Source organism: Mirounga leonina, unplaced genomic scaffold, assembly GCF_011800145.1.
Source record: "Mirounga leonina isolate KUSES-001 unplaced genomic scaffold, KU_Mleo_1.0 Mir_180, whole genome shotgun sequence".
In the NCBI taxonomy this organism is placed as follows: domain Eukaryota; kingdom Metazoa; phylum Chordata; class Mammalia; order Carnivora; family Phocidae; genus Mirounga; species Mirounga leonina.
Genome location: NW_023270469.1, coordinates 32,643,131 through 32,771,657, shown reverse-complemented (window position 1 = coordinate 32,771,657; position 128,527 = coordinate 32,643,131). Strand labels below are relative to the sequence as shown.

General features: G+C 51.2%; 2 protein-coding genes across 10 annotated transcripts; one reads left to right on the top strand and one right to left on the bottom strand.

Moving 5' to 3' along the window:
• The first annotated feature begins 7,108 nt into the window (after positions 1–7,108).
• Positions 7,109–52,840, top strand: ADCY7 (adenylate cyclase 7). Of its 6 annotated transcripts, XM_035025243.1 has the most exons (27): positions 7,111–8,015; positions 8,115–8,193; positions 28,257–28,691; positions 29,853–30,056; positions 31,121–31,282; positions 32,033–32,182; positions 32,513–32,661; positions 33,463–33,574; positions 35,637–35,764; positions 35,940–36,098; positions 36,333–36,465; positions 39,583–39,774; positions 39,911–39,945; positions 40,456–40,539; positions 40,824–40,896; positions 42,162–42,259; positions 43,025–43,109; positions 43,428–43,553; positions 44,395–44,481; positions 45,522–45,715; positions 46,481–46,571; positions 46,947–47,102; positions 47,583–47,729; positions 48,925–49,029; positions 49,219–49,333; positions 49,919–50,043; positions 50,249–52,840. In XM_035025243.1, exons 3-27 carry the CDS (start codon positions 28,521–28,523, stop codon positions 50,393–50,395), a joined length of 3,228 nt encoding a protein of 1,075 aa, XP_034881134.1. In that variant the 5' UTR covers positions 7,111–8,015; positions 8,115–8,193; positions 28,257–28,520; the 3' UTR covers positions 50,396–52,840. The 6 variants fall into 6 exon arrangements, with proteins under 6 accessions (XP_034881138.1, XP_034881134.1, XP_034881133.1 ...); XM_035025242.1 differs by having other exon boundaries at positions 7,111–8,193; XM_035025244.1 differs by lacking the exons at positions 7,111–8,015; positions 8,115–8,193 and adding an exon at positions 11,090–11,437.
• Positions 52,841–54,064: 1,224 nt separating this feature from the next.
• BRD7 (bromodomain containing 7) lies at positions 54,065–88,560 on the bottom strand. 4 transcript variants are annotated; one of them, XR_004682896.1, is made up of 17 exons: positions 88,299–88,560; positions 87,646–87,854; positions 76,490–76,619; positions 76,100–76,157; positions 73,136–73,280; positions 69,696–69,806; positions 65,227–65,411; positions 63,696–63,819; positions 62,995–63,070; positions 60,801–60,908; positions 60,292–60,427; positions 59,723–59,834; positions 57,913–57,969; positions 55,740–55,851; positions 55,277–55,436; positions 54,625–54,768; positions 54,065–54,301 (listed from the first exon to the last, which is right to left on the bottom strand). XR_004682896.1 is itself a non-coding variant. In XM_035025238.1 (17 exons), the coding sequence occupies exons 1-17, from the start codon at positions 88,345–88,347 to the stop codon at positions 54,246–54,248; spliced, it is 1,959 nt and encodes a 652-aa protein (XP_034881129.1). In that variant the 5' UTR covers positions 88,348–88,560; the 3' UTR covers positions 54,065–54,245. The 4 variants fall into 4 exon arrangements, 3 of the variants coding, with proteins under 3 accessions (XP_034881129.1, XP_034881130.1, XP_034881131.1); XM_035025238.1 differs by having other exon boundaries at positions 55,293–55,436; positions 55,740–55,854; XM_035025239.1 differs by having other exon boundaries at positions 55,293–55,436.
• Positions 88,561–128,527: the final 39,967 nt, after the last annotated feature.

The following is a 128,527-nucleotide window of genomic DNA, read 5'->3' as shown; positions in this document are numbered from 1 at the left end:
AGGTGAGCGCGGCGGCGGCGGCCCGGGCCCGGGCGCGGGGAGGCGCGGCGACCCCGAGTGGCAGCGCGCGCCGCCGTTCGCGTCCCCGGCGCCCCCTCCCCGCGTCGCGGGGGGTTGTCGCGCGGGGTGTCTGCGCGCTCCTCGCCGGGCGGAGCCCCGGTGGGTGTGGGGCCGGCTCCCCGGAAGGGCGCGGAGTTGGGATGCCGGGCCGAGCGGCCCCCGCTCCCCGCGCTCTGCTCCTCCTGCGAGGTTTGGGGGGGGGTCTTCTGGGATGCTCCCTCCCTGGGTCCTCCGCCCCCCTCCGCCCGGCCCTTGCCCGGGGCCGCGGGAGAGCCTCGCAGACAGCCCCCGCCGGCAGGAGCTGCGGCCCAGCCCCACTTTCCGGAGGGCAAGACTGAGACCTGCGGGAGGGACGCGGCTCTGTGCCCTCCCCCGCCTGCACCCCGGGCCGGTGGCCTGCGGACCAACGCTGTTAAGCTTGTTGGCCTGTGATGGTCCAGAGGGGCTGGCTGGTTCGGTTTCCCAGACTTGGACAAGGGGGCCAGCAGATGTATTGCAAGTAACAATAATACCTCAAGGGGAGAAGGCTCAGTGAGGGCCAGACCAGGGGTTGGGGTTGGAGGCTGTCCAACCACAGCCCGGGCTGAGCAGGACCCCTCGCCGGTTGCGGGAGAGGGGGATGGGAGAGAGAGCAAGGCGCTGGCCCCTGACTTAGATCCCCAGGGGGCGAAACCTGAAACCTAACCCTTACACCTGAAGGAAACGGGTAATGGTGGTGGTAGCCGACCCTGGTTGGCCGAGAGATGCTGGAGCCTTTCTCGGCGGGGTGTGAAGGTTTCTATCTTGGGTCCCCTCCCCCAGAGGCCAAGAACTCATGTTCTTCCTGAGTCCCAGAGTCAACGCTGGAAATGAGACTTTAGGCCCCGTTACTAGGATTGGAGCCTTTCAGGGGGGAGCACAGTTGCCCCGGGTGGTGGGGCTGTGCCCAGAACGGCCGGATCCGGACCAGCCCCCGGCGTGCTGAAGCGCCCTCAGACCTGGTCCAGAGTGATGCTCAACTGGGGTGTGGATGGATGGCCACAGGCCTGCGCTGGTCTCAGGGCACGAGGCTGGGGGCTCGGCAGGCAGGGCTTTGGGGCTCTGTGAGGCCCTGCTTTGACACGTGGGCAGCTGCCCTCATAGTAGCGGGGAGCTTGTCTGGTGTAGACCCCGGGTGTAGCAAGGAGGCCCCACAGGAGTGGCCTGCTGCATCAGGGGGAGCCGGGGTGGGCCGCTGCCTCCCCCAGGGCTCAATGTTCAGGATCCACATGCGGGGTCCTCTTCCCTCAGCTCTTGACGCTCTTAGGCGTCAGAGAGAGGTTGCTCTTGGGCCTTTTATGGCGGGTGGGGGGGGGCAGGGAGAGGTGGGAGCCCTCTGATTTCTGAGGCCAGATGGCTTACGAAGCCACGGCACATCCCTTAGATCTTTTGATCCTGTGATTTAGGGCTGGAATGGCCACCCCATCTTTAGGTGGGAAAGCTGAGGTCTTCAAAGGTCTCGTGACAAGGTAGACCTGGAGCTGGGACTAGGGCCTGGCCTCTTGGTCTTCCCGTCCTATTCTGGCATGGTTCTGGGGAAGTCTGTTTGAGTACACATTGGGAGCCGGACCCCACCCCAACAGGCCGAGTCAAGTGGACCCCCTAAACCCCCCACCAAGGGCACAACACATTGCCTGCTCACCTCTCCTTTCCTCCGGCTCCTCATTTTCCCCGAGGATGCGTTGGGGCTTTGCCGCTGACCTCCACCTCTTGGATCCTTTTCCTCTGTACCTGGGCTCACAGGCATGGCTGATGGGGCAGAGGGGCTTATGCTGACTCTGTGGCTGACTCCAGCAAGGGAGCCCTGAGTGGCCAGCCTCAGCAGGGGGCACAGAGACGAGTTAGGCATGCTCCCTGCCCTCCTGAGTCCACTAGCCCACTGGGGAGACTAAGGGCACCTTGACCCCAAACACCTCTGTAGGGAGAGCCTCACACAGCAGGGCAGGCCCGTCCTGCACCCGGGACACTGGAGAAGGACGGACAGGCAGAGGTCTGCATTGGGACATCTTCGGGGGAGTCTGGTGATCGATCTTTTTCTTCTTCATTCATGCTTGTTGTATTTTCAAAATTGTCTCAAAGGAAGAAAAGCAAAACTCTGGAAAACTTTCAAGAGAACTTCTGCCTCTGAAGCTCGGACCTGGGTTTGTGGGTCTGGTCTGGGGACAGATGTAAACTTCTGAATTTAATCGGGTGTCCAAGGGGAGGGTGCCAGGATTTTGAAATATTTCAGCACAGATTAGCCTTAAAGCCAACAGAACAGCCTGGAACTCAAGCAGAAGACAACATCCTAATTGGTCTGTTGCAGACCTTCCTGGTATCTGGTGTGAGTCTGAGGGGAGCTGTGACTCACGACCAGCCCAGCGGCTGGAGAGACTTGTCATGGGGGCTGGCTGGCAGGGGGATGGGGGCCGGGGGTGACGGTAGCCTCCAGGTCCTGAGCCACACCCATTTAGGAACCAAAGAGAGTGGTTTCCTAAGCTGATGCTTGGCCTGGGTTAGAACTGGGGAGAGGGGCCCCCAGCCCAGAGAGCAGTTGATGACTCCACATCCCGGAGGGTCCTCACTGAGGAAGCCAAGTACGTGGGATCAGCCCACAGGCTCCTTCTCCTCTCTGAGTAGCACAGGCTGCATGACCCCTCGAGTCCTGCGTCTTTTCTGCTCCCTGCACAGAGAACTCCATTCCTACCTCCCAGCCCTCGTGTTTGCTGTTCCTTCTTCCTGTAAACCCTTCCCTCCCATGCAACCCCATCAGGTGTCTTAGAAAGTGCTCTGCCCACCTCTTGGACAGCTGACCTCAGGGGTCGCATTCGGTGCTGGTGGACTGTGGGTCAGGGATCTGGCCTGGGGGCCCTTTTAACCTCAGGCTTTGGTTCTGGGGCTTTAGCCTTCGTCTGCGTTTTGGACATGGACACTTGAGCCTGAATTGTCACTTTAAGAGGGGGGTAAAAGGCAGGCAGGAGCCGTGGTTCCCTCCCACCCTCAGCCCTCCACCGCCCTCTCTGTCTCCCAGCTTATTATAGAGGGGGCTAAATGGAGCCCCGCGGGCTGGGGTGGTGGGCATTGGGCCAGGGCCATTGCCAGGTGCACGGAGCCGGCAGCAGGAGGCCACTCCTTCAGCTAATGACCACCTGCTGAGTGAGGTGGCTGGGAGTAGTCTGGCTGTTTGCAGAGGGTACCACAGTTTCCAGCTATTAACAGCAAAGGCTATTATTTGCAAGGTCTTACGCCTGGCAGACAAGAACACAGCCTCTGGAGGGGGCCTCTTGGGCTTGAGTCTCAGCTCAACATTTCCTAGCTGTGTGACTTATGGCAAGTGCTTCAACCTCTCTGAGCTTGTTTCTCATCTATGAAATGGAGGCAGTAAGAATACTTATCTCAAAGGCCGAGGAACGGTTCCAGATTAACGTTGACCAAGGGGACAGGACAAACCAAACTCAGTATGTGAACCCAGGCTGGAAAAAAAAACATCGTGTACAGGACATTATTGGGCCAGTTGACGACATTGAATATGCACTGTAGATAAAAGCATTGTATCAATGTTAAATTACCTGATAACTATTTGTAGGGGTCCTTGTCCTTAGGAAACATGCACTGAAGTATTTAGGGGTAGAGGGGCACAGTGTAAACAATCTCCTTTCAAATATTGCAGAGAGACCCATATATAGACAGATCTTAAAGTGAGGCCAAACAGCACAAATAGGCAAATCTGCATAAAAAGTGTAGGGGAATTCTTTGTGTTTTTCTTGTAACTTTTCTAGAAGTTTTAAATTATTTCAAAATACAAAGTTAAAAAATGCCTACTGGTCAGAATGAAAGGACGTTCATTCACGTTACTTAGAATGGTGCCTGGCATTCACTGTGTTCGCTGTTGCTTTTTATTATCATTAGTCGGGGCAAAGTGTAGCTTATTGTCACAGTAACGTGTGTTATTTTTTCCACTTTATAGATGACACACTTGAAGTCCAGAGAGGTTGCTCCGGGTCACACAGCAGTAAGTCCAGAGCATTGATAGGAGAACAGCTTACAGTTTCTTTTGGATTCGTTGCCAGAATCTGAAACTATGAGATTCTACACGAAAACCCAGATTTCCAGCTATATGCCTTGTCATACCCCAGTCCTCCCTCAGTCCTGCCCGTAGCCCTAAGCAGTGTGCCTGGGTCTTCCAAAGGGATGCAGAATGGCTGACCGCCTCCCCCCACCCCTGGCCCCGTGACTAGAGTGTTGGAGTAGCTCACTGAAGGGTCCCCAGGTTGCAGTCTTAATCTGGCTTTGGTGTGTGCAGGGAGGTAGTTATCCCCTCTGAGCCTCTGGGTCTTCCTCTGTAAAATGGGGTTATACCCCCTTCCTGGAGGGCGATCAGAAGGACTCAAGGGCTCAGCATGTCAGCCTTGAGCAGGGTGGACTTCTGCATGTGTGGCCATGAGGACTGTTCATCCCAGTGCCTGGCCTCGGATACCCCTGGGTCCCCACCAGCCTGGGTGCAGGGTCAGGAGGTGCCCGAGAGCAAAGGTCGGAAATGGGCCTGGTTGTCCACAGGGGGGTGGGGGAGGGCAAGGCTGGGCAGACACTGTTTCCATGGCTTTGTGGGTGTGCCTTACGGTCCCCATCTCACAGAGGAGGGAACAGGCTCCACGGGGATGGCGGGAGGAGTGCACTTGGTGGGTCTCCCCCACAGATGGGGAAACTGAGGCTCAGAGAAGCGATGTGAACTTTAGAGGCTGCTTCTGCTTCCTTGGCCAAGGCTCTCATTACGGTCCCAGGAGAAGGACAAAGGCAGCTCATAGCTTCATTTTAAGTGGCTTGAATTTTTTATGTTAATTACAGAAAAAAAATCACATTTATTATTAAAAAATCAGAAGACTCAAGCAATAAAGTGAGGACAAAAATCAGAATCTGTACTCTTTGAAGTAACCCATTAATATACGGGTGTATATCCCTCCAGAGGGCTTTTTTTTTTTTTTTTTTTTTAAAGGATAAGAAAACAAATTGCTCACGACAAATGTTTTTCTTGTCCTCTAAGGGAAGTTCCCCCAGCCCAGCGTGCCCCCCACGCTTTGGGAGTGCGTCGTCGGGGATCTCAGACGCACCAGGCTGGCCCGGCCTCCGGGGCGCGAGCAGCCCTGGCGGATTTCTTGGTGCCCTATTGCTGGACATGTAGGTTGTTGCTGGTATTTTTGCGGTTGGAGCATTCCTCTGAGGAGCGGGCAGCAAAGAGTTTGCACGCACTGGGGATTCTTTGTGTAGCGTAAATTAGGAGGGGGGGCACCCCCACCCCACCCCCACCCCACCCCCGGCCAATGCAGGTTTGCGGTAGGCATCTGGGGCCGCGGAGGGCGCTCGGCTCCCGGGGAAGGGGAAACTGCTTTGTGGTCAGTGGATGAGACAGGGAGGGGCTCCCACGAGGGCTTTGCAGGGAGAGGGGTTAATTGTCGCTCCCTGGCTGGTCCTGGAATCCTTGCAGCTCCTGTGCGGGCGGTGGGTGGAGGCCGAGGCCACAGAGGAAGAGTGCCTCTGCCCGGCGAGTGGGTGATGGGGGAGCCTGGGACCCTGCAGGTTCCCTGTGCTTCCTGCACAGGGGCCTGGGGTTCAGGTTGGGAGCTCATCCCGCGTGGTCTGGGGGCTGGGCCCGGAGCAGGATTGAGTCTGGTTTTGTGGTTTTGTCGTTAGGTTCTAGCTCTGGGACCCGGGGTGAGTGGCCTTCCCTCCCAGGGTGGCACATTTCCCATCGGTGGGAAGGGGCTTACCACGACCCCTTCGCTGCTGAGACTTGAACAAGACGAGGTGCCAGAGTTCTTCCAGGGACCGGGTCTCAGCTTCACTAGGGAAGGATTACAGGGATATGGGGGAGGGCAGACGAACTTGACTGCAGCTGTGTACCCATCCCTGAGCGGCCACCCTGGAGTCCTCCCTCCTCCCGCACGCTTTCCCCTCCTGACTGATCACTTCATCTGGACAAATTGTAGTATATATTACTGCAAGATAAGGACTAACCCCCCCCCCGGATTATTACCACACCTGAAACCTAACCATGTTCTCTCTGATTGTAGCTGTCCATGCAGAGTTCAAATTTCCAATCATTCCATACACACCAAATATGTATCTATTTTAGTTTTTTTTAAAAATGTGGGTCCAAATAATGAGATTGCATGACAGGATTGATAGTCATCCACTCTCTCCCTGGTGCCGTGTTTTTTTTTGTTTTTAGAGATTTTATTTATTTGAAAGAGTGAGAGAGCACAAGTTGGGGGGATGGCAGAGGGAGAGGGAGAATCAGGCTCCCCGCTGAGCAGGGAGCCTGATGTGGGACTTGATCCCAGGACCCTGGGATCATGACCTGAGCCCAAAGCAGACACTTGACCGGCTGAGCCCACCAGGTGCCCCATTTTGGGGGTTTTTGGAAGCCAGATCCCTTTTCCTACAGTAGAGCCTCCTATCATGTGTAACACATTCCTTACCCCCGTGAACCTCCTATGAATCGGGAGGGGTATCTGGAGGCTTGATCTCATGCAGTTTCGTTCGCACAGGAGCATGCTGGAGACGAGACATGCTTGCAGGCTTCTACTGGGAGGTTGGCATTGTCGGCTCGCACCTCTTGTGTGATGCCTGAGGCCGCCGATGCTCAGTGGCTTTAACGTCGTAGCATTTTTAATTATACACGCTTCCGTTTTCACCTGGTTACAAGTGGTGCTGAGTTTGGCACTGTGGGCGAACTTCGTCTCCGGACGTTGTTTTTTCTGATTCTTGTTTTTTTCTTCATGGTAGTTTTACCTGGTGTCTCTTAATAACACGGGTAGTTAATTTTTTTAGAGAAAACTGGAAAATAGTCATAAATAAGAAGATAGGTATGAAAATAAAACCATTAAATTCTGCCAACTTAGTGGTAACTCCTAAGATTTGGGTACATCCTTCTAGATTCCTTTTTTTTTTTTTTTTTTTAAGATTTTTTATTTATTTGAGAGAGAGCACGAGCAGGGGAAGGGGCAGAAGGAGAGGGAGAAGCAGACTCTCTGCTTAGTGTGGAGCCCATCCTGGGACTCCATCCCAGGACCCTGGGATCATGACCTGAGCCAGAGGCAGATGCTTAACCGACTGAGCCACTCAGGAGGCCCTAGATTTTCATACATCTGTGATAGTGTTAAATGAAAGAGAGCTGGCTCTTCTGCACACAGATCTGTGGCTGCCATTTTCATGGCGTGGCATCATGGGGGTGACCCCCTTCCTTGGCTCTGTGGGGCGGAGCGTGGCCTTCCTCCCTGCCCCTCAACCGTTCACACGGCAGCTGGGTGTGGGGAAGGACAGGCGGCTGCTGGTGCGGCCCAGCTGCCAAGTTTTTCAAAGGAAATGAGGACTTTTGGTTGGCAGGGCAGTAGCTTTCACATCTGTTCTTTTAGGATTCTCTGCTGTTACTCAACACCCTGTGACCCTGGCTGCCCCCTTCCTCCTCCAAAGTCCCGTCTCCTGGGCCTGGCAGAGGCCCGGGCCGTCTGGGTCATGGGAGCCAGCCCCCTGCCCTCCGGGGCGCCGGCGTACCACCCACATGATGCAGGGCTGGTCCTCTCCCCTTGTTCTGGCTTTGGACCTGCGACAGGCGGCGGATTTCTGCAAAGCTGGGGCCGCCGTGCAGAGGAGCCGAGTTTAATAGCTAAGATGCTGTTTACTTAGCACATGTGTTTATTTGGAGTGGCTTTGAGGCTCGCCCCAAGCCGCCCCTTAGGACTACCACTGATCAGGAGTTAGGAGGCCCTCATTCCATCCTGTCACTTGTAACCCATTGCCTGACCTCAGCCAGCCCCTTCTCCTCTGGAATCCCGTTTTCTGCCTGTGGAGTGAAGGAGGGAGCCAGAGCGTGTCCATATGTCCCCAGGCTGGGGAAGCAGGGGATCCCGGCACACCCCTGAGCCCACAGCCAGGAGGAGATGGAGGCAGAGGGGCCGGAGGTGAGTTGGTGCGTTGGAATACACCCACCCCCCGCCCAGTGTGAAAAATCAGCCCGGGGGGAAAGTGACAGGGCCCCCTCCACTGGGGTCTCTCTGCAGCCGTCCTGACCACGACGAGCCTGGAAGAGCTGGGGCCAGCGGACCAGACGCCAGCGCTGAGGCGAGAATCTGAGCGCAGGTCTGTGAGGCAGAAATGTCACCGAGGGCCCCTGGACGGCCTGGTGTGGGGGTGGGGGCGGTCTCCCGAAGAGAAGAGGCGATCCTGGCTCCCTCCGGAGCAGGCCAGGGCTGTGGTGGCGAGAGGGAGTCCAGCTGCCGGGGACCAGGGCTGCGGGCGCTGCTCCCGGGGACGCCGGGGACACAGGGGACACAGGGCCCGCGGCTCCCTGGCACGGGGCTGCCTGAGTGTCCCCACAGCGTGCGGGCCAGGTGGAAGCCACGTGTCTCTCAGGTCACGCCACACAGTGTGCCTTCTGCCTATTTTTGGGTCGCCCAGGTGGCGTGGGAGGGGCATGAACACCCAGGGTGGCCGGAGGTCATTTGCAGGCTGACTCCCGCAGTGGTAAAGGTGGCGCTGGTCGCTTCTAGCTCACGTCCCACCGGGCTGTTTCCGACGTAGTTCCAACCAAAGTCCCGGAATTGGATCCCCCGGGACCACTTGGAGTCCCACGCCCACTCCTCAGTGGACAGCGGTCACAGGCGCACCCCTGGAGGGCTGGTTCCCCATAGGAACAGCGAGCCATTACCAGAGTGGAGATGGGTGCTGCAGAAGGGGGCGAGAGCACTGTAAACGCCCTGTGGAGAGGCCTGTGGCGCTCTGCGGCCCAGAGGCGGTAGCGATGGGACACTGGGGAAGGCTTCCTGGAGGAGAGGGCCTTTATACTTGTCTCGGCAGGATGGGCAGCATTCTGACCATTCCTGGTGGCAGAAGGGTCTGAGTCAAGGTGTGGAAGAGTGAGGCATGGGATGTGGACTCAGGGATGGGCTGGGATCCCTTTCTTTCCCGGGCTGGGAATATATGGACACACTTGGGCCCAGTCCTTCATTTAACAGTCAGGAAACTGGGTTTCCAGAGGGAGAAGGGACTGGTTGAGGTCATGCAGCTGGTTCTGAGTTATAGGATGGAACGAGGGCCTCTGACTCCTAATCAGGGAGGATGGAAACATGAGTGGTGGGGGTCAGGACTTGACTCAGCCACGGAGGGCCTTTGACCCGGGCAGTCATGTAGTAGAACGAGGATCTGGGGTTTGGAACTGAGGGAACCCACCCGGTCTGGCCTCCCTTGTCTTCTGCTTTAACTGAGCACTTACTCCATGCCTTACACACGTTTCTCACCTAAGCCTCCCTGCCTTCCAAGGACCTGGGTGACTTTATAGATGGGCTCCCGGGCTGGCAGGATCACACGGCTTGGCCAAGGTTGCTCCGTGGGGTTCTGACTCTAGGGCTCATAAGCCTGTTCCTTCCTCATCCATGGGACGAGGGGCTGGGCTGGCAAATCACCAGCCTGATTGCTCAGACCCCTCTCAGGGCTCCTCGGGGGGGTGCGGTGAGCCCCTTGACTTTAGGGGAAGGAAAAGATGAGGTGACTGAGGTACAGATGGTGTTTCCCTGCTCACACCCCCTCCGGGAAGCCTGCCTGGGGTCCCAAAGGCACTGTGCTGTGGGGTTTCTTCCCGAGGGGAAAGGCTTGACATCTGTTGGCTCAGGGCTCGGCGTTACTTGTCCTTTGGTCGCCTGACAGCCCTGTCTGCCTTGTTTTCGCTGCGCTTCTATTCCTTCTTGCCCACTGTTTCAGGGCCTTGTCACTTTCTCAGCCTGTGGCTCCCAGGCGGGTGAGGTCTCTCTGCCTGGAGCTCTGGTCCACGTATCTCATCTCCGTGGGTGATTCTCCCAGCCCTTTGTGCAGACCTTGGTGGGCACATCTTAACCTGGGAGCTTGGCCAACGGGGGTTGTCGTCCAAGTCCCGTTTGTGTCCCTAGCACCAGAGAGGGGTCCTGGCCATGGGGAGGAGGGTATAGTGGGATTTGGAGTAGCCTGTCCTCAGGGAAGCCTTTCTTTGGTCCACGATGGTCATGGGGTGAGTGGTTGAGAGCACAGGCCGCAGAATCAGGCGGACCTGAGTTTGAATCCCGCCTGGCTCTGCCTTTTCTTAGCTGTGTGTGCTTGGGCAAGGGAGTGGCCTCTCTGAGCCTCAGCTTCCTGTTCTGCAGAAGCGACAGGATAGCAGGACCTTCCTCATGGGGCCGATGGGCAGTTGTATGAGGCTGTGCTCGACGCTAGCCCGGTGTCCGAATGCTGATCATAAGGCTCGTCAGCCTGTGGGCACAGACCCTGCCTGCCAGGACCTTGAAGTCTGTGTGGGGGCTGGGGGGCCAGGTGCCCAGTGGCCAGGGCTGGGGGAGCAGCAGGTCAGGAGGGAAGAGCCTGGCCACGGCCTCCCCTGAGGACGGAGCTGAGACAGAGGCCTGGGAAAGGCAGGAGTGGCAGCTGGGAAAACTGGGCTCTGTTCTCCACTTTGTTACCAAACCATAGGTTTTGCTGTTAGGGTAAGAGGTAGAAAGTGATCGCAGGACCCCAGGTCACATGTTGGAACAGGCTCCCTGAGGACCAGGAGTGCCTTGCCCCTCTATCTTGGGAGGCCTCCGCTCCCTGCTTCCAGGCCCTTCCTAGCCTGCTGCCTCACCACTGAGCACCACATGATCCCAATGGGGAAACTGAGGGCTGGCAAAGCAGAAGGGGCTTGCTTCCTGGCCTCCTGGGGCTCAGGGCTGCTGGGGTTCTCTAGGGGCACGAGCTACTTGGAATAGCAACTCCAGGCAGGGGCCTTGGCTTGGGGGCAGCTGCAAAATGGAGGGACAGCAGATGAGGCTGGAGGCCTTTGACCTCACAGAGCTGGCTGAAGCCCCCTGACCACGTGGGTGGGGAAACTGAGGCTCAGGGCCTGCCCGTCAGTGGGGGAGCCAGGATGGGGCCCGGTGCCGGGCTGCTCTCGCCTTCAGTGCTCATCAAAGATGCATTTACTCCTGGCCTCCAACCGTCTTCTTGGGGCTTCTAACGGAGGTTTGGGTGCTTGTTTTATTTTCACTTTTTGAAAGTCGTTCCAGCTTCAAGCTTCCAATTTCCATGAAGTCACTGGAGCTGGGAGCCTGGCCTGATGCCTCTCCCCACTTCTGTTGAGGGCCCCGCTGCAGCTGGGAGAGCCCCCCCACCCTCCCCCTCAAGCCCGGAGGCGCCTAGCTCAGGGCTCGGCCTTAGCTTTTGTGCAGCGGCCGCTGTGGAACAGGAAGCTGTGGGTCCCAGATGTGACTCGCTCTCGGTAGGTAGCCAGCGAGGGAGGCTTCCCATGCGTGCGCCCGGACACCGGCCGAGGAGGGGCAGGCGTGGGCCGGGCTGCCCCCGAGGGGGCCTGGACGAGAGCCAGGTAAAGGGCCGGGGTGGGGAGGGGGGGCCGGGGCACCCTGTATCCCGGCGGCCTGGGCCGAGGGGGGTGCGGGCCAGGCCTCCCCCGCCGGCCGGGAGTGGACAGGGTCTGGGCTGCGGGAGGTGGGGGGCCTCCCGGACAGAGGACCTGGACAGCTGGTCCCAGGCTTTGCCCAACCTGACGAGGGGTGCGGTCATTTCTGTGGCGGGGTGCTCACTGGGCGCGTTCCACCTGGAATTCCGTCAGCCCTGGACTCTTCAGATGTCCACTTTTCGTGGTTGTAATTTTACATTTACGAGTACGTTCTTCTCGACGGTAACAATTAGCGAGGGAAGGGCAATCGAACTTTGTTACGTTAAAAAGAAAAATAAACCAAAAAACAAACTCTGAAAGTGACACATGCCCAAGAGACAGAACCGAGATGCCTCAGGAAAATGGAATCGTCTTCCTTTCCCTCCAGCCCTCCCAACCCGAGGCCCCCAGGGACCAACGTGGACCAGTGGGAGTAGGTCCTTCTGGAACATTCTATGGACTCATCCAGACCCAGGCACACAGAGCAAAGCAGGTGCCTCATTTCTGTGTCACCACCCGGGGTTCAGGACAGCTGGCCCCAGGCGCTTCCTCTCTGACCAGCCCTTGGGGGAGGGGAGCTGCAGGGGTGAGGAAAGCAGAGGCCCGGCCCGGCCAGGCGGCCAGAGTCTGGGTGGCTGGAGTCCAGGCTGGCTCTGCTTGGATGGCTGCGTGGCCGTGGGCTGTCAGCCGCATATGTGCGGGTGGACAACCCGAGGGTGGCCCACGTGAGAGGGACTAGGCCAGCCTTTCTCAGACGGGGCTCTGGGGGGTGTGTGTGTGTGTGTTTTAGCCCATATGTAGATGAGCATGTTTAAAATTTGCTAGGTGTTTATTTTAATGTATTTAAGAAAAACGAACCTGTAACTAGGACCTTGGGTCTGTGAGTTCATGATGTCTCCTTGCCTGGGACGGGGCAAATGAAGATAACTGAAACGAGAAGTGAGCAGACCTAAGAGGAAGTGTAGAGGGACCAGCTCGCCGGAAGTGCAGGCGTCCGTGGGGACCGAGTCGGGGACCGTCTGTTCTGGGAGGGTCTGTTTCTAACCAAGCTGCGGGTCTCCCCACCTCCAGAGGGGGCCTTCTGGGGTTTTCCTGTGGCTTCTGATGTGCAGAGGTGCAGAGGAAGGGAGGCTCTCAGATTGTTCCAGATTCGGGGCCCTTAGAAGGGAAGGTGTGAACTTTGTGGGGGCAGAGTCTCTTGTAGAGTTTGAGTGCAAAGCAGTGGCTGTTTACTGGCAGCTGGTTCTGGGGGTTGGGGCAGGGGTGGTCTCGAAGGGCCCCTTTGCCAGGAGTGGGTCTCGAGAGAAGGAGACTTCCTGCGAGTCCTCTAGGAATGGGCGTCGGTGCAGGGAGGGGTGAGGCCGTGAGTGGTGGGATGGGGCAGGAGGAGGGCCTCTAACCAGGCCAAAGGTGCTTTTTCAAGAGGAGATAAAGGTCAGACTTGTTGTTGTGGGGACAGGTACCCCCCCCCTTTACAGTTTATAACTCATGGTTTAACCCATTTCCTGCTCCTCTCACCCCCACCCTGTGCGGTAGGTACCCTCCCTGTCCCCCACCAGTTTGCAGAGAAGACAGAGGCCCAGCAGGACACTTTCTCATCCTGGGTCACACAGCGAGTCAGCCCCCGGGGTGGTCCAGGTGCACACACTACCTGTCACGGAGAGCCGCCATGTCTGAGGCCCCAAGTGGGGGTCAGGACGTGGTGCCTCCTCTTTGGAGAGGCTGGGTGGGGCAAAGCTGAGCCGGGGCTCTGGGTGGCTCTGAAGGGTGAGTAGGGGGTGATCCTTACCACGTGGAGGGAGGAATCGGGTTCCCCTGAGTGGGTCCCCCACCCCGTGGGCCTGGCCTGACCCTTGTCTGCACGCGCTGCAGGGGGCGCTGGGGCTGGGGCAGGGCTGTCCCGTGGCTGTCCCGCGGCTGGGACATGTGCTGGAGTCCTGCTTCAGCTGGGCCGTGGGTGATCTGACCCTCTGGATTTTCCCTGACTTGCCCTCCTATCCTCCTGGTGATCGTTGAGAGGTGGCCGGTGGCCCATCCCTCAGCGTCCCTCGCCTGTCTCCTGTCCTGGAGAAAGAGCGTGGGGGGCACATTCGCACTGAGCTGATGACCACTTTCCATCCTCCAGCGCCCAGACAGAGGCCAGAGCTTTCTCCAGCTGGGACCCTTCTGGGGCCGCCGAGGGAGCAGGCAGAGTGGGTCCCACGGGACGCCTGAATCCGAGTGGCTGGTTCTAGCCTTCCATGGGGTCCGGTCTCAGCGATGGGAGGGAAGGCGGGTGGTGGGCCCATCGGGCAGTTAGTGTGTTTGAACAGACCTGTGTAGCTACGAACGGGGAGTTAGTTCGGCTCAGTGAATGAGACTGCCAGAGAGGCAGGGGTCTTCTGGAGGTCGTTGGGTCCTGCCCCCCAGCCCCACTCTGCCTGCTTCCAGCAGCATGAGAGGTGAGCTAGGTTATTTGAGCCAGTGTCTGGCATCTGTACAATGGGTCGCTCATGGTTAAGGCCTAAACAGGGTGACACGTTGCGTCTGGTGCCGCAGAGCCACGACTCGAGGGGAGGGGTGATTGCTGCCTGTCCTGCTTCAGGTGGGAGGGTGAACATGGTGGGGGAGGGAACCAGGGAGGTCAGGATGGGCAGGGCCGGGGGATGGCTGACTGCTAGCTCACATCTGTGAAGTGGCCGTGCCCAGGCAGGTGGCCGGGAAAGCCACGTATGCCTGGAAAACTCCTCCCAGTTGTCTGAGACGAGCGCACCCAGGTCTTAAGTCTCCTCGGGGGTGGCTGGAGCCCCGCTCCCCTGCCAGGTGGCCCTCCAGCTCTGCCCCCGCCCCAGCTTGCAGAGTCCCCACCCACCCACTAGGGCTCCTCCCACCCCCAGCCCCCAGGGAGGGTGGCGGGGTGCCCACCTGACGGCCATGGGCATCTGGCTCGACCTGCCGCTGCCCCCCGATCTCACAGATAGCCACATCAGGCCTGGGGTGTTGCCCGATCCTGGGTGCTGACCTGGGCCGGAGCACCTTCCTTTCCCGATTTCCCCTGTAAGCCCTCTAGGTGTTGGGGTGGGGACGAGTCTTGGGTCAGAGGTGGGCTCAGATCCTCTTTTGTGACATTTCTCCCATGGCACTGGATCGTCCCTTCTCCTGACACCTGCTGATCCCATCAGTGGGTCTATTTCTCAGGCGCCATCTGAGCACCAGCCAAGTGCTGGGCGGGGAGGAGGAACCCCGAGCCGACCCTGCTGTCCACATGGGGCGGGATGGCTGACTGGGGCCCTAGAGAAGGGGCTGGCGGGCTTCCTGGGCTCCTCTGGCACACAAGCTGGACCAGTTCTCCTGTCTGGTGTCACGTTTGAACCCCTTCTTCTGGCTTCTGGGGGCCTCTGGCCGTGCCCCCAATGCAGTGCACTCGGCCAGCCCCCCCGACTCTGTCAGCACCCTGCCTGCCTTGCTCCTGCCCTTTGCTCAATCAGCCCCTCTGCTTACTGCTTCCCTAGCTCACACCCCATCCCAAATGGGGGTCACCCATTTGAGGGCTCCTCCTCCAGGGGTCCTCAAGCTCGGGAGAAAAGGGGGCTCGAGTGGTCTACTCCGGAGTCCGTCACTTGGCAGCCTCCCCCGCTCCCCAGGCTCTGTGGTGATCCCCTTCTTGGTGCTGATGCTAGGGGACACCGGGGGCACCCTCCTTTCTCCTCCCCGCTATGCCCCCGTCTGTACCCCTCCCCACATCGACCACTGGAGGGAATGACCTGTGAGTGTCCCAAGGGAAAGGAAACAAATTGAGCTCTTTGCTGCGGGTACTCTGATTGGCAGACATGTACGTGGCCCCCAAGGCTTACCTCCTCCCACCTCCTCCTGTGCCGGGATGGAGGTGATGGGGGATGGAGGTGATGGGGGCGGGAGAGCTCATGACCCAGGGAGGAGCTCGTGCCCGCTGGGGGCCGCAGCCCAGCAGGCTTGGCTTTCAGGGCACGCGAGGCTGTGCGCGTAGTAGGCGGTGCCACCCCCTCCCCCCCCAGGACCCAGAATACCCTGGTGGGGACCTCTTTGTCTTCCAGGATCCAGGCCCTTGTCGCCCCCTCCAGGGGCCTTTGGTGCCCCTGCGAAGTAGGTCAGTGTCACTGTCTCTGGTGTGGCTGACTTGGGTCGATGGTTCCTGCTGTCATTGGCCGGCTGAGCGGGGCGAGGCCTGGGAGCCCCGGGCACAGCCCCTCTCTGCACAGATGGGGAAACTGAGCCCCACAGGGCTCCACAGCTTTGGGACAGTGCACGTTTTCCTGCTTAGAGCTGTGTGGGAGGCACAGTCTCCCCTGGTCTCACTAAGTGGTGGGGACGTGGATGAGCGGCCACGTGCCGCCGCTTCCTAGCCTCAGTCTCCCCACCTCTGCAATAGCCAGGCTGACTCCACTCCTGCACAGCTTCCCGGCCTCCCACACCTGTCTCCCTCGGCCCCCCAGCTGGCTGGGGGAAGAGGAGCCCTTGGAAGTCGGCTGGAGGTGCTGCTTTAATGGGGGCCCCAGGCTAAGGGGGAAGCGTCCCCTTCTGAGACAGCCAGACTCCCTGGAGCCACTGCCCAGGCCCCCGGGGACGGAGAGCCTTAGTGGCAGGCGGTGCCTGGGCCAGCGACCAGCACTTCTGTACCCCCAGCTTTCTGGGCCGGGAGCGAGGGAGGGGCTGCCTTTGGGGGGCTGTCGGGAAGTCTGGCTGAGACCCCTGGGACTTAAAGGGTGTCCCCCAGTGCCCGTTGATATCCAGGTTTCTCCGGCTGCCCACCCCTTGTGTCTGGAGCCAGCTGGGGTGACTCCGTGTGAAGCCGCTGGTACCATCAGCAGCCCATTGTTTGAGGGAGGAAACAGGCCCAGAGAGGCTAATTAATGTGCCCATGGTCACACAGCTCCTCCGACGTTCGGTCCCTGAGGCTTTCCTGCCTTCCGGACTCTCAGCCTGAGTGCTCCCTTGCCCACCTTCGCGTTTCTCTTCCTCATGGGGCTCGCTTCTTGCATGTGTCTCCTCTCCCCCGCCAACATGAGCTCCCCAGGGGACCTCTCTGGGGACCTTGCTAACCGTGGCCTCAACATGTCACCCGGCGCGGGGTGTGGGCAGGAGCCCGGTGAGCACAGGTAGGATGGAGAGCAGGGGCCCCAAGGGGGAAGCTTCTGGATTTACAAGGAGGTTTTATAAGCCATGAGGTCACTTCACTGCTGGACTAGGCCAGAGGGCCGGGGACATTTTCATCCCCATTGCTCAGGTGACCTGCCAGAGCTCATGCAGGCGGGAGCAGGGACACCAGGGTTGTGCCCAGCCGCTGAATGCCCGTTCGGTGCCCGCTGTATTTGTCTCAGTCCGTGGAGCTCCTTGGGTTTTAAGTGTCCCCTCTGCGGCAGCCAACGGTTGGATTTTGGAAGCTGGGCAGCGTGTAGCCAGACGTCAGCCTTGGGGGTGGGGTGGTGGTGGTGCGTAGACTGGCAGTGACAGGCCGGGTGCCCTGCGTCTCGATGGGCCGGGTAGGCACTGGGGAGGCAGAGGCAGGCACTGAATCCCGATTAGGAGGGGACTGGGCAGGCCTCCTGGGGGAGGTGGCAGCTGAGCCTGGCTCTGAAGGGTTGGGCAGGAGTTTGCTAGGCAGAGGGGGTTTCGGGGCTGGGGAGGTAGGCAGTGCTTTTCAGCGGCCAGAGCCTGGAGTCGAAAGGGTGGGGCTCGTTTGGGGAACCGAAATAAGTCCAATCACGCACTCACAAAGAAGCCTCTGGAAGCCCCGGAGGGGTTCTTTTGGCCAGGGGTTGAGCAGGACTGGGCTTGGTGTTCTTGGGGTCCCAGCCAGGTGCGAGAAGCCCTGGCAGGCTACCCCACGGGGAGGCTTGTGTTTGGGGGTGCATGGGGCTCTATCACTGAGGCTTCCTGTGCCCCGCTGGAGCCTGGCTCTGGAAGGCAGGAGTTTGTGGAAGGAAGGAGGAAGTGACCAGGAGTAGGGGCCTTAGCTGTAGGGAGGGCCTCCTGAGCCCCTGTGTGGGTGCAGCTCCAGAGGCCGGGCTGTGGTTTGGGGGGGGAGGCGGGGGGAGGTCGGCTAGAACTGCTTCCCCGGCAGAAGGGCTCTTCCGGGCTCTGGGCTGGGCTTCACCAGGCAGTCCCCCTGCCCATCCCGTGCCCTCTTGGCCTCACTCAGGTTCTCAGGAAGCCTTGAGGAAGTGGGCTCTCAGCACCTTGGATTAGGGCTGGGCACTCTGGTGGCTTGCCTGTGGGGGTGGTCTGTGGACTAGGCGGTGACTTCAGGGGGCCAAAACCAGACAGTGATGTTGTGCTGGGCTTCATGGATGGTCGGGGGCAACCATGGCCCCCAGCATGGCCTGCTGAGATCTGGGCGGGGGTGTCTTCCCATCACGTTTTCCCACTGACCTCTCCGTGGCTGGCTCCTTTGCTCTTCTGAGCGTGAAGGGACCAGAGCGGGCGAGAGGCTGAGCTCGGACTATAGCTTGGGTCTCCTGACATTCAGCCCAGGCCTCTGTCCCCTGCATTGCTTTGTCTCTGGCAGGGGGGGACGTTAAGGCAGGTGGGCTACTTTCGTGCATTGCCCGAGAGAGGCTGGAAGTGCAACAGGAGGGTCTTTCCCTGGTTGGTATTTAGAGCCCTTTCTGCTTTCTCATCTCCAGGGCAGATCGCTTCCCCAGCTGAAAACTGCCTGAGGGCAGCGGCTGTATTGTAACCCAGGCCTTCCCTCCTATCCTCACCTCATCCCTTCCCTGGAGGCTGAGCTTAGGGCTGCTCCCCTGGCCTGCAAACAGGTGCACTGGCTTGTCCTCCACTGTGCGTCCATCCAGCCCAACTCAGGGTCAGGTGGAGGTGGGAGAGTGGGCCCACCCGCCCCCACCCCTTTCCTCCGGTTGGGTGCAGAGTTTGCAGAACCTGTCCTGAGGGCAGGCGTTATGCTTTCTCCTCTCGGAACAGGCCTGCAGGGCTTGCAGTGAGGTCCTGATACTCTCTGGGATGCCAGATGGCAGTTCTCTCTGCGCCCAGCATCTCCCCACCTCCCCCTGAGCCCAGGATGGGCAGACAGCCTCTCCTTCGAGGCCCAGCTGGGTACCCCATGGGGGTGTCAGCCCCTGGTGCTGCTCAGAGCCCCCGATAGCAGTTGTTAGGTGTGACTACTTTTAGGCCGGGCCACTCCCAGGGCAGAGTGGGGGGTCAGGGCTCATGATAGGGTCAGGGTGGCGGGGAAGGGGCGGATTCCCTGCCTACTCCCTCCCAGACCTCTCGGCCCTTTCTGTCAGCTTGCTACTTGTCATCTCGACTTGGGTGCGCTGTGCCAGGTGCAGCCCCGGCACCCCACCTGCGTTACCCCCTAGAATCCTCTCAAAGCCCCGTGTGGTCAGGACGTTATTCTCCCTTTTTTCAAATGAGGGAACTGAGGCACAGAGAGGGTAAGTAACTTTCTCAGGGTTGTGCAGCTGAGATGGGATGGGCCTGAGATGTATGGTGTGTGTGTGTGTGTGTGTTTTTTTTTAAAAACAGGTTCTATTTTTTATGTATTTACATACACATATATATGTTCACACACACATACCCACATCACTAAACATGCCAGGAACACGTCTTTCCATGTTATATGTCACCTTGACTATCAATTACCTTCTATTGCCCTTGAATTTTTCCAGTAGAGTCTATTTTTTAGTTCATTTTTTTTTAAAGTTTATGTCTTTTAGTAATCTCTACTCCCCAACATGGGGCTCAAACTCATGACCCCAAGATCAAGAGTCACAACTAAATAAACTAAAAACCCCGTTTTTAGATTATTTTTAAAAAGATTTATTTATTCATTTTATTTAAAAAAATTTTTTTTTAAAGATTTTATTTATTTATTTGACAGAGAGAGAGGGAACACAAGCAGGGGGAGTGGGAGAGAGAAGCAGGCTTCCTGCCAAGCTGGGAGCCCGATGCGGGGCTCGATCCCAGGACCCTGGGATCATGACCTGAGCTGAAGGCAGACGCTTAACGACTGAGCCAACCAGGTGCCCCTATTTATTCATTTTAAAGAGAGAGAGAGCATGCATGTGCAGCAGGGAGGGGCAGAGGCAGAGGGAGAGGGAGAGAGAAGCTCTAAGCTCAGCTCAGAGCCCAACACAGGGTTTGATCCCACGACCCTGAGTGTAGAGCCCGATGTGGAGCTCGATCCCACAATGCTGAGATCGTGACCTGAGCCGAAATCAAGAGTCGGACGCTCAACCCCAATTAAGAACTTTTTAATTGTACCAGCTACATTATGGCCATAGAAACAAACTGAAGATTCATTCACTCCGTCAAAGCAGTTTTGGTTAGCCCGTGTCCTGGTTCAGGTGTTACCTATTCCAGGCATTACTGTTGCCATGTGGATTTTTCACACAATACCCTGGAAGAGCAGAGTTCAACCTGCCGCACCCTTTTTGACACCTGCATAGTATTCCATAGTAAGGCTCTATTGTGATTTATTTCACCAGCTCTTAATGGGTAGATACATTCTCTTCTTTTGCTATTGTAAATAATGCTGCAATGAATAATCTTGTACATGGGTCATTTTACATATGTGAAAGTGTTTGTAAGAGAAATTACTTGAAGGAGATTTGCTACATCAAAGGTTTGTGCATGAGTGATTTTGTTACATCTGATTAAATGGCCCTCCCCAGAGGTTATGCTGAATCATACTCCTGCCAAGGCTAAGTGTGAATGCCTGTTTTGCCGCCGCCTGTAAATGCTCTGTAAATACTTCGATCTTTGCCAATCGTAGAGGTAAAAATGATTTTCCATAGTAGTTTTAATTTGCACTTCTCTTATTATAGGTGAGGTCAGCTTCCTTCTAAATGTTTAACAGCCATTTGTGTTGCCTTTATGTGCACTTTCTGTCCATACCTTCTCCCATTTTTCTATTGGGTTATTGGTCTTTTCCTTTTTGATCTGTGGAAGCTTTTTACATATGGGGGAGATTAGCTCCATATGATAAGAGTTGTAAATATTTCCCTCATTTCTTATTTTTTATCTTTTGATTTTGCTCTTTTTTTTTTTAAAGATTTTTATTTATTTATTTATTTGAGAGAGAGAATGAGATAGAGAGAGCACATGAGAGGAGGGAGGGTCAGAGGGAGAAGCAGACTCCCTGCCGAGCAGGGAGCCCGACGCGGGACTCGATCCTGGGACTCCAGGATCATGACCCGAGCCGAAGGCAGTCGCCCAACCAACTGAGCCACCCAGGCGCCCTTTTGATTTTGCTCTTAATAGCTTTTACGATGCAGTAGATTCTTTAAGATGTAATTGAGTTGATCAGTCTTTTCCCTGTGGCTTTTAGGTTTTGTGTTAGGTTAGCGAGGACTTAGCTGCTGCAGCATGATAGAAGAATGCTTTCATGGTTTCTTGCTCACTCATCTTGGTGTAGATGATGAATCCAGCTTGCTCTCTCTCCTCTGGGTTTTGCTGCTTCTTTGAACAGATTGCTAGCAGAGTAGTTACATCCTTCTTGCTCCTGCAGGTCAGTGGTTACTCTGGGTTATATCTGCCTGTAGGTGTGTGAAATAGATCTCTTCGCCCACCACCCAACCCCATGCGTGCCTCCTCACCATTGGATCTACTGTCTGGCTGGGGCCCTGGGCAAAGCATGAAGTCAGTGGGAAGACCAGTGTCCTGCCATCCTGGCCGGGACTAGCACCAGGTGAGGTCCCTGAAGGCTAGCTAGACTACCCCTTTCTGTCCTTCCTTACCAAGGGGAGAGAGATCAGATATGTGTTGAATGTGGGCATGAAAGTGTTTTCATTTTAAAGGGAGAATGTAGTGAGGGGAATGCTTAAAGGAATGAATCACTAATGGTGGAATTTCAGGCAAGAGCCAGTTACTTAGCTAGTTAATAAGCACCATTGCCTGGACACCTACTGTGTGCAGACACCCAGCGGGGGGGGGTGGGGGCACGGAGACCTCTGCCCTTTGGGAACTTGTGCCTGGAGCGTAGTTTCTTCTTGGCATCTGGCCTGGTGCCTGGTACATAGAAGGTTCTGGTGCACAGCCGTTAAAGGAATGAAGGCATGGATCTCTCTCAAGATGAATGCGTGCATGCATGAATGAATGAATGGACAAATTTTCCCCAGGCAGCCACTAACCATCATTGGAATTGGCACAGGAGATAGAGAAGTGGGCTTATTATCCCTGGCAGCTGAGCCCTGGAGGTAAGGGGTAAACGAGGTATTTGCATTTTAAAGGAGGGTCGAAGGCTGAATCCTGAGAAGTGGAAGGGAGGGTGTCAGGTACAAAGAATAATCCGTACCCCACCCTTAGAATTAGCCCTCTGGGGCCAGGTGACAACACCCAGGCTGCCCCCTTCAGCTTGTTGTCCTTTTCATTTTATGATTCACACTCCACGCCCAGCCCAGCGGCCGAGGTCTGACAGAACCATTCCTTTGCAAGAAGGAAAACCCGAGGCCCAGATGGGGCAAAGGACTTGCCCAGGGTTATTGAGCAGGTTGGTGGCAGAGCCGGGATTGGAACATAGGTGCTGGACCCCAAGACTGATGGGGAGCCTCTGGTCTGGTGTAGAGTCAGCCTGGGGTCCTGGGAGAGCATGGCGGGAAGTGGGGCTGGCTGGGGAGCTCACGTCATTAGGGGACTTTGACCTTTGGTCCTGCCTAGTGGCCTTGAGGGCTATCACCAGGAGGTGGCGAGATGAAGTAGAGGGTTCTTGCGCGGGAGGGGGGTGGGGGGGTGTCCTGCCTGCTTCATGCTTCTGTCTCTCCCGTTTGGGCCCCATGGTTGGGCTTCCTGAGCTCTGGAAACCGCGCCTCCTTTCTGGGCTCATCTGCTATTTTGTCCCGCAAACAGCCTGTTGGCCACCATGACCTGCGCCTCACTCGTCCTGGGACTTGGGTAGCAGCACCCCCTGTTTGCTGATGAGGAGGACTGAGGCCCAGAGTGTGAGTGCTGGGAGCAGAGCTGGGTTTTTTACCTGCACCTCCTCCGGCCCGGCAGGCTCCCCGGGGGAGGCGGTGCGCTGCCCCAGGGGCATCCTGTTCTTCGGAGGGAGACCCTTTCCCCACGTTGGCACCTCCTTCTGCCCTAGTGGTCTCTCCCTCCTTCCGGAGCCGCCCTGCTTGCTTTCCCCTGCCTCTTCGGCCTGGTTCGGGATTCCAGCTGGTTGGCTCATCTGTGTGTCCATCCGTCCCTCCCTCCATCTGTTCCACAAGCAATTGCCAGGGCTCAGCTGCAGGACACAGACACAGATCCTTCCACAGCCGTTCGGTGTGGCAGGTGCTGGGATGTGTGACACACGGGACCAGGGACCAGGGTGTGGGCAGGCCTCCCCAGCTGGGGACGGACCGGCGTGGGGACGGAGGTCGGGCCCGAGGCTGCGAGGCTCTGGCGACTGGAGAGGCGGGTGTGAAGGGCAGTAAGACTGAAAGCCCTCGGTCCCGCAAGGTTTCTTGGGTGCTCGTCTGGGCCAGGACTGGGCTGAGCAGGGCAGCCTCGGGCTCTCCTTGGCAAAACTGCGGGTCTCCTCAGGGAGCGGGGAGGAGACCCCCTCAGCCAACAAAGGTCTGCTTGCGACCCAGCCCGTGGAGGGAGCCGGCTGCGGGGCCAGCCCAGGCGGCCGAGACGAGTGGGTGCTGGGCTGCAGGAGCATGGTCCCCAGGCGGGCTGGGGGTGGGGCCTCTCCTCAGGCCTGCCTGCCCCTCCTGCCCACCCCAAAGCCCCACTTCCTCTTTTTGAGGCCACTGGGGCCCCAGGCCCCGTGCAGCTCCGGAGCCTGCCGGGCTGGGCCAGAGGAAGCCAGGCTGGGATTCCTGCCAGTGCCGCTTGGGTGAGGAAGTGGCTGCTTTCTCTGTGTCTGGGAAAGTTGGGGGTGGTCTAGAGCTCCCCACAGGGGGTGGAGGCGCTGGGGTGCTGCTGGATCAGCCACTTCTGCTGGGGAAGGGTTTCTTGAGCACCCCCAAGGGCCTGGTCCTGCCCTCATAATTTGAGGTCCCAGCTCCCTATTTCCAGCAGCTCTCTGGCTGAGGAACCCAGACCCCGCCAGTCAGTGTTTGGCAAGGAGACCACAGTCCTGAGTTGCAGGGAAGGGAGGGGGGGGTTGTGTGTGTGTGTGTGTGTGCGTAGCTCAGAGGGCTGCCTGGAGGAGGTGGTGCTTCTGGATCTTGCTGGCTCAGAGCAGGCTTCCTGACGTGGCTGTCTGACCTTGCTTCTGGGAGGCAGAGGGAGGTACCTTGATGGAGTCCTCTTTGCTTCTCACCCTCTATCCTAGGCTTTGAGAGGGGAGGGCAGAGAGGGGTTGGCGTTTGGAGATGTTATGGGCTCTGTGGATGTCAGCACCGTGAGGGCGTTGAGCAGGATGCGAGGGGGTGACCTGTGTTCACATCTGGCTCTCTTTTGCTGGCTGTGTGACCTCAGGAAAATGACTGAACCTCTCAGTGTCCCCACATCCATAAAAGGGAAGCAGTGGTCTTACTCCCCTGCAGGGCCGGTGTGCAGAGTTAGAGCCCCATGGGCACGTGGTAAGCACCCACTAGATTCTGTTCACGGCATCGTCTGCCCCGGGCTGGCGCGGGACATGGGCTGCAGGAGTGCAGAGCCCACCAGGAGTGATTCCCTTGGCCTCCATTTCTACCTGAGCATGCCGCTGGGCTCCCTAATTCCTCCCGCAGGGGGGAATCTCTGGAGGCCACTAGAGAAGATGTGGGGAGTCCCCTTGCCCCCGCCTCCTGCTGCCCCAGGTCCTGTGCAGGATGGCTGGCCCTGGGCTGTGGAGTTTGGGACGAGGTGACAGAAGTATGAGCGAGGGGGGTTCCCCTCCTTGGCCCAGCCCCCTTCCAGGAGGCCTTAGCCAGGACCAGCCTTGTCTGCAGGGACCTACTCTCACCTCTGAGCTAAGTGGGACTCTGCCCCCTGCCCCTCAATGAGGGCTTCCTGGATATGGTAAACTGGGGCCACATGGACCTTGGCACTGTTGATTGCAAGTGACAGAAATTCACACTGGCTTCAGCCGAAAGGGGCATGATTGCTCGGTGCGATTGAATTATCTGGAGGTTGCATGAACTTCAGGCAGAGCTGGATCCAGGCGTTCAGGGGGTATTTTCGAGCCTGTGTCTCTCCAGTTTCCCGTGTTGGCTCATTCTCCGTGGGCTGTCCCTTACGGTGGATTCAAGCAGCTGCCTGCCGCCGTAGGCCCGCAGGAGAAGACAGTGCCTCTTCGCTGTGGGTCAGCAGAAGTCCCAAAGAGGGTTCTCACTGAGAGGGTTTTGGTCACACGACCGTCCCTAAACCAATCACTGGGGCTTGAGAGGGACAGTGGTGATGAGCCAGCCTGGGTCATGCGGTCCCTGACCCAGGGGACCGACAGTGGGAGAGAAAGTCCCAGCAGAAGTAGACGTAACGTCCCTCTCCCAGCTGGGCCCTTGGGGGTTCCCCTCCTCTGTAAAACGGGGCTGCTTGCCCTGCTCCCCCACCAGCGTGATCGTGAGGTGTGAATGACAGTGAGTGACCCCTGGGCTCCACTTCCTCCAGGTGAAGGGGCCTCGACTGTCCCAAGTGCAGATCTCTGCCGTCGGTGTCTTGGGACTTCAGACTTCCGGTGGGGTGGGGGTGAGGGAGTGATAGGGAGGTAGGGCTTCGCTTGACCTGAGGTGGGACTTACAGCCAGGAGGAGTGCCCACTCACAGAGAAGACTGCCCTGAGAGGTGATGAGCTCCCCGTCACTGAGGTGGGCAAGCCGAGGCTGCAGGATCATTTGTTGGACACGTGGTGAAGGAGGTCCTTCATCTGGGGCCTTCATCTATGGCCTCCCTGCCCTTGGCCACCTGCCCTGAGTCCCAGCCCTCCCAGTCGCCAGTGGTGTCCGTGGCCAGTCGAGGAACCGGTGATGGGACAGAGGGGCCTCGAAGCCTTCCCTGGCAGGGGGGCTCCGTGTCTGGTTTTGGGGGGGTTGCTGCTAGGGAGGCGCGGGTCTGTGGAGATGCCACGGGGGACTCGCAGACCATCTCTCCAGGAGCGACAAATGCATCTTCCCTCCCAGCCCCCAGGCCTGCCCTGCTGTCCCAGGAGCGGGACCACGTCCCCGCACGGGCCGAGGTCCCCGTGCCCAGGGCTGTCTATTGTCCACGTTCTCTCCCGCCTGCCGTTGCCCAGGAAGTGGCCTAATTAGATCCCCGAGAGCAGTGTTTACCAGGCCTGGGTTCCCACGGGCTCCCGGGAACCTTCCAACTGCTCCTCTCTGCACGCCTGCCTCAGCCTGGCTGCGTGTGCCTGGAGGGGCAGGTCAGTTCTGGGGTGTCCTGGCCGCCCCCGGCTCTGGTCTGGGCGCTTTGCCTGGGGTGGGGGAGAGAGCCCCTGGGGGGGGGGGTAGTTGTTGTCGTCCTGGGCCCTTGGTGTTCGAGGTTTCTGGGCCTGGCAGTCGGGTCCCGGCGCACTGGAGTTTGGCAGCAGGCCGGAGGGCCAGGCCGTGCTGTGTATATTTGTGGCAAGTGGTTCCGTCCCCGGGAGCTGCCCCCGCTAGCGGGAGCTCCCTGGGGAAGCCTCTCTCAGTTCAGCGAGAGCGCGAGGCCGGCCAGGAGCCCGGGTTTGGGAGCTGGCGGACCCGGGTGTGGAGCCCAGCGCTGCCCCCAAGCAGCTCCAGCTGTGTGCTCTTCGGCGAGCCGCGCGACCTCTCTGGGCTCAGCTCTGCGTCTGTAAAACGGCTGTTCTGCAGATGAGAGCGGATATGTGTGTGTGGGCGCCTGGCGTGACGGCGTTGACGGTAAAGAGCTGGTTTGGGGAGCGCCCCCGCGCTGGGGGCTTCTCAGGGCAGGGAGCCGCTCTCGTTTTGTAAACCCTACAACCCAGGGCTAGGCGTATGTGGTTAGTAGTCGAAACATGCCTCGTGTGGAATCGAGACTGGTTAGTTCAGAGTCAGAGGTCGCAAATGAGTGGCCGCACAACTCACGTTTTTGAATCGGCTGCCGGCATTGGTTAAGTTGGTGCTTCCCGTCGAAACCAGCTCTGCAGGTTGTCCAGGCTTCGGGCACTTGGGTAGCCCTGGGCCCAGCCCCTGCAGAGCTGCCGGCCTTCCACAGGTGGCAAGGCTTGTGGACACCTGCCGGGCCCAGAGCCACGGAGGCATCCAGGACCTCCGGCAAATGGCCTCTCCCCCCGAGCCCCCAGTATGGGGTTTTTCCAATTCGTTCCTGGAATTTGTGGCATAGCAACTCCCGGAGGGATCCGTGCCCGAGGTGGCTCGTGGATCTAAGGTGGGCGCTCACTGGGGGGCCTCACTCGGACTCTGGGACTCTTGGGCTGGGACGCTGGGACTCCTGCTCTTCTGCCTCTGGGCGCTCCGGACTGCCTTTCCTTCACAGCTTTTGCCGGTGGCCGTTCGTGCCCGTCGTGACCTCCCTGGGCCTTCCCATCTCTTACGGCCTCCCTGCCCTCTGCCACCTGCCCTGTCCCTGTTCCAGGCTCTGAGGCAGGCCTGGAGGATGTTGGGGGCCTGGACTCTTGCCCCCAGACCTCAGTCACTGCACGTAGGGATTGTACATTTTCTGGTAACTTTCTCTTTGTGGGGACGGGAGCTCCATGTGGAGAGAGAGCTGGCCTGGTGCATGGGCACAATGACAGGCCTTTTGGAATAAATGAATGAGCAGATGGACGAATGGTGCTGGGGAAAGGGGGAGCGCGTGTGGGCTGAGCACTGTAAGCCTGGCCCCCGTGCCCAGCTTGTCACACGCGGTCCGCTCTGCTTCCCTCTCTGAGGTTCGGGGTCCATTTCTACGAGGTGGAGCTCGCAAACTTCTTACGTTGGGTCAGTGGAAATTTAAAAAAACGCATTTCCAAAATGCAGTCTTACGAGGAAGCTTAACATAACACAAATGCAAGGGCGATGCTCTGGGTGTCCTGGGCATGAGGGTCTGAGGTACAAACCTCACCAGAGAGCCCCAGTCACTGAGAGAGTGTGACCTTTGCGCAAGGACCATCAGAACAGGAGAAAGCCTGCAAACAGACCCCATGCGCACGGTCACCTGACTTAACACAGAGGTGGCTTCACTGAACTTCTTGAGGAAGGAATGGTGGCTTTGCCGGAAGCCGCTGGGGTGGTTAGAGACCCACGTGGAAGGAAGGCGCGAAGGCTGATCCCTGCCTCATGCCGTGCACAGAGACTCCCTGCGATGGATCAGAGATCTCTTTGTGAAAGCAACACCATCTAACCTGCAGAGCAGTGCTGTCCGGTGGAAGGTTCTGGATGATAGAAATGCTCTTTTTTTTTTTTTTTAATTTTTATTTATTTTTTGACAGAGAGAGAGAGACAGCGAGAGAGGGAACACAAGCAGGGGGAGTGGGAGAGGGAGAAGCAGGCTCCCAGGACTCTGGGATCGTGACCTGAGCTGAAGGCAGACGCTAAACGGCTGAGCCACCCAGGCGCCCCGATAGAAATGCTCTTATCTCTGCTGCCCGATACAAGAGCCTGGAGCCGTGTGTGGCTTCTGAGCCCTTGACATGAATGGGACCAGTGTGACTGCTGGTCTGAATTTTAATTTTCACTTCTAATCCAGTTAAGTGTAACTTCCCACAGTCACGTGTGGCTACTGTCGGGGGCAGCGCAGGTCTAGGAAACCCAGGGGACGAGCTTGGAGGGCAAGGCTTCAAATAGGATCTAAAAGTTCGGTTTGGGTTCGGGGTGGTAGATGAGACGCAGATAAGGCCTGGCCCCGCTCTCCCCTGCCGCCCGTCCTTCCCTCACTCGGCCCGTCCAGGTCACACCCGGACCTGCTTTGTGTCTCCGCAGAGCTGAGGACCCCGCGCGTCTGGTCGGCCTGGCCCGGGTGCAGAGGAAGAGAGTGGCGGTGCCGTGAGCAGGCCTGGCCGTGGAGGAGCGGCGTGGGCCCCGCGCTGCCCATGGGGCTGCAGGCCCCCGGGGCCCCTCCCCAGCCCCGCCTGCCAGGCTCCCCGCGGCCAGAGGCCTAGGCCAGCCGGCTGTCGGCAGACGGATGCCCCCCGGGCCGCGGGCTCTCCCGAGTGGGCTGCCGGGCCGGGGTGCCGCGGGGGGACAATGCCGGCCAAGGGGCGCTATTTCCTCAACGAGGGCGCAGAGGGCCCGGACCAGACGGCGCTCTACGAGAAGTACCGCCTCACCAGCCAGCACGGGCCACTGCTGCTCACGCTCCTGCTGGTGGCCGTCACCGCCTGCGTCGCCCTCATCATCATCACCTTCTCCTGCGGGGTGAGTGGGGCGGCCCGCGGGCGGCTGGGTGCTCGGCTCTGCTGCTGGGTGCTCGCGGGGCCGCTCTCTGCCCGCCGTCCGTGCCTGTCGGGGCCTCTGGGGCGTGCTTAGGCCCCGGGAGGCAGGTTTCTCGAATTCATTTTCAAGTCTGGGGTGGTTTTAGAGATTACATTAATTTGGCCCAGGTAACGACCCTCCCTTTTCTCCAAAACAAACTCGGATTCTGCTGAAGACCGAGGGCAGGGGTGGCTCCCATTCCCGGTGCTCCTCCTCCCAGAGCCGGGCTGTGGCCCCGGGGGCCTTCTCAACCCCGCTCTCCAGGAGGGTGCCACCAATGTCATCCGTGACCTCGGCCCGCCACGGCCACTGCCTCGGTGTGGCTGCTGAGTGCCGGACACGTGGCGAGTATGACAGAGGAGCTGGATTTTTAAGTCACGTAAGATTGATCTTGAATAGACACACGTGGCTAGTAGCTACTCTGTGGGAGAGCAGAATTCTAGAAGACCTCCGAGACGCCCGGGAATTAGCAGGGTGAGGTGTGTAGAGTGGCCGGCACCCAGTAGGGCCTCTGTCCGTGCTGCCTGGATCTGCGTGCCTGTAAAGCGCAGGACATTCGTTCCAGCAAATGGTTCCAGAGTGCCTACTGTGTGCTGGCCCCCAGATCAGCCTCTGTGCCCACGGAGCTTCGGGGTCCAGGGGGAGACCCTGCTGACCCAGCTGTGACTCGCCTGTCCTGGTCGCCACCTCCCAGTGTCACATCTCTGTACCTTTGCTCCAGCTTGTCCCCTTGTGTGGGATGCCTTGGGTCAGCGTCTCCTCCTTTCCCCAGCCGAGCTCCTGTGCTGTCCCCCTCTGGGCATGCACAGAGCACCCTGCGAGCAGAGGAGGCCCAATGGGGAGGGCTCGGAGTGGTGGCATCTCAGGGCTGCGCGGTGACTGGGGGAAGGTGGCGGTGAAGGCCTTAGCCATGACAGCATACAGCCTGAAGGGAAGGCAGAGCACGGTGCTTAGAGGGAGCACAAACACCAGCCTCGCAGAGGAGAGCACAGGTGACGTTGCTCAGGGCAGGCTGGACAGGCGAGCCTGGCAGGCTTCCTGGAGGGGACGGCGCATCTCACTGGGGAAAGCTATGGCATTTCTGTGTATGTGTGCCCTGCCCAGGACCCCTCCAGACACCAGGCTGTCCTGGGGATGGCCTTCTTCACGCTTGCCGTGTTTGTGGCTCTCTACGCGCTGGTGTACGTTGAATGCCTCGTCCGGCGGTGGCTCAGGGCCCTGGCGCTGCTCATCTGGGTCTGCCTCATGATGCTGGGCTACACGCTGGTGTTCGACTCGTGGATGAAGGCGGCTCCTATCTGGGCACAGGTAAACCCTGGCGTCCCCGGGGGGCGGCCGGATGCCACCAGCCAGCTGTGCACCCAACAACTCCTGCCCTCGCTGGGCATCAGGTCCCTTCTGGAGACAGGGCCTGCATCTGGTGTGCTGGCCTGGGGCCTTCCTCCTCCCACGGGCTGTGGTTCTGCAACAGAAGGCGGGCCCTGGGCTGATTTTGTCCCCTCCGCTCCCTGAGCTGAGGAGCTGGATGAACTGGGAGGAGCGTCCCTGTGGATGTCTGGCTGGCGTATCGTAGGGGGAGCTCATTCGGTTGGAAATGACACAACTCCAACTCAGAGACAAAAAGGCACAAATTGGCCCATGTGCCAGGAGAGGCTGGGGGGCCAGTCCTGGGCCTCTGGCAGAATGGCCAGGTCCCGATTGCCCTCTGTTCTGTTTTCCTCTGTGTCATTTCATTCCCAGAAGGCCGTCCCCAGGTCGGGCACGGCTGCTGCCCAGGCTCCAGGCAGCCCCCCCACCAGCTTGTCCCCCCTCCCCTGCAGCTGAAAGAGAAACCTTTTTCTTAACCGGCTTGAGTCACACTGGCCTGGCTGGTCACTGTCGCCTCTGGTGGGCTGGGGTGGGCTGAGGCACAGGGAAGCCAGGCAGACTGGGGGCGGTGGGTGGGGCTGCGCTGCTGGAGGTGGCAGGTGAGTGGGCGGCCCCAGCCGTCCAGTAGAGGGAGAGCCTCAGCAGTGGGCGCCAGGCGGGCACGCCCTGGGTCCCGGGGGCCTGGAGTCTCACTCCTGGGGAGGCTTGGCCTTGGCCCCAGATCATAAATCAGCTCGTAGGAAATGATGGATAATGTTGGCTGGGTCTGACCCAGACACGGAGTTTGGCTTTTTCTTGTTCCATTGTGTGTTTGTCACTGTCCCGCCCCACAGGAGAAAGGAGGGGGCCGCCCTGGGGGCAGGGGGCTCAGGAGTCAGGTTTCTGGGGCCATCCCCAGAAGACAAGCGGCTGTGGGGGCCCCCATGTCAGTTCTGTCTGGGGCTGTGTCCTGGGGTGGGGGCAGCGTGGCCAGTCCCCGAGCCTCCCCGACGCCCTGCCCCCAGGTGCCCTTCCTCCTGTTCATCGTCTTCGTGGTATACACGCTGCTGCCCTTCAGCATGCAGGGGGCCATCGTGGCAGGGGTGATCTCCAGCATCTCCCACCTCCTGGTGCTTGGAGTCCTGAAGGAGGCCTTCACGAAGCCCAGCATCCAGGTGGGACTGCAGGTGAGGTGCGCACAGGGGTCTGGGGGCGGGGCAGGCGAAGGCCCCTGGGCAGAGGCTGTGGTTTGGGCCTGAGGATGGCGGAGATGGGTGTAGGTGAGCTGGTCCTGAGGCCTCAGCGCCTCCCAGTGGGTAGGGAAGCCGGCCCCCAGGGCGGGGACATGCCCTGCAGCCTTTCTCGGTTAGCCTGCAGTGCCTCAGATGCTCCGGCCCTCTTCCCTGGGTCCAGCGCACTGCTGTGAGGGTGAGTCCGCCCTGCAGAACCCCGTCCCGACAGGGCTGGGAGTATCCCTGGGCACCCCGTCTTGTCTCTGCATTGAGTGACTGAGACATGCACAGTTTGTGGTGGTCCGCAGAGGGGGTTTCCTCCGACCTGGCCTTGCAGCGGTTCTGGAAAATAGAACCCAGAGCTCTGGGCACTCATTGGGGCGCCATGCCTTCTGTGACTGTCCTCGAGGCCCCCCCTTGGGCTCTGGGCTCTGTGATGTGATGCACTTCTGCTTCCCTGGTCTCTGGGGCTCTAGTTTTCTGGCTGCAGAGAAGGGCCTGAGACCTGGTCTTAGAGTCACAGTGACTCTAGGGGACCAGTGCCCATCTGGGCTCCCGTTTCCCTGCCTGCCTACGAAGGGTGCCGGCCCGAGCGGGCGGGAGGTCAGAGAATGGGGGTGGGGTGCCACCACCAGCCCGCCGAGGGCTGGTACCCTGGGGCGCAGGCCAGGCTGAATGCTGAGCCCACGCTCGCCTCGCCCCCAGCTGCTGGCCAATGCGGTCATCTTCCTGTGCGGGAACCTCACGGGCGCCTTCCACAAGCACCAGATGCAGGACGCCTCCCGAGAGCTCTTCACCTACACCGTGAAGTGCATCCAGATCCGGCGTAAGCTGCGCATCGAAAAGCGCCAGCAGGTGTGGACGCCGCTTCCCCCTGGAGCCCGAGCCTGGCCCTGCCCGGCCATCCTGGGCCCCATGCCCTGTGTCCTTTCTCTTTGCACATCAGACGCTCACTGAACAGCATGTGCCTGGGGCGCAGGGTGGACGCCCATGCCGGCCTCACCGCAGGGGCTGCCGGGGACACAGGAGGCTGGGGGCCGGGCTGGCTTGGGGGCAGGATGCAGGCTGGCGGGGATGGAGGGGGCCGTGGGCAGAGCAGGCAGGGCCATAGGGAAAACCGAGGCCAGGTCACCGAGCCTGGGGCCTGACGTCCCCCTGCCTGTCCCCCGCCTCCCCGGGGCCCAGGAGAACCTGCTGCTGTCCGTGCTGCCGGCCCACATCTCCATGGGCATGAAGCTCGCCATCATCGAGCGGCTCAAGGAGCGCGGGGACCGCCGCTACATGCCCGACAACAACTTTCACAGCCTGTACGTCAAGCGGCACCAGAATGTCAGGTGGGTGGCCGGCCGGGCCTGTGCGCGGGGTCCCCTGGGGGACTGGCCTCAGTCTCCCCATTTGTTTCCCCGGGGGGTGGGATCAGATCACATTGGTGTCGGGGGAGATCCGGTAGCCCCCTACAGTTGTAAAACTCTGTGCCTAAGTAGCACTTTGGGGAAGAAAGGGGTCCTTTCAGGTGATTCTCAAGGGGGCACAGGCCCCCCAAAAGAGGTGACGTCTCCCAGGCCTTGGCGGATTCGAAGGGGCTACGGCATCTTACGCGAAGGCACCAGCCTCAGTGAGCCGGAGGGGTGGGTGCCGTGAGCTGGTTGGTCCGGAGCTCACGGACTCTGGAGCTGGGAGATCTGGCACATGCTGCCACTCTGGTTTCCAGCAGGCTTCAGCCCGAGCCTCGGTTTGCTCATCTGTGGGATGGGAGTCCTCCTAGGGTAGTGTGCGTGTAAAGTGTCAGGCATGGAGCTCAGCCCTGGGGAGCGTGGGGCCACATCTCGCCACGGGGTTTCGTTCTGAAGGCGTGAGGAGGGAGAAGGACGTTCTGAGGCACCCCCATGCTGCGGTCTGCGGTGATGGGGGGCCTGGGGGTGGCAATTCTCAAGGGCCCTGCCTGCAACTCCGGGCTGCCGCCTTTTGCCTTTAATGCCAAGCCTCTGGAACATTCATTCATCCTTACGGCCCTGGGCTTCTGTCCCATCCCTCTGGAGGCCGAGGAGTGGCCGGGGAGACTGGGGTCAGGGCCGGCAGGCGCTCAGGGGCTACCAGGGGCCTGGTGCTGACCCCCCACCCCCCCGCCCCCCCAGCATCCTCTATGCTGACATCGTGGGCTTCACGCGGCTGGCCAGCGACTGCTCCCCCAAAGAGCTGGTGGTGGTGCTGAACGAACTCTTCGGCAAGTTTGACCAGATCGCCAAGGTGAGCTCGCAGGCCTTTGTGCCGGCCCCTTGCCCCCCGGGGGTGGCCTGTACCCAGTGCTGTGCCGAGATGGGCATGCAGAGGCCCCGGCTGAACTTCGGCACTCAGTCGGCAACCGCTTGTGAGCGTTCCACGGTGGCGGTGGGGTTGCGGGGTGGCCACGGCGGCCAGGACCCTGTCCCCAGAGAGTGAGGCTGGTGGGAGACTGCCAGTACGTGCGGGGGCATGCACAGGGGCTCAGGCGCTCAGGGGGCACTCAGGAAGGCTGCCTGGGGGAGGAGATGCCTCCATCTCAGTGCTGGGCCTCGCCCCCAGTCTGCCTCCCGACGAGATAGCTGGTGAACCATGCGTGCACATTAAAGTTTGAGAAACCTAGAAAGAGACGCTGAAGAGGAAAAGGAGCAGTTCTGGGCAGAGGGAAGAGCGTGTGCAAAAGGCTGGAGGAGAAAGAAGACTCTGGGGGCCCTTGGAATGGACGTGGCCCAGTGTGACTGGGTGGGGTATGAGGGGATCGAGGTGCCAGGGGCAGACGTGCAAGGATTTAGGGCTGAGGTGAGGAGGACTTGACCTGAGGACACTGGGGAACGTGGCAGGTGCTGAGCAGGGGAGGGTATGGGGTGAGGAGGGGCTCCCAGGTACAGCTGAGCAGGGAGAGGTCTGGAGACGGGCAGGGCAGGGCTGAGCTCACTGTTGGTCTTCCTGGGTGGCATGGAGCCTGGGGGTGGGGATGGGGGTGGGGGTTGTGGGCGTGTGTGTGTACATGTGTGCATGCGTGCACTCATTCATTAACTCATCAAATGGTCCTGAGACCTGCCACGTGGCAGCCTTGAGCTCCTGTGGCCTTGGGCCTGCCCTCCAATTGCCCCCGGCCTGTATGCTCTGAGCTTTGAAGAGGGGGTGTAGGGGGCTGGGGGGCCTGGGGAGCACCTGGCCCAGCTTCCGGTGAAGACAGACTTAGTGGTGGCCGCTAAGCAGAGACCCGGGTGTTAAGATTTAAGGCCGTGGCCATCTGCGCTGGCTGCACGTTCGAATCCTGTCGAGAGCGTCAGTAAAGGCCAGCCTGTGCCCACGCCTGGGCGAGTTCCGAAGCGTCCCCTGGGCGCCTCCACGGGCGGAGAATCAATGGTCTGGGCCTTGGTGGGAAGCAAGTTCGGGCCCCACACCAGGAAGACCTTCTCGTGGTCAGAGCTGCTCTGTTCTAGGAGGGACTGCCTCACCAGGAGTGGCCTCCCTCTTAGGGGAAGACCACCGCAGGGCGGTGACCAAACTTCAGGCCAGGGGTGCCCCGAAGCACGTCCCTCAGGGTATTGCGGACCAAGTGATTCGGAGGGCCTGTCTAGTCTGGAGCCTTCTTTCAGGAGCCTCCTTCCTTCATGACATCTCTTAAACAAGCAGGTGGGGTTCCCAGTAGCTGGGCCACATGTGGGCTAGGGGCCTGGGCTTCCGGTCGCACATGGCCCTTTCCCTGCCACAGCCCAGGGACCTGCCCTTGTCCTCTTGGATGCAGCTCTCCCTCTGTGGCAGGTGCAGGAGGCAGGCCCTTTGTACAGATGGGGAGAGGGAGGCCTTCTAGCTGCCTGCTAAGGCCCCCATGAGGGCTGCAGCTGGGCCCGGGGAGCCTGGGGAGTGGGCCTGGAGCCGGCATGTAGCCCCTTCTTCAGAGTCTCTAAATCCCCACCCCACCTTGGCCAAGAGCTGACAGAAGGCCTAGTGGTCGCAGTAGTACCTCAGATGGAACCTCAGACAGCCTGCTGGGCCCCCCATCTCCTCAGGGGCATTTTCCTATGTGGCCCCAGCCTCAGCATTCACTTCCATCTTTCTGTCCTCTCCCCACTCCCCGGACCCTGCTGGTTTGCATCCCTGGCCGCCTAGCCATGTCTCGGGTTACCTTGACACCTGCTGGCCCCTTGGCTTGTGGCACCTGCCACCTGTCTTCATGTCCTCTACTTCCTCCACCTCAGCCGCACGGGCTGCTTTGCCGGGTACTCAAACAGCTTTCCGCCTGCCGGGCCTTTGCACATGCTGCGTCTTTCATCTGCCTGGAATGCTCTCCTCCCTGCAGGCCAATGAGTGTATGCGGATCAAGATCCTGGGGGACTGCTACTACTGCGTGTCGGGTCTGCCCGTATCCCTGCCCACCCATGCCCGGAACTGCGTGAAGATGGGGCTGGACATGTGTGAGGCCATTAAGTAGGTACCCTGGGCAGGCCCGGGCACTGGGTCCTGTCCCCATCACGGACCCCTCCTGCTTCCCAGGGCATGGTAGGGAATGCACTGTACCCACTTTGCAGATGAGGAACCCGAGGCTCGCCTGGGTCCCTCCGCAGCCCTGGCTGGGATGGGGTGACGGGACTGCTCTGCCCAGGCAGGTGCGAGAGGCCACAGGTGTGGACATCAGCATGCGTGTGGGCATACACTCAGGGAACGTGCTGTGCGGGGTCATTGGGCTGCGCAAATGGCAGTACGACGTGTGGTCCCACGATGTGTCCCTGGCCAACAGGATGGAGGCGGCTGGAGTCCCTGGGTGAGGTTCAGCAGGACCGTGGCCTGGTCAGAGGCCATGGGCCAGCTCTGGGCTGGGCGGGCAGAGGGGGTAGGGGGTTGGTCAGAGTGGGGTCAGAGATGGAAGCAATGACCTCGCGTTGGGGGGAGCCAGGCTGGGCTCTGGCCTGCTTGGCCCTGCGTGCCGTGCACCCTCTGGGTGGGTGCCGGCCTTCTCTGGGCCCTGCAGCTCTGACTCGGGGCCGGTCTCCCCCAGCCGGGTGCACATCACAGAGGCGACGCTGAACCACCTGGACAAGGCGTATGAGGTGGAGGACGGGCACGGGCAGCAGCGGGACCCCTACCTGAAAGAGATGAACATCCGCACCTACCTGGTCATCGACCCCCGGGTACGAGGGCTCAGAAGCAGCGGGCAGGGTGGGCGGGGCTGGCTGAGGAGACCCTCTGGGCCGGGACTGTGCTGGCGAGTGGGGTCCACACCCTGGGGGAAGACCCCCGTGGAGGGAGAGTGTTTTTCCCTTCCAGGCTGTGGAGAGGTAGGGAAGAGGCCCGCCCGGGGTGGGAGTGAGCTCCCCGTCACTGAGTGTGTTCTAGGCTCCACACAGCTTCTCTGGGCCTCAGTGAACTTGCAACAACTACAATGCCTACCTCAGGAGGAGAAAGAGCTCGTGTGAGTGAGCCGCTCACCACAAACTGGGCACCTCATAAACATTCTAGAAATGATAGTCACTGCTAGTTTATTTTCCAGGGGTTTGTCACTCATTTCCCGGATTTTGAGAGGACACATTTGTAAGACATGCTTTGGATAAGACTCAGGACAGCGAGGAATGGCCAGGGGGCCACCGGGCAGGAGCCTCGGTGTGTCGTGGGTTCTGCCCCCGTGGGTGGCCGCCCCGCGGGCTGATGCCTCTACCTGCTTGGAGGCCCCGCTTTCGTCAGGACCCCGAGGCGGAGGCAGCTGCTGGGCCGCTCTGAGGCAGTGGGCCCTGGCCCTGCCCCGCGCCCACACAGGCCCTGCTTTCCTGCCGCGGGAGGCCAGCTCGTCTGGCGGCCTCGGTGAATCATCCTTGGGGCTTGCTCAAGAATGTCGGCCACAGGATGGGCTCTTTCCAGCTCCCTCTGTCTCTGGCCCTGGCTGTCCTCAGAGCTGGCCCGACTGCCAGTCTTGCGGGGTGGCGGGGGGAAGCGGAGGGCCAGCCTGCGAGCCTCCTGGGCCCCGTGATGTTCCCTAGGGACGGGAACCGCTCAGCAACCTCCCCTCCCCGGCCGTGGGCCCTGGGTGCTGAGTTAGCATCTGGGGAAACCCTTCCTGGGTACCTCGGGGCTGCTTCCACCCCACAGTCATGGAATACAACCCAGCCCCTCACCCCATACCCTGCAGCTCTGGGCCCTGCCCTCTTCTCTGACCGCCCCCCCTTTCCCCCTGAGTGCCCTTCACCCCAGCCCCTGCCCTCCACTGCCAGGCTCTTCGTGCCGCAGGACGCTTGTCACTGCTGCTGTCTCTGCCCGCGGCGCTCTCGGCTTGCTTGCAAGTGCTCCTGTTGGTTTGCCCTCTTTGCTTGTCTGCTGTCACTGTGAGCTCCACATGGGCAGGCTCAGGGCAGGGGGAGCGGCCTGTCCAGGCTGCCATCCCCGCGCCCAGAGCAGCGCCTGGCGATGGAGCCGGAGCTCAGAGACCGCGTGCCCAGAAGCAGAGCCCCGTCCTGCAAGGCGGTGGCAGGGACAGCTCTAAGCCCTCCCCTCAGCAAGGCCGCTGTGGGACTCGCAGGCGAGCTTCAGTTTCAGACAAACGACGAAGTTTTTAGCATGTGTGTGTTTTGTGCAGGATCTAACTGGGCATCCTACGGTTTTTCCGGCAACCCTACCTTCCCCATCTTTGTTGAATTTCATTTATTCACGTAGTCGAACATTCAAAAAGCACGAAGGGGGTGTTGCGGGCCGTTGTCCTCACACCCTTGCCTGCGGCCGGCGTCCCCGCTGAGGGGGACAGCGTGGCGAGTCTCCCTTCCACAGAGATGCCGATGCACACTGAGGAGTCGAGGGACTGTCCCGCGCCCTCGCCAAGCCGAGGGTGGCATGCCCCGCACCCGCTTGGTACCTTGCTTTCTTCACCTGATGACGGAGCTGGGAGACGCGCCCTTATGTGTGCGCAGAGGCCGCCGCACGCTCAGGGGTGCCTCCTGCTGTCGATGTGGCCGGCCTTCCCCAACTTTGGCCTCTGAAGGTTGTCCAGAGGTGGCAGGTGGCCGGCGGGGGTCACCTGCGGGCTGGTGACGGTCGCAGGTGCCCTCCCAGGGCCCACTTCGGAGCAGGTGCCTTTATACTCAGAGCTGATGGATCTTCAGTGCACATTTATTTCTCAGGAAGCTCCAGTGAGTGAGAAGTGCTAGCGACCCCAAACTTGAGCGGCTGGGGGCTGCGGGGGCAGAGTTGCCGACCCGTAAAGGGGAGACGGAGAGTGGGACCTCCCCCGACTCCAGGGCAGGTGGCTCTCGGCGTGGCACAGCGGATTCCAGCTGGTCCCACTGGCGAGGCAGACAGGCGCATCTCAAGGCTTAAAAATGTTTCTATCCCGAAAGGAGGCTAGAAGTTTCTAGGAAAGTTGCTGCCTGTGGCTTAGCGAGTGTCTGTGGCTGTAGATGCTGGTCCCTGTGGGTGTTTGCAGAGACCCAAGGGGACAGGGGGTAGGGGGACTTGGAGATGGTTCAAGCTTGTCTCTGGCGGCCGTGGCACTGTTTCTCTTCTCTCCCCCTTTTACAGTCCTGCCCGTCCTCCCCAGCAGGGGACGGTCCCCTGCTCTTAGGGGGGTGGGGGGCAGGGGGCCACAGAGGAGGCTGGCCGGGCTGACACCCTTTCCCTGACCCGGCCACAGCAGGCACATGGCATGTAACGCTCCCTGCCGTGGAGTGGGGGCCGCACGAGTGGAAGGGCCTGGAATGCTGCCCAGGGGGTGGGGCTGGCCCCTCGGTGGGCCGGCTGTCTGGCTCTCCGGGTTCCTGGCCCGCACTCCTCTTCCTCCAGCTGCTCCCTCCTGGAAGGACATGTGCCGGCCACATGTGGGTGGGCCGGGTGGGATGCTTATGGCTTTCCTGGGCACTGTCTCCCCGGCCAGTGGGCTTTCAGGCCCCAAGGGAGACAGTGGTGCCACAGAGCGTCACGGGGCTGGCAGGGTCTTAGGGCTTAGGACTTCGGCCCAATCTTTCCCTGGGGAGGCAGAGAAGGGTCTGAGGGGCTGCGCACAGTTGTGTGTGATCCCCAATCTCCTGGCTGCCTGGGAAGGACAGGGCCCGAGCTGGGACCTCCTGTGCAGCCCAGCCAAGGAGTGCACTGGGCCATAGCCGGTCCCCGAGGGGCTCGCAGACCCAGCAGCGTTTCTGCCATTCTCTTTTTCCCCAGCCTGGCCAGCACTCGGGGCAGTGTGGCATTTCAGGGGGAGTGGGATGGGGGCGGGGGCCCTTCCTGGGCTGACGGGGGTAGGGACAGGCCGTGTCTGTGTCTGCCTACAGAGCCGGCAGCCGCCCCCGCCCAGCCAGCACCTCCCGAAGCCCAAGGGGGACGCGGCCCTAAAGATGCGGGCATCCGTGCGCATGACCCGCTACCTCGAGTCCTGGGGGGCCGCGCGGCCCTTTGCTCACCTCAACCACCGTGAGAGCGTGAGCAGCGGCGAGACCCCCGTCCCCAGCGGGCGGAGGCCCAAGGTAGGACCCTGCCTCCCAGACTGCTCGGCACCTGCCCCGTGTGTCCGAGGGTGCGGGAGATGAGAGACCCAGTCCAGGGACAGACTTCGGGGGCCCCTCATTGCAGAATAACTGTCCCCTCTCCTTTCCTTTCCAGACCATTCCCCTGCGGCGCCACCGGACCCCTGACAGGTACGTGCACCATCCCCTCCTCTCCGTCAACTGTGGCCTGCCTTCCTGACCAAGTCCTGCCCCACCCCAGTCACCCCCTTAGTGTCCACCCCCTCCAGGCAGCCTACCCTGACCACCCTCTGTCCAGGAGGGCAGCTTGGAGGGGCTGTGGCTTGGAATGAGGACTTCACAGTAATGGAGTGCCTGTGGTGTCCCCACCCGGGGCCGGGTTAGTGGTTGGCGTGAGGGAAGCCTGCGGGTGGAGGGGAAGAGGCCTCAGAGGTTGGCCTTTAGAGGTCCTCTGCTTCTGGCTGGGCTGCTGGCCACCTGGGCCTGCTGCTTGATGCCGGGCCTCCACTTGCCCTCTCTGGGCCTCAGTGGGACCCTCCTGTTCCTCGGCCACCCCGCACGAGGCTCTGGGGCCTCCTGCAGGCGTCTAGGCACCCAGACGGGGGTGCTGCCTCGTGTTCACTCCTGCCTCTGGGCAGGCGGGTGTGGTCCTGGGGTGATGCGCTTCGGTTCCTGATGCAGGAGCACGTCCCCCAAGGGGCGGTCGGAGGACGACTCGTACGACGAGGAGATGCTGTCAGCCATCGAGGGGCTGAGCTCCACGAGGTGGGACCCCGAGGCCTCTGTTCGCCCAGTCCCCCCTCGGGTGGGGGTTCCCCATACAGCCAGGCCCTCCTTGTGCCCGCGTGCCTGGTGCCCAGCTCCGGCTGCGTCTGTGGTGGTTCCTTTGCCTCCCTGGTGCTGCCTCCTGAGGGTGGACTTCTGCCCCCCATCTCCCTGCTCCCTGGAGTGGGACCCCCTCCCACCCCCCTCCCCCATCTCCTCCCGAGGGCGGGCCCCCCTATTCCCCCAGGCCCTGTGTCTCACGGCCTGCGCCTGCCACCCCTCAGGCCCTGCTGCTCCACGTCCGATGACTTCTACACCCTGGGGTCCATCTTCCTGGAGAAGGACTTCGAGCGAGAGGTGAGGACCGGGGGCTCCAGGCCTGGGGTGGGGCGGCCACCGCTCCGACGTCTGTTCAGCAAGGGTGGTGGGCATCACCCCGGCGGGCCATGGTGGGTGGGTGGGGGCCCGGTCCCGCCTTGCTTGGACTCTCTTCCCGTTGGCCTCACTCCTGTACCTGACTCGTGCCCTGTTAGGGATTCTCCCACTTGGGTTTGGGAGACCTTTGCTCCCCTCATATGCTGGGACCTCAGCGGGTAAGGGCCAGCGCACGCCTTAGCCTGGTTCTCCCTTCTGGCTGCTACAACTACGTGCTTTTATGCCGTTCTGCAACTGTTGACTTATTTACTGAGCGCCTACTGTGTTCTGGCCATGTCCCCGGCACACATGTATGTCCTTGAAACCTCAGACGGCCGGACAAGGTGGCCGTTGTTACCCATTTCACAGGCTTCTGGCTTCTGGTGTGGCCTGCGAGGGTAGCCCCAGGCCACGGGGCTCTGGTGCTGGGGCTTCTTTCCCCTCTCAGCCTCAAGATTGCCGGTGGTGGTGGGGTCTTTCTCTGGCTGGGGCTTCCTGAGTCGGGGCTCCCTCGGTGAGGAGCTTGGGGTCTGAGGGAAACCTGCCTGGCAGGCCTGCCAGCAGCTGTGTGACCCTGGGCAGGCTGCCGGACTCTCTGAGCCCCGGTTTGCTCACGTGCAGCAGGAGCCCCTGTGGCCCGAGATCATGAGATTGTGCCTGGTGGAGGGGTGTGAGTGGCACGGGGTCCCCCTGCCCACTAGCTAGGGGCTCAGGCCCAGCCTTACTCCTGGGTCTGGGGGGAGGACAGACCCACCGCCAGCCCCAGAGCTCACACTTGGTTCCCGTCCCCAAGCTTGGGGCCATAGGCTTCTCAGGGACCTGGGAAATAGAGTCAGAGACCTGGGTGGGGTGGGGGAGGGGAAGGGATCAGCTCTAAACGTCGGGGAACAGAAGGAAGGTCATTTGGTCATGATGATGTCCCATCATCACCTGGAACTCAGGGAGTATGTGAGGTTTGTTTTAAAGATGTATTTATTTGTTTTAAAGAGAGAGAGAGCACACGTGCACAAGGGGGGGAGGGGCAGAGGGGGAGGGAGAAGCGGGCTCCCCGCTGAGTGGGACCCTGAGATCATGACCTGAGTCCAACGCTTAACCGACTGAGCCACCCAGGCGCCGCCAGGGTGTGGGTGTGAGTTTTGATGAACTTGAGCCGGGGTGGGCCGGGAAGGGGCGGAGCAAGCGGCCCTGACTGTCCCCGTCGCCCCCAGTATCGCCTGGCGCCCATCCCCCGGGCGCGGCACTACTTTGCCTGCGCCAGCCTCGTCTTCGTCTGCATCCTGCTGGTCCAGGCCCTGCTCATGCCCAGGTCAGTCGGGGTGGGCGGGATGCGCGGGCCCGGGGCCTGGCAGCGCCCCCAGAAAAGCTGCGTGCGCTGCCCGACTGGCAGGAGGGGCCTGGAGTCCCAGAGACTGGACCAGGGGCTGTGGCCCACACCTGGGCCCACCAGTGCTTACTTTTGTTTCCATCGAACGTGCTCGTCCTGTCAAGCCGCAGGCCTTCCCAGTCCCCTGAGACCTGTGCGGCCCTGTGGGTGTGTGGCCCGAGGCGACCGCTGTCCCAGAAGGCAGACTCCCAGAACCGTAGCCACCTCCAGCTCCCTCTTAGATGTGGGAAACTGAGGCTCAGAGGGCTTCGTGCCCTATCCGGGTGCAAGGCCCCTGTTGGCGGGGGATGGCGGGGCGGGGGGAGGTCACAGGGAAGGAGTGAGGTCAGCTACGTGGTGGTTTCTGGAAGTGGGGTGAGGTCAGAGGATCCACTAGGATTGGGGTTTAGGATGTGCTTCCTAAAGACAAACTAGGCAGAAGCCCTTCCGTCTGGTACTTCCGGGGCGGCCGTGGGTCTGAAGGCTGCGTGCCCACCCGTTTCTTAGATACGTGGCCCCGGCCTCGTGCATGAGTGGGGCAGCTGGACCATGGTGCTCAGAGATCCCCTTTGCTGAGTGCATATGGCAGTTTGGGGGGGCAGGAGGCGGCTGGGAGCCTGAGAATTGGGGTGCTGGGGGTTGGGGAGCATGCCTGTGGCTTGGCCCTGGGCCGACGGTCCCCCAGACCTAGGGTTTTCTGCTCTCCAGGATGGCGGCTCTGGGTGTGTCCTTTGGGCTGGTGGCCTGCGTGCTGGCGCTGGTGTTGGGCCTGTGCTTTGCCCACGAGTTCTTGGTGAGTGGGAGCCCTTGACCGGGCACCTGGCCCTGCACCGCCGGCCCTCCGCACCCCTCCTGCCCGGGGGACAGTTTGCAGAGCGCTTCTCCCAGGAATGCCACCTTCCCGGGCTGCCGGGGGCCCCCAAGCGGCTGCGGCTGTCCCCGGCCCTGAGGGTGGGAGCGTCCCCTCTGTCTGTGCACCCGTGCGTCCTGAGCTCTGGGCCTGAGCTCTAGTGGAGCTCTCGGGAGCCCTCATGTCTGTCCACTGGGCCCTTGGGCCGAGGGGTCCTTGTCCCGGTGCTGGCGCCAGCCCCCTGACCCCGTGCCTCCACAGAGGTGCTGCCCGGCCTGGGGGATGTTGCAGGCCATCTCCGAGAGCGTGGAGACCCAGCCCCTGCTGCGCCTGTCCCTGGCCGTCCTGACTATTGGCAGCCTGCTCAGCATCGCCATCGTCAACCTGGTGGGTTCTGGGGGGCGGGTGGGGATGGCGGGCCCTGGCGAGGAGCCCTCCTGCCTGTGCGTGCTTCCTGGGGGGATGGGGGAGCCAGTCCTAGACCCTGGGCACCTTCAGGTTCTCGAATCCCACAGTCTCCTGCCCGAGAGCTGCATCTGGCATAGCTCTCTGCAGGGCCCTGTGGGCGGGCTCCACGAGGCCCCTGAGATGGGCCTGGGCTCCTTCCCCTTCACTTTTCACACGAGGACCTGGGGCCCCCAGAGAGCTTACATGGCCAGCCCCCCAAGGACAGGATGTCTTGAACCACCAGTGTTCTTGGCATCTTCTACCTTCTTCATCATCATCCTTCTACCTGGGGAGGCCCTGGCTTACTCTCTCTGAGACTCCGTTTCCTCGCTAGGGCGAGTGGCCCTGGGCACAGGCTGGGGAGGACACTTGAGCTCCTGCTTCTCAGGCCTCGCTCACGTGCTCAGTGCTGCGGACAGCACGTGTCCCTGCTGGTCCTCCCAGCTCTGACCTCTGGAGCCAGGGGCTCTCCGTGTCCCTGAGACCCGGTGACCACCACACTCAGGGTCTCCTGGGGAGAAGGGGGCTCACTGACTACGCTGATCCCAGCTTCTCCCCTGCCTCCCCCAGCCCCAAATCAGCCTCTGATGCTTTGGTGATGGTGCACATGGGGCTTCATTTTACACCCTCCTCCTCCCCGGACCTCTCCCCTCTGGGAAGTAGATGCCTGTGGCCGGGAGTCTGGGCACCGCGGCTCTGGGCGTGCCTGGAGCTGGGCCTGGCAGGTCCTAGAGTCCCAGGTCCCTGGGCCACCCCTCATGGTGACCTGTCTTCTCTGCAGCCGCTGATGCCTTTCTCGGCCCCGGGGCTGCCTGCGGGCAACCAGACGAGCCCGAGGCCTGGGAGCAACATGTGCGGGCTCCTCCCGGTGAGTGCAGCCGGGCCCTGGCCCAGACTGCTGGGCCCCGCGTGCCCCCGCTGGGCCCTGCTCCTGCGCAGTGCCCCGCCTGAGTGCAGGAGGCCACGGGGTGCGGGGGAGCGGAGTCTAGCCCCTCCCAGGAGATGGAGAGAGCAAGGCCCAGCCGGGGCCGAGGTGGCCTCTGATCCCGGAGGACACAGGGCCTTCGGGGCCGGGGCTGCTTCATCCAAGGCGCGAGGAGGGGCCCCGAGAGGTTGACTGGTTGGCCTCATGGGTGGTGGAGCCATGACTGGCCTCAGGCAGGCCGACAGCAGAAGCCAGGTCTGGGGAGCCCCGATGCGCGGCAGCGGAGGGTGGGGGACTTCCGCGGGCCGTGGTGAATTTTGAGCTGGTCTCTGAAGGACAGAAAGGTTCTGGGACAGGGAGAAAAGCTGAGGCACGCAATGGGAGCCCGCAGGGCTTCAGGCGGTGGTGTCGTGGGGAGGCGCGGGGACAGCTGAGACAGGGAGCCGGAGGTAGGTTTGATCCAGATCGGGGGTGGGGACGGAGCCTGAGTGCCTGGATAGAGAGCTTGGTCTCTCTTTGGGGGGCAGTGGGGAGCCACATCATGATCTTGAGCGGGAGAGGGACACGGGCAGCGATGCCCTTTGGGAAGGGCAAGCTCGGGGCAGAACTGGAGGCGGGGAGGCTGTTCAGGGGTGTGCGTACTGCTGCCCTCACCTTTGTCACATCCACAGGCCACTGCAGTTGTAGTTACTTTTTTCCCCTCCCTTCAGTGAGTTCACCTGCCATTAAGTAGAAGTAAAAATAGAGTAAAAACAACGCGATGCTCGAAAGTTCTAGACTGTGTGGTCTGCTCTTTGCTAAGAAGGGAGGTCATCAAGGCTGAGAGCAGTGTTGCACATGCGCTGGCCCTTCACGCCCCTCCCCACCCCGCCGGCGCTGGAAAGGGGCTTGGAGTCAGGGTGCCGGCGCCAGAGAGGCGCCCCGTCCTGGTGACCTGGGTCCAGGAGCTGCCTCATGGTGAGCGACACCCCCCATCACCCCAGTATTACACCTGTAGCTGCATCCTCGCCTTTGTCGCTTGCTCGGTCTTCCTGCGGATGAGCCTGGAGCTGAAGGTCGTGCTCTTGACCGTGGCCTTGGTGGCCTACCTGGTGCTCTTCAACATCTCCCCGTGCTGGCAGTCGGACTGCTGTGGCCACGTTGTGGACAACCTCACCGAGACCAACGGTACCCTCAGGTGGGGCCCAGAGCACCCTATCCCCCTGCCCGTCTCGAGTGTGGTCCGTGGGGTGTCATGTTGAACCGTGCTGTGCTGGCCTTCACAGTGCCATTGGCCTGGACACCTGGGGGCTGGGCTGGCAGGTGGCATGGTCTCCATTTTACAGGAGGGGACGTGATGGTCCCAGGTCCGTACACTCAGAGCTGGAGTGTCACTCATCTGCAGGTTCTCTGGGGGACATCCCGAGACCCACGGAGGCTTCCTGGATCCTCCTGTCTCTATGCCATTCTTGGGGTGCGGGGGGGAGGCTTCGGCTCTAGCCCGGTCCCCCTCCTTGAGCCGTGTCCCGGATCTCCAGAGTTCTGGAAACAACAGTTGTCTCCGGTCTGTCCCTGGACTGGTGGCTGAGCCCTGTGGCGTGGGAAGGGATGGTGTGCTTCTGGGGGCTCTCGGCCCCAGGTGGGTTGAGGAGAGGGACCTGGCTCCCCTTAAATTTGGGGGCCCAGAACAAAATCTGCTCCCCTGGGTTTGCTGACAGCTGCAGTCCCTGACTTGGAGGAGTGCTTGGCTGTCCCCTCACCTGCCTGGAGTGCTTTTCCTTCAGACGTCACTTCAGTGAGGCCTCCCCCACCTCCCAGTCAGACCATCTTCTCTTGTCACCCCGAAGTCGCTTGTTTCGTGTCTGTGCCCTGAGGATGTGAGCTGAGGGCAGCCGTCTGTCCCGGGCTCGCGTCTGAGGGCCGGGCACGATCGACTCTGGCCTTTCCCCTTCGTGTCCCGCAGCTCCCCGTTCTGTGTGTGGAAGGACGCGAAGGCGATGACCAATTTCTACCTGGTTCTGTTCTATGTCACCCTCCTCATGCTCTCCAGACAGGTAGGGCCCCGTGCTCAGCGGCGGGGGTGGGGTTTGGGGGGCGCGGGACACAACCGGGCCGGGGCATCTGCAGATTTGGGGCTGCATGGGAGACAGAGCCCAGTACGGAAACCCTGGTCCCTAGGTCCTCACCTCCCCACATCCCCTCCTCTCAGGACACCAGTGACATTTGGTCATGTGGGTCACTTGGAGAACCGAGTCCCGGCTGACTGGCATTCTGAGGCCACGGGGAGGTGGCTGTTGAGCTGGGGACATTAGCCGGGGACACAGGGTGGAAGCACTGAGGGGCTGGCTCAGCAGGCCCCAGGGCGACACGTGTGTCCTCGTGTCCCCGCTCACAGCGGCCAGGACACCGATGTTGCCCGTTGTCCGCAGATTGACTACTACTGCCGCTTGGACTGTTTGTGGAAGAAGAAGTTCAAGAAGGAACACGAGGAGTTTGAAACCATGGAGAATGTGAACCGCCTTCTTCTGGAGAATGTCTTGCCAGCCCACGTGGCCGCTCACTTCATTGGTGACAAGTTAAATGAGGTGTGGTGCCGGCGGGCGCTGGGTGGCCCCGGGTAGGGAGAGACGGAGGGTACCTGGGGCCCGCACTTCTGGGGGCCGTGGGGCCGCCCGGGGGCGGGTGGTTTGGGCACCAGCAGCATGTCCAGGCCTCTGTGGTCCGGACGGTCCGTGCGGATGAAAATGTGCGTGGTTCACGGGTTCCGTGCCGCAGCATTTTACGGAAGAGGACCCAGGCCCTGACTGTGACCTTGGCCCGCCCTGCGCGGCTCTCAGCGTCCGCCCCGGGACCCAGGGTAGCGCCGAGTCAGAACCACCCTGAGCCCGCCCCAACCAGTGCACTCAGATGAGAGTCTCAGGCATAAGGCAGGCCGAGCGACACTCGCGTTGCGCCCCCGGCCCCTGAAAGTTTTGTGGGACGGCCGAGGGGCCACGTCCCTGTGCTTGCTTGTCCCCCGGCACGGCCGGCTGGCGCAAGGTCGTCTTCTGCCCGCCCCCATCCAGGACTGGTACCATCAGTCCTACGACTGCGTGTGTGTCATGTTCGCGTCCGTGCCGGACTTCAAAGTCTTCTACACGGAGTGCGACGTCAACAAGGAGGGGCTGGAGTGTCTGCGCCTGCTGAACGAGATCATCGCCGACTTCGACGAGGTTCGGGCAGGGTGCGGGCCCCCCAGATCGGGAGAGGGACGCATGCGCCTTTCTCTGCGTTTCTCTCAGTAAGCGCTTTGTTACCTTCTCTGCGAGGGGCAGCCAGCTCGGGTCAGATGAGGGTCCTTGAAGAAGGCAGCGGTGCCCTTATCTGTGGTTTGCTGGCCGCATGAGCAGATGACCCCCCTCCCGACACATGGCCAGGAGGTCGGTAGTGGCCGAACGCCGTGTCGCAGCGTCCCTGTCATGTGCCTCGCTTCATCTCATCACCAGGAGGAGGAGGAGGAACGAACGCAGTACAGGAAGAGTTTTTGAGAGAGGGACCCTTCACGTAATTTTATCAGGGCGCGTGGTTCTGTTGTAACCTTTCACCGTGCCTGATTTCTAACTAAACCTCATCACAGGCGAGTTCGTGGGGGTGAGAGCACACGCTGTGGAGGGCTCGGGACCCTGCGGTGCCAGGCAGCCACTGGGGTCTGGGAGTGGGTAAGGGGGGCTGCTGTAGTTTGATTCCCAGCCAAGCCCACGCTGCCAACTCTTCCAGAGGAAGTCCGTCGGTTTGGACTTCATTTTTTTTTTTTTAAGATTTTATTTATTTGATAGAGACAGCGAGAGAGGGAACACAAGCAGGGGGGGTGGGAGAGGGAGAAGCAGGCTTCCTGCTCAGGGAGCCCGATGTGGGGCTCAATCCCTGGGATCGTGACCTGAGCCGAAGGCCAACGACTGAGCCACCCAGGCATCCCTTAATTTTTTTTTTAAGGATTTACTTACAGCACACAAGCAGGGGGCAGGGGCACAGGGAGAGGGAGAGAGAATCTTAAGCAGACTCTACGCTCAGCACGGAGCCCGATGTGGGGCTCGATCCCAGGACCCTGAGATCATGACCTGAGCTGAAACCACGGGTCAGATGCTTAACTGACTGAGCCACCCACGCGCCCCTTGGATTTCGTTCTTAGCTGCAAACATTCGACATTCCTGGGTAGATCCTGTTGGGCTGTGCTTGCTCCTTAAGAACGAGAGTCCTGACGCAAACGGGAGGACCGGCAGCAGGGACAGAACCAGAGGCCTCGTCCCTGCGTGGACTCGGCTGTCCACTCACAAGGGAAGGCCGAACCTGAGAAATGTCGGCATTAGGAGCAGTGGCGGGAGGGACCCCACCCCTTCTCAGACCTCGGGGTGTCCCTTTGTCCCGCAGCTGCTTCTAAAGCCCAAGTTCAGCAGCGTGGAGAAGATCAAGACCATCGGCAGCACATACATGGCAGCCGCAGGGCTCAGCAGCCCCTCAGGGACTGAGAACCAGGTACCGAGCTGAGCTGGTGGCCTCGCGTCCCAGTCCCCCACTAGGGGGACTCAGCAGGTCCCAGGCCCGTCCTATGAGGGAGGGGCAGAGGACCTCGCCGCCCAGCCTCCTGGCCGCCTGACACCCAGTGCAGGCGGGAAGTCGGGGCCGGGGACCCGCGGCCCCCGTGCGCAGCGCTCTGTCCCGCAGGACCTGGAGCGGCAGCATGCGCACATCGGCATCCTGGTGGACTTCAGCATCGCCCTGATGAGCAAGCTGGACGGCATCAACCGGCATTCTTTCAACTCCTTCCGCCTCCGAGTTGGTGAGGGCCCAGAGAGCGGGGCCCGGCTCGGGGAGGGTGGCTGGGCCCGTGCCTCCTGGCAAGCGCATGCTCAGGCCTGATGGTGCACTTCACTGTCTAGCAGGAAAGCCTTGAGAACGCCCTCTCGGTCTTGCAATGCTGGCGACAGGGCAATTACTCTTCCTTGGCATTCTGTTTATAAAGTTAGCTTTGGAAGTTGTGAGTAGATAGGAACAGAACCCTACAGAAAACGGAGAACCCCCAAATCACCTTCTGTAAACCTTACAACATCCTGAGAACAAAGCCAAGTTACTGACCTAACTACCCCGTGTTAGCTGCAGGGCTGGTGCTCACAGCCTGTTTGTTCTTGGTTGGGAGATGAGCAGATGCTAGAAAAGTGCTAACCGCAGCCCAACTTCTGGAGCAAGCAGCCGGAAGAGGGCTGCCCGGGGGTGCCTCTCGTGCACCCCAAATGAGCACTCCTGTCACGGGCTTGGGAAGCCCCCCCTAGCCATTTCAGCTGTTGGTCGGTGTTTTCTGTGGCTGCTGCTAAGGGCAGAGCCTGAGGCTTGGCCTCCCTGACCCAACCGCAAATGTTCCCTCCAGGCATAAACCACGGGCCCGTGATTGCTGGAGTGATTGGGGCACGAAAGCCTCAGTATGACATCTGGGGAAACACGGTCAACGTTGCCAGCCGGATGGAGAGCACTGGAGAACTTGGCAAGATCCAGGTACAACCCAGCTGGGGAACCTATGACCACAGGGGGAGGAACTTCCCAGAGGCGCAGGGACCCGGGCATCGGTCAGCAATGTGACTCCAGCCCTGATGTGCTTGAGGGACACCAGACCCGTGTGCTGCTTGGGGCTGGTTTCTGCCTGACCCCCCACAGCAGGTGTTCTTCCTGCTTCCCAAGACTGTTGGCCTTTTCTTTTCAGGTTACTGAAGAAACATGCACCATCCTCCAGGGACTAGGTTATTCTTGCGAGTGCCGGGGACTGATCAACGTCAAAGGCAAAGGCGAGCTGAGGACTTACTTTGTCTGTACAGACACTGCCAAGTTTCAAGGATTGGGACTCAACTGAGGGCTTCTGGTAGGTGCAGAACATGCTGGAAGCGGATTTCCTTTCCTGAGGCAAGCCAAGGGGAGCACTCAGCCCCACGCCAGTCACAAAGGCATTCCAAGGGTTTGGCCGTCACTACCCCGGCAGATGGCTATGTGGAGCTTCCTCGGATTTGTGCTAGAGGATTCCTGGGAACATGCATCAGACCCTCACCTGAGGCAACCACGGAGCCTTGCCACCCACAGGCAGCCAGGACCTCTGTGCCGTCCGAGTCTGCACCACAGCTTCTAGACAGCGTGGACAGGCTCACTCATGAGGTCCGGATGCTCAGTCCCCTCGGGGCTGTGGCGATCTCGGAGCATGAGCCATACATACCCTGCCTGGCCTGCGAGCTGCACACGCGGGCCCGGTCTTTTCTAGGTACAGAACTAGGACAAGTCGTCCAGGACGGGCTGGGTACTCCTTTCTGCCCCAGCGGATCAGCCACAGGATTCTGCATTGCTCACACAGGCATTTCGGTAAATAGAGCTGATAAGGCTGTTTTCAATCTGTGGTTTCATGCAGCAGGGAGGAAAAACCACAGCGGGCACCTGCTACCTCTTGTCATCTCCGGCGTGTCTGTTTTAAATGGCTATACTATTGGTGGAGGTTTTATCCTTTTTAATGAGTTCTTAGATGCTAGACAAAGTCTCTTCCCTCCAGCGTACTGTCTTTTTAACCACTGACACGGAAGGAGAACCTACTGTCCAGCGTCCGGGGCTTGGGCCTGGAGTGTGGCTCACGGCAAGAAGGCAGGCGGTGGCGTGGCCCAGGAAATGAGGCACCACCTCCTACCCCCTCCCCGACTGCTCCCCCGTGTGTGGGGCTCGCCCCTGCAGTCTTCCGCTAAATCTTCGCTTCTGTGGTGGAAAGGAATGGAATCTGTGCAGACAGGACGCAGGCAACCTGTAGCACTTCTTTTCTTTTCTTTAGTCCTCACACCTAACTTGAAGAGCTTCAAAACGAAAAGCTTCTGCTCCACATGAGCGTGCAAAGAGGTTCCCGTATGTGGGAAGCCAGCCCGCTCGGAAATGCTGGGCTGGTCTTGCTCTGAACTGCATGAATCAAGGCGAGTGCGAAATGCCAGGTCCGCGAGATGCATCTCACAGCACTTCAATTTTCAAAGACTCAGAAGTTGGCTTGAGTTGTGTTTCCAGGTGAGAAGGAACCAAACTGCCCATTCCTTTTTCTGGATCAGCTTTGCTGCCTCATCAGCAGTGCGCACCCGGGGTTTCTCACACAGCTGCATTTCACTGCAGAGCAGGGATTCCCAGCTCGGGGTCCTCCGGGAACCCCCAGCCATTACAGGAAATCTTGCATATGGGAAGCTTCAAAAGCGGACACAGGGTTGCAGCCAAGGGCAGGGAGGACTGAAGCTGAACCCGCTGTCTGCTCGGGCCATGTCTGCGGCTTATCAGCCTGAGAAGGGGCTTATCTCGTTTGCCCAGAGGAGCCGGATGTGCTAGCGGCTGAGGCTTGTGTGTCACTGGGAGAGAGATGAATGAATTACAGGAACTTGCTGTACAAAGGAATTTTATGGCAAAAATGCTGTTAAGGGATAACCTCACTTAAAAACTGCTTTTCTGCACCAACTTTTCATATAAAGGGCTGGTGTCGGGTGAGTACTACACTGCGACCCGGACACTTAAATCGGCAGTGACCAGGGCCGCTCAGCAGGGCTCTCCTCGGAGGTCAGGAAGGTTCTGTCATGGATACGATACCGGACACACCTAGGCATGCTGGGTCTCTCTGAGGTGGGCCTACTTCTACTCTTGCAATATTAAATTACTTTTTTCCTCCAGCAACAGAAATCCAGTCCTCTCTTTTTATTTCCAATTCAAACACGGTGCTCCGATAAGCACATTTTGGGAAGTTTTGAGTTTCTGATGTGCCGAGTATGGTGTGGAACGGACCCTAAAAGGCACCTGCAGTCACGTTTGCTCAGTGTGTTTTCCAGGGGCTCCTCACAGGTGTCATTCTGTTTGTTTTATGACAGGACAAGTATCTTTTCTAACACTGACCTTTCCTAGGGGTCACGGGCCGGCGTGAAGGGGGCCTCCCCCACTCTAGTGAAAGTCACACCTGAAGTTTTCTGGTTTACTCATTAAGAAAATTAAATAAGATCATTAACCACTGTATACATGGTGTATATAATACGTCATGTCCAAAAACAGGTTTTGAGAAGGTACATCCGAATAACTAGGAATGACTCTGTATACTGAATATTTATAGATCTGTAACATTTGTTTCAAAATGTTATACTTCATTTTTATAAAGTACCAGTGTTTCTACTTTGTTTAGCCTTTCATATATTCAATCAGCAATTTGGAAAAACAAGTGTTTTGAATTTCAGTTTTCTTGGTCTGTTTAAGAAAATCACTGCCTGAATTATAATCGAAAGATTAAAATTATTAAACTCTAAAAAAACTTGATAAAATACATAACTGGGGGCGCCTGGATGGCTCAGATGGTTAAGCGTCTGCCTTCGGCTCAGGTCATGATCTCAGGGTCCTGGGATCGAGTCCTGCATCGGGCTTCCTGCTCCTTGGGAGCCTGCTTCTCCCTCTGCCTCTCTCTCTCTGTCTCTCATGAATAAATAAATAAAATCTTATAAAAAAAAATACATAACTGAACAATTTTGAAGTTCTTTTGGCATACGATTTTTAGTAGGTTTTTAAGACTGGGTCGTCTTGGAGAATCAGTTTTCCTTCACCCCACTTGTTCTTGCTAAATCTTCGTTTTTAAAGTCAGGAAAATAAAAACGCTTCCACCCGGCGGGGGGGCGGGGGAGATGAAGGGGCGGGGGGTCTTACAAAGCAGAGTTCCCTGAAGCAGGCTGCCACGTGGTGCCTGGTTATGGAAGAGAACCTCATGTCTCCTGGTCTCCTACTCCATTATCTGCTCAAGCAGCCAACCTTTGTATTTCAGATAAAAGTAGAGGACTCTCAGTTCAGGGGACACGCTGAGGCACAGGTGGCCCGGGAGAAACAGTAAACAGAAACGTAAACTTTCCTTTAAGCTCTGTGATTCCCTAAGTGACCTTCTCAAAAATGAAAAAAAATAAACCAAACAGGACCACCAGACGGGTTAGTACTATGAAACTCCTGGTGTGATGTTGGGGGGTTGGTTGGGGGAGAGAGAGGGTGGCATGGGGAGGTACGTCACCTCATCTTCTACAGGAGGACATCATTCCCATCAGGTATGCAGGGGACATACACTTAAAGTAATTTTAGAATCTACTAGTATTTGTTTTCATGGTATAACGATGGAAAATCTCACTGGATGGGGATTTTAGAGAAGCGTCTGAGCTCCGGTCCCGTGTGTGCCCTAAGGAAGTAGCGCTGTCATTCCGACCCACTGTGCCCAGGCCCACTCCGGATGGCAACAGGTCAGAGTCCGTCCTAGTCCTTCCTCACGAGGACCTTCTTTGAATAAATCATCTAGGTGAAATCTGTAAGTCGGAACTCTTTGGTTTAATTTCTTTAACGAGGAGTTCTGACAAGTGTGGTAAAATGAGGGAGTTCAATTATTTGGGGGCCTTGCTGCTTTAACGAAGGGTCCTGAAAAGGCTGTTTTATTTCCTAAGTGTTTCTCTATCACCTCAGCCCCGGGGAAAGGTCAAGAGCGACTCAGCTGACAGCACAACACAGCTCATAGTCCCAGGCTCAGCTTTATTACCTAAGACAAGTCCAATCTCTGGAACGTTAAAATTAACTGTTCCAAAGTTCAATTAAAAACACAATTTACAAATATTTTATATCTTCTGAAAAGCATCTCCAGGTTAAGAATGAAAAAAGTATGTACAGACTATATAATGAAATACCAGTGAGCTTCAAATCCCACTGGGTCCACACTCGGCAACGTCAGTCTTTCTCGGGTCTTCAAAATCTGAAAGGAAAGGTTACGGCCTCATTCAGCACTTTCCCCCTTTTACTTAAAAGGTAAAGGTATCATCCAGAAGAATAAGTGCTGACAGCCCTTCTTTACCAAGGTTAAAGACTAGATATACCACCAGGGTATCATTGTAGGGTTTTTTTTGGCAAATGTGTCAAATCTTTATTTCCTTTACGTCTTGTCTAAAGAATTAATGAAAAGTTTTACAGCACCAACACGCAGAGACAAAAATCTTTCCAATATTACTCGAGGGGAGAGGACTGATGTTCCTTTTACTCACAACAGTCTCCGTCCTCCCAGACACACAGGGCACATACCTTCCGTTAAATCTACAAAGTTGTTTTCCATGAGGGGGGAGGGGATGGAAATCCCCATTGCTTTTCGAACTCCATACGTGCTGACAATGTCGCCTGGAGTGACTTGCTGCGCAAGTTCTTTCAGATTGTTGGTTACCTGTTCAGCTAGGGAGAAGAAAAGAAAAACAGTTCTAGGTGTTAAAATGTGGTTCCTTTACATGATAATAAACAAAAATCAAAAGACCAATAGGAAGTTGACCCTGGAACACCAGGGGTTGGAGCTGTGCTGGTCCACAGATACATAGATTTTTTTTTGTGTGTGTGGATAAATACAGGACTGTAAACCTATTCTCTTCAACGTTAACATTTTCTTTTCTTTAGCTTTACTGTAAGAAACAGTATGTAATACATGTGACGTACAAAATACGTCTTAGTTGACCGTAGGTAAGGCTTCCAGTCAACAGAAGGCTATTACAGTAAAGTTTGAGGGGAGTCAAAAATTGCACGTGGATTTTCAACTGCGAGGGACGGGGGAGGAGGGAGGTCAGTTGGTACCCCCAACCCCCACATTGTTCAAAAAAGAAACCATCCATGGTTCACTTCAGCTCTGCTGACAGTGGTATCACTTCTCAGAAGGTTCTCCCTTTTAAGTATCCCCCGGTTCTCCTCTTACCGGAGGCGTAACATACCAAGATGCATTTCCCTGTAAGAGGGACCCAAGAGACAGATCATGTTGGGAGGGGGTCTGGTGCTCAGACGCTCGTTCTGGGCTTCCTGGAGCTCTCGGAGCAATCTGGTGGTCTCATCAAGTTTCCTCTGGAACATTTCAGCTTCTGTGTGGTACGAAGAAAAACACACTAATAAATAAATAAAATCTTTAAAAAAAAAAAAAGAAAAACACACTAAAGAAAACACGAACACACTTGTGTTTGATCTTGTGCAGTAAAGGGAGTCCTATGCTCTGGGGTTTTGCTACTTATTGGCTAGTCTTCTCTCCTCAATGAAATTAATACCAGAGACATGCTTCACTCTTCACAGAAGCACAGCCAGCCAAGATCTTCCTGTGGTGAACAGCTATGTCAATCTGGACTAATGTGACATTAAATTGTGACTGCCCAGGTCATGAAGTGACACACCTTCAGAGTCAAAAACTTCAACAGGAGCACCAAAATTTGTTACTGCTTTCAGTGCTGTGAGCCGGTCCTGATTACTGGAATCTAAACGCCCTGCTGGCTCTATTTCGGTAATCTGCTTTAAAAAACAAAACAAAACAAAAAAAAAGGAATTATTTGGGCTTGCTAGAATGAGAAATCATTAAGATGGTTTGTGTTTACAGGCCAAGTTATTCCACCTATTTACTTTGGAGTTACAATTTTGATACCTACAAAACCGTCTTCCCAGAATACTTGCGAAGTGCCATTCCCCAGTCCGGGCCAAACACCATCCACAAACACATACTTTCCGTTCCTGAAATAATGTGTCTTACAAAACACCCATCCTTTGTTCCATCTGGCAGCCACTCTAAAGATGAAAGGAACGAGAGCCTTGGTACTGCCTACGCCACGAAGAGCTTCTGGTTGACTGGGACGATGCCTCCTGTTTCCAAGGCTCACAGGCCATGCTTTGGCCCCCAGTGCAGATGCTTGCACTCCCACAGTAGAGCTCGAGCATGAGATACTTCCTGGGTCACCTCCCGGCCCCAAAGCCAGGCTGTCAGTATTACATGGGAGAAACAAAATCCTAAAATGGGTGGAGTTGTATTTTTGGAATGACGAGACTCAGAGTTTCCATAACCTCAACGCTGCTTTTGAGGAAGAGATGAGCCCAGATAACAAGCCACCAGAAATTAATGGTTCCATTTAGACACTGGGCATTGCATTCCAGATATTTATGTGAACCCCCGATCTCTCTACCTACTTATGGCTAAGAGTGTGTGGGGAGAAACTCTCGGTATATACTTATGGCTTGCCATCTGCGGGACCCCCACCACCCTACTTTTTACCCAGCCTCCTTTCCCATTCTCAAGATTTCTTGCGTTCCTGCCCTCTCACTAAGCACATGACCTTGCTGGAACCTCATTCCTTGCAAACATGGTTCTGTGGGTACCATTCCCACCTACATCTATCCTTCCTTGACCTCATCTTCAAGTTCTCCTTCCCCTCAGTTACTGGGGTCACATCCATCTGCCCTCACGTCCCTGCTTCCTCCACTCATTTAGCTCTCTGCCGCCTACCTCTGTCCCCATCATTTTGCTGACCCCGCTCTGATGAAGGTTACAAATGACAGCCTCCACTCTCCTCTTGCTGGGCTCCTTCCTGCAGGTCGTTCTTTTCGTGGTTCTTCTACCTCACCTACTGGGCTTCTCCAAGGTTCTGTCCTTCAGTCTTTACCCAGTGTTCTCTCTGGACAATCTCATTCACTTGAATGACTATAGTGAAACTCTACCTTTCCACCACCAACTTCCAGACCTGTACACCTGCAACCCAGATCTGGGAATCCCCTGCCACCCCAACAACGTCCCCAATCACCCGTGTGGGATGTCGAGTACAGCTTCTCTCCCTGCTGGAGGGGAGCTCCTTTCCCTACACTTTGATGGGAGCTCACGATGCCATGAGGTACCTCACACACCAGGTCCTGTGGACCTGACTTCTACTGTACTTTGTCTTTACTGTGTTGCCATGCTCGTCAGTGTTTTGCTCAGACAAGCCCCAGAGCTCTTTGGGTCCCCTCCTCCAGCCCCTCTCCCCTCCACGTTTCCTCAGAGCTTCCTGTCTTCTGGGGTAAAATCTCAGCTTCTCGGCACTGCCTGTAGCCTCTCTGTCGTCAGGGCCTCACCTGTGCGGGCCTCCCCACCTCCCCTCCTCTGCCCAGGCACCCCGCGCTCACACGCCAACTGCACTCTCTGCACACGGGCCCCTCCCGCCCACGTCCGCTTCTGTCACTATACATGCAGTTTCGGCCCCCTTCCCACCGCCTGCTGGGAGAATGTCTCTTCACCTTTCCAGGCCCAGCTGGCCCAGCACGCACTCTGTGAGGGCCGCCTCGGCCATGCAGAGCAGCTGGCCTCTGCAACCCGCACTCCTACAACATGTGCAGCATTTACACCGTGCGGTCCCCGGGGCTGGCCCCCAGGCTCCCATGCTCGTGTGCTGCCCTAGCTGCTGCCCCGCCCCCCGCCCCCTGCAGAGAGTGCTTTAATTTACGGAGATACGCAATAAATCATGCTCTTCTAAAACAAAGTTTTATCACTTAGGCCTTTTAGCTTATCCTCCATTTAAATATTTTTTATGAAGAATAAAATATAATCACCTCCATTTCTTTTGCTGGGTCAAGGGTCCTAGTCTGGCCTTCATCTTCTGGTGATGGCTAGAAGTATAAAGACAAGCAGCTTTTTATTAAGATATATTAAAAGATGTAAATATCAAGGAAAATAAAAAAAATATTAAGAGCTTCAAGGCAAGGAATAAGAATATGGATTACTGGAGTTTTTTTAAACCTAAAACAAGTTAGATATAATAAGTTACATTTTTTTTTTTTTTTAAGATTTTATTCATTTGACAGCGCGAGAGAAATAGAGCAGGAACACAAGCAGGGGGAGTGGGAGAGAGAGAAGCAGGCTTCCCGCCGAGCAGGGAGCCCGACGTGGGGCTCGATCCCAGGACCCTGGGATCATGACCTGAGCCGAAGGCAGACGCTTAATGACTGAGCCACCCAGGCGCCCCCATAAGTGGCATTTTGAGAGTATTTGAGTCAAGAGTACCTATTACTGGTAACTTCAAGAATGATCTGTGTCTGAGCAAAAAGCTATACATATATATATGAAGGTACCTGGTAAATAGCAGAGAAGTGCCTACTAAATGGAGTTGGTTTTCAATGACAGGTAAATCTATGGCAAGGAGAAAATAGGAGGCACTCTAGGGACTAATTTGCATTAAGAGAGCAATATTCTCAGATAGCAGAGGATTACCGTAAAATATTCAAATGCTATGGAGAATGTGAAAGCTTCCCATAATCCTAGCTGTCAGAGATCACGCATACCTAAACAACAGGCAAATGTATTGTGCCCGAAAATCAATAATGATGTGATTTTTTTTGAAAGGTTGTATTATGATTTTTTAACCAATTCCCAATTTTTTTATATTATAAACAATGTATCCTTACATGTAACTTTTTTTAATTTTCTAAGATACAGTCTGAGCAAACTGCTGGATCAGTGGACAGAGAAACTTTAGATCTGAAATCGACTGCCCTACCAACCAAATGAAAGCTATTCAATTTTAGCTCAAGACTATTAATTCAGATTGTTGGGAGGGTCAGAGGAAAAATATTTCTGAACAGATGAGAAGTGGCATGTTTTTTAGGTCACGTGAGAAAAGTCGTTCCTGCGCGAAGCCTGCATGTACAGCAATTCTCACTGAACGTGAGGTGCTGACTCAGCACTGCTGAGAGTTACCCCAGGGACTGGCAGCCACGTGCGGCAGAGGACAAGGTGGCAGCAGCCACAGCCCTCAGGAAGAGCTAGGACCCCCAGAGACACAGGGTTCTCCTAACTATGGTGACAAGGACATTCTGGAGCTCGACTCTCTTCTACTTATCAGGAGGAACATTTTCTGGTTCTAATCTTGGAGCCGAGGGTGTGAATTATTCCAGATGATGAACTATGTCCGACTGGACTGGAGACAGGTTACAAGTGTTAATAACAGAGCAAAGCGGAAGCTTCTTTTTTCCTTGCGGCCCCACCACTGTGTTGTTACTGAGTAATAAAGAAAAGAACATTCTCTATCATTTTAGTCAATTCCGTTCCAAGCCAGTGAGCGAGACTTCCTTTTTTGTTAGGGTACACAGCACCAGCTGACTTCTGAGTCGTCAACCCCATTCTGATTCCTACATTCCCAAGATTGGGAGATAATGACAGTCTCCTGGCCCTCACAGACCCTGGTAGCTGACTTACCCATTTCCGTTCATTGTCCTCCACCCACGGTCCCCACCCAGGCTGGCCTGGCTTTTCAGGGGAATGCAGCTCAGCTGTCACCCTGGTGACTCCCATGGTTTCATAACACCGAGTGACTAATGCTAAGAGCCAATAATAAATTACCCATTTCTTTAGCAGCCTTCTTACCATCTCCAACTCTTGCAGGGTTCTAGAATGACCTCCTTTTGTTAAAACATCCAGTAAACTGTCTGCCATCACATAGGGATAATCCTGGCACGTGGCCAAAAACTCATGGATGCTGAAAGAGAGTGTGTTGGGAAAGTCACTTCCATATAAATCACCTCCGTCAGCTGAATCTTCCTATCCCAGCCAACTATTTCTGTCAGACACGCCTTAATTTACACGCCACGGTGTAAAATTTTCCATCTAGGTACAACACCCTATTTATATATTTACCTTTATCATCTTGAGCAAACTAAACAATATCAAGAACTCAGAGACATGAAATGCTCCTGGGGAAACCTTCCAAGAGAAGTAAGACTCTCTCAATGACGGAGGCTCCAGGGCTCAGTCCTGGACTTGCTCCTGCCCTTCACTTCCTCCCTAAGGTGACCTTATTCACCTCAGGACTTACATGTGGACTAAGAGTCTCCAGGTTACACCTCCAGTTCGGACCACACCCCTTGGATATACACGGGTCTATCAGTGTTTCAGAAGAACGTGGCATTCTGGATACTGAAGAATTGGTCACTCACCTGAAATCACTGGGAAGATCAGAGTCTTCCCCATAGGCTGAATAGATCAGATCCGAATCGTCCTTGCTGATATTTGCAAATGTGGAGTCATAATGCGGAGCATAAGAACTGTAGGGTCCGTAGTTCAAGTATAACACTGTGGACAGAAATCAAATACTACAGTACTGTTCTTTCACTTGCGTGTCAATCTAATTTCTGTTTTATTAAAGATCATTCCCTTCTAATTTTATTACCTCACTGACTGGCATAACAAATCCAAGGTAGCTATTTTCCCTCACGGATCCTTGGGAAGTCACAACTCAAGTGACTTTTTCCCCACAAAGGAGAGACAGAGGAAAGAAAGCACAAAATTCATTTTGAATACTAATAGCTGATTTTTCAGTTTCTTCCGAAGTTAATAAAACAGCTGATTCATGTTGCAAAACTAGCACCAACAGAGTTAAAGAAATGGTAATTATGCTTTTCTCCCCGCCAAATGCTTGAGCGAGGAGAGAAACATGAAGCCTTACCTGGAGTGACTTTGTTCCTTTTGTCTTCCTTGAACCCCTGCAAAGTATTTACTCCAGACTGAAGCCTTCCAGTTGTCATTCCCAGTCTCACAGGGCAGTAGCCTGGTTCTGAAACAAGAGCAGGCCTGGTGTGGGAGGTGCACGTGATAAGGAGCCCGGGGGGCGCTCTGTGGGCCGTCTGCACGCACACTGCTTCATGCGGTCTATATGACTCTGTCCAGGAGTCTGGGTGGCCCTTCGTACACCCATCTTTCACCCACGAAAATCTCAGCAAGGGAGGACTGTAGCCAAGACCTGAACCTGGTCCTTTTCATTATGCTCTACTGCTTCTTGTAATTCTTTATAATCACGTTGCATTTCACTTAAAAAAATTTAAGGATTTAAAGGTTGAAACTTTATTTTGATAGGAGTAAACCAGTAGAAAAGGTTAGCAAAAGACTAAGGAAAAACACCTGATTAAAGACAAGAACTCATAATCTATTCAGGAAAGACTGGTATCTACGAGGCATGCTATTCCACCCTGGAACAGAGGCTGCGGCCACAGGTGACCACAGTGATAAACTGAAAGCACTAGTGAGGAAGGTGGCACACCTAAATTGGGTCTTCTCTCCCTTTCAGCAAGCAGTCTGGAATTTGGCAGGAAGAAGGAGCTGAGAAGGAACAGGGGGCAAAGCCTGCACCTTAGACCAGGATGCTGGCTCCTTGGGGGCTGCTGCCATGTGCGGAGCCAGCTGGGCCTGGGCCACGCTGACCCTGCCTCTAGCAGCCGGAAATGCAAGGCAGCAGAGCAAGGGCAGACAGACCGCTGGACACACAAAAAGGGGCAGATCTTAAGGTGTCCCCTAAATCATTAGTTGCATCCCCTTCCCACCAAATTTCCACAATAGCTATACTAGAAAGCGCCATGTTCTCAGTCTGGCGGCACTTCCTTTGATCCAAGACCATATAAACTTCTACTATGCAAAGTTCGCATAAAAGCAAAAAGTGAGGTTTTCTACGCCCCCCCCCCCCCCCCGACACCAGTTCCTCTTCTTCTAAGTGAAGGAACTCCGCCGGCGTTTCGAGAGCAGAGTGCGATGCGCGAAGACACTGAGAGGCTCCCCGGTTAGCCCTCAAATGCATCCGGCTCTTCCCGGCTGCTTCGATGTCTCTTACCCCCAGCCCCTCACCCTCACTCACTTTTTTGGGACCAACCTAAGCATCACCTTGCTAAGGAATAAGGAAGCCTTCTCTGGCCCCCAGACACTAGATGGGCCCCTTCTGTTGTGTCCTGTCACAGCTGCCCTCTTCCAGGCAGACGAGCGGCAGCTCTTCACGCAGTGACTGGCGTTCGTGCCTCCACGCCCCACCCCACAGACAAGACGGGAAGGGACGCGTGCCTCCCGTTGTCCCCTACGACACACTGCGCTCCACTTCCAGCTCCCAGGCCTTGCCCGCAGCAAAACGGTAAGTCCTGGAGACTGCTCCCTGAAGTGTCATCATTCGTTTCTGTATGCCCAATGCTTGCTCTTGTAACGGCAGCAGGAAAATGGGTATTTACAAAATAACATTCTCACCTTTGCTTATCCTGACACATGACTCCCTCCCCCTCAGATGAATGACAAAAAGTTCTTTTTCTTACATCAAATTTCAAACTGGAATCCCTATACTATCGCCCTTAAAATACCATCTGAGAAAATAAAAATATGACCGGGGTTTCTAAAGTCATGCTTCCCAACCTTTACCAACTTTCTACCAGCCACAGTGGAAGACAGGGTGTCGTTATGCATGTTATTCCATGACTACTAAGGTACTACAGGGCATATATATTTGCTCTAGTCACTGAAATTTAAAAAGCCAAATTTATTATGTTATAATAAGAGGGTTTTGAGATACCTCCTGAAATAACTGAGCATACACACATAGTCTCTTAGAGCCAGAGCTAGAAATTACGTCATTTTTTGGCTTTAATGGTGGGTCTGGTATTCCAAGGACTTTGTATTTTAAAGAACAGTGGATCTCTACAGTACCTGCTTTAAGATGAGGTAAAGCCGGGCTAGCTATTAGCACAAAATACACAATGTCTAGCCAAGTTCTTTGGGGATGACGATACAGTCGGATTGCTCAGTATCAGGCTTGCTGTTTTAAAATGTCACCCAGGCTACTGCTTGTTGCCAAACAGCAAGTTCATGCACATTCTGATCTGTGAACTTACCTCCTACAATGGGATCCACAGGATGGAGAAGCCCCAATGTTGTTGTTCCATCTGGTTTTCTCCTTTCAAATTCACACTGCAATGACCCAAAGTATTCAAATGTGGTACACTGTTTTATATTTACCACATTCATATGCAAGTACGTGTACATATATATATCTCTCTCTCACACTAGAAAGCCTTAAATTTAGCCAAACCAATATTATGAGTTACTAGTGTTACACTTGGATACTGACTTTCCCACCTCGCTCCATACACACAGCGGCTAATGGGCTGCAGAAATGAAGGTTAGGGAAACCTCAGGCTGGTAAAGAGCTGTGCGGGGCCTTTGGGCCCCTCCGCTCTGCCCTCCCTATTAAAAAAGGAAGATACTGGAGACCAGGGGAGGGGAGTGACCTGTCGAAAGTCACGTATTAATCCATTTGGTTTTAAAACCAATGTGCTAAACAATGATTTCAAGAGACCAGAGTATAAATGTTCATTTTCCAAGTTTAGAACACATTAACATCACTAAAATCCAGTAACAGAGGAAAAGATTCATTATGTACTTTACAAATTATTATAATTTTCTTCTCTGGGTGTTGTACTGAACAGCTCTTTGGCAGGTATGGTATGGGTTAAAAGTGCACAAGCAATTTGAAAACTGCAAGCCCCAGACAACCAGACAGTAGGTAGTGAAAAGAATGAAAAAGCCCCGTCACCTGGCTATTAACAAGCCGCCTGGTCAGCTTTCCTCCGGATTCCTTAACGATGCGGTCAATCTGCTCCTGCTCTCTTTCTAAACTATTGCTCTTACATTTATCTTCAAGCATATCTTTGTCTTTCCTGAAAACATACATTAATACTAAGTAAAAAAAAAAAAAAGATAAAAAGAAAAAAAAAAAAAAAAAAAAAAAGAGGAGCACAACTCAACCGGAGGCACTTGCCTTACGGTCGCCAAGTACAGCTTTGTTCCTCGGGGGCCCGGGAGAGCCTGGAGCATGCTCATAGCCAGGCCAGCCCAACAGCCTGCTTAGCTCTCGCCTTTGTGTGTCCAGTGCTATTTGTCTTGAGCATTTTTCTCAATACAGTCACACAAATGGACTCTACTTCAAACATATTTTGAAGGGGGAAGGACACATCATTCTCTTTTTTTTTTTTTTTTTTTTTAAAGATTTTATTTATTTATTTGAGACAGAATGAGAGACAGAGAGCATGAGAGGGAGGAGGGTCAGAGGGAGAAGGAGACTCCCCGCCGAGCAGGGAGCCCGATGCGGGACTCGATCCCGGGACTCCAGGATCATGACCTGAGCCGAAGGCAGTCGCTTAACCGACTGAGCCACCCAGGCGCCCCATCATTCTCTTTTTAAAGTCCAGTTTCTAAATTTAAAATGAAATACATTTGGGGGCGCCTGCGTGGCTCAGTCGTTACACATCTGCCTTTGGCTCAGGTCATGATCCCAGGGTCCTGGGATCGAGCCCCACATCGGGCTCCCTGCTCAGTGGGAGGCCTGCTTCTCCCTCTCCCCCTGCTTGTGTTCCCTCTCTTGCTGTCAAATAAATAAAATCTTAAAAAAAAAAAAATTTGAATTGTACAAATCTTAGAAATACAATAAAAATACGTCACAAGTTTACTCTCTTTGCCTTACACCAGCAGAAATCCAGCCTACTCACTAGAACCCTCTTTCAGAGTTGACAGTGAGATGTGGGGCCTCAGGGCTGCTAGTGAGTCAGTGGTGTGACCAGGTGGCCACAGCTGCGTCCGGCCATGCCCGGGGCTGCCGGGGGCGGGAAGGGGGGGACCAGTACTGAGTTATCGCTCCTACCAGGTGATGTCTGGTGGAAAACACGCACACACCTCAGCAACAGCCCATCTGTTTAGGAAGTAGCTTCACCTGTAAATTTACGGTTTCAACCCCTTTATGGAATGAGGTAAAAAATACAGATTTTTTTCTTAAACAGAGTTCTACTTCAGTAAATTTCACTAATAATAAGTCCCTAAAGATAATTTATTGGTTTAACTACTTTCATAAGAATAAACATTCAGAACTGTTTTCTGAACTATGTTTAAACAATTGCATATAATGCTTTGTAGGAGAAGACGGGGATCATTATCACCGAAATGGACTTTCATGCCAAAAACCAACCAACCACGGGTAGACCTCTTCTCAAGGCAGGCACTGAACCAGGATTTTTCCCGCTTACTGGTCTGAAAAAGATAGTTTAACTTAAATATTCCAAAGATTTTTTTACTTTTTGTTTTCTTTATTGGGACTCTTGAAGGCTTGCGCTTCAGTATCTCCAGAGTCTTCCCTTTCTCTTGGCCAGCAGCCGCTGTCCTCCCCACTCTGCGAGGTGTCTGTTCTATCTTTCTGCTTTCGACTTTTTTGCAAGTCTGCCATGAATTCTATGCTCTGCTTCAGGCTCTGAATTCTCTCCTAAAAATATTCAAGAATAGTCTCATTGCATATTTGTCATTAATTTTTAAAGTGATGCATTTCTTTCTCACAATGTGAGTTTGCACTTACTCTGTCATTAACTAGGGAAGAAAAGCAATTAAATGTAATTATACCAAGAGAGTATGTTTGGGAACCAGGGCAATACAGTCTATTCCTTCAATTCAGATAATTTCCAACATAAGAGAATGCTTTTTAACTTGACTACATCATCAAAACGTTCATAGAGGAGAAAGCATGAATAAATACTAAGTATTCTTTGCAGTACTAACTTTAAAAAGGAGAATTTAGTTTAATAGCATGTTTAAATTTTGTATTTAACAGAATGGCTTATCTTTTGAAATTTAAGAATTATCAGGTATTTCAAAAGCTAGAGGATGTGAACATGTGAAGTACCCTTACACTCTGGTATCCTAGAATAACCACTGAGGACGCTGGCATTTTTCTCTATGTGAAAACAACATGCTTCCAGGAGAATAAAAGGTTGCTAGCACAGTTTCTTTCCCAGAAAGCATAATGTTCTTACCAAAGAAGTCTTGTTTCTATTTTGTGAAACACGTACTTAATTTTCCACTGCATTGATATGCTGTGAAATTTTCTTTGTGGTGAAGGGCTTGAGGTTTCTGGAGGTACATTTGTTTCTAGTGACTTCTGCTTTTTAACTCTGAGCACTGTTACTGGATAAAATATGGAGTGCAGTCTCCTTAGGGCTGCATGGCAATGCCAGGGAAGACTTTTGCAGAATAATAGAAACTGAGAACTGGAAAGGACCAGAGGTCATTCAAATAAGAACAACATAGCCCAGAAATGCTAAATGCCTCACCTAAGGTCATAGAACCAGTGACGAAGCCAGGGCTCTGGGGTCCCATGAGGGGCCCTGTCTCATCACACTGCTGAATTAGCAATGCAGACCGTGAGAGCCTCCAGAACGCGGACCTGCTATTTTTACTGAACTTTTATTTTAAGGTAGTCTTATTAAAATTATCCAAGTAATATATTTCATTGTAGACAAAGATTTGGGTAGAGGAGAAAATACAAACCTTGTTTATCATTATGCCAGTATTTCTCTAAGCATTACACATATTGGCTAATTAGAATTATACTGAATATTTGGTAACATGAATTTTTTTCATTAATAAATTACAATCATTTTCCCTCCATATCATTCAATACTCTTTAAAATGTTTTTAGTAAGTGTGTAGTATTTTATCCTGCGTACCATGGCCTAATTAATATTCCCCTATTAGACATTTAGATTATTCCAAGTTTCCACTATTACAAATAAAAGTCTCATGAACGGCACTATAACTAAATCTCTTCAAGAATCTCTCCTTAGGATAAATTCCCAAAAGTGATACTGTATGTTAACTATATTGAAAAAAAAAAAAAATTCCTAGAAGTGGAAACACTAGGTCATCAGGCTTTTGATATTTACTGCCAAACTGCTCTCCAGAGAAGTTTTATCAATGTATATATCAGTGTTTGAAAGTTTCTCTGAATCCTTATCAAACTGAGTAGTATTTAAAAAAATTTGCCAATTTAAAAAAAATGTCTTATTTTAATACATACGTAAAAAATATTAGTGAATATGATTATCTCTGGAACTTTTTATTGGCCATTTGTGTTTTCCCTTGTGTACGTCACTTAGGTAATTCCTTACCCAGCTCTATCTCTAGTACCTAAATCAGAAGCTCGCACACTGCAAGTATAAATGGTGTTAAATGAATGGGCTTAGATCATGAAGTTCTCAGTTATCTTTTTATTTCCACTCTAGAATTTTATAAAATAGAACCTACATTAAAAACATTTTGAAGTTTTTAAAAACGTAACACACACAAAATGAAAAGAATTAGAGAAATCTTCTAAATTTCAACACAAATCATTGGAAAAAGCTGGGTTTCATTTTACCTTGAAAGTCTTTTTTTTTAAAAATAATTAAGATGTCTCCAAATCAGCATACTATTTATCAGTCCTCAATTTTACAACATTAAACGGCTGAAAGGGCTGGACTCTGCCATGCGGGTGCTTACACACGCATCAGGCACGGCCGCCTGGCCGCCAAGGTCTACCGAGGCGGAGCAAGGGCGCACAGCCTGCCAAGGTCACTCAGCGTCTCGAGGGCACAGCCAGGACTTGAACCTTGATTCTAAAGCCACCATGCTACAAACAGGAGTTTGTACTATTTTGTTTGTAGTATAATGCAGCATTCTAGTATTTATCTAGGAGATCAAAAAAGTTATTCGACTACTTCCATTCTTTATAAAAATGTCTACCAATAGCCACTATTTGTGTGTCAATGAAAAAAATGATAAATGACTGCTCTACAATCTTTACACGGAACATTCAAAACCAGTGATCTTTTAAAAAGACACCATTCATGGAAGGGTGTGCTGGGCTCCCTTGGGAGTACCGCTATCAGAAGAGTTAACTCAAGAAGATCTAAATTTAAACATTTAAAAAATCACTGTTGTAAGGATCCCTCCCATTTAGGGTGGAGAGAACAGTCAACAGGAAGCTATAACACAGGATGGGTAGGGCTCCTCAACAGGAAGAGATCTGAAAAAAAGGAAGACAACAGAGAGAGAAAAGGGAAGGTGGAGAAGAAAGTTTATTTTCTGTACTTCCAGCCATCCCACCCCCAGTAAAATTCAAGAGATACTGTAATCTTTTGCATGTTATATTAACTACATTATTTGAAAAAAAAGAAGATAATGGTAAATCAAAGTTGATAAATTTACTTGCGATACTGCAAATTCAACTTTCTCCCAAAAATTTAATGTACATATTGTGGAGTGACTAAAGACTACATTTGCGGGATGCACTTTTATTTCAAATGTAATTTGTAGATTTTTAAACCTGGAATATGGCGTGGGTCTGGATTCTGAGTCTTCCTGCAAAGAGTGGGATAAACATTTTATAGTCCCCTTTCCTTTGTAGATTTTGCCAAAGATGGGTACCTGGTTTACATTACAGTTTTTTATGTCTATAGGAAAGGGTAGGAACTGATGCTGTCTGTCTGAATATTAGGAATGCAAGAATACTCATCAACCCAAATGCTTTTCTTTGCCCAGTTAAATGGATCTGAGAATCTCTTAGAGCCAAGCACACACTCAGACATCTGCACACCAAGACAATTCTTTAAAACTGTAATACAGATGGTCACTGTAACAAGTGGGAAACCATGTGCATCTACACATGACTCATTCCTACTCTCCTATAACTCCTCTGAGTCTGGGCCCAAGCTCTTCATTCTGATTTCTTTCTCATTCTTCCTGTCTTATACCTCCACTTGTCTCTTCTTCGAAAAATCCCTCTCCTGCCTTGCTCTCCTTTCTCGTAGTCTCCTGCCTACTTAGCTCTTAATGAGAGTCAGCACCCTAACGCTGGCAATTATCTTGGGAGACTGCACTTTAAACCTTCTTTAAACCACTTTAAACCATGTCTTCTCCAGACATGAGAATACCGAGGCCCAGCATGGTTCATGTCCTGCCCGAGGTCCACAAGCTAAAACCAGAACTCCGACTTCCTGCCAGGATCACCTCCGTTAATTTCCCATCCTATTCAGAGCCATGAGTAAAACCTCAAAAGACACGACTTATCTTGTGAACTCTCCTTTTCTCCCAGCAGGTGCACAGCGAGCCCCTCAATTCCCCCCATCCCATCAGCGGTTGTTCTGAGACAGCACGTGTTCTTTTCTGCCACTAACCTCTCTTCTGAATAAACTGTCATGTTTATGCCGTCTCATGAAGCTTGATGATGAAGTGTCCCTCCCACCTCAGCCACATTACTATGGTACCAGTTCTGGCCCTTCCAGGAGGAGTGCTCCTGCAGGGAGGTGGCAAAGAGCAGGGTACTGCTCACTAACATTTTCTTTGTCCTGGAAGGAGTTCCTGTGCTTCACCATCAGAGTCCATCCTTCAAAGGGAAGTAGAGAGCTTTCCCCCCAACAGGCCTCATAATTCATCTCACCAATCTTATCCTGGAATTCAGGGTGATGTTTCTTTCACAGCAAATATAAATCCATCTGGTGACTAACCAATTCAACAGCCTCTAAATAAATAATTAGTACTTATTTGTATCAATTCCAAATGAGAATTTCGTGTTTTAATTTTCTTTGTATGAAAACTTTTTTCATTTAATATTTCCTACTTTAATATAATCCGCCTATAAAACTAGTACTGTACTGGATCTCTATCACTCTAACCAAAAAACAAAGGTATACAGATTTTATAACAGTTACTATTTATGACAAAGAATTTCCTTTACCTGGCTAAGAATTTTCATCCCTGAGTGCAATAGCTTCTTTGCAGCTTTATAATAAATGGTCTCGGGTTTGTTGTAAATCATAGCATTAGTACACATTAGTTTGAAGTTATCCTGCAGAGAGAATATTAAGGAGAAAAATGCATTTAAAACAAAACAAAGCACCTTCTTGTCCCTGTTTGATGAAATCATACAGGTCCTCGAAAAATTAAAAAAGATAAAACAAAAACCCTATCCTTTTATTTCACTGTTTACTAAACAACATTAAAGCAATTTAGTGTGTTTTAAGACTAACAAAAGCAGTACTGCTAAGTTAATTTAAATTTTGTACTACATTCCTTTCCAAATTCTTACATTTTTTATAATGAGCAACATAAACCCTTAGATCCCAAGATGAAATTTTTAAATGGATTTCTTCACTATAATCTTACTGTACACAAAAAGAATTGGAAGAAAATACTTCTATTTAATAGAATAATATTTAAATTTTTTTTTTAGAGAGAGAGAAAGCAAGCAAGAGTGGGTGGGGGGAAAGATTAGGGGAATGGACAGAGGAGAGGGAGAGAAAATCTGAAGCAGGCTCCTCACGCAGTGCAGAGCCTGGCTTGATCTCATGACCCCAAGATCATGACCTGAGCCAAAATCAAGAGTTGGACCTTTAACTGACTGAGCCACCCAGGCGGCCCTATAGAATAACCTTAACTGAGTTCACGTAATTAAAATATTACTCCTAGTTTTAAAACAAACATCTTAAGTTTCCATTTATGAATTAAATAATTTCAAATCTTTTTTTTTTTTTTTTAAAGATTTTATTTATTTATTTGAGAGAGAGAATGAGATAGAGCATGAGAGTGGGGAGGGTCAGGGGGAGAAGCAGACTCCCTGCTGAGCAGGGAGCCCAATGTGGGACTTGATCCCAGGACTCCAGGATCATGACCTGAGCCGAAGGCAGTCGCTTAACCAACTGAGCCACCCAGGCACCCAATAATTTCAAATCTTGATGAAAACTGTGACAGGGCTAAATTATCACAATATTTTTTAGGAAATTCAAATTAACTGAGCAAAAATGTTAAAATATTTACACTAATTTTAAGTGTTTGGATACTATCATAAGCTAAACATAATTTGCAGCATGCTGCAAAATCATGCCAATGTGAAATAAACCATACAACCTCAAAGAGTTGGAACATGTAACCAGAGTAGCCAAATTATCAAAACTGTACTTTTAGGTTAAATTTCAAAGTACCTATGTATGCTGGAGAGCTCAATTCCACTGCATAGTTTCATGGTTAAGTAATTTTTTACACTGTATAAACGTGGCAGTGATTATGCCACGACCTGAGTTAAAATGGTAAAAATCCAACAAAAAAAAATTCCCCCTAAACAAATTCCTCCTCCATATCCAAAACAAATATTCAAACCCCACTATTTAATAAAAAGTGATGACAGCTTAGGACACTTAAATGGAACAATAGGCAGACTTAGTATTACCTGAAAGCGTATGAGAAGACGGACTCAGGGGTCACAAGAAGTCTGGTATTAAACTTAAAGTGGATGAAGTACATGTGGATCCTTATCCCTGGTCAAGCCTCTAACCAATAAGAATTTGCTAGGTCCTGGATCTTTCAGAACGTGATGAAAGCCATGCATCCACTCCTCAAGCATATATACACACACCAAGTTGAACACAAACTTTTTAATGTCATTTTAGCAAGTTCCCCTTAAAGGCTCATCTCTGGCTTCCATCCAGAGGACCCCAGGTTAAGGGCCCTTGCTATAGATTTTCTGAAGAGCTCCCATTCCATTAAGAATTATTAAATATGTATTTTGGGAAACAGAGGCAAGAGAGGGAGGACATCAGATGACTATTACTTATACCAAGGGACCACTGGTCTCTAGCTGGCAAGAGAGTACTGGATTATTCCACTGATCTGTTAAGACAATTTTTAGATTCCATGAATCTTAACTGTCATGTGCTAGGCTTTATTGGACTTTGGGGGTAATGGCACTTGGTCACTCAAAAAGCTAAATGACCTTTCTGTATACTTTTCAAGTAATTAAAAAAAAAAAACCTCAACAGCCTAACGAGCTGAATAAGCTAATTAATATTACATCAGGCTATTGATTTTTCCCCAAAGGAAACACAGTAATGTAGAAAACTCCAAAAATGAAAGTATTAGTTTATTTCAATTACAACAAATCTTAATTATCATTTGTGCAAAAACACTTAGGGGGGCACATTTCTATTCTCTTCTGTCATCATAAGAGAAAGATCAGAGGAAAACTGTTCACAAAAAGAAAAAAAAAAAACCCTGTGAAATTTTTTTCCATTAAGCAATAAGAAGGTCAGAAATATGCTGAAATAAACCATTCTAGCCTAATTTTCACCAGGTGAGAAACTGGGAAAGTTTCCATTTCTCTGAATACAAGAGAATGTAATTCAGGTTTCCAGAGTAAGTAGAATGTTACCTATGCATTCAAATGAACAGTAAAGATAGAATTAAATGCTGGTTTTATTCATAAATCTCAACTGATCAACATGTGGATTTAAAAAAAAAAGGCAAAAAGATAATCTGTAACTGATTAGGGTCTAGTACTTAGATAGATCAGGTGACTACTATAGCGTTCATGCAGAAAAAATAAAGGCAAAATAGGTATTATCTAAACCAGTTAAGTTTGGGTGGTTTGATACAGAGAAAAATTAAAACAAAACAAAACACATTGTTCCTTTCTTTGAAGGTCAAAATGAAAAGTATACTGCTGAAATCAACATATACCATAACTACTTAAAGATGGAAAAACTTCCACTGTAACATCGGGCACACACATCACCCTCTCATGCCTTATGGGTTCTTCACTCTTAAGTTTTTAATTTCATTCCTCTCTTTTGAAGAAAATATGCTCAACAAATATAGCCGAATTGAGTTCAGGAAGCAACTGACTTTCATCAAATAGAAGTGTAATTAAACTTTTACTATTTCTGGACAAGACTTATCCTCTATTGGAGAGACATGCTACACCTTAGCTGTCTAGAAATAGAAAAGGAAACTACTCCGTCGCAACTTTAAGTATCAATTTTATCTGTACTGGTCTGAAATGAAAAATGAGACAGAGTGTAGAACATATGAAATTCAAATTTTTCTAAAACACCCCTAAATAATAAAAGACAGCAAATGGATTCGTTTGTCCAGTTTTCTATCACGTGACATTGGTGCTCAAAAATGTTTTCTGAGACAGAAAAATACAAAAATTTTGGATATTAAAATAAACTTAATTCTCTACAAAATAATAGGTCAATGAGAAAATTTCCTATTATCAGATATGCAGATTTCTACCAAGACTGTGTATACACAGAATCCAAGAGTTTAACTCTCAACTGAATAATTATGTTACTTTGTATTACAGGTCAATTTTCCAATCACAACATAAATAACTATAGTTACCTTCAGTTCTTCTATGGACTGGTAATCATTGTTCTTAATCTTTTCTTTCATGGTACTAAAATCCATTGGGTGCTTAATGATCATGGAGTAGCCGGGAGCAATAAAATCAGTCACAGGAAATGAAAAGAAAGCACTTGGGTCTTTTCTGTGAAGATATGAAAAAGGCAATTTTATTTCTACTACAAACAAATCTACTGGTCTAGGAGCAGAAGTCACAGGAAACATTTCAGTGTAGAAAGAATCTGTAGTATACTAACATGCTCTTCACTGCAAGTTGAAAGAATGATTTTATTTTTTTAAAAATTTTATTTATTTATTTGACAGAGAGAGAGAGAGGGAGAGCGAGCACATGCAGGAAGAGTGGGAGAGGGAGAAGCAGGCTCCCCACTGAGCAGGGAGCCCAATGTGGAGCTCGATCCCAGGACCCTGGGATCATGACCTGAGCCAAAGGCAGATGCTTAACTGACTGAGCCTCCCAGGTGCCCCTGAAGGAGTGATTTTAAAGACTCATAATAACAAGGTTAAGATGTTTTAATACTAATCCGTACCCTTAAGACAGAGAATCTTTTAAAATATGCAGCCTAATTAATCGGTAGCACCTCCTACACAGGGAAAAATGAAACAAAATAAAAGATCTAAGACTAACTAACTAATGTCTGGCCTTTGGGAGATAAACACTATGTACTTTTATCAACCATAGGGGAAAAGACAGAAAGAATAACTATAAATGCACATCTGCAATCTTCCATCCTGATTTATAACTGTAAGCTTGGATTCTTGGTGGGCTACAGAATTCACGTGAGTATCTAGATTTTCTTAATCAGTGGACCCGACTTTAGTGTGTATAGGAGAGTACTCAAAAAACTGACATTAAAAAGGTCCTCATACTACCGCCAAACTTAAGAACCAGTGCTTTCTATTGTAGGCCCTCAATTCTGGCTGTGCAATTCTGCTTTAAAAAAAATTCCAGTTGTGGCGGGTGGGGAGGTGGCGGCTCACCCTAGACTCACTACATCAGAATGTCCTGGGAAGGAGGGTTCGTCCAGGCACCGGTACTTGCAGGGTTGAGTACTGGTACTGCAGTATTTGGCACTGGTAATTCCAGTACTGACAGGGTTGAAAAACATCGCATATGATTAGGTCACTAGATTGATTTTTTCTCTGGAAATTTGGCAAACCGAAGTTTCTTACTCCAAATTATCGTAACAATAAAAATGATTTAAAATGTAGTAGTAGGAGCAACTTTTAAAATGTATTTACCACATGCAGGCCCTATGGTAGGTGCCTGATGTATTTTATATCTAATCCTTACAAAAGCCATCAAGGTGGTGGCAGCCTCACTTAGAGAGATGGGGGAACTGGGGCTCAGAGGTCAAATCTTTTGTTCTAGGTCATAAATCTGATAGAAGAGCTGGAATCTAAACTCAGCTATTTGTTCTTCCTTACAGGATGCCTAGGTGGTGAGACCAGAAAAAAAAAATAAGCAAAAATACCCAGTGTGTCCATAGTAGTTACTCTGAGTAACAACACTGATCATATCTGGAGGACTTCTTCAGAGCAAATCATCTACCATCCCTCCCCCCCCAGAATCAGTCATTTTAACAGAACCCTAATCAACTATACCGTTCATCAGCATTTGGGCTGAGCCTCAAGGATGATGAATACACTAAAGACCATTCAAAAAATGTGGCTCTGGGTTCTAATTCCCAAAACGTTCTGAGAAATGTCAATATCCTTGGACTAAGAGGACCTTTTTTTTTTTTTAAGATTTTATTTATCTGAGAGAGACAGACAGACAGAGAGATGGCACAAGCAGGGGAGAGGCAGAGGGAGAGGGAGAAGCAGACTCCCTGCTGAGCGGAGAGACCGATGTGGGGCTCGATCCCAGGACTCTGAGATCATGACCTGAGCTGAAGGCAGATGCTTAACCGACTGAGCCACCCAGGCGCCCCAATGAGAGACCTTGTTAAGTGGATTTCTTTTAAGTTGACATCATTAAGCTATATCCTGGTCTTATGTTACAAAAAATAAAACTTCAAAGGCAGCCAAAACACTTTATAATCATACATTCTAATAGAGTCAGAACACCTACCATTTACCTGTTCATACTTGGAGACATGTAATGAATGACTTATTCAAGGGCAAAGGCTTGAGATGTAATTTTCTCAATTATCCTGTAACACCAAAAAGGGAGGGAGGCCACTAACTTCTCATCTTAACTGCAAAGCTGGACAGGTGCTGAATACAGAGAGCACAAGAGGCTTTAACTTACAAAATGATTTGTAATCTGTTCTGGGTTGACACAGAAGGACAACACAGTGAGAAGAAAGTTCACCATAAGAATGCAAGCCCTCCACCCATGAATCCTCTGCAAATAATGTCTCTGAGCTGAAAATTCAAATTCTGAGTAGAGACAGGTATCAAAAATATGTATTTTAATAAAGATGGAGTTACTCTTTTCCCCTTTATGAACTTAACATTGGTTTAATCTAGATACTGTAATTTTTAGAACAAATTTTTGCATGTAAGAGAGGGTCACAAATCCTCTTTACTTTGTTTCTTCTCCCAGACTTAATAATTACTGAATATTCACAGCACAATAAGCACTGAACAAATATATAGAAGGTATTTTCATCTATTAGCAAAATGAAAATAGCTGTATTGTTTATTCCTGGTTTAAAGCTTTAATATCAGAAGTTACTTTAAAGAGAAATTTGCCATTAAGAGTACTATGTAACACTCTTCAAGTTGCCAGTTAAAACAAACCAAAGGAGAACATTTAAAAGTCTTCTTAAAGTACTTTCTGCTGCCAGGCAAAATATTTATCATCCACTTTAAAATCAAGTACATTTGGATTTAGGCCACAAAATGTGGCTTTAAATAATCAAAAATAGAGAAGTGGTTTGGATCCTATATTTCCCATTTCAATTTCCAAGTTATAAAAATGTTGGAAAAAATATTTACCTCTGTAATTGTCTCATCAGTTGATTCAAAGCTTCTTGAAGGGGTGTCTGTTCTACTTCTAAAGCAAAGGAGAAAGGGAAAATGTTTTCAAAAGGAAGATTCTAGAGAGTATTGTTTAGCTTATTTTCTTTATGAGTTACTTCATACCCATCATTAAATATCATACAAAAATTCCATTTCTCTTATAAATATACTGAAGTATGAGAATATCAATTCAAAACTGAAGCTACTTTCAAGCTCTTATGCAGCAACAGAAAAAAGAAAATTAAAAAAAAATTAAACAGCTTTTAAAATTTAACTTAAAAACTAAAAACCCACTTTCCCTGGCTACAATCCTTAAAATAATTTCAGCCTCCTCATTCAGGGACGTTAATTCAGAGTTATTCCAACCTTCTTGTTTGGCTAAAGAGCTTGTGAGAGGCTTCTCAGGAGGCAAGTCTAATCTTACAGGGGTCGGGCACTGGAGGTCTTTCTCTGCCTCATTCTCCACACGGTCCCGATCTCGCTTCTTTTTATCCTCCTAAATGGAACAAAGGGAAATAATTTAGAAATACTTCAGAATTAATACCTTTAAAATAAACAACACTCATTTCACTGAAAAAAACCCCAAAACAAAAAACCAAGACATCACTCAGAAGATTCTAAGTAATGAAATCTTAATGTATTTTACTGCCATCTACTGGAAAAGGAGTGAACAACAGTTCATACAGGGGTGAGGGAGTATTGCTTCTGTATCCCAGAAATAACCAAACAGAAAAATAATACTATTCACAAAAGCAAGATAACATACCTAGGAATAAATCTAATAAAAGTTCCCAATACCCTTTGGGAAAAATGTGAAACATTACTGAAAGGTCATTGTGGAAGACCTGAATAAAAGAGATATACCATGTTCATGAACTGAAAGACAGTCAATTCTCTCCCAAGTAATCTATAAGTAAAATGTAATTTCAGCGAAAATTGTAAGACAGAATTTTTCATGAAATCTGACAAGCCAATCATAATTTATCTTGAAGAATGAATCACCAAGAATAATCCACAGTTTTGAAAAAAATCACAGTAAGATGTGTCTTGTCAGATAATATTCGTATAAAGTGATAATAATTAAGACAATGTGGATCTGACACGGGGACAAACAGACCAACATATAGCGTCCAGAAACAGACTTGTGCACATAGAAAAGTCTTGTTATATCAGGGGTGGCATTATAAATCAATGACAAAAGGGCAGTGCTGGGATAACTGGTTATCTACATGAAAAAGAAAATAAAATTAGATCTCTACGTCGTATCATACACAAAAGGAAATTCCAGATAGATTAAAGACTTAAATGTACAAAGCAAAGCTTTAAAACTTCAGATAAATATAAAGAATCTTTATGAACCAAGAGTAGGGAAAGATTTTCTTACCCAAAAGCAAAGCCAAAAGACTAGCTATGGACTGAGATAAAGTACTTGAAATGCAAAAAAACTCATATAAAGTATTACCAAAAGTTAAGTAAACAGCATTTATTCAGGTAAAATTCAGGTAAAAAGGAAAGTGGGTAGAAAATGGGTAAAGGATATCACAGGTAATTCCTAGAAGAAACCTGAAATGTCAAAAAACATGAAAATTAGCTCAAGCTCCCGAGAACTCTGGGTATTGTAAATTTAAAAACTAGAAGGCATTTCATATCTGATTGGCAAAAATTAAAATGTCTGAAAATGTCAAATTCTGATGAAAATGTAGAGAAATTGGGCTCTCATACCTTATGGATGGGTGAGTAAATAGGTATAACCACTAGGAGAACAATTAACAATATCTAGTAAGGCTGACGATGCCTTTAACCTACTTCTCAGCTCTTCTACTGGGCATACACCCTAGAGAAACTTCCTTTCACACAGTATACATGAAAGACAGGTGTAAGAATATTTATTGCCACACTCTGAAATAGTAAAATATTATGAACAATCTAATGTCTACCAAAAAGAAAATGGATTAATAAATTATGCATATTTACACAGCAGGCAGAATAAGCAGAAGTTACATTGTATCAAAATGTATAATGTTTAGAAACATAATTTCTAGAGACAAAAGTTGAGATTAAGTGTTATCAGTTGTGTAGTGTAGTATACACACACAAATGTGTAAGTATATTGTTCACAGATCTATGTAGAAGTAGTAAAATTACAAGAACAAGTATGCAAGTGATGCACATGAAACTCATGATAATGGTTCGCTCTAGGGCAAGAGAGAGAGGATTGGGATTCTGGAAGAATACACAAAAGGCTTCATCTTGATCTATACTCTAATTTTTAAAAAATTTTTATTGTTATGTTAATCACCATACATTACATCATTAGTTTTTGATACAGTGTTCCATGATTCATTGTTTGTGCATAACACCCAGGATACTCTAATTTCTTAAACAACAACAACCACAACAAAAATTAAAAAAACCCAAAACCAAAAAATCAAGCAAAAGGTACAATGTTGAGATCTGCTAAAACTGGGTGGTTGGTATCCAGGTGGCAGTTTTATCACTGTTTTATTTTAAATCAAATTTGTAATAAAATTGTCCAAAAATGTCTATTTTATGCCTTTGAGAATTAAGATTCTCAACAGGATCTTATCAACTCCAAAACTATTTTCTTGGCTTACGTCCTCATTTATTATCCTAGTATCTAGAGCAGTCAGTGGTTCTCAAAGTGTGCTCCTTGACCAGCACCATCAGCTGGGAAATTGCCAGAAGTGTAAATTCTGAGTTCCCATTATAGTTTTCAAGGTTCAGTGCGCATTAGAATCACCTGACGAGCTTGCTGAAACATTAATATCTTGGCCCTGTCTCCAGAATTACCCATCTTATGCCTAAGGTGGAGCCTATGAGTATTACCAGCAAGTTTCCAGGCCATAAGGGTGTTGCTGCTACAGGAATCACACTTTGAGTATCACTGATACAGAGCTTCCCTTCTAAGGGTCCAAAGCACCTAATACAGAATATATGACTGGGTTAAAAGCTCCAGAGAAAAATGCTATAAACTGTACTCATCGTGCACTTGATCTCAGTTACCATCAAGTTGATTGGTGTTTTTTATGGCTTCGTGACAGATTCTGGAGCAGCAAATTTTGACTTTGGAAAGTTTTGTATCTTTTGCCCAGAAAACCTGGCATGAATTTTTTGTAGGCTGGCAGGTTTCCATCTGTTCAATGGAAAAAGACCCCCTAGAGACACAGATTCCTTCTTGTTAAATGTAAATTGTGGCGTGAGGACAGCCTGGAAGGCAATAAGCAATCTGCTAGGTGGAAAGAACTAGGGCCATAGTGCCAGGCATCTAGAGTAGGGGTTGGCAAACTTTTCTGATAAATGGTCAGATAGTATATAATTTAGTTTTGTGGTCCATAAGGTCTGTCACAACTACTAACCTTTGCTGTTGTGGCATGAAAGCGGCCATAGACAATACATAAATGAATGGGTGTGGCTGTGTTCCAATAAAAGTTTATTTATAAAACCAGGTGGCACTGGCCATGGTTTGCTGATGGTGTATGGGCTCAAGTTCTAGCCCCAGCTTCATCCTTAACACACTCTGTGACCTTCTTAGGCAACTCATTTATCATCAGGCCTCTTCGTCATCCACAAGATAGAGATTTAACTGCTGATTTTATTTATCCTAGAAAGTCAATGAGATGGTGAAATGAGGTCAAGTAATAGAAAAGTTGCAAAAGTACCAAAGGAAGGTACTACCTGATAACTTTATCTTGTCAGCCTGGTCTACAGTAACCACCTTATTTTCAGTATGACAAGAGCATAATGTAGCCTTCTGGGCTAGGGTCCAAAAGAGAAAGAGAATATAAAAAACCTATACTTGGAAACTACCCTAAACTGGAGATATTGTAATGTGTTACCACTAGATGAGGAACTAGGAGACCTGGAGTCTAGTTTACCAGAATGTGACCTTGAACAAGTTACCCCACTTATTCACTCTCAGTTTCACCTACAAGAGGTTTTGATCTCTACAGTTCCCTTTCCACTTAAAATTCTGATTTCAACCTTATTTTCTTCATGATTCAGAATATAGTATAGAATCTTACTGTGAATGTCCCTTACTAAAGGTCACACAGATATGTAAAACCAAGAGTTAACACAGTTATGCTCAATAGTTAGTGCATTTTGCCAATTACATATAGAGAATGAAACAAAAACACTAGAGCCATTTAACTTCAGGTAGCCAAGGAAGAAAGGTTTACAGTTACAGTTTATAAGTGGGCTCAGATTCTGGCTTTGCCACTTATTAGCTATCAGATTATAGATAAACTATATAATTCTGGGGGGACTAATTTTCTTATCTTTAAAATACACAACAGAGGTGCCTGGGTGGCTCAGTTAAGTGGTCTGCCTCTGGCTCAGGTTATGATCTCAGGGTCCTAGGATCGAGCCAAGCCTCGCTTCAGGCTCTCTGCTCTGCAGGAAGTCTGCTTCTCCCTCTGCCCCTCCCCTGGCTTGTGCTCTCTCTCAAATAAATAAAATCTTAAAAAAAAAAAAAATACACACAATAGTACCTCAGAAGATGGTTTTGAGGATGAAATAAGATCGTGTATGTGAAATTTCAGTGAAGTACTTACTCACGGTGTCCACTCATTCATTCACGCATTCAACAAATAAATGAGGTTCTACTGTGTGGATACACACTGGTGGATAAAACACACACAGCCCTGTCCTTAGGCAGCTGAGAGTGTAACAAGGGAGGCACACATTAAACAACTCATTAAAAAAACCCAAACAGATTTCATGGGGAGAAGAACTGTTGGGTGAATCTAATTTAGACTGGACAAGTGTGGGAAGGTTTCTATAAGGAAGTAACATCTGAGCTGAGATCTGAAGGATAGAATTTAGCCAGGCTTGCGGGGGGGGCAGGGGGAGGTGGGTGGAAAGAGCATTCCAGACAGAGGAAGTATCCTCTGTGCAAGAAGGTCCAGGCAGCAAAGACAAACCATGGCTATTTGTTAACTACAAACACACTGGACTTAATTTTTTCACAGCTCAATGGCAAGTTATTAATTTGTGAATGACACTTTGGAAGCAAATCTCTGTTCATATTATGATTATAACACTCATTGCACTGTATTATAAACACATCTGCCTCTTTCACTGCCGTTCCTCACGGGCAGGGTCCCAGGATGGCCTCAGGAGGAAACCAGAGTGGGAGGATCTTCTGCCATGAGATCCTGGGTGCGGCAGATGTCACACCAAACAAATCAATGAATTGTTTTGACAGAATTTTCATTCTGCGTAATGACAGTCATTCATTTCTTCTCTCTAGTTATGAGCCATCTCATCCTCTATGCCTCCGTTAGCTCAGCAATACAATGAGATACTAACAGTACCTATCCCATAGAGCCATTTGTAAGAAGACAGTAAACGTACTGGCCTACAACAAACCCTCAGATGTTAGTTTTGAGTATGTTATCCCCCTTGGAATCCAGTTTAGTGCTTTAATAAAATAGGTGCTTACTGGAATTTATTCTATGTGAGTAATAGCTTAAAATTTTCATTACGTTTTTTTTTTTTCATTAAAAGTTTTAACCTCAGCTTTATAAATAACATCCTATGTTAATGCTTATGATTTAAAATTTTTAAAAAGTCTCTCATTTTTTCCTGATAAGATCTCTAGCAAAGGAACTAGTCTAACTTCTTTGAGCATCTAAACCTGAAGCTGACTTGCAAGGCTGTTAAGACAGAATTTGGGTTAGGATTATGTTTTTCAGGAGTACAGGTCTGAGTTTCAATAAAGGAATTTAGAGCTGTCATCTGAGCTCTTTCGTTGGAAAACCTTCTAGGTAGTTCTCCTTACACCCAGCCTCTGCTCTTCAATAGCTGCTAGACGCTGCTAACAGATTAACATTACTAAGGCTCAACTTTTATCATTCTTCCACTCAGAAAGTCTCTGACTGCTTAGGGTCAACATATTTAAGTTCAAACTTCTTCCTCTGACATCTCACCTGCCGTTCAGGTCTCATCCTTTACCACCCCCCTTCCTTTATTCTGTGCTTAAAAAGAAAACTCCTTTCTGTCCCCTATACACACCCTCAACTTGCCCAGCTCCACGCTACCGTTCTCAGTCCTCTGCTGTTGTACAGCGTCCTAACCTCCGAATCTCTCTGCGGCACTGTGGTGTTCTCTTCAGGCATCAGCTTCTAAATCAGTACGCAGGTGAAAACTGGGTCGTCAGATTACCTTTGAAAATCCCTGCAGTAGCCAATGAAGTACAATACTCATGGCTGTACACACAGGATCCTTTACATTTAATTGTACAAGATGAAAAGAACCTATGTTACAAATATAGCTCAGAGTATACAGTTGATCCCATGTTGCTTGAACCATGCAGTATAACATCACTATTTCTGACTTCTGAAGACCGGCTCACAAATGCGGCCTCCTGAGCAAAGTCTTCTGTGATCCCCCTCACCCAGCCCCAGGGCCTCTCCAGAGCCTCCGTCCGAGCTAGAACTCTTTGCCTGTTAGGGCACTGATTTTAACCTCCCACGTACTGCGAAGGGGGTGGAGGGCAGTGTCCACTCTAACAACTCTTTTGTTAATGACCTCTTGAGGGTAGGATTGGAGTTCTTGTTCTGGCACTGACTGTGTGACTTTGAGCAAGTTACTAACCTCTCTGAGCCTTAGTTTTCTCATCTGTAAAAGAGAAAATAGTATGATCTGGCACTTCTACTATTGGATATATACCCAAAAGAACTGAAAGCAGGTTCTTGAAGAGATACTTCTATACTCATGTTAACAGCAGCATTATTTATAATAGCCAAGAGGTAGAAGCAAACCAAATGTCTACTGATGATGAATGGATAAACAAAACATGGTATATTCATACAACCCAATATTACTCAGCCATAAAAAGGAGGGAAATTCTAACACCTGCCACAACATAGATGAACCTCCAGGAGAGTATACTAAGTAAAACAAGCCAGTCACAAAAAGAGAAATGCTGTGTGATTCCACTTCTATGAGACACCTAGAGTAGTCAAACTCACAGAGATAGAAAACAGAATGGTGGTTACCAGGAGCTGGAGGGTGGGGGATATGGGGAGTTGTTTAATGGGCATGAAAAAGTTCTGGAAATTGTACAACAATGTAAGTATACTCAACACTACTGAACTGGACGCTTAAAAATAGTTAAGATGGTAAAGGTTATGCTACATGTATTTTACCACAATTAAAAAAAAGAGAGAAATAGTAATACCGGCTTCATAGGATTACGGTAAAGAGTAAGGGGAGATAACATACATAAAGCAGTAAGTGCAGAACCCAGCATGTAATATGTATATGTTCTATGTAAAGTGTTTATGTAGTTTTTTAGTAATTGTGTGTGTGTGTGCGCGCACGCGCGCGTATAGTTGTTATTTCACTTAAAATGATTTTGTAAACACTTCTGTAGTTTTTATAAATCACCACGTTATCAGTGTAATGGCCAACACAGAATTTTACTTATTGCCCCTCAGTTTTACTTCACTGTCCTCTTGTGCCTATATTATTAGACCAAATGATGTGAGCATTTTTTATCAGCTGCTATTTTGTTATGTGATGTGGAAATAAATAACTTGAAAATGTAAAGCTGGGTCTTTAGGAAAGGGTGATGTTATACATAATAAGAATTATGCCAGTGCACAAATTCTTTGCCAATCACTCAGCATTCAAATGCTCAGGGAAAAAAAAAAAAAAAAGCCAATACACTTTCATAGGGATGGTGTCTAAATTATGGCCTGATTAAAACAAAGGGATATATATAGGACTCGTAATGCTCTGGTTGGTATTAAATGCCACCACTCTGCATAGAGAAATACAAACAGATACTAATGTATCTATTTGGGCGTTTTAAAGTAATATAACCAGGCCTTCCCTACTCAAGAGAAGAATATCACTTAACTCAAACACTTTTGAAAAATTACAGGGTCTTACGTTGCATGTGTGTGTGCTTCCCTAAAACTTTATCTTCCGCAAGTAACAGATCCTTGATTTTTATTAGGGTACGAGGCCTCCACCCCCTTCCCCAACTAAAAGACATTTCCCAGCCTCCCTAGCAGCTAGTATGGCCATGTGGTTAAGTAAGTTCTGGGTAATGAAATATACGCAGAAGCTACAAACGCCTTTCAGAAAAATGCTTTAAAAGGGAAAGGGCGGGCATGCTTTATCTTTTCCCTGCATCCTTCTTCCTTCCTGCCACATGGAACTGACAGAAGCATCACCCGTCCCGTAGAACCACACATCCCCCAGCCACTCCCAGGCCCAAGGATGTCACGCAGCTGATTCTCCCCAAGAAGAGACCCGAGGCAATTGCTGTTCCTAAAACTCCCTGGAGATCCAGAACATAGTTCACAGTGGGGTGTCCTTCTGAAGCCTCCCTACCTAGACAACACTAGCAAAAGAATGCCCTCTCCCCATCCCCAGTCTGGCCTGCAAAAAAGGGATAACCCAAACAGCCTCTACCAATGACACCCCAGAGAATGTCCCCTGGTCCCTGGCCCTGAGTCCTGGGGAAATGGGACCTTGCACAAATTCCCTTCACTTCTCCGAGTTTCCATTTTACCTTTTATAAAATGGAAACTAACCTACCTGTCCTATTCTGCAGGGTGTTCTGTCCAAGTAAGACTATGAATGCAAAAGCATCTTAATTTACAATGGAATCAAAATATAATGAAGTCTAATGACATTTAGAGCCACAATCAAGAAAGATGAGAGTGGCTGGAACGGAGGGGGAGAATTCTAGGAACTTATCTTGAAGATATCCTTATATAAGTATACAGAGATTTGTGTCCACGAGACTCGCTGCAGCTTTATTTGTAACATTTAGACGTAATATTGCATAAAATAAAAATATGGTACATCAATATAACCAAATACTATGTAGTTAATAAAAAGAATGAGGAAAGTGATAAAAGAAATGAAGAGCACAAGCATATCAGCTGGCATTATGGTGCCAGGACTAAAATCAGAAGTGGTTAAAAGGGGTGACCTCAACTCCCAGTTAAATGAGATGAACAAAGTACAGAAGAGATGACAGAGATGAAAGCCGCCCACACACCTGGGAGATGAGAGGGAAGTGGAGGCGCGTGCAGATCACAGACAGCAAGCTACCGCCTCCATCCAGAAGTGGACACCTAGGAGAAGAGTTCACACCCCGGAAACCTGGAAAAGCTCAAACCTGGAGCCACCAGGAACCACAGAGTCTCCAGACTGCATACCAGTCAGGAGTGGGGAGAGATGCTGGACTGAAAGCAGAGCAGTGGGTGGGAGGACCTTCAGTCTCCTACCCCTGTTGGCCCCCGAAATACCAGCAGTCAGGTAAACTTGTTCCAGGAGGGATTTTTCTCTGGAGAACAGACATTTGGGGGTTCCACCAAAATGATCAGGTCTCTGTATAGTGACTCTACAGCTGACAAACTGTCTAGACACAAAGTATTTCATTGGGCTTTTGTGCTGCACATTGAAATTCAGACGAGAAAGGCTCAACAGATAACTAAGGGATGCTGTTAATGTACAAAGAGGAGACCAAGAAAATAAACGGAAGAACTCGAGCGGAAATAGAGACAAAGCAGGGAGCAAAAGAAAACGGGGGGAAAAAAAAAGCAAAAAGCCCATCAACTAATATCCTCAGAGAAAAACAAGAACAGGGTGCTATTAAAACAAGGACAATGAGAGAAGATGCTTTCAAAATACTAGGAGACAGTAATTTTCAGTCCAGAATTCCACACTGAGTGAAACCATCAATCTACAGGAGTGGACTCTATGAGGGTAGAATAAAGATGTTCAATCTCATAAGGACTTATGAAAACTACCTCCTATGAATGCTTTTTTAGAAAAGTTCCTAGAGTTAAGATTCCACCAGAAAAAGGGAGTAAATCAAGAAGACACAGGATCCAGGAAAGAGGCAAAGGAGGGTCCCAGAAGGCCTAGAGAACAACTAATACAGACTAGAGCAGGAGGGCACGGACGGCTACAAGATGGATGTCTCAAGAAAAGGGGAACTGTTTGGCCATGTGAAAAACAGAAATCAAATGGGTTTTATAAATCTGTCAGTTTTGGGAAGAACTGGTACATGATAATCAAACCAATGAAAGCAAATAACAAGGGATCAAGACCAAATCTGTATTTATTATACTTGCCACCAGTGAACAGTAATTGAACAGTGAATACTGATTTAACCAACACCTGTGATGTATCTATACTGGGAGAATGGATGAAGGGAAATTGGGGGCAGGAAGCAGCATTAGAACACTAATTTAAATTCTCATCTTCTTTAACAGACCAGTAAAAGATGTAAACTTATAAATCAGGAAATACCAACATAAACCTACTAAAAAAGGAGACAAATATCCAAAGAAAAAACCAGAAAGTTTGGGAAGTAAAACTCTAGGATGGGGCAGGAGACTGCTTTTGTGTTAAAAGCCTTGAAGTGGTCTTGACTTTTAAAAACGATGTTCATTAAACTACTTTACAAATAAAAATAATTAAAAAAACCCCAAAAAACTGGTTACCTCTAGACAGAGAGACTGTGTGAGGGACTAGGGTGAGGAAAATTTATTGCCCTCCTTTTGTTCACGTCTGTATTGCTTGAATTTCTTAAATCGTATGCATACAGTGGCTTTTATAACTTAGGAAAAGAAAACATTAAGTAGTTCTATATATTGTCACAGTCTAGCCAAAGGCAATGAAAAACTGAGGCAAAAAATAACAGATTTAAGAAACTCTAAAGAGTCTGTAAGCTTTAGTGACTTACGGCGTGTTTAATCCCATGGAACAGAACACTGCTGTTATATATAAATGTAAGAAAAATTACAAAGCGAACTTATGGAAATCTATTTTCAAGACCCCGTAATTGATTTAGTAAGTCACTCAGTGACAGGTTAAATCTGGTGCAGAAGTCTAGGACAATTCCAGATATGCATACGATCATCCATCAAAGTTAATTATTATTCTGACCAGCCTGTGAACCAAGACAGCAGCTACTTTCCCCCCTTTTTCCTATTAACTGCAAACGGTTAAGACAATGCTTATTTTTATCACTGGTGTCATATCCCTTAAAGGTCTCTGATCGAATTTTCTCTTCAACAGACTCAAGCTTTAAGATCAAAGCTGCTCATTATATATCTGGCATTACAGTATGCATCTACGTCAGAACAAAATCTGAACCCCAACAGATCCCTATCACTTCTGAACTGACGATTTTTGACAAAGCTCCAACACGGAGGCTTTTCTGAGCATGACTTTTCCCTTTCCTGGGTGGAGAAAGTACTCTGACACAGCTCCTGAAAGTCAGGACTTAGCTGCTCGCTCACTTGCTGTGAGTTTAACTAAGGGTATAATTACAATCGAGAGCTGCTGAAACTCACAGATGATTCCTGTTTCTGTGCTGCCCTGCTCCTCCTCAAAACAAGGCGGATTTTACAGGCGTTTTAGCGTCTCGCTAGACACAAAGAGAATAGAGTTAGGCCGGCAGCGGGCGGCGGGAACTCTCGAAAGTGGTGCGACCCGCAACGCGGAAGCCACGCAACGACATTTACCTTTACTCGTCTCCGTTTTCTCCCCTTTTCTTCCCCTGGAACCTGCTTCTCTCCTTTCTTTCGCTTTTTCCGCTTTCTGTCCTTGTGTTTGTCATGATCGTTTTTGTCTTCGAAGAGGCTTGAGTCGTGCCCCGAGCTGCCCGTGGAGAGCTCGGTGACTTCGTTCCCTCCCACTTTGAGGACCAGCTTCAAGGGCTTCTCTACATACTCTTAAACAAAAGGAAAGAGCCTCGATTACGCGGGGGACGCGCCGGGCAGCGCCCACAATGCAGAGGCAGCGTGGCCGGCGGGAGAAGGCGGCGCCACGGCCGCGGCGGCTTTGGGCACGCAGTGGGCGCCCCGCGAAGCACCTGTTGACTGACGGACACCCGCCCGGAGGGTGCCCCGAACGCGGCGGGCCTCTGGGGGCCGTCTCAAACCTCCCGGCAAGAGCCCCGCCGGGGGCCAGCGGCCTGGGGTTCGAATGCGGCCCCCGGCGGGCCGCGCCCCCTTCGCGGGTCCCGGCCTGCCCGTGGGAGGTGCGGCCCCCGGCCCTCCTCGGGAGCTCCAGGGCGGTCTCGAAGGAGCGAGGCCCTCCTCCCTCCCCACCCCAGCCCCACCCCAGCCCAGAGCCGCCGCGGGCTCGCCGCCCCCCACCGCAGCCCACTCCTCACCCTCGTAGAGGTGTTTGTCCGACTTGTGCTTCTTGTGCTTCTTGCCCATATCCGACCGGGCCCCGGTGCCCGCCCCCCCGCGCCAGGCCCAGGCCGTGCGGCGCCGCTTCCGGTCCGGGCCAGGCAAGCGGAGGGCGGGAGCGGGGCCCGCGAGACCCCGCGCCGCGAGGCAGGGGGGCGGCGTGCGCCGGGCGGCGCGAGGCCCCTCACGAGAAGACGGCGCGCGAGACCCGGCCGTAGCCCGAGAGCGGCGGCGGGGCAGCGAGCGGCCGGCGCGGAGGCGGGAGAGAGGGCCCGCCGCGCGCGCAGGGTGAGGCCGGCTGCCCGTGGCGGCCCCTGGCGGCTGGAGGGGGCGCTGCAGGCCGCGGGCCGGGGGCGGAGTCCGGGCCGGGGGCGGGGTCCACTGCTCAGAATCTCTCTTGCCTCTCTTCTCTCTCCTCTCTCTCTCCCTTGCTCTCCTTTTTCTCTTTCTTTCCCTCTTCTCCACTCTCTTCCTCCCTTCCCTCCTTCCTTTCTTTCCTTTTCTCTCTCTCTGTTGGTCTGATTGTCTGTCTGGCTCTCCTTCCCTCCCGCTCTGTCTCTGTCTCTCCTTCCCTTCCTCTCTTTCTGTCTCTGTCTCATTGTCTGTCTCTCTGTTTCTGTCTGTCTCTCCCTCCCTCTCTCTTCCTCTGTTTCTGTCTGTCTGCCAGTCTTTCCGTCTCTCCCTCCCTCCCTTCCTCTCTCTTCCTTTCTCTTTCCTCCCTCCCTTCCTTCCTTCCTCCCTCCTCTCTCTCTTTCTTTCTCTCCTCTCTTCCTTTCCTCTCTTTCTCTCTTCCCTCCCTCTTCCTACCACTCTTCTTTTTCTTTCCATCATCCTTCCCCCTCCCCTGACTCCTCGTTTATATCCCCCTTCCCCTTGTTTCTGTCTTCCCTTTGACATTATTTTTTGAACCCTGTACTGGATGCCAGATCCAGCAAATCCCGCACATTGGTAACTAGAAGGATTCTAATCTTAAAAACAAAATAAAACAAAAAACCCTTATGTGCTGACATGTAAAACTGTAACTAAACTGTAACTAAATCAACATCAAAAAATATGAAACCGACTGCTATTTGGTAAGATCCATATATGGAAATAAATGTTGACATCTGGATGAAAAGGCTGCAGTAGAGAGCTGAAGCGGATTGTTTTAGTTTTATGCTTCTCTCTTGTTTGAAATTTTTTTTCATGTGCATGTTAAAATTTTAAAAGCTTTTGTTTATCTACTTATTTATTTAGAGAGTAGGAACAGGGGCAGAGGGAGAGGGAGAATCTTAAGCAGGCTCCATGCTCAGTGCAGAGCCCAAATTGGGGCTCCATCTCAGGGCCCTGAGATCATGATCTGAGCTGAAATCAAGAGCAGATGCTTAACTGACTGAGACACCCAGGTGCCCCAATGTTAATTTAAAAAAAAAAATGAAAAGAGAGATACAATTTAGAAATTAACTTGAAAAGAAATGATGAAAATGTATCTATGAGAGCTATACCAACTGAGAGTCCAGACTAACACCATTGCTCTTAGATGGACATCTACTCCTTGATGCTGTTTTAAGCTTTTCTCATCCACTCTTATCCTCAGGTGCTGAGCCCTACTGGAGAGATGTTATTTACATTCCTGTTCATTGGCATTTACCCAAATATAGAGTTAAGATGTATTTAATATAACACATCCAGGGATGTTGGCTACAGGGAAACAATATAATGTTGATATTTTTCCACATGACAACTTCCTAAGCTAGGAAGAACAGAAACATTCTTTTTTTAAAAATGTAATTTAATTTAATTATGTTATATTAGTCACCATACAATACATCATTAGTTTTTGATATAGTGATCCACGATTCATTGTTTTCATATAACACCCAGGCACAGAAACATTCTTACTCCCATTTTGCAGGTGGAGAAATTGAGGCCCAGAGAAGTAAGTTGACAGTTAGTGGTAGAGCCTGGACTCAAATGCAGGTTTTCTGAATTTGAATCATGAGCTCTTTTTACATGTGAATATGGTGAAGATGTCTTGACTGTCTCTACTTTTTAAATTTTTTTTTAAAGATTTTATTTATTTATTTATTTGAGACAGAGAGAATGAGAGAGAGAGAGCACATGAGAAGCGGGGAGGGTCAGAGGCAGAAGCAGGCTCCCTGCCGAGCAGGGAGCCCGATGCAGGACTTGATCCAGGGACTCCAGGATCATGACCTGAGCCGAAGGCAGTCGCTTAACCAACTGAGCCACCCAGGCGCCCACTGACTGTCTCTACTTTTAACCTTATAAAGCCCTGTGTATTTTCAAATAAGCCCATAATCACAGCCTTCTCTCAAGAAAGGATCTTAGTCATTTATACTTTAGTAAGAATTTGGACCTCTGGATCACATCTCCCAGGAAGATTTGGAGCTTTAGCTTAAATTCCAACCATAAAATTGTAGACTTGTAGTTCAGGACCCTGTGGTTGGAGTGTGACAGAAACCCAATTTGAATTATTTCAAGAAAAATAAAAAGATTCTAAATGAGAAGATTTTCTTTCTTTCTTTTTTAAAAAATATTTTCTTTATTTGACAGAGAGAGCACAAGAGGGAGAGGGAGAAGCAGGCTCCCCACTGAGCAGGAAGCCCGATGTGGGACTCGATCCCAGGACCCTGAGATCATGACCTGAGCTGAAGGCAACTGCTTAACAGACTGAGCCACCCAGGCATCCCAAAATAAGAAGATTTTCAAGTCAAGCTTGAAGATGGGAACCAGAGATGTGATGCTGGCTGGTATCTCTCTCTCTCTCTTTTTTTGTTTTGTCTCTGTGTACATTTGGCTCCATCTTTTCTTTTTTTCCCCCCTATATGGCTGAAAACATGGTTACCATAGCTGCTTCCTGATTAACTGGGACAATAGTCTCTTCCCTGTCAGCTTCACCTAGGAAAAAATGCCAGAGAAGGGCTGATTAGCTTGGATTGGGTCATATATTTTATGGACCGGGGAATGGGAGATTGATCCAGCTTGGGTACCAAGTCCACCCCCATGGCCAAGAGAAGTTAGAGTCTGTGACGACCAGGCCCCATCAGACCCTCGTGGTTAGCCAGGGAAGATAAGGTTTCTCGAACAAAAGGAGCTGCTTTTTCATGAAGGCTAGAAGTTGTTGCCTCCCTGTAACAAGCCTCTCTGGCATCCACGAGGTGGAGTCAGAGTGGGGGAAGAGGTGTTGCGTTGGGGAAGAAAATTCCAGTTGCTTTGAGATCAAGCCACCATTGCCCACTAAGTATAGGGCAAAGCTTGGCTCAGCTTCTCAGTCATTGGCTATAATCTTTTTCTTTAAGGGGGACTGCGATGTCAACTCTCTCTTGTGGGTCTGGCCTCCGCTGTGATCTGAGTTTACCTCTTTGCTTCCCATCACCTGGTGTGCTTCCCCAGAGAAGGGGCTGGTCTCATTCCCTTCATTCCCATAGCAGCACAGTGACCACTACACTCTGCAAATGCCCTCCAGAGCTAGCTCACTCTGTGTGTGTGTTTGTGTGTGTGTTTGTGTGTGTGTGTGTGTGTGTGTGGTGTGTCTTTTCTCTGACCAGCCTGGGATGGAGGAAAAGCATCTAGTTAACTCATTCACATTATGGAGTGAGTAGTTGCCCTCCTCCCCTCAACAGAGATACTACACAGGTCCCAAAGTGTTCGCAGCAGTGAAAAATGATTAAGAGCCTGAAGCAGAAAACACCTCACAGAAGTTCCTGGGAGATAGAATCCCTGACTTATCCACTTTTTAAATTCCCGGCTCCAGGACAGAGCCTGGTACATAAAAGGCACCAGAAAATGGTAGCTGAACAGAACTTTGCTGTGTAGTGTAGACTCTAAAGTGATCCCTGGAGACTCCTGCCTCTCGGTATTTATGCTCTCCAACTGAGTGTGGAAGGACCTGGAGACTTGTTTCTAGCCAGTAGGATATGGCAAGGGTGATGAGATGTCACTTCTGTGATTCAGGTACTTAAGACGGTGACTTCTGTCTTGCTAGCCAACTGCATTGCCTTCTTGGCTCACATGCTTCGAGGAAGCAGGGTGCTATATTGGAGAGGTTCACATGCAAGAAATTGAGGGCAGCCTCCAGCCAGCAACCGGCAAGAACTGAGGCTGTCAGTCCAGTAGCCCCTGAGCCATTGACCCTGCCAACAGCCACCTGAGCTTCCAAGTGAATTCTTCCTCGGTGGAGCATTCGGATGAGACCTCAACCTTGCCTCACACCTTGACAGCAGGGTTCAAGGGACCCTGAAGCAGAAGACCCAGGTAAGCTGTGGTGACACTCCTAACCCACAGAAACTGTGAGATAATAAAATGTGTGTTCACTTAAACCATTACATTTTAGGGGAATTTGTTACACAGCCATAAATATAGCATATTACAAGTATTATCTCAAACAGGGAAGTTTCTGAGCCTGCTGCATATCTCAGTAAGGACTCAGGTGACAGCAAATGAACCATTGTCTGTGCAGGGTACTTGGCTGGAGTGTTGTACATACTACCTATCCTCTTTTACCTTTTCCTGGCCTGGTGAGAGGAACACTCTTGTCTCTGCCCCACAGGTGGAGGAAACTGGGGCCTGAAGAAGTCAAATGGCTTTTCCAAGTTCACACAGCTTGCCTGTCTGGGATCTGAATCCATGTCTGCCTACCTCCCAACCCTACATTCTGACCAGTAGGCCACATGGCTCTTCGAAAAGAGGGCCAGGAACCTCCGAAGTTTCTTCCTACATGTTTGGAATAGCATCAGATGGAAACAAATTCCACAAGAGGATTCGTATGCTCATATAAACAGGTAGGAATGGATGTTTGTGCACCCAGAGGATCAGAAGATAAGTCAAAGCATGGAAATAGTTGTCATTTGCTGTTTATGGATTTCTGGGGTCCCAGGAGGCTAACTGAACAAAGAGAACCTGGGCAATGACAGACGACTGCTGCACGTGAGGGAAGACCGCTGTCCTGGTAGAGCGGCGGGTTTTGTGACCCCTGGGCAGGGGGTTGTTTCTGACCTGGGCTGTGAGGGGACGCCTCTTGGCAGGAGCTAGTTGTTTCCCATAAGGCGATAAGGTCTTCTCTCTCTCGTGCATCCTTACTGGCTGAAGAGGAAGACGACAGTCTCTTGGGAGAGGACGAGGCTGACTCTGTACCTTGCTCAGTCCCACCCAGCCCCTGCCTAAATCTGGGGGCCTCTGCCACTTCCCTTGTCGTCGCAGAATGGGTGCCTCCTCTTTCCAAGGTGGACTGACCTGATGTGTTTCACCAGGTCCCTAGAACACAGCCCCCAAAGCTCTGGGGATGAGTGTTAGAGCACTAACACCTGTTGACCATCTGCCGTGCATGCACCGCCAGCCGGACCCTGGCTCAGTGTCCTCCCTGCAGCCCCCAGAGGAGGATAGGTTATGTCCCTGTCACGGAGGCTGGAGCTGTGGCAATGTCAGGACCAGACAGGAACCACAACAGCCAGAGGGTGGGAGTCAGAATTGGAAGCCAGGCCTCCCAACCACTGGACCAGAGTAACCCTACAGCTCTGGAGAGGGACAGACTGGCTCACCTTGAGCTCACAGTTGGTAGCTGTGTGACCTTGGGCACATCGCTTCACCCCTCTGAACCTCAGTTGTCAGTCTTGGAACAAGGACAAGAGAATCAGGTCTATCACTTCATAAGGTGGTTGTAAGGATGAAAGAAGATAATGTGGTCAAAATGCCAAGTGTAAGACTGGAGTGCTTAATAAATGCTAGCTGCTAATATTAATTTTTAAATATTTTGCGATCCTTTAAAAACATACTCGAGGTAATGTCATTTCCCTGATCAAAAGTGTTTCATGGCTCCTCATCTCACTCAGAGTCAAAGCTGAATCCTTACCTTGGCTGTCAGGCCCAATCTGGCCCCCATTATCTCTCCAGCCCCGTGTCCTTCCCTCATCCCTGAGGCCGGCCACACTGTCCTCCAGCCAGCAACCGGCAAGAACTGAGGCTGTCAGTCCAGCAGTCCACTTGCTTCTGCCTCACAAGCCCGCTTCTGCTTCAGGATCTCAGCCTCTGCTCTTCCCTGTGCCTGGAGCACTATCCTCTCAGCTCTTGGCCTGGATCCTGCCCTTGTGGCGTCCTGGTCGCCCAGGTGACTGCCTCAGAGAAGCTTCTGGACCAGTGACCCACAGCAGCACCTCCTGACTCCTCACCCCACGTGGCTCAGCTTCTCTTCATGACCCACGTGGCCACCAACGTCATGTTCCATATCTGCTACATGTCTGTGTGCATGTTAGTCAACTGTCTCCCCTCAGGACTCCCAGCTCCCTGAGGACAGGAATGGGGCCCACATCACTCACGGTTGTATCCCGTGTACCTACCACAGAGCCGGGCTCAGCGCAGACCCTCAAGAACTATTTGTCTGATGAATGAGTGAATAATTATGCTGTTTTATGATGATGATTCCCTCCCACTTTCTTCCCTGAGGGTCTTTTGGCTGGGGGCAGGAGGTGACTGGTGGCCTCCCAGGGAGTCTGAGGAGGAGGAAGAGGAGAGAGGCAGTGAGGAAGGCTGGCCACTGGGGGGGGGTGGCATTCCCAGGAAATGGCCTCTGCTCAGCTGTCTCGGGGCCAGGCCTGTCTGCAGAGGACTTGTTGCCCAGAGAGTGTGAGGCCGTGGCAGGCCAGGCCCTTAGCAGCCTCCTTGCTCTGAGGTGTGCCAGGCTCCCACCCCAGCCGGGCCTTTGGAACTTGGTGCCCCTATGGAGAGGGAGCTCTGGGACACAGATGATGTCCTGGACGCCTGACCCTGGAGTAGAGTGTGGCCTCTCTTGGTTAGGCAGTTCTGGGACATCCAGAGGAGACTCTTTACAGGCCTGACAGAAGAAAGTGGCTTACTGGGAACCGACGCCATGATCCTGTCAGGCTGAAAGCCCCGAGTATCAGGGGCCTCTGAGACCCCCCCCCCAATGGCTGTGTTCCTCAAAGCCCCCTCATGCCGCTGTAGGCCAGGCGAGGAACTCCCAGGGCCAGTTGTCCACGTGCTCCTTACTTCTCTCGTCTTCCTTTGTGTGGATCTCAGCCTTCTCTGGGGAATGGGCAGAACCAGCCCTGGGCGCCTGCGTGGTTGGCATGAGGATCAGGGCCAGTGAGGGGTGAAAAGGCTTCTGGCACAATGAAGGTCTTCCTGAGTGTGGAAGACCAGAAAGGGGGTGGGGGGCGGGAGGAGCTGTTTCTCTTGGATACTCTGGGGGGCGCCCTGCCCTCCGTCCTGGGGGGGAAGGGGAGAGAGGAGGCATTTCCCCAAGCCCAGGCCCCCACAGCTGCAGCAGGTGGCCCAGCTGGGCTGTACGGGCAGGCGGCCAGGCTGGCACCAGCCCATTAATGGGTGCGGAGGGCCCTGAGGGGGCGAGGCTGGCTCACTGGGCAGCTCTTTGGGGGTGCAGTGGCCTGAGGTGATTCCCTGTGACAGGCTGTCAACAGGGCAGCTCGCAGGGCTGCTCACGATCACAGGTGCTGCTTCCCCAGCTGTCTGCCTCTGAGTGAACAAAAGGCAGGCCGCGGATGGCAGCCGTCCATGTGGGGAGCTTGTGCTCCCCTCCCCTCGTGGCCTCGGAGCTGGTTGCGGGAGGGCAGTGAGTCCAAGCGATGGTGCCCATTGCTGACAACCGTGAAAGTTATTTGGACTCAGATTCTGCCAGGACGGGGAGAAACTTTTTTTTTTTTTAAAGATTTTATTTATTTGACAGAGACACAGCGAGAGAGGGAACACAAGCAGGGGGAGTGGGAGAGGGAGAAGCAGGCTCCCCACAGAGCAGGGAGCCCGATGCGGGGCTCGATCCCAGGACCCTGGGATCATGACCTGAGCCGAAGGCAGACGCTTAATGAATGAGCCACCCAGGCGCCCCTTGGACGGGGAGAAACTTGGAACCCCTGATCAAATGGGAAAGACACAGCATGAGCACCTTCCTCCCTCCCTGCCCCCCTGCCTCTCTTCATCCTATTTTCTTGACTGCCTACCATGGTGCCAAAGGCTGGAACACAGTGAAGGCAAAATAGACCTGGTCCTGTCCGCATGAAATTCACAGTCACGCACTTAACGGGTGATTGCACACACACATGTAGTTGACCCTTAAGCAACTTGGGTTTGAGTCCCCAGATCCACTATGTGCAGTTTTTTTCCATACAGGGTAGTACTGTAAAAGTATTTTCTCTTCACTATGATTTTCTCAGTAACGTTCCTTCTTCTAACTTACTTTGTTCTGATGCACACATATAAATACACCTATAAATATGTGCTAATCAGTGGTTTATGTTATTGCTAAGGCTTCTCATCAATGGCAGGCCATTAGTAGTTATGTTTTGGGGGGACCCAAAAGTTGTACGCAGGTTTTTGACTGCATGGGGAGTCAGCACCCCTAATTCCAGAGTGGTTCAAGAATCAGCTGTATTTAACCATGGTTGTACTAAGTGTTAGGAAGGAATACAGCAGAGTGGTGATACGTTATGCTGTTATGATAAGACTCTGACACAGCCTAGGGGTTCAGGGCTCCCCACTGAGGAAGCCACCCGGGGATGCATCTTAGGTTGGGTGCCTAGAAGCTGGTGGGGCAATCTGTTGATGGGAGTCTGTTTGGGGCAATAGGAAACAGCAGGAAGGGAGTGCGAGTCGCAGGGTAGGGCAGGGCAGAAGCCGAGGGAGGCTGGGGCCTCTGCCTAGCTCAATCACACGGAGGTGCAGGGAGGTGGGTGTGGGGCGGGAAGGGCTCTGCAGAACAGTTCACTGGAGGAGAGGGGCCGGGCTTTGGTAGCCGGGGTCAGGTGGAGAGGTCAGCGCAGTGGTTTTCCTGACCCCCACAGAGCCACTCTAGTCTATGCAGGGCAATCCTCTGAAGAAGATGGTGGCGGTGGGCCCTCAGCAGGCAACATTGACACCTGCAGGAGGTGGCATGTCCCGGGGACAGGTGAGCTGGGCGGGGCATCAGCAGCATCCACTAGCTGGGCGGAGGGATCAGCATATGCAAAGGCAGGAAAACATTTGGTGCATTCAAGGAAGGGAGAAGGCCAGTTCTGGAGCAAGAAAATCGAGGGGACACTGGGGGCAGCACCCAGAGATAAGGCTGGGCTGGGCAGAACCTCAGGAGGCATGGCAGAGGTGTTTGATTTTATTCCGGGGTGCCACAGAAGGCAGTGGATGTGGGCACATGAGCAGGTTTGCATTTTGTCAAGAGTGCTTTGGCTTCTGAATAGAGAAGGAATTGTGGGTTTAGGAGACAGGGCAGGGAGAGCAGCTAGGAGTTGACGTTGGACTTCACAGTGGGGATGAGGGTGGTGGCGGCTTGGATTGTGTGCAGGCAAGGGGCTGGTGCGGAGGGATAATTTGAGAGTCACTTAGGAGGAAGAATCTAAAGATGCCTGTCAATGAGCAGGAAGCTGGTGCCTGTGTCTGGGGCCCAGAGGAGAGGCTAGGTCTGTCTGAAAAGAGATTTTTGGTCTAGAGATGTCTTTGGAACCCCAGGAGTGAATCAGACCACCCAGAAGGAGAGAACAGAATGACCAGAAGAGATAGAGCCTTGAGGACTTTGAATATCAAGATCATTGGAGGATGAGGAAGCAGGAAAGGAGATAGAAGAGCAGCCCAGGGGCACCTGGGTGGCTCAGTTGGTTAAGCGACTGCCTTCGGCTCAGGTCATGATCCTGGAGTCCCTGGATCGAGTCCCACATCGGGCTCCCTGCTTGGCAGGGAGTCTGCTTCTCCCTCTGACCCTCTTCCCTCTCATGCTCTCTGTCTCTCATTCTCTCTGTCTCAAATAAATAAATAAAATCTTTAAAAAATGAAAGAAAGAAAGAAGGAAAGAAAGAAAGAAAGAAAGGAAAGAAAGGAAAGAAAGGAAGGAAAGAAAGAAGAAAGAAAGAAAGAAAAGAAAGAAAGAAAGAAAGAAAAGAAAGAAAGAGAGAAAGAAAAGAAAGAAAGAAAGAAAGAAAGAAAGAAAAGAAAGAAAGAAAGAAAGAAAGAAGAAAGAAAGAAAGAAAGAAAAGAAAGAAAGAAAGAAAAGAAAGAAAAGAAAGGAAAGAAAGAAAAAAGAAAGAAAGAAAGAAAGGAAAGAAAGAAAGAAAATAAAATAAAAGAAAGAAAGAAAGAAAAGAAAGAAAAGAAAGAAAGAAAGAAAGAAGGAAGGAAGGAAGGAAGGAAGAAAGAGAGAGAGAGAGAAAGAAAGAAAGAAGAAAGAAAGAAAGAAAGAGAAAGAAAGAAAGAAAGAAAAAGAAAGAAAGAAGAAAGAAAGAAAGAAAGAAAGAAAAGAAAGAAAGAAAAGAAAGAAAGAAAGAAAGAAAAGAAAGAAAGAAAAAGAAAGAAGGAAAGAAAGAAAGAAAGAAAGAAAGAAAGAAAAGAAAGAAAGAAAGAAAGAAAGAAGGAAAGAAGGAAAGAAAGAAAGAAAGAGAAAGAAAGAAAGAAGGAAAGAAGGAAAGAAGGAAGGAAGGAAGGAAGGAAGGAAAGAAGGAAAGAAGGAAAGAAGGAAGGAAAGAAGGAAGGAAGGAAGGAAGGAAGGAAGGAAGGAAGGAAAGAAGGAAAGAAGGAAAGAAGGAAAGAAAGAAAGAAGGAAAGAAGGAAAGAAAGAAGAAAGAAAGAAAGGAAGAAAGGAAGGAAGGAAAGAAAGAAAGGAAGGAAGGAAGGAAGGAAGGAAGGAAAGAAAGAAAGAAAGAAAGAAAGAAAGAAAGAAAGAAAGAAAGAAAAGAAAGAAAAGAAAGAAAAGAAAGAAAAGAAAGAAAAGAAAGAAAAGAAAGAAAAAGAAAAAGAAAAAGAAAAAGAAAGAAAAAGAAAAGAAAGAAAAGAAAGAAAAGAAGAGCAGCTCCGGGCAGGAGAAAGGCCCCGCCGGGAGGATGCCAGTGTCAGAGCCGGCAGAGGGCATGTGCAGGAGGGAGGGGCGCCAGGCTGCAGGGAGTCTGCAAGCTCTGCAGGGGTCCGTTCAGGGCTGGAAAGGGTGGCTCAAACAAGTAGAATCATGCAGGCAAGAACGCTGAGGTGGGGATGCTGGGGGAGACAGCAGCTCAGAAATGGTCGTGCAGGCTTGGGACACGGTCCACTGTCACTCCTGGAAACCCTGCTCTGGGAACAGAGAGTCGCTGTGTACTGTGGCTGTGGGTTGGCTCTGTGCCACCCAGATCTCTAAGTTTCTGGTGCTGCAAAAACCAGCTGTGGGACCTGGGACACCCGTTCTGCTTGCTATTCGCGGCCGCAGAAAGAGGACTAGGCTGTTTCCTTTTAAACTTGGTTGGTTCTGGGGAACCACTTCTGATGTTCTGTCGGTGTCTGATCAAGTTTTATTTTATTATTTTATTTTATTTTATTTTTTTTAACTTTTTTTTTTTAAAGAGAGTTTATTTTTATTTTATTTGACGGAGAGAGACAGCGAGAGAGGGAACACAAGCAGGAGGAGAGGGAGAAGCAGGCTTCCCGCGGAGCAGGGAGTCCAATGCGGGGCTCGATCCCAGGACCCTGGGATCATGACCTGAGCCGAAGGCAGACGCTTAACGACTGAGCCACCCAGGCCCCCCTCAAGTTTTATTTTAAATGTGTGTGTATATTTGAGGTTTTTCTTGATTTAGCTATTTAATTTTAAGCTTATTTATTTCTTAATTTGTATTCATATGTTATAAAGTTGAAAATACAGGTGGGCACAAGGAAGACATTTTAAATTGCTTATAATCCCACCACTTTCTGTAACGTTTTGGAATATGTCATTCCAGATTTTTCCAACCTGTTTTTCAAATTAGAGTTTGGTAGTGATTCTCGTCTCCTTGCCTCGGGAGATATATTCACGATGCTCCATTATTGCATATTCTAGAGCCTCGCTACTCAAAGTGTGGTCCATGGACTAGCTGCATGGCGGTACCCTGGAGCTTGGGAGAAATGCAGAATCTCTGGCTCCATCTCAGAACTATGGAATCAGAACCTACATTTTTAACATGATCCGTGGTGATTCATATATATGTATTGAACTTTGAAAAACACTGTTGGAGGGGCGCCTGGGTGGCTCAGTTGGTTAAGCGACTGCCTTCGGCTCAGGTCATGATCCCGGAGTCCCAGGATCGAGACCCACATCAGGCTTCCTGCTCAGCAGGGAGTCTGCTTCTCCCTCTGACCCTCCTCCCTCTCATGCTCTCTGTCTCTCATTCTCTCTCTCGCAAATAAATAAAATCTTAAAAAAAAAAATTAAAAAAAAAACCCACTGTTGGAGAACATTGGTTTATACCTAGGCTTTATTTTCTTGGACAAGAAACAGGAAACCTCTAGGTTAGAACAATTAGACACCAAAGGAAAGCTTTGACAAAGTCAGATATACACCTGTTGTCAGTGTTTTGACTCAAAAGCTCAATGGGGGGGGGGGCACCTGAGTGGCTCAGTCAGTTGAGCCTCTGACTTTTGTTTTCGGCTCAGGTCGTGATCTCAGGGTCATGAGATGGAGCCCCACATCAGGCTCGGCACTCAGCAGGAAGTCTGCTTGGGATCTCTCTCCCTCTCCCTCTGCCCCGCCCCCTGCTCACATTCTCTCTAAATAAATAAATAAATAAAATCTAAAAAATAAAGGCAGTTCAATAGTGTGAAAAGATCTGCAGATTCGAGGGACTTTTTCACTTGTCCCAATTATTAGAATTTTTTTTTTTAAAGATTTTATTTATTTATTTGAGAGAGAGAGAATGAGAGACAGAGACCACGAGAGGGAAGAGGGCAGAGGGAGAAGCAGACCCCCTGCTGAGCAGGGAGCCCGATGCGGGACTCGATCCCGGGACTCCAGGATCATGACCTGAGCCGAAGGCAGTCGCTTAACCAACTGAGCCACCCAGGCGCCCTAAAAGTTTTTAACTATAAAAAAAACTGTGATGAAATCCCCCCATATGCAATTATATATTATATATATTTTATATAACCATTTTTTAGAAGATAATTTTTAAGAGAAGTTTTGGTAGGTTCACAGAAAATGAGGGTAAGGTACAGAGATTTCCCGTATACACTATGCCCTGGCACATACATAGTCTTCTCCATTATTAATATCCCCCACCGAAGTGTGCATCTGTTACAACTGATGAACCTACATTGACACATCATAATTACCCAAAGTTTGTAGTTGACATTAGGGTTCACTCTGGGTACTCTATATTCTGTGGGTTTAGATAAGTATAATAACATGTACCCATTATTATATTATCATACGGAATATTTTTACTGCCCTAAAGACTTCTGTGCTCCATCTATTCTGCTCTCCCTAACCACCCCCCTGACCCCTGGCAACCACTGGTCTTTTTACTGTCTCCATAGTTTTGCCTTTTCCAAGATGTCATACGGTTGGAGTCATATAGCATGTAGCCTTTCCAGATTGGCTTCTTTCACTTAGTAACATGCATTTAAGATGCCTTCACATCTTTTCATGGCCTGCTAACTAATTTCTTTTTAGCACTGAATAATACTCCATTTGTCTAGATCACCACAGTATATTTATCCATTTCCCTCCTGAAGAATATCTTGGTTGCTTCCAAGCTTGCATAAACATGTATAAAGTTAGTGTAAACACCCGTGTACAAGTTTTTGTGTGGACGTAAGTTTTCAACTCCTTTGGATAAATACCAAGAAGCCTGATCGCTAGATTGGATGGCAAGAGTATGTTTGTTTGTTTGTTTGTTTATTTATTTATTTAAAAAATATTTTATTTATTCATTTGAGACACAGAGATACAGAGAGAGAGAGAGAGCATGAGCAGGGGGAGAGGCAGAGGGAGAGGGAGAAGCAGGCTCCCTGCTGAGTCAGGAGCCCGGTGTGGGGCTCGATCCCAGGACCCTGGGACCATGACCTGAGCCGAAGGCAGACGCTTAACCATCTGAGCCACCCAGATGCCCCAAGAGTATGTTTAATTTTGTAAGAAGCTGCCAAACCATCTTCAAAGTAGCCATACTGTTTTGCATTCCTACCAGTGATGAATGAGAGTTCCTGTTACTCCACAACCTCACCAGCCTTTGGTGGTGTCGTGTCCTTCTTTTTGACCATTCAAATAGGTGTGTAGTGGTATTTGACTATTGTTTTAGTTTGCATTTCCCTGACGACATATGATATGGAGCCTCTTTTCATATGTTTATTTGCCATCCATATGTCTTCTTTGGTGAGGTGTCTGCTAAGGTCTTTGGTCCATTTCTAAATCCGCTTGTTTGTTTTCTTATTGTTGAATTTTAAGAGTTTTTTGGTATATTTTGAATAACAGTCCTTTATCAGATAGGTCTTTAGCAAATATTCTCCCAGTTGGTAGCTCATCTTCTCATTCTCTTTACTGTGATTCACAGATCAGAAGTTTTTAATTTTAATGAGGTCCAGGTTTCAATTATTTCTCTCATGAATTTATATGCCTTTTGTATTGTATCTAAAAAGTCATTACCATACCCAAGGGCATCTAGATTTTTTTTCCCATGTTATCTTCCAAGAGTTTTATACTTTTGCATTTTACATTTATGTCTGTGAGTTAATTTTTGAGAAGGGTGTAAGGTCTGTATTCTGATTCATTTTTTTTTACATGTAGATGTTCAGTTGTTCCAACACCACTTGTTGAAAATATTATATTTTTTCCATTATATTTATTTTATTCCTTTGTCAAAGATCTGTTAACTATATTTATGTTGATCTATTTCTGGGCTCTCTCTTCTGCTCCATTGACCTATTTGTCTATTTTTTTTTTTTTTTTGCCAGTACCACACTGTCTTAATTACTCTAGTTTTATAGTAAGTTTTGAAGTTGAGTAGTGTCAGTCCTCCAAATTTTTTCTCCTCCAGTATAGTTTTGGCTATTCTGGGTCTTTTGCTTCTCCATATAAGCTTTAGAATCAGTTTGTCTATATCCGCAAAATAACTTTCTGGGATTTTGATTTGGATTGCATTGAATCTGTAGCTCAAACTGGGAAGAACTGACATCATGACAATATTGGTTCCTATCAGTGACCATGGAACATCTCTGCTTATTTAGTTCTTTGAGTCCTTTCATCAGAGTTTTGTAGTTTTCCTCATGTAGATCTTGTACATATTTTGTTAGATTTATACCTAAGCATTTTATTTTTTGGGATGCTAATATAAATGGTATTGTGCTTTTAATTTCAAATTCCACTTGTTCATTGATGGTTTATAGGAAAATAATTGGCTTTTGTATATTAACCTTGTATACTGTAACCTTGCTATAATCACTTATTATTCCAGTTTTTTTTTTTGGAGGGGTTGTTGTTGATTCTTTCAGATTTTCTACATAGATGATCATGTAATTTGCGAACAAAGACAATTTCTTTCTTCCCAATCTGTATTTTTTTTAAAGATTTTATTTATTTATTTGACAGAGAGAGAGAGAGAGAGAGAGAGCACAAGCAGGGGGAGTGGCAGGCAGAGGGAGAGAGAGAAGCAGACTCCCCACTGAGTGGGGAGCCCCATGTGGGACTTAATCCCAGGACCCTGGAATCATGACCTGAGCTGAAGGCAAACACTTAACGACTGAGCCACCCAGGTGCCCCCAATCTGTATTTTCTTTTCTTGTTTTACTGCACTGGTAGAACTTCCAGCATGATGTTGAAAAGGAGTGATGTGAAGGGACATCCTTGCCTTGTACCTGGTCTTAGAGGGAATGCTTTGAGTTTCTCACCACTAAGAATGCTGTTAGCTAGCTGTAGGTTTTTTGGTACGTACTCTTTATCAAGATGAAGAAGTTTTCCTCTATTCCTACTTTCCTGAGAGGTTTTTTTTTTTTTTTTTTTTTTAATCATGAATGGATGTTGAATTTTGTCAAGTGCTTTTCTGCTTCTACTGATATGGTCATGTTATTTTTGCTCTTTAGCCCACTGATGCAATGAACTACATTAAGTGATTTTTAATTTTTTTATTAAGATTATTTATTTATTTGACCGAGAAAGGGAGAGAGAGAGAGAGAGGGAGAGCACAAGCAGGGGGAGTGGCAGGCAGAGGGAGAGGGAGAAGCAGGCTCCTCTCGGAGCAGGGGGCCCGATGCGGGGCTCAATCCCAGGACCCTGAGATCATGACCTGAGCTGAAGGCAGCTGCTTAACCAACTGAGCCACCCAGGCACCCCGTGATTTTTGATTGTTAAACTAGCCTTGTAACCTTGGATAAATTCCACCAAATTATAGAGTATAATTCTTTTATACATAATTGTATTTGATTTGCTAATATTTTGTTGAGGATTTTTGTATCTATGTTTATGAGAAATATTAGTCTGTAATTTTCTTTTCTTATAATGTCTTTGGTTTTGGTATTAAAGTAATGCTGGCCTCATAGAATGAGTTAAGAAGTAGACTTCTTTGCTTCTGTCCTCTGAAAGAGATTATAGAGAATTCATATAATTTTTTTCTTAAATGTTTGGTAGGTTTCACCAGTGAACCCATCTGGGACTGGTACTTTCTCTTTTGGAAGGTTATTATTTATTTATTTATTTTCTTTAATAGAAAAGGGCCTCTTCAGATTGTCTATTTCTTCTTGTTTGCTTTTGGCAAATTGTGTCTTTCAAGGAATTTGTCCATTTCATCTAGGTATCAAATTTGTGGGGTTACAGTGGTTCACAGTATTCCTTTATTGCCCTTTTAATGTCCATAGGATCTTTGTAGTGATGTCCTCTTTTTCATTTTTGATATTAGTAATTTCTGTCCTTGCTCTTTTTTCCTTAGCTTAGCTAGAGGTTTGTTGATTTTATTGATCTTTTTCAACGAACTAACTTTTGTTTTCATTGATTTTCTTTATTGATTTCCTATATAACCAATTTTTATACCTGGAGACAAATACATCAAAATTTGGGTCTTCATTGATTTTAAAAAGTAAATGTTAAACTTTTAACTGAAAAGATAAAACGCATTTGCACTAACAAGATACTGCTTTTGTTTCTTTTATACAGGAGTTCTGCTTATGACTTCTTTTGAAATGAGAAGTTGCTAAAGATCTTTGAAAACCACTCAATGATATGATCTCCAGGGGCCCTTCCATGGCTCTGTGATTCAGTTAGATAAAATACTGTTGTGATCAGATGTTTTTTAAAATATCTTTCTCTTAGTAAACCATATAAAGTCATACAGATTAGTCAAGTTTGGGTGTGCAGTTAGATAAAGTCATCTGGAATACAATACAGGGTAAGAGCACAGCACTAGAATTCAGGATGCCTGGTTCTCACTCTTGTATTGTTCAGCCTCCATGTGATAGTCAGAATACTTTTGTTTGGTAGTATCTGAAAGCCACCTCTGATGAGACTGAGCTTCATGTAATGCTACATCCAGGAGTTCAAATGATGTCACGAGATTCAGGCTTTCTCTATCTTTTGGCTCTGCTTCCTCTGCACTTGTCCTATTTTGAGACATGCTCCAATGGCCTCCAATAGCTCCAGGCTGACATCCTCATAGATCTATTTCAGAGAAAAGAGAATGGTTCTTTCCCCGGTGTTCTAGCAAAAAGTCATGGGGTTATTTGATCAAGCCAATTTAGATCTCATGCCCAGTCTGAACCAATCACCATGAAAGGGTGGGGTGGGGGTGGGGTTGGCTATGATAGTGGTAGAATTCAATGACAAAGCCAATTCTTATCTAGCCCTGGAGCTTGAGTAGAGGGCTGGTGCCACCTAAACCATGTGGCCTAAGTTGAGGTCCCCAAGAAACGGTAAGATGCTGTTACCACAGGATTGGAGAATGAATGCTGGGTAGGCAAAGCAATTCAGTAGAAACAAAAACAGTTTCTAAACTCAGCTCTCTACCTGCCTTAAGGGGACTTGAGTTATGAGGGCCAATAAGAGAAGGATGTGTACAACAAGGGGGGACTAGTAACTGTTGTGAGATGGATGGAGCCCAGAGGCACACTGCTGTGTAAACTTGGCCGGCAGGCAATACCTGGTTGAATAAAAAACACACAGTATTTAACAAACAGAACAGGCTTCACAAAACGTGAACTCTTGCCCCTTATGAGACTGGTCACCAATAAAGAGCTGGCAGAGAGACTCTTTCTGACTAATCACATTCTGGTTGGCCTGGTTGACTCTTGCCCTGCTCATCCAAGAGGCAAATGTGCCCATTTGCTTGGGGAAATACCACCAGAGAAGCTCTTTCTGCTTCTTTCTCTGCTGTGATCTTGTCTTTCAGAGGCCAGTAGGGATCAGACTTGGAACTGCTGACATTGTTAGCCCCAGGGGAAAATTTGTGAGGCTCAGCCAGATCTATTTATGTCAAATTTTACAATGTCATTGAGTTATTCACACTTGGAAACTGCTGATACTTAATTGTAATTGTTTAACGCTACATGTAGGTGATTTGGAAGGCGCTGATTGATGAATGGCCATCTCTTTCTGGTTCCTGAGGCAGAAAAAGGAAAAACAAAAGTTTCCCTTTTTTTTCAGGAGGGAAAAGCTTGGAGTGGTGGATGCAGCCTTCTCCTTCATCCCTGCCTGTTCAGCTTTCGCTTGGGGTAAAGTCCCCTCCTCAAAGCCTTTCTAGATGCCCCCATTAGGAGGAAATAGCCACTCATCTGTGTGCCCTTGACATTGACTTACCAAGATCCGCCATGTCTTCCAGCTTCCACTCTGCCCCACCCTCAATCCACTCTCCCCACGACAACCAGAGGGACTTTTACGAACGTAGATGAGTTTAGACTGTTCTCTTGCCCTGTTCACAACCCTTCGGTGGTGTCCCTTCACACTCAGATAAAACCTGAGCTTTTGTCCTGGCCCCAGGCCCTCCTCTCTGACTCATCTTGCACCATGATTCACTTTGACTCATTACACTCCAGAAATAATTTTCCTAATTTTAGTCCTTTGAACATGCCATACTCTTTTATCATGCAGGACCTCCATACAGGCTGTTTGTTCCCTTACTCTGGAATGCTCTTCCCACACTCTTCATATGGTTGGCTCCTTTTCATCTTTTACCACCTCAGAAAGGTAACTCCCTAAACCCTGCTTAAATGAGTCTCCTTTTAGTTTCTTTCATAGCACTTTATACTTTTCCTTTTTCCTTTAAACATCACATTTACAATGACATATTTGTTTATCATCAATCTCCCCATTAGACTGAGAGCTTCATGAAGGCAAGAGCTGGGTCTATTTTTCTTTTTGTTCACTGCTAAATCTGCACCTGGCACTTAGCATGTACATACACATTTTTTATTAGAGGGTTGAAGTTCTCGCTTATGGTAGGCAAGACTTACTTCTGTGTTCTTCTTTCTGGCCAAGACTGATTTCTTCTCCCAAGAGGGGACTAGGGGTAAGGGGTTGTGTTACTCTTACCTCTGGCTCCCTCAAAGAACTTAGCATGGTGTTTAGCCCACAATAGGGGCTCAGTGGGGGTTGCTGAATGAATTCATATTACATGTACTCTTCCTCTCTCTCCTAACTGAACGGTCAGCCATTCCTGGAAGACCTACAGTACAAGACTTCAGAGTTGCCAAGCTATGGCAAATCTAAAACTCTCTTCTGCTGCTGTGTTGTGGTCCCTGAGTTTCTACCACAACAGAGCCAGGACAGGCTCTAAGAATTATCTTCCAAGATGCAGCATATCTGGACAGCCCTTGAGTCCATGCTCTCACTTCCAGAGATATTCATTAAGCAAATAGTGATTGTGTTAGGTCTGTGGGGGTCTCAGACGAGAACAAGAGCCCCTGACCTCAGGAGGCTCAGAGTTTAGTAGAACAGTTGCGTAAGTTGGCCCTTTCTAGCCCTATGGCCTTGGACCCATTACTTCTCCAAAGCTTCGGTTTCCTCATCTATAAAATGGGATAAAAAATGTACCAATATCATTGCTGATATGAATTATCATATTGATGATATGATTGATATTACGATTGATATTATGATATGATTGATATTATGATTGAATCATCATACTGATGATATAAGTTGATGCATGGGAAGTGCTGAGGACAGGGTAGGGCTCAATAAGGCTTGGCTGTAAGGATAGCAGTAGGTATCTGCTATGCTCAGGTTGGGACAGGCAGGAGTCACCCACCTGCAGCCCTCTGACCACCTCCTGTTTACCATCATCTCTATGCAAGGCTGCCCTCTGGTGGTAATTATGCAGAATGACCACCCGGCCTGGGCTCCTGCCTGTTCTACCTCGATCCCGCCAGCCATCCCAGTTTTGGCCTTTTGCTTGTCGGGTCCGTGATATTTCCCAGACCTACCCTTTTGCTAGGTTCCCACGGCTGCCCTTCCTGGTCAACAGGGTTCTCAGGTTGCCTAGCGCTAAGAGACAAGTCAGGACAGAGGCAGAGAGAAGCCTCGGTATTCAGTGGTTGTTCAAGCCCATCTGGCACCAACTTCCCTCTTTTTTAGAGAACAGTACCCTTAGTTCCCTCTGGAGAGCCTCCTCCCCAGACCCAAGCCTGCCAATGAGGGTATCACATCTGCCAGGACCAATGAGTGGTTCAGGAGTGGGCATGTGACCTAAACCGGCCAATGGTAGTATCACAGCTGCCCAGGCCAGTGATTGGCTCAGGGGTAGACATGTGACTGGGGCCTGGCCAATGAGAATATCACAGCCCCTGATGTAGTGATTGGTGCAGGGGTGGACACGTGGCTGAGGCTTGACTTGGGTGGGATGTTTTGGTGAAAAGGTTTCTCCTGGGGATGATAAGCTGGTAGTATGTCAGCCTAGAGCTTTGGGCCTGAGAATAAAGGCAGAGTGGAAAAAAACAGAACCTAGAGGAAGTATCCTGGTGACAGACTGGAGTTCCTGGATGATCAGCGTCTTACACTTTTCAATCCAGTGGGAAAATAAATTCCCTCTTTGAGTTTGGCTACTTTGAACTGGATTTCTGTTAGTTGCACTTCAGAGTACACACCACATACCACACCCATGCCCCCACACACTTCACTCAGTACTTACTGAGCACTGCCTCTGTTCTGGGAACTGAGCACTTGGTGGAACTGAGCAACCAGAGGTGACGTGGACTCAAAGCCAACCCTGCTTCTCAGCCAGTGGCCATTTTGGCCTTTATTGAGGAAACGGCCACATAAGTCACTGTACAATAATTCTAGTTTAAGATGTTCTAAGGGGCCAGGGCCTTGCTCCTCAGAAATAGAATCTTTGGCAGGGACCCAGGTTTGACAAGTGCTCACCACAGCAAGACCCTTGAAGGGAGGCAGTAGTGAGTGGGAAATTGTACCGTGTGCCCGTGGTCACAAAGGAAGACTGCCTTACCTGGAAGGGAAGAGAGTTCCTGGGACTGGAAATATCTCAAGCTTGGGCATGTGGGTGGGTGGGAGCAGAGGGAAGGTGCTGGTTGGGCTCCCTGTCAGTTTTGAGGAGGAAGGAGGGAGAGATGGGGGTCTCCATTTCGTAAAAAGAAGAATCAGGAGTCAAAGAAGCTTGCCAGGAGGCTTGGTAGTGTCATGGCTCTGCCACCAGAAAGACCTGGGGTTGACTTCCACTTTGACCAGTTAGTAGCTTAGTGACCTTGGGCAAGTCACTTGACCTCTTTGAGTACAGTTTCATGGAATGGAAACAACAGTGATATTCCCTCAACGGTTTGTAGTGAACAGTGGGATGATGTGTATGAAAAACGCTTTATAAACTAAACTATAAAAATATAACCATAATGCACCAATTTTAAGGTGGGCTTTTTTTTTTTTTTAACATTTCCCATTTCTGAAATTGGGATGAATTGCAATCTATGGTACAACATAATTTAGTTGGTGGCTTTTAGTTTTTCTTGGTGGTTCATAAAATAAATGTGTGTTGCAATCAGTGGTATCTCGTGAACAGATGTGATGGAATCATAGTTGAAATAGTAATCAATGTCATTGCCTCCCACGGCTACCTTTGCCCACGAACTCTCAGAGAACGGAAGTGACACCTTTTCACGTGTGCCTCCTTTCAGCCTGGCACAATGTCTGGCAAAGTCAGTGCTCCATCAACGATGTATACTCTGATAAGGGCAAGTGGCCAGCTAAAAGGTTTGGCTGGAAGGACTTTGGACAAGCCAAAGGCGACCATCTCCCCTTCCAATTCATTTGGCAGCATGGTGGGCATGAGGAGTGGTCACTGGTGTGTTTTTTCTTGGTGCCCAGCATCTCTTCACCTTATATCTGAGAGATGCTGCAGTTCATTGTCATTCATTTAGATGGGGTACAGAGGGAATGCTGCCTTTCCATCCCCTTATGCCACCACCCCACCATCTCCGCACTTCAGACTAATTCGGTTAGCATTGGACATGCCTCTGGTCTCAGTAATAGGTCCAGGGACAAACATGATCCAGTCAGAACCTTGGAGATACCATGAGATCTTTGCTGATATAGCGGCTCCTGTCTGTGCCCCTTTGGCATTTGCCATTTCCATGAACACTGGCTGAGATTCCAAATGCCAGTTCCGGACTCTGCCTGAGGGCTCTCTTGGGCTGCTGGAGTCCTGTGTTCATGCATGCAGCAGGCCAGAGGGTCAGGGGGTCGGCGCCACCAAGGAGCCAGGGCTGGGACCAAGTGAGGCAAGTGAAGTGCCTACGGTGCAAGATGTGAGGAGCCCTAGACCCTATCCTGGAGCAGCCCTTAACCAGCGCTGATGGAGGCTGGTGGATAAATGTCCTGATTCTCTTTGGGGTGCATGCCTGACCCTGTCTCTCACAGCTCCCTGGTGAGATCAGAGATAACTGGCTCCATAACACAGCCTTTATTGGCTTCATTCCCTTCCCTGGTTCACATCCCCCATTCCCTACCAGTGTTTCTTGTGATCACGTCCCAGTAAACCACTCGTCCTCAAATCTTTGTCTCAATGTTTGCTTCAGGTGGGAGCCCAAACCAAGACATGAGGACTCCTCCTGTTGGCTATGGTTAAGGGAAGATGCAGCTCTAGGAGCTGCTAGCCGCTGTCTTGCTAGCCGTGAGGGGCAAACCCTCCAAGAATGAGCTGACGGAGAGGAGAGAGAGCTGAGAGATGGCAGGTGATGTGATTTTAATGAAGTTTTGCTCTAAGAATCACATACCACAGTTCAGACACTTTATGAAATGCCCCATTAGATCTCTCTGTGCAATCCTATTTTTTTCTCCTACAGCCACACGACAGAATTAGTCCCCTTTGGGATTCACCATTCTGGAAGTCGTTCAGACGTGGGCGGGGAATTGTAAAGAAAAAGCAGAAAGGAGTGCATGCATGTTGGTGGGGTGGGATGTGGTGTGCATGTGTGGCGTGTGTTTTCGTGTTTGTGCTTCTTGGCCGGACTCATCTCATAGGCTCCGAAGTCAGGAGATGTACTACAGCCTTGTCTACCGGGAGATCACGTGGGAACCCCTCCTCCCCGTCTCTCATCTCTTTCTGTCTTGCAGGAACTTTGTGTGTCTCATCTCTACTGTTCTCAGTCATCCATCTTTTTCTCCTCTCTGCCTCCTTCCTCTGCTCTATGCGGCCAAATGTGATCATCAATCCGCTCGACCTGACAGCTTGACCCCCAGTTCAAATGCTCCGCCGAGAACCTGACAAGCTCTGCTCGTCTGCCAATAGATAAGCTTCCCTCGAGCCACGTCCTACCGCTTGTCCAATCAGCTGTGGCCATGGTGCTGGGGGGCGGGGCCTTGGGGAGAGCGGCCAATGAAATATCCTCTGCAGCTCCACCCCTTACAGGTGCGTGCTCCGGAAGCCTCGGGATAGCGGCTGGGAGGGAAGATAACGATAAGACCCAATAGTGACAGAGCATTTCTTTTCTTTTCTTTTCTCTTTTCTTTTCTTTTCTTTTCTTTTCTTTTCTTTTCTTTTCTTTCTCTCTCTCTTTTTAAAGATTTTATTTATTTGACAGAGAGAGACACAGGGAGAGAGGGAACACAAGCAGGGGGAGTGGGAGAGGGAGAAGCAGGCTTCCCGTTGAGCAAGGAGCCTGATGCGGGGCTCGATCCCAGGACCCCGGGATCATGACCCCAGCCGAAGGCAGACGCTTAACGACTGAGCCACCCAGGCGCCCCGAGAGGGAGCATTTCTTTAAGTCAGGCAAAGCAGGCATGAGACACCTGTTACCTCTTTTATAATAAAAATTTATTGCAATATAACAGGCGCACAAATCTTAAGTGTACAGCTCAATACATGGATTACTTCTTTTAGTTCTGACGCTAAACTCAGGATAAGACTGTGGTTACTATCATCTCCGATGCTCAGGCATGAAAAGAGGCTCCGTGAGGTCCATGGACTCACCTATGGAGTAGATCTAGGATTTGAATCCAGGCAGTTCAACCTGAGCATCTGAGGGCATAACCACGAGCATACCGCTCGTGTCACAGGTCACCTTCAGGGATGGGCATAACGCGTGGTCCCGGGCAGTGGCGGGGAGACAAACCAGGTGACGTGAACTTCCAAAGGGCGGGCGTAGGGTGCTAGACGGAGGAACTCCAGCCTGCCTCCCCGCTCTTGGCCGTCCTTCCCCCTGCCCTTCTGGTCACTTGGTGCCTTCTTTTGCTTTTCTCGGGCAGCGCATGCGCAGCTGGAGGCAGCCTCTGGGAACCACCAGCGGCTTTATGATGTGCAGATGGTGTTTCCGCTGAGCCCCTCGCTTTTTATGTCGGTGGCCTCTGGGAGCCGGGCCAGCGCAGATGTCCCTGATCGTGAGAAAGCCTCCCTTGGCAAGGCTGGCCAAGATGCCAGCGACGGGGGCCTCAGGCCAGCTCTGGCTTGGATTCTTTGATGAGGGGGCTTGGCTCGATGCTTGCAAGGTGATGATTCTGTCATTTGTGTCCAGCCCTGTGGATTAGGATGGTGTGTCTGCAGAACCAGGAATATCACTTCTGAGTCTACAGACAAACAGAGATACTGCACAGCTAGTTTTTCAAAGGGACTGTACATTGATCTCTTTTTTTCCATATATGTTGTTTTATCTGACTCTCAAGCTATCTAAGGGCACAGACTGTCTCTCCCATCAGAGGAGGTGCCCTCCTGGGACAGGAACAACCTCCCCACCCCCCCCACTGCCGTCAGTGATAGACTGGGCCAAGATCAAGAGGCATGTGTCTCCTCCATCAGACTGGGAATTCCACAATCAGAGATAAATGTGTCTCCCCCAGCAAACTAAGAGCCACCAGTATCAGGAAAAATGTGACTCTGCTATCTGTTCTCAGACTGGAAGTTCCCCAAATCAGGAAATTATGACTCTCCCATCAAATTGGAAGTTTCCAAGGTTGAGAACTATGTCTGTCTCTTCCAACAGGCTAAAAACTCCCCAGGGATGAGATGAGTGTCTTCCCATTAGACCAGGAGATCCCTGAGAGTGGGAGGATGGCATCTCTTCATTTCCTTTCTCCTGGAGTGTTTGACAAGGCTCTGCCTGCGGAAGACACCTGCTGCAGAAGAGAGGTCTGCTGACCACCCTGGGGGGGGGAAGGGCAACTCCCAGCCTGAACTCAGCAGACCTGCCTTTGGCCCAACCACGTGGGAAGGGTGAGGACAGTGTCAGCCAAAGTGGGTACTGCAGATACAAGGGTGAGGAAGACCAGCTGTGAGATGCATGGGCACAGGATGGTGTCCATCTTGTGACCTGAGGTAGAACCCGGCCTCTGGCTAGGGGGCTTGCTTCTCTAGAGAAGCTCGGTGATGATGACCGAATGAGTAAGTGAATGAATGGGTGAATGAATGAATGAGGGAGTGAATGAAGACTTGGTTCCTGCCCTTGAGAAGCTCACACTCTATGAGGGAAGGAATGAAACTCACTTCTTTTTCATGCCTCTATGTGTTGGACACGATTTTCGGCTCTTCCACGTGTATCACCTTATCAATTCCTCGGAACAACCCTGGAGGGTAAGTTCTATGTTCTTTACTTTATAAATGAGGAAATTGGGGCACAGAGAGGAAAAGTGACCTGTTCAAGCTCTCACAGCTGGTGAAAAGACAGCTGGGATTTGAACTGAGAGCCTTTGATTTCCAGATGTGAGTCCTCTTCCTGGAAAAATTATTGCCATTTAATGTCAGAGTTTCCTGAGACAGAGGTGGATGGAGCGGCACATGAACTGAGGGAGAGGGAAGTTCAGAAAGGCTTCAAGGAAGGAGCAATGTTGGGGAAGGGTTTTGAAGCATGAGTAGGAGTTCACCAGGTAGAGAAAGGAGGGACTACTCTGGAAGACTCCCTTCAGGGTTTGGTGGGCAGGGTGCCCACTCCCACAGGTGCTTATCTGTGGCCCTGCCTCTCCAGGAGCTGGGCTTCCTCCCTCTCTATGGGAAGACATACAGATGGAAGGCTAATCTCATGTTGGCACTTCACTGCCAAGGTGGCAGGAAATCTCTGCTGTGAGCCTCCCACCCTGGCACCAGCTGTGGTCTTTGGAGGAAGGAAGGGTGGTTGGGGCCAGCAGTGATGGAAAGGAAACTGAGAAGTTTCCTCTTTGGTTCCCCTGAAAGGGGCAGGCAGTGCATGAGGAGCTGGGACCCTGGTCTGCATCTGGCTAGAGGGAAGAGGCTAGAGGAAGAGGCTAGAGGAAGATGAGAGTAGGTGAATCGTCCCCCAGGCCTGTGACCAGTGGCCATCTCTCTCCGGTTTAGAAAGCAGATGGTGGGGGTGCCTGGGTGGCTCAGTTGTTGGGCGTCTGCCTTCGGCTCAGGTCATGATCCCAGGGTCCTGGGATCGAGCCCCGCATCGGGCTACCTGCTCAGTGGGAAGCCTGATTCTCCCTCTCCCACTCCCCCTGCTTGTGTTCCCTCTCTCACTGTGTCTCTGTCTGTCAAATAAATAAATAAAATCTTAAAAAAAAAAAAAAAAAAAGAAAGCAGATGGTGATTTATCAAATGCACTGTGAATGCGACCATCCCTTAGATTTCTGGGTCTGGTGTTTGCGACATTCTCCTGGGTGGGAATGTAGAGTAGGTTTTCAACAGATACTTGGTTGCTGATCGATGGTCGGACTTTGTGAATGCATCATTTTGCTAAGACTGGCTAGAATGAAGTTGAGCTCTTAGTTGAGCTCATTGGGGTCCGATGGGAATCACAGATTCAAGGAGGTCAGAAAGAGGGAGGAGGCCCTCTTGACCTGTGGCTTTTAAATTGTAGGTGTGTTTTAATCAGCAGAACCTTAAAAAAAGCCTGGAGATTTTACCTGAAGTCCAATGTGTGTAACAGATGAAAGGTCGGTTTGGAGGGAGGCGGGGGACCTGAACGAGTACCTGCTCAGCTCCCTCTTGACCTCTCCTTGGCCCCCTCAGGAATGTTCATGGAAACCCCAATCCTCCCCAGCGCCTGAATATCTCTGGTGCATTCCGACTCCTGAACTTCACCACGAGGACAGCTGAGGCACGGACAGGGAAGCCATTTGCCTGAGGTCATGTCAGTAGTAGGTGTGTGGGGTGGGGTCCCCCGGATTCCTGCACTGAGATTCAGTTTGTGGGGTGTGTCTCTTCAGTCGTGTTGCTGGCTCTGCAACCATTGCCTCCAGGCTCTCACGTGGGCCAGAGGAGCGCCTGTGACCCAAAGCTTTTGGCTCTAGGCACTGCTCCCGCCCAGGGCCCATGTGGGTAGACTCGGTCTGTTTTGCAGGAGGGCAAACTGAGGTCCAGTGCAGACCAGGCTCCGGGTTACACAGGGATCAGGTGGGCTGTTAAGGCGGGACCAGGTCAGAGCCACTTTTGGTTCTGTCCCTCCAGGATCTTTGCTTGTCCCAGGCTCAGTCAGCCAAAGGAGATCCTCCCAGTGGCCCCTGGCGGGTGGCCGGAAGCCATGAGAAGCGGGTTCTGATATGGAAGCTGCCAGGGCGTTACTAACGGGCTGTCGCTTGCAATTAGGACAGTGGCCTTTCATCTCCCTGCCACTCCCCTCCTGCTCAGGACAGCCTCATGTCAGCTTCCTGGCCTGACTCTGTCTGGCCGCTGTCAGGCGCCCCTCCTCAGATGGGACACTGGGCGGGGGCCAGGGCCCGGCTCCGGATCCGACTGTGGAGTTTCCCGGGGCCCACCTCCAGCGGCCGTGGGCCCAGCCCTCAGCCCCACGGGAGCTGCCAGGGCCCCTGTCTCCAAGCCTCAGCCTGGCAGCCTCCGTCGGCTCCAGTGAGGCCTGCCCGGGATGACCTAGGTGTTCTGGTGACTTCTGAGGGCCTGGCACGAAGAGATAAGGCCCAAATCAACAAATCTGCCATTGCAGCTTTGAAGAGCCAGTCTCCATCACTTTATTTTGTCTTTCTGTCAGGTTTGCCAGATGGCTTGGGTCTTTCTGAGGCCCTGTACCGAGGGGGCTCAGAGAGAACTGGTACAGCTTCAAAGCTCCTTTTTAATCTTTAGCAACATCACAGCGGCTGGGAAACTGCCTGGGTTCCCACAAGTCTCTCCCACAAAAGAGGCGCGGCCGAGGCTCTAATGAAAGCCACATAAAGGGATGGCTGGAATCAGAAACAGAGGCGAGAGAGCAGTCGCTAGTCTTTCTTGTAGCTGTGTCAAAAGAAATTCTAAGACAAATTATGGCTTTGGGTGTTTTTCTAAAAGGACTGACAGAGAGAGGAGCCGGGGGAGGATGCTTTGACCCCTCAGCACCCTTCCCCTCGCATAAAAGGCACAGGAGACTGAACAAAAGGCCGAAATACAACAATAAACTTGCGGCGTGCGCGCGTGGGGATGAAAGCCTCGCTGGCATAATTGTGGGCGAGGGTGCGCCGGAGCGGGCGGGGGGCTTTACCTTGCCGCCAGCACTATTAATGATGAGGCCCCCTCCTCTCCCCTCTCTGGAAGGGGCGCCTTTGGTTTTCGGGGACGGGTGGGGGGCGCTGCGCCACGCGGCTGACATCTGGCGCGGGCTTCGGTTCTGGGATGCGGTGCTCCCCGGCGCCCTCCCTGGCTGCCAACGCCCAGGCACCCATTAGCAGGAGACCAGCGTGCCCACGGGTCATCCTCCCTCCCCACCTGGCCTCCTGTCAGGCCTCTCGGCTGTCTCTTGGGATCTGGGGAGGGGTTTCTGACCTGCAATTCTAATCCCCCACTGATCTTTTGCAGATCAGTCCTAGTCTATGGAATCAGGCGGTGGGGAAGCCTCCGCTGTTTGGATCATGCACTGTCTTAAACCCCCACCATCGGCCCAAAGGCCAGGCTGCCGCCCCCCGCCCCCAACAAAGGGCCACTGTGTTCTCCCGTAGGGGTAGGTCAGACACTCTCACTTTCTGTCTCACCTCCAGTCATCTTAGTTTACCTGGATGGTTGCTCAGCTCTTTGTAAGGCCTGGAGGCAATGGGACGGCTAAGGTTTGCTAGAAGGAGGTGGGAAATTGGACAGGATAGGGGGCCTTCCAGGAGAGGGGCGGGGTGGAGAGTTGGGGGTTGCTGAGCAGCATCCTTGTGAGAGCACCATTGACTTGGAAGGTTGGTAAGGACTGCAAAGATGGCAGACTGGGGTCTTCGGAGGGGAAGAGGTTAACCAAGGTCACACAGCTGGTTGAGGACAAAGCCAGACCCCCAGTTCGTGTTCCACAAGAGGAATCAGATATCCTGAGAGAACGGGGGTCTTGTGTGATGTGGGGTCAGAAGAGAATTCAGATCCCATGGCGGGGAGATGGACAGGCTCTGGCCTGTGTTCTGCTGCCTTCTTTGGCCCCTTCGTAGGGCTCAGTGGCCATGGACCTTGCTTTCCGGAGCTCTGGCCAGGAGGTGTTCCTGGGGCTTTCTACGCATCAAGCCCATGGCCCAAAGTAGGGTCGAGGGAGGGGCATCCCCAGTGGGCATCTGTCTTCACTCACTTCACCTCTGGAGGCTCTTGCTCTGCACCAGGGACTTGAGGAGAATTTTAACTGAAGAAATATAGCTGCAGGACTTTCCCCTGGCTGATTGACAAGGTCTTCCCACCTCCCCTTCCTGCTTTCAGCCCTGGAGAGGAGAGTTAGATGTGTTGACAGGTGGGTGCCTGTGGGAAGGGCAAGGGAGGACATGGCCCCATCTCTGTCTCCTACTTTCTGCCTTTGCTCTCTCTTCCTGTGTATCTCCCACTTTCTCCTTCTGTCTGTCTGTCTGTCTCCTCCCCATTCCTCTCCAGTGCTGGCCTGGCCTGGGGCTCTGGTTTCTGCTCTTGTCACTGGAGGCTTCCATGGCCCCCTGTCTCCTGCAGGCTTCTGCTGCCTCATCTCCCAGTGGCACCAATCACTGGTGGAGGAGCTCAGGGTGCCTAGGGGTGGAGAACCTCAGCTGACTGAGGAGTCAAGGCGAGCTGGTGAGGGCTGGGGTGTCATATCACGCCTTCCTCCCTTGGGGCAGAGCCAGGCAGAAGCTGCCTGCCAGGCCCCTGGGCTATTTTAATGAAGACAAATTTGGGCCGATTGGAGGTTATAACCACGTGGGCGCAGGGTTCTCTGGCTCTCCTGTATGTACGGTGCGCACTGCCCACCACCAAGCTCCCCTTGTCCAAGGCACTGTGCAGTGGGGGGGGTGGGGGGCATAGGTTCTGGGACTACACTCCTGAGGTTTCAATCCTGGCCCCTCAACTTCTTAGCTGGGGGACCTTGGGCAAAGCGATTTACCCGTTTGGGGCCTCACCTTTCTCACCTGTAAAATGGAACCAAGGATTGTTAACTTCTAGGGTTGTCATGAGAAATAAGTGAGCTCATACATCGAAGTGCTTAGAATAGTGCCCGGCATGCTGGTGCTCAACAAACGTGAGCTACGCTGTTCTCCCCAGCCAGATCTCTTCAGCCATCGTTGTCGGCAACAACTAAGTGGATATTCCACTTCTTGAACCAGTCCTCATGCCTGGGTATTGTGGGGCTTCTGTGGTTACGACTGTCTTTTTCTCTTTCTCCTTGTCTTCTGGCAACCAGCACTCTTTCGGGAAAGTCTATTCCATGTAGCTCTAAAGGGGGGGCAAAGCCTGCCATGGCCACGTGACTCAGGCCTGGCCAGTCAGAGAACCCTATTCTTTTTTTTTTTTTAATATTTATTTTTTTTATTCTTATGTTAATCCCCATACCTTACAACATTAGTTTTAGATGAAGTGTTCCATGATTCATTGTTTGTGCATAACACCCAGTGCTCCATGCAGAATGTGCCCTCCTCAATACCCACCACCAGGCTAACCCATCCTCCCACCTCCCTCCCCTCTAGAACCCTGTTTGTTTTTCAGAGTCCATCGTCTCTCATGGTTCGTCTACCCCTCTGATTTCCCCCGCTTCATTCTTCCCCTCCCGCTACCTTCTTCTTTTTTTCTTAACATATATTGCATTATTTGTTTCAGAGGTACAGATCTGAGATTCAACAGTCTTACACAATTCACAGCGCTTACCAGAGCACATACCCTCCCCAGTGTCTATCACCCAGTCACCCCATCCCTCCCACCCCACCCGCCACTCCAACAACACTCAGTTTGTTTCCTGCGATTAAGAATTCCTCGTATCAGTGAGATCATATGATACATGTCTTTCTCTGTTTGACTTATTTCACTCAACATGATACCCTCCAGTTCCATCCACGTTGTTGCAAATGGCAAGATCTCATTCCTTTTGATGGCTGCATAATATTCCATTGTATATCTATACCACATCTTCTTTATCCATTCATCTTTCGATGGACATCTTGGCTCTTTCCACAGTTTGGCTATTGTGGACATTGCAGAGAACCCTATTCTTCAGGCCACAGGGACCGGTTGGCTCTGGGAAGGTCTTATGACTGAAGCCAGGCCAATGTCCTCCTCAGAATTTTGCTGCCTGAAGTGTTCCGGAAGATGGTTTTCCATTCTCCGAGATCCCAAGTCCTTAGGATGATGTAAGCTGGAATCACTAGAAGCCTCCTTCTCCAGCTGCATAAGAAGCTACCATAGGAGGAAATGAGGTCATCATGTCAAGAACAGTAGAATAAGACAAGAAGGGAAGGGGAGGGGTGGAGAAAGAGAGAAAGAATGCAGCCATATCAGCAACACATGTTGCCGTGTGTGCTTACTGCTGAGCCAATGACCTTTTGTAGTTAGAGAGGTTTGACATGGGTTTCTTGCAATTGAAAGAGTCCTGATCAATGGCGGGGCTGGCCTCATTATCTGGGAGGCCTGCTCTTGGGCTCACAAAACTCTGCTCACAGGAGCTCAAACTCTCCTCAACAGAGAAGCCACACCATGAGAATGATGCTGAGGTGGACCCGCTGATGGATTGAGAGGCAGAGGAGAGACTGGGTTGGAGACTTGGAGTCAGTGTGGATTCAGCAGACTATGCGCCTTCCCGGCCGTGGCGGCCCTCAAGCTAGGCTTGATTTCAGGGTCTTGGAGAAAGGGAGAGGGCAAGCATTCCAGGTGAGCTATCGGCTCAGAGGAGAGAAAACATGAGATGTGTTAGAAGATCAGCAGCTAGGCTGGTTTGGCTGAAATGTCAGGTCAGTGGGGAAAGGGAAACTAGAAGCAATGAGTCTGGAAAGTTCTATCAAAGTCAGAGCAGGGTGGGTCTTGAGTTTCAGGTCTAGGAGCTTGGATTTTATGGACTGGACAATAGGGAGTCACTGGAGTTTGTTTGGTTTGGTTTTGTTTTGAGTGGAAGTTGAAAGGTTCAGAGCTGTGCAGAGGATGGTTAATATGTGGAGGCTGAAGCCAGGGAGTTGGTTAGAAACTAGGTGAGAAATACTGGCAGGCTAATGTTGGTTGGTAGTCTAGAATGGAGATGTATATCTTGAGAATTTGTTGTTTTTATGCTCAGCATCCACTCTCACTTCTGGTAAGAACTTCCCCACTTTCCTTGGGGAAACCTCTGCTCCCTTGAACTAGTCTTTATGGTCTGGGTGAGACTGACAGCCCCCCATTCCCCCCCGCCAGACCTAGGGCATGGCATGTGACCTTCGCCTTAGTCTGTATGGTCCAGGCATGCATGTAACCTTGGCCTAAGCTAACCCATATATCCATCCTTTGACCACAGTAAATGGTTCAACAATGGCCATGGGTTCCAATGAAAGTCAGGCCCACTCTTTTTATAGGATGAGTTAGGGAAAGGGAATTCTATTTTCCAGTGGACTTGTGGCTGAGAGGAAATGAATCTGGAGCTTCAGAGGACCCCAGGAGACAGAATGGAGTCATACAGAGGAAAGCAGAGTGACATACCGAGAGAGTAAGACCAAGTCCTGACACAAATTACTTAGTTGTTTAAAAGATGAGTCAGAGATTACCAGGTAGGGAAGAGGTGGGAAGCATTCTTGGCAGAAGAACTGGCTGGTGGCTAAAGTGAGAGAGGCCCCAGAGGGAGGTAGGTGGAGTCACAGGCTCTGGTGTCAACTGGCAAATCCTTCAATCTCTCTGCCTCAGTTTGCTCATCTGAAAAGTGGCCCCAGTGATGTCTACCTTGTAAGGCTGCAATGAAAGTCATCAGCAGGACTTTTCTGCAAAGTGCCTGGCACGCAGTTGGTGCTTAAAGAGTTGCTTTCCTACTGTTCTTTTTTAGTGATTTATTACTACTTTTCAAGACATGGAGGAATGGAGGCACATAGGACAGGTGTGCATATTAGTCGTTTTTCAGTTGCAAGTAAACGAAACCCAACTCAGACTGGCTTAAGAAAAAACAGAAGGAAATTGTTGGCTCACATATGAGTACAGTCCAAGACACTAACGGATTTCAGGCATGGCTAGATGTAGGGGCTCACATAATATCACCAGAATACTGTTTATCTCTCCATCTTTTGCTCCTGTTTTCCATGGTGTAGGTTCCATTCCAGGAGTGTGCTGGAGCCAATTGTAAAACATTCAGGAATCTTGCACAGTTAAATCATTGGTAGCATGAAATTGCCCGTGGTAGGAGTATTTATATCATGGAAATTGGCAAACACTACAAATCAGGGCCTTTTTTATATTTATTTATTTATTTATTTATTTATTTATTTATTTATTTTTTGCGGGAAAAGAGCTAGCTCACCAGCACATGACTGCCCCATTCTCCAAAAGGCACTTCCATCTCGCGAGTAAGATGGCTGCTTGCAGCGACTGGCTGACCTCCCACCATCTCTGCAACCCAAATGGGAAGCAAGTACTTCTTCCCCAGGGATTCCAGCAAATGTCCCAGGGTTGGGTCTCCTTGGCCTGGCTTGGAATTTTTTCTATTTACGGAATAGTGACTGGGGCCAGGGCACCAGGGCGCAGAGTATACCCATTGGCACTTGTCTTCTCTGGAGCTGGGAGTCGGGGTCAGCTCCACCTGAACCATGTGGATTGAGTGGGTGGGGATGGTTCCCTTTATTGTAACAACCGCAGAACCTGGCTGCCTAGAACGGGAAGTGTTTATTGCTCATACAGCTGTGGTTTGGCTCGAGGGTCTGGCCAGGCTGAGCTTGTGGGAGGCACTTAGCCGGGACAGCTCTCCTCCCATTCTCTGTTTTTCTCCTCCTGGGACCAGCTGATCAGACTTGAATGTCGTCCTCGGGGTGGAAACAGTGGTGGTCTTGTTTTCACAACGAGAAACAGTGATGCCCTTGCAAGGCTGAGGCTCAGACTGGGCACACCATCACTTCTGCCTCAATCTTTTCCCAAAGCCACAGGACTGAGCCCGGAGCCAAGGGGTGGCGACATAAACTTTGCCTCTTTAGTGAGATAAACCATGAAGTCCAATGGTGAAGTGTTTAGATGCAGAGAGGGGAGAAGGATCAAGACCACTGAAACAACGTAGTACCTTCTCTGAACAAAATCAGGCTGCTGTCAGTAGCAGAAAGGGAAGGATGTTGAGCGGGTATAAACAATGAATGTGAACCGATGGAGTTGGGGAGGGTGGGGATGGGTTTGGATGTGCTGTGTGTGGTGAGGAGGGGAGAGGGCCAGAGGGAGGGCTGCTGGAGGATGGGAGGCTAGAGTGTAAGGTAAGGACATGACTGGAATGGGCCTCCTGCCTCCGTGACACCCCTCATTTGAGCTAGATAACTGTTTTGGTCTGCACACCCAGGGGAGCTGTCTTCATTTTTGTTTCCCCAGGAGCAGATCCTGAGTGCGGGTTTGAGTGTACATTTATTTGGCAGGTAATGCCAAGAAACAATGAGAAGAAAGTGGGAAAATGAGCCAAAGGTGCTGCCAAACTGGTTCTCTGAGGTTTTGTTTTTTTTTCTTTTTTGAGAGAGAGAGAGAGAGAGAATTCGAGTGGGAGGGGAGGGGCAGAGGGAGAGGGAGAGAGAGAATCCTAAGCAGGCTTCATGCTTAGCGTGGAGCCCAATGTGGGGCTCGGTCTCATGACCCTGAGATCATGACCTGAGCCGAAATCAAGAGTCGGATGCTTAACCAACTGAGCCACCCAGGCGCCCCTAACCTGGTTCTCTGAAAAAACAAAACAAAACAAAACAAAAACATTATCGTATCTGCCAATTTCATGGGGTAAGTGTTCCCACTGTGGTTGATTTCAAGCTGCCGACATGACACAGCTGAATGAGCTGGGAAGAGGTGGGTAGAGTGGGCTCTCATGGGCTGGTTCGAGCTGGCTGCCGCCCACCATGGCAAGTGACACAGAGACGCAAGGTGGCTGGCGAAGGGGGGCCTTCATCAAGCCTGGTGTCGCTGTAAGCCACAAGGGCTCAGTACCACTGGGGATTCCAGCACTGGTATGCAGCATCTGCCTTTACCCCCCTTCACAGCCAAGGGGTTGGAGTGCTCCTTCACCGACTCCCCGTCCGCCACTGGTTCAGGTTATTTCCCAGGGCGTGGTAATTCGCCAGCACTTCTGGCCAAGGCTCTGGTTGCCGAGCAAGACCCCTGGGGCTGGATGTTGCGAGTTGGGCCAGTGTGCGTGCCAGCCTTCGGGGTCCCTCACCAGCTTCTGGGCCGTTCTCCCCCCGCATACTACCCCCTCACTGAAAGAAACATTACCTGCTTCCCTCAACAGGAAATGGAGTAAACATATTTAACTTTTCCAGTGATGCCATTTTGATGTTCTCTGGATGTGGAGGTGTCTCTCTGGAATATTTTCAGATCTGTCTTTGTTGGGGGTGGGAATGGGGTCATATTATGTTTATTTCTTGCTTTTTCTCAGACCCTCTGATGTTTTTTTCTTGGGGTTGGGAAGCCTGGAGAAAATTCTCTCTATTGTGTTGTTGTTTTTAATTGCTAAAATCTATTGATTTCTTGGGAACTACTCATTTTTGGTGATTTGCTGTACGGAGGAGACAGGGTGGACCAGCCCCACGTGGGACAGGCTCCAAGTGTCCCAGGAGCAGCCCATAGCAGAGGACCACCGGGAGATGGTGGATGAATCCTTCAGCTTTATTATCCCTCAGGTGGGACACCTCAGGCACGTCCCAGGGGTCTGGTTGGGATTGAACCCCTTTTGCCCACAGCCGTAACCTGCTCAGTAACCCACCCTGCATTGCCCACGTTCTCCCGCCTCACCTGCCCGCATCCCTACAGGTGCCTCCTGGGACCATTTCCCTGATAAGCTGCTCATACATTCTTGTCTCAGGCTCTGCTTTGGGGGAACTCAGACTGGGGCACACCCCTCTTGGCTTCTGACCTAGACTATCTGGTAGCGTTGAAGTGACACCTGATGGTGTTTTTGGTTTTCCACAGGGGCTCACCAGGGCTTCAACATCTGGTCGAAGAATCAAAGAATGTGAAAATCCAAATCCAAGGAGGCTGAAGGGGAGACGTGTGCTGGGACCTCCCAAATCTGCAGGTCCATCCCTCTGTCTCCTGGGCCCTAGACCAGGCATCTTCCCGGATGGCTCCAGCTGGACCCCCAAGCTCGAAGTGAACTTATCAGTCCTCCCCACCCCTCATACCCAGCATGCCTCCTCTCCTGTCATCCCTCACCCCCGTCTTGCCTCCCTGCAGCCCCTCCCTGCAGCCCCTGCAACTCTGGCCATGTGGTTCCCTGCTGTGAAGCCCTGGCTGTGGACTCCCCATCGCCACAAAGAGGAAATCCACACTCCTGGCCGTGACCTCACAAGGCCCCGCAGGAGCTGCTCCCTGTCCGGTCTGCGGTCTCCACGCTTTGCCCTTGGAGCAGAACAGCCTTCAGTTCCCGGGATCCACATGCTCTCTCCAGCAAGCCTTAGCGTAAGCTGTTCTCTCTGTCCCAACCCTCTTCTTCCCTCTTCCCCTGGCCGGCGCTGGTTTATCCTTTAGGGTTAGCCTAAATGCCACTTCCACGGAGTGGAAGCCTCTGAATCCCGGGCCTGGGTGATGAGAGCCCGTTTTCTCATGAACCCCGGTGGATACATGGATCCCCTGAATTACACTTGGTTACTTAATCACCTCTCTCTTGGGAAAGGCAGACTGTCCCCGAGCAGGCCCCATCTGATTTGTTCCTGGGCATGTATCCCTGGCACTTGGGGCTGAAGCTGCCCTATGAATGCCTGGCCGGTGAGGCAGGGCGTGAAAGGGTGACTTTTCTCCAGCCTGCCCTGGAAGCCTGCAGCCAGAGACCTGGGCTTCGAGCTCTCCAGGAGGAGACAGAACTTCTGCTTGGCAGCCTCTGTGTTCCCCGCAACATCTTCTTCAGGTCCTTAACGGGAAGAGAGGGGAGAGAGAGGTGGAGAGGAGGAGGCAGGGCAGAGAAGAAAGCAAGCCCTAATCCGCGGCCCAGAAGGAATGAACATTTCCAACCTTGCTACTTCTCTCATCTAAGTAGGTCACACGGAAGAACTCGGAGTCCCTGTCAAAGTTTCAGGCAAAAACAATAACTTGGTTTTGACCTTGCTCTCTTCAAAAAGCAAGTTGCTGCTGAGCTGCAACATCAAAAAGAATAAATAATTGTTTTTCTTTTTTGTTGTTATGATATGGATCATCTGAGCGGTTAGTGGTAAGCAAGCGGCTTTGATTCGACTCTGGCTCCCCAGCGCTCCAGCCGCTATATGTCAGCAGGCTCCTGTTTCCACCCCAGGATAGCAGAATCCCTTGATTAAATTCATATTTGTTTTAATCTTTCCCTGTGTCTGATCTCGAGCTCAAAGATGGTCAGGAGAAAAAGCCGGCTGCCCCGCTGCGGCCACGGGGAGGGCCCGTGTCAGGCCCCACGCTGTTTGTTCTGTCCGCCGCGATAAGACAGCCAGCCCGCGGCGCCCGGTCGGGCCCACGGTGCCCACCCCGCTTCCCGCACCGCCGGCGGCTGCCGGGACAGCCCACCGAGCCTCGGGGCGCCGGAGCAGGCCGAGGAGGGCGGGGGGGACCGGCTGGCAGCGCCGGGCGCAGCCTTGGCTCAGACCCTGGTGCTGGACGGGGCGGGGAGGGGGGGGGTGCCAGGAGTCTCTCTACAAACTTTAAAGCTGCAAACATTCTGGATCTGGGGTGCACGGAGTGGAGTTTATCACCCTGGCCGGTTCATAGCGGGCTGCTATCATTTGTCTGTGTTTGACACCTCCCCGCCTTCAGCTCTCCCCCCCCCCCACTCCGAAGGCATGGAGGCAGCCCTCCCAAGGCCTGGCTAAACATCCTCAAATACACATTGTTGCTTTGTATGTGTGTGTTTCTTTTTTTTTTTATTGTGGTAAAATACACATAACACAAAGCTTACCTTTTAAGATGTATGTGTTATTAGTATCCAGAGAGATGGCTGTGTTCTCTACCGTGCAGGGGTCAAGAGTATTAGGCTCCCGACTCAAAGTGTCTTAAGCTCAAAATCCCAGCTCTGCCACTTGCTAGCGGTTACTTAGCCCTTGGGTGCCTCAGTGTCTCCATCTGTGAAATGGGATGGTATAGTCGTTCCTGCTTCGTAGAGCTAGCCGTCCAGAGGATTAAATTAGTTCATACTTACGAAGCACTCAGAATGCTGGCTAAATTCTGAATGCTCAAAAAAGGCTAGCTGTTTTTATTATTCTGTTTTTCACTTGTGATTTTCTCTCACGTAGCCTTGTGTTTTTGAGAATCACCCATGCTGCTGTTCCTACATCTGCTTCCTTGCTTTAAACTGTATTCCAGGGGCACCTGGGTGGCTCAGTCGGTTAAGTGTCTGACTCTTCATTTTGTCTGGGGTCATGATCTCAGGGTTGTAAGATCAAACCCACACTGGACTCCACACTCAGTCGGGAGTCTGAGTGAGATTCTCTCTCTCCCTCTCCCTCTGCCCCTACCCCTGCTCACGATCTCTCTGTCTCTGTCTCTCTCTCTCAAATAAATAAATCAATCTTTAAACTGTATTCCATAGTGAGCATTGCCCACTATTTTTTGATTCCTCAGAGATGGACCCTCACTTGGCAATGAAGCAATGAGTTCTGTCCCTCGCAGACCAGGAAAGGATTTCTGCCTGCAGGAGTGGGGTCACTGGGTCCTAGGTCGAGAGTCAGCAAGCTTTTCATAAAGGTGACACAGTAAATATCTTTGGCTTTGTGAGCTGTACACTTTCTGTTGCAAGTATTCAACTCTGCTGTAATAGCACTAAAATGGCCATGGGCTATATGTTACTGGGTGTGCGTGGCTGTGTTGTCATAAAACTTTATTTATAAAAACGGGGAGGCGGCAGGTCGTAAGAATGCCCAATACCACCAGTTGCTCCCTGACTGGCTCCTCCAAGCAGCGCCCATGCGTTCCCGTCTCCCCATGCCCTCCTAACGGGATTCTCCAAGTCCCTGATTTGGAGGGCAGAGAGGAGCCAAGAGGGCCCATCCGTCCACCCTCATCCTTTGACTGCCTCTCTTGCCCTCGACCTCTGGTTATGACTTTCTTTCACTGTGAGGTTGGGCCGTTTGCATCCTTTGGTGGAGACATTCCCCTGTGAAATTTAAGTTAATGTGTTCTTGGGACATCTGAACCCTTGTCACTCCATGTATTGTGTGCCAGGCACTGTGCTAAGCTCTTTACATGTATTAGCCCCTTTCAACCTCCCAACAACCCTGTGAAATAGATACGAGTAGAATTTCCTTTTCCAGATTTCGGAAATTCAGCCTGAGGTCACATGACTAGAACAAGGCGGAACCAGTACATGAAAGCACATCTGTTTAATGTCAAGTCCAATTCCGTTCTAGTCCCTCTCAAGTGGGCTCTGGGAGGAGGACGGGACCTGGCAGAGGAGGTCTAGGAAGCTCAAGGGGGGCGGGGCACATTGGGAAAGAAGGGGAAGAAGCTGATAACAAACTTGACTCTTGTATGCCCAGGAGGGGTGGGGGCGTCTCTGGCTAGGAGTCTACTCGGGTGGTTTGGATACTCATGCTCACAGTGGAAAACTCTGTGGAGTCAGCAGCTTAGGGCCCAGGTCTGTGCCAGCAGGGGAAGGACTTGGATCAGAAAGGGCAGAGGCTCAGTCACCTGTACCAAGTGCAAGGCCTGACCTGAATCCTGCAGGAGGGAGGGCTGTGTCTGGACTACCTCAGATCACCACTGTAGTCAGTGTTATGCCTGGCATTTACTTGGCAAAGCAAATACTGCTTGAACATGAATTAATTGAAAGCGATATTTTCCAGACAATCTTT

Bases quoted from the DNA above. Each gene is read 5' to 3' on its own strand.
- ADCY7 (XM_035025243.1), top strand. From the start codon at position 28,521: ATGCCGGCCAAGGGGCGCTATTTCCTCAACGAGGGCGCAGAGGGCCCG. The intron at 43,110-43,427 runs GTGAGTGGGAGC...GTGCCTCCACAG, and splicing joins GCTTTGCCCACGAGTTCTTG to AGGTGCTGCCCGGCCTGGGG. The intron at 50,044-50,248 runs GTACAACCCAGC...TTTTCTTTTCAG, and splicing joins GAGAACTTGGCAAGATCCAG to GTTACTGAAGAAACATGCAC.
- BRD7 (XM_035025238.1), bottom strand. From the start codon at position 88,347: ATGGGCAAGAAGCACAAGAAGCACAAGTCGGACAAACACCTCTACGAG. The intron at 60,428-60,800 runs GTAAGGCTTCAT...TTCTGTCCACAG, and splicing joins AAGGAACAAAGTCACTCCAG to TGTTATACTTGAACTACGGA. The intron at 55,855-57,912 runs GTGATTATATTT...TGTTTTTTAAAG, and splicing joins ACCCAGCAAAAGAAATGGAG to CAGATTACCGAAATAGAGCC.